At 36.7% G+C, this 144,179-nt stretch overlaps 9 protein-coding genes and 1 non-coding gene across 15 annotated transcripts; 4 read left to right on the top strand and 6 right to left on the bottom strand.

The window, feature by feature from the left end:
- Positions 1-14,646: 14,646 nt before the first annotated feature.
- Positions 14,647-15,932, bottom strand: LOC137941516 (secoisolariciresinol dehydrogenase-like). The gene is made up of 2 exons (XM_068786966.1): positions 15,784-15,932; positions 14,647-15,517 (listed from the first exon to the last, which is right to left on the bottom strand). The coding sequence occupies exons 1-2, from the start codon at positions 15,819-15,821 to the stop codon at positions 14,722-14,724; spliced, it is 834 nt and encodes a 277-aa protein (XP_068643067.1). The 5' UTR covers positions 15,822-15,932; the 3' UTR covers positions 14,647-14,721.
- Positions 15,933-23,660: 7,728 nt separating this feature from the next.
- On the bottom strand, positions 23,661-31,921 carry LOC137941459 (uncharacterized). Of its 2 annotated transcripts, none has more exons than XM_068786890.1 (8): positions 31,615-31,921; positions 30,534-30,625; positions 29,399-29,546; positions 27,636-27,767; positions 27,416-27,547; positions 24,906-27,014; positions 24,674-24,801; positions 23,661-24,556 (listed from the first exon to the last, which is right to left on the bottom strand). In XM_068786890.1, the coding sequence occupies exons 1-8, from the start codon at positions 31,711-31,713 to the stop codon at positions 24,418-24,420; spliced, it is 2,979 nt and encodes a 992-aa protein (XP_068642991.1). In that variant the 5' UTR covers positions 31,714-31,921; the 3' UTR covers positions 23,661-24,417. The 2 variants fall into 2 exon arrangements, with proteins under 2 accessions (XP_068642991.1, XP_068642992.1); XM_068786891.1 differs by having other exon boundaries at positions 23,661-24,553.
- Positions 31,922-39,558: 7,637 nt separating this feature from the next.
- LOC137941537 (protein ABA AND ROS SENSITIVE 1) lies at positions 39,559-51,105 on the top strand. Of its 2 annotated transcripts, none has more exons than XM_068786992.1 (8): positions 39,559-39,649; positions 39,928-40,073; positions 40,870-40,969; positions 41,895-42,057; positions 44,182-44,482; positions 50,326-50,401; positions 50,552-50,598; positions 50,680-51,105. In XM_068786992.1, the coding sequence occupies exons 2-8, from the start codon at positions 39,982-39,984 to the stop codon at positions 50,855-50,857; spliced, it is 957 nt and encodes a 318-aa protein (XP_068643093.1). In that variant the 5' UTR covers positions 39,559-39,649; positions 39,928-39,981; the 3' UTR covers positions 50,858-51,105. The 2 variants fall into 2 exon arrangements, with proteins under 2 accessions (XP_068643093.1, XP_068643094.1); XM_068786993.1 differs by having other exon boundaries at positions 39,559-39,670.
- A 9,387-nt stretch (positions 51,106-60,492) lies between these two features.
- Positions 60,493-62,812, top strand: LOC137941392 (probable cinnamyl alcohol dehydrogenase). The gene is made up of 5 exons (XM_068786775.1): positions 60,493-60,628; positions 60,721-60,834; positions 60,955-61,182; positions 61,372-61,811; positions 62,387-62,812. The coding sequence occupies exons 1-5, from the start codon at positions 60,540-60,542 to the stop codon at positions 62,587-62,589; spliced, it is 1,074 nt and encodes a 357-aa protein (XP_068642876.1). The 5' UTR covers positions 60,493-60,539; the 3' UTR covers positions 62,590-62,812.
- Positions 62,813-68,841: 6,029 nt separating this feature from the next.
- On the bottom strand, positions 68,842-68,948 carry LOC137942252 (small nucleolar RNA R71). The gene has a single exon (XR_011110498.1). It is a non-coding gene; the product is annotated as a small nucleolar RNA R71 (small nucleolar RNA).
- An 11,779-nt stretch (positions 68,949-80,727) lies between these two features.
- Positions 80,728-82,693, top strand: LOC137940345 (probable cinnamyl alcohol dehydrogenase). Its single transcript, XM_068785363.1, has 5 exons — positions 80,728-80,927; positions 81,026-81,139; positions 81,254-81,481; positions 81,678-82,120; positions 82,370-82,693. Exons 1-5 carry the CDS (start codon positions 80,839-80,841, stop codon positions 82,561-82,563), a joined length of 1,068 nt encoding a protein of 355 aa, XP_068641464.1. The 5' UTR covers positions 80,728-80,838; the 3' UTR covers positions 82,564-82,693.
- A 3,861-nt stretch (positions 82,694-86,554) lies between these two features.
- Positions 86,555-91,373, top strand: LOC137941685 (small ribosomal subunit protein mS33-like). 4 transcript variants are annotated; one of them, XM_068787202.1, is made up of 4 exons: positions 86,555-86,789; positions 86,940-87,021; positions 89,154-89,368; positions 90,904-91,373. In XM_068787202.1, exons 2-4 carry the CDS (start codon positions 86,956-86,958, stop codon positions 90,992-90,994), a joined length of 372 nt encoding a protein of 123 aa, XP_068643303.1. In that variant the 5' UTR covers positions 86,555-86,789; positions 86,940-86,955; the 3' UTR covers positions 90,995-91,373. The 4 variants fall into 4 exon arrangements, with proteins under 4 accessions (XP_068643303.1, XP_068643305.1, XP_068643304.1 ...); XM_068787204.1 differs by lacking the exon at positions 86,940-87,021; XM_068787203.1 differs by lacking the exon at positions 86,940-87,021 and having other exon boundaries at positions 89,141-89,368.
- A 10,193-nt stretch (positions 91,374-101,566) lies between these two features.
- On the bottom strand, positions 101,567-108,375 carry LOC137941665 (flocculation protein FLO11-like). The gene is made up of 5 exons (XM_068787168.1): positions 106,999-108,375; positions 106,087-106,844; positions 105,918-106,007; positions 102,279-103,061; positions 101,567-102,157 (listed from the first exon to the last, which is right to left on the bottom strand). The coding sequence occupies exons 1-5, from the start codon at positions 107,105-107,107 to the stop codon at positions 102,017-102,019; spliced, it is 1,881 nt and encodes a 626-aa protein (XP_068643269.1). The 5' UTR covers positions 107,108-108,375; the 3' UTR covers positions 101,567-102,016.
- A 13,229-nt stretch (positions 108,376-121,604) lies between these two features.
- LOC137941748 (pentatricopeptide repeat-containing protein At1g05750, chloroplastic) lies at positions 121,605-123,922 on the bottom strand. Its single transcript, XM_068787307.1, has one exon. The coding sequence runs from the start codon at positions 123,856-123,858 to the stop codon at positions 122,326-122,328; it is 1,533 nt and encodes a 510-aa protein (XP_068643408.1). The 5' UTR covers positions 123,859-123,922; the 3' UTR covers positions 121,605-122,325.
- A 721-nt stretch (positions 123,923-124,643) lies between these two features.
- LOC137941239 (U11/U12 small nuclear ribonucleoprotein 59 kDa protein) lies at positions 124,644-139,571 on the bottom strand. The gene is made up of 9 exons (XM_068786562.1): positions 139,226-139,571; positions 138,381-138,556; positions 137,860-138,283; positions 137,671-137,754; positions 137,346-137,411; positions 127,131-127,203; positions 126,242-126,612; positions 126,124-126,164; positions 124,644-125,097 (listed from the first exon to the last, which is right to left on the bottom strand). Exons 2-9 carry the CDS (start codon positions 138,530-138,532, stop codon positions 125,019-125,021), a joined length of 1,290 nt encoding a protein of 429 aa, XP_068642663.1. The 5' UTR covers positions 138,533-138,556; positions 139,226-139,571; the 3' UTR covers positions 124,644-125,018.
- Positions 139,572-144,179: the final 4,608 nt, after the last annotated feature.

Here is a 144,179-nt window from a genome sequence, read left to right as displayed (position 1 = left end):
GCAGCAACGAAAAATGGGCCAATGCCCAAATAACACATACCAAATGTGTAGTTATATAACAATGGATAACCAGTAAATAATGGAAGTCCTTAAGAGTAATAAGACCACATAAAATAATTCGTAGCGAGTTCATCAGGAAGATGTGCACCAAGTAATAAGTTGGAACTGAGTAATAAGCTGCCTATAATCCAAGAAAATAATCAAGCAGGAGCCAAGGGACCGAGTCAGAATGAGGCATGCTACTGAGTCTAGCAGACTCAGGTACCAAACCAATGTAGTCGAGTTACGGGAGGAATCAAAATAAAACTCGGGACGCGGGACAATATAACAAAGGCAAAGAGCAAGTGGACCGAGTTAGGATGACTCGAGTCCGAGTTTACCGAGACCGAAAGAGACATAATATCAGCAACAAAAATGGGCCAATGCCCAAATAATACATACCAAACGTGTAGTTATATAGCAGTGGATAACCAGTAAATAATTAAAATCTTTAAGAGTAATAAGTACACATAAAATAATCCGCAGCGAGTCTATCAAGAAGTTGTGCACCAAGAAATAAACTACCCATAATCCAAGATAATACTCTAGTCGGAGCCAAGGGATAGAGCAAGTGGACCAAGTGAGGTTGACTCGAATCCGAGCTGACCCGGACCAAGTTGACCTAGGTTAACCCAAGCAGAACAGAATTAGTCTGGTCGCCCATTTGATAGGTTAACCCAACAGATTAAATACACTATGGTTATATGGCTCTGATTAACAACAAAGTCGTCCTTCTCTAGAGACAACAACCAAGCTGGCAATGAAGACAAGCCTGATAATTTTCCAAAAAAAGAAAAAATAGCAAGATCAAATGTATTCTCGGCAGAAACTTGTTTATGTGGTGGAGAAAATGATCCAGCGAATATCTCAGAATGACGGCAAGGCTGAAACAACAATGAAAATAAACCAGCACCACTCCCTCCTGTTTCTGTGGTGGAGAAAATGGTAACCAAAGAGGAAAAAATAGAGATCATCCAGTCCCCAGAATTATGTTAAATCTACAACACATATCATACCAGATACGATACCAATGAGATGGTGATCGAAAATTAATCGGCAATTGGTAAGATATTCAAGATATGAAATTGAAATTTGATTTTTTAATCAACCCGTGATCAATGGGAAAAATAGAGAAGGCTTGACAAGTAGATACCAGATGATCAGTAAGTTTTGTGATACGTGAACAAGAATGATGGGAATGTATGTAAATTAGATTAGCTTAATTGTAGGAAACTAATTGTTTCCATCAATCTGTGATTCTGTACCTTGATTTTAGGATCTAAATTGGATCTAAAATCAACATGTAATATCTTATAAATAGCCTCCTAAACGGAGAAAATACATCAGAAAAATTCTTTGAAATCCTTACGTTTTACATGTATCAGAGAGGGAGAATTCTCTTTTCCTTCCCATCTCCAAAGATCAGAGCTAAGTGCTCCCGTAGTTGCCGATGTCACCGACAGAGGTAGCCGAAAAAAATTATCTTCGAAGGAAGCCGACGAACTCTGTTTTTTTCCTCTGCAACTGTCGACGGTCCTGTAGCCAAAACCTCATCGCCGACGAGCTCCAACGATTGCTGAAGACGGACGACGACCGCACCACCATCTCCTCTACCACTGTCGATCACTACTGTCGCCGAAGGAAGTTGACGGACTATTTTTTTCTGCGATTGCCGACGGTCCAGTAGCCGAAACCTCGTTGCCGACAAACACTGACCAGCACACCACCGCCACGTAATCGCTGCTGACCACCGCCATCGCCGAAGGAAGCGGAACCTCTATTGCTGCTCCTCAGAAGACATGTGATTTTTTTTAAAACTTAGGAACTGCTGTTCCTTTATTTCCCTGTTGACCGAACCGACCCAGACTGGCGGGTCCCCTCAGCAGATCTGAACCAGACCAGAATTGGAGTGGACCAACCTGAATTGGACCAGACCGGACCTAACCAGACTGGACCGGACCCGAATTGGATCATAACGAACCGATCTGATCTAGATCGAACCGAATCGGGCTACTTCTTGGACCGGACCCAAAATTTGAATCAACCTAGAGACAGACAATGGGGAGCTATTGTCTAATCTCTAGCAAAGCTAACAACCGGGTATGCCTTCACTGCGGGGAAAAAGGCCATTCGCAACAACGATGTTACGAGATTATTGGTTATCCAAAGTGGTGAGACTTCTAAAAAAAAAACCTCAAAAAAAGATTGTCGAGGAAAAGTTGCTGCCTACGACGAATGTTGCCCATCCAGGTATTATCGGTAAAGCTTCAGTATTCTCTGCATATTCTAAGAATAGAACTTGGATTATTGATATGGGTGCATCCGATCACATGACGAGGGATTCCAGTCAGTTAAAATTTGTCCTACCCTCTCCTCAATCAGTTATTTCCACCGCCAATGGTAGTACCTCTCCTATTACTGGGGAAGGATCAATTATCTTGTCGAATAATATTACATTAGATATTGTCCTTGTTGTTCCATCTCTTGAATACAATCTGTTTTTTTTACCCAAATTACTTCAACTCCTGCTTGTACTGTAACTTTCTGGCCCTCCTATTGTTTCTTTCAGGACATTCTAACCTGGAAGATTCTTGGTTATGGTGTTAGACGGGGCAAACTCTACTATTATGAGTTAACAGAGAATAGGGGATCAAAAATTAGTCAGGCAAATCAAGCTAGTAGTGAAGATAATGCTCAAGTAACTATATGGTTATGACACTGAAGACTCGGTCATCTTTCCTTTGGTTATCTTAAGAAATTACGATCATAACTCTTTTTAGGCTTGAATAATTTGGATTTTCATTGTGACGCTTGTGAACTAGCTAAGAGCCACTGTATCTCTTATTTACCGAGTTTGAATAAGAGTTCTAAACCTTTTGAGGTTATTCATTCTGATGTTTGGGGTCTTGCAAAGGTTCCCTCTATTTTCTCGAGCTCGGTATTTTGTGACATTTATTGATGAATGCACTAGAATGACTTGGGTATCCCTACTTATAAAAAAGAGAGATGTGTGTCTAGCTTTCCAGAAATTTCACCAAATGATACACACTCAGTACCAGAAGCATATTCATGTTTTGCAATCTGACAATGGTATTGAGTTTGTCGATGCTTCTCTTAGTAATTTTCTAAACAATCATGGAATTCGTCATCAGACCTCATGCACCTATACTCCCCAATAAAATGGATTGGCAGAGAGGATGAATAGACAACTTTTGGAAGTAGTGTGTGCTTCTCTCTTTGGCATGAACATGTCTCAGTTTTATTGGGGCGAAGTTGTCAAATCTGTTGCCTACCTTATCAATCGAACACCTTCTCGAGTTATAAATTTCAAACTCCTCAACAAAAATTTCACTCCCTAATTTCCATTCCCCATCTTCCGAATCTTGAACCCTGGGTTTTTGAGTGTACTGTATATGTTCATATCCCAAAAGTCTTGCGAAATAAATGCCAAACAATGTGTTTTTGTTGGCTATTTTGATTTTCAAAAAGGATATCGGTGCTATGATCCACACACCCGAAAACTCCATGTAACTCTAGATGCCTCTTTCCATGAATTAAAACCCTATTACTCAGGGGGAGTCTCTCAGAATTCTCTTCGGGGGGAGAGCTCAAGTGAAGAGAATAGCGGAGCGGCTGAGTTTATTGAGTTAGAAGCAGTGAATGACTTGTTTAATCAACAAGAGAATAGTGGAGGTGATGAGTTAGAAGAGGTGAATGAATTTTTTAACCAACCAAGCCGTCGTGATGTGCAACAAGACTGTGCTCCCAACCATGAAGTCGAGAGTGAATTATTAATTGCTCCTGAAGAACCTCAGAGTTGCCTCCGTCTGCACCATCAACTGAAGAATCAACCCAGAATGTTCCTCCTCCAATAAATACGAATTTTGTGTTTGATGAATCTATTGAAACATGTGTTCCTATAAAAAATATAACACCTAGATATCCACAAAGATTGAATAGGGGAGTTCCAAAGAAACAGTATGAACCTGATCTTGAAGCCAAGACCATATATTCAATCAACAACTATGTGTCCTCCCATAGGTTGACTAAATTGTATGCATTTACTGTTGATCAATTATTCAAGATTTCTATTCCTAGTAATGTGCAGGATGCATTAGCTGATTCGAAATGGAAAAAAAGGCGATGAACGAAGAGATGTAGGCTCTACAAAAGAATGCCACGTGGGAACTTGTTTCACAACCTAAAGGAGTGAAGATAATTGGATGTTGATGGGTGTTCACGGTGAAACTCAAACCAGATGGAAGTATTGATAGATATAAAGTTCGGTTAGTTGGAAAGGGATATACGCAAATGTATGGGATAGACTATCAGGATACTTTTGCACCAGTAACTAAGATCAATACAATTCACATTCTTATATCTATAGCAGCAAATCGAGATTGGCCTCTGCAACAATTTGATGTTAAAAATGTCTTCCTCAATGGAGACTTTGAAGAAGAAGTCTACATGGAGCTACCACCCGGAGTTAAAAGTGGTTTTTTGTCTCAAGGTGAAGTCTGTAAATTGAAGAAGTCATTGTACGGACTGAAACAGTCACCTAGAGCATGGTTTGAGAGATTCTCGGCTACAATGAAGGAGTTTGGCTATAACCAAAGTAACTCAGATCATATTTTGTTTATAAAACACAAAGAAGGAAAAGTAATAGCTTTAATTGTATATGTTGATGATATGGTCGTGATAGGAGATGACCCATGGGAAATGCAAACTTTACAGGAGTATTTAGCTACTAAATTCGAAATGAAGGATCTCGGACAACTTAAATAATTTTTGGGAATTGAGGTTACAAGATCGAAGCATGAAGTCTTCCTTTCACAGCGCAAATATGTGTTGGATCTTCTAGCCGAAACCAGAATGCTTGACTGTAAACCAATAGAGACGTCCATGGAAAAGAATCATAAGCTCGGAATTCTTCCAGATCAAATCCCAATAGACAAAGGGCGTTATCAGCGATTAGTTGGAAGATTAATCTACCTATCACACACAAGGCCTGATGTAGCTTATGCAGTGAGTGTTGTGAGTCAATTCATGCATGCACCAAGTGAAGAACATATGGAAGCAGTCTATCGGATCTTGAGATACTTAAAGAGTGCTCCAGGAAAAGGTTTGTTATTCTCAAAAAAAAGGTATCTCTAATATTAAAGGATATACAGATTCTGATTGGGCAAGTTGACCAGGACCGAGTTGGTCTGAGGTGACTCGGTCTGGCTAGTGCAGAAGCAGCACCCTCGGGTAGGCTGGGAAGGCTGGTTCGTTGGCTTGCTGGCTTGACCCTGGCTAGTGGGGGTCTTGGCAGAACAGGAGCGGGCCGGACTTTAATAAATCATGTTTCCTAAGTTTGGAAACATGAAATATTTTGTATCTTCTTCTTCCTCTCCAACTCTCGGCCAACAAAAAACAAAAAGTTCTTCGGGAGGAAATTTTTCGAATAACAGCAATCCTGTCGAGAGATCTTGAAGACGAAACATAAACAAAAACTTTCCGAAATAAGAGACATCACCGGGACGATGACAACTTCCGAAAAACAGCAAGCCATTGTGTTAAACACCTAACCAATACTACCCAAAAGACCGGTCTAGTAGGTAGCAAAAAGCCAAGTACTTAATCCAGGACCATAACATCACATCCCACCTTCACGAGCCGACGACCACAGTGGCCCACTCTAGTGACACCACTAGGTCGCCCCCTCCAAGAGGGTCGCCCCTTCTAGGATTCTAACTCGCGACATGGGTGCCCGCTCTGATACCAAATGTTAAGCACCTAGCCAATACTACCCAAAAGACCGGCATGGTAGGTAGCAGAAAGCCAAGTACTTAACCCAGGACCATAACACATAGTTGGCGCTCGGGAAGCTCAATGGCGCCAGCAGAGTGAATAATTCTCAGAGAGATAGAGAAGGAGTCTCCATCTTCGACTCAGCTTCCCTTTGCGCTACCCTGTACTTCTTCTTCTTTGGCAAAGGCACCAAATAGAGGATGACGAAAAAACCTAGCAGTAATACATCATCTTCCTCGACGCCGACGCTGTAATGGATTCGCTGGAAACAACTAGATAATCAGTAATCGTCCAGAAATATAGCCTTTTATGCTTGTCTCTCAGTAGAATGAGGATAGACAAAGTTATTAGCACTGAAATGTAAAAAACTCGTCCAGAAACAGCAACAAAGCTGGTGGGATCAATTAGCCCGTGTCGTCAGCAATATCCTGTTGTCTTCGGTCTCCAAAAATGAAACAACTAGTCTCGTCGCTAGAAGGTGAATTCCGACAATGGAGCTAACTGGCTGACTGGTGTTTGGGATGTTGCCCAACAGAATAACAGAGAGCTTACCGGCAATAATGAAATCGCAAGATGACCAGATGATAATAGCGGCCAGTGGCAATAATGGAGAAGATAATTTGAACCAGGAATCATAATCCAGCAACAGAAAAGGATGAATAGCATAAATAAAAAATTGGAATCCTAAGCTATCTTTTTTGTATTTTTTTTCTTTACGGAGAGTAGTAACAACTCTATCTAAGCAAAAACAATCCACGAGAAATAAATAAAAGGAGGAAAAAAAATTTCTAACACTACATGGAGGAGAATGAAACCTAAAAAACCATAGTCGGAGGCATGAAAATCAATGCTTTGATACCATGTTGATTTTCAAGACTCCATGAATTTAACTCATGGATAAAAATGGAAAGAAACCCATTGGGAGAAATCATGAGGAAGAAGGGTTATAGACTTGATTATCCTAACCCTCTCCCTAAAGCTCTATTTATAGATTTATGAAACTACTGTATTACAATAATACCCCTGAACTTAGGTTTAGGGTTTGGGGTTTAAACCCTAGAACTGTAACTTAATTACATCAATGACATCTCTATGAGATAACCCTTTATTTACCATCTTGCCATATTGTATGTGGGCCTATGGGCCTTCTCTTTGATTTGTAGGCCTTGAGCCCGTCTTCTATATCTCTTGGTTGTGTGAGTTTTCCTTGGTCTTATGGGTTTGGGCCCATCTTCTAATACACTTGGATATGTAGGTCTTCCTTGGTCGTGTGGGCTTGGGCCCTTTCTTCCAACATCTATGTCCATCCACCCTAAATGAAAAACAATTCTCTCCTTCTAGGCCTTATAGTTATCTCCCTTAAGATCATGGATATCACAACGAATATCAGAGAAATTTGCAGGTTGTACAACTGCATAAAATTACAAATTACATGCTTACGTTGAAAATGAGGCCTAAATTAAATACCATGCTTTAACAATGTAAATCATGCTTAAAAATTGAATCTATTGACATAAAAAACTGCATGTGGGCTAAATTTTTTAATTCAAATAGATTATATTATTCTTTATGATTAAACTTTATGATAAAACCATCAAATTATTTATGAATTCATAATTCCTGTGGGTAAATTATGAATAACTTGATATTTTATCCTAACTAATAAACTCAAATATAATAAAAATTCTTGAGGGATAAAATTTATTATATTAAGTAAAATTAGTTACAATTAATGTATAATATTCTTCATGTGATCCTAATCATAATATATAGTTTTTTATTAAATTAAAGATGTTGTGGCTACTCTCTAATTAATAAAAAATTATATAGATCACTAGACATTAAATCTCATAAATGCGAAATTAACATGAGAATAGTATGAATTACATAATCTTAACTAAGACTAACATGTTATCATTATGCACAAATATTCTCATAATATACACATGAAGGTCAGTGGCTTAATGGTCACAGGCGCCGAATTTAGTTTTAGTGCATGGCTTCGAACCCCCACTAGCGTACAAATAGATTTTAAGAACCGAGTATGCTCAGTCCTCTCTCGGGCGACTCGCTTTAGTGAGTTGGAATGGGTAAGCCAACTTAATCCATCTGAGTAGACCCGAACCGCCGGGTTTTTTTTTATTTACACCATGTCGCCCCGGCCTGTGACTCGGTTGCTGAGTTGGAGCCCGAACAACTCAGACCATATTACCATTAAACCTTATGACTTTAGTCCATACGTTTCGTGTTGGAGGTCATCTTCAAGTCGACGTCCCTTAACGACGTCGACACCGGCGAACCCTTCGAAACGCCAGTTCTGATGCTTCTCGTCGGCGGCCGTCGTGCACAGTGAGCGTACAACGGCGATGACCAGCCTTTTGGCCGTGCACCGCTGGTCTACATGATCAGTCGTGGCTGCTCGACCGCCACGAGTAATCAGGATGTTTTACATCGACATTCCCGATGACTGTCCAACTAGAAAAATATCTTTAGTCGTAAAAAAGACGCTCCCCAAATAGAAACTAAGAACAAGAGCAAAAATTAATCGCTCAAATAGAACCAATATGCAGGAAAAGAGGTACTGATCAAATACCAACTGTTAGGATAATTGAATTTCTCATTAAGCTTATGAAATTCATTGAATAAAATGTAAATGGAAGCCCAGAAACTTACCTTCATCCATTCCGAATAGATTCTGACTTTCTCGCTCTCTAGTTTGGAACTTCCATTCTTGGATCACTCTCTAAGATGGTGTAATACTGAAGGATTTGAGTGACCGAGAATGGGGACCAAAACTGTTTATGTCAACCAAGCTTCCATCAAACTTATCGGCTTCCTGTAACTACCAATGGGAGGAAATTATAACTCCCGATATAAGTGGATCGTATAATTCGCCTTCTCGTTGTCCACGATGGAGGCCTTTGGATCGTCTATGATGTCGGCGTTGTTGAACATGATGTCCAGTTTGCAGTATTGCGGGACGGCTACGTCGACAGCACTGCGGACGTGAGACTCGTTGGTGATGTCGCAATGGAAATAAGAGGTCTGGTCATGGCCGAGGTCACAGCAAACGGAGTGACCCAGTTCATCCTAGACATCGTCGATCACGACTTTGCCTCCGCTGCGGCAAAAGAACCTTGTTGTGCACTCGTCGATGCCACTGGCCCCACCGGTGATCAGTGCCACCTTGCCTTCCAGTCTGTAATTATACATCACATAGTCAAAGACGATAAACTCACCTTAATTAGCTTAATATCCTCGTAATTGAGTTTCTCCACACCAATTTTTGGTATAAAATCAAATCATTGCGATTTATTTATCCCTGTTAAATGATTAATAGATTGATCACAGGTGGATCTACCAAGCACAAAACCAAATGAGGGAAGAGATTGATGAAGTCAACTTGAAAAACAAAAGATATCAACACTTTTTCCTGATGACGTAGAATTCTTAGGCTTAATTACCTTCTTGCAAGGGTGGAGACTAGGGGTGGCATCGAACCGAGCCAGTTCGTGAGCCGCTCGAGCTTGGCTCTATTCCGGCTCGATTCAATTTGATTTATATGGATCTTGAACAGAGTTTGAGATCAAAATAAGGCTTGTTTGAGTTAACGAAACCGAGCTCAAACGAACAATGGTTGAGTTCGAAAGCTCATGAGTCGGTTCGTTAATTTAACTAGGATTCGGGAGTCGGGAGCTGGAGCAAGGGGGGGGTGCGCGGTGAGCCCCTCCCGTCAGCTTCTCTGGCCGCCTTCGTCGCTACTAGGTTCAATTTCTTCCTCTCCTCGCTTGCCTTCGCAGCTGCTTCACGTCATCTTGGTGGAAAACCAAATACCCAAGTTAGAGGAGAAATAAATCTCTCCCCCCCCCCCCCCCCATGCACGTAGACATCGTTAGCACGTGAAAAAAAACTGTTTCTTGAACTTTGGTTGTCTCTTCCTCATGGCCCTTGAAAATACTCAAATTGTTTGAGGTAATCTCTTAATGTTAACTCCACTCAGTTTTTTAGAAGAACGGAGGACTACACATGGACAAAACTAGCATTGTCTTCCAAAGGAATGTTTTGTGTTTGATTATTAAATAAAGTTTATGCATAATTATGCAGTTTTTATGAATAATTTTATGCATAGTGTATAAATAATTTTATGCAGGGTTAATATACAGAGGTTATGTCCAATTTTAAATAGAGGTTATGCTCAAATTTATGTAATTTGTATTTTATGCAAATTTTTAAATGTAGGTTGGAGCTCGAACTCGGCTTGAGCTAGAACTCGGTTAAAAGTAATTGGCTCAAACTTGATTACAATTTTAGGCTCGAGGCTAGGATTGGCTCGAACATAGGCAGGTTTTGGCTCGGCTCGGCTCGATACCACCCCTAGTGGAGATGACGAACAAGCTGGCCATGTCGTCAGAAGCCTGAGTTTCAGGGATTGGCTACCTCTTGTTTTCATGAATGACACCAAATGCAAGTGGAATCATTCCACTTATTATATTGAGAGAAAGGTTTTATTTTTAGACAAACTCCGTTACTAGAACATGGTCCCTGTCACTCACCGAGATAGTGAACAAAACCCACCTTTACAAAGAATTGGCTTTTACCGACGCAGAGAACATAACAATCATCACTCTTTTATAGATTTTTGGTCGATACGTCTCACATATCGATCCCATATGTTGTTTCTACAAACATTTCAGAACTTGCCTTTGAACGTAATGTCTAAGCCAAAAAAAGGAGATGGTGAACGAAACCCACTTGTACAAAGAAATGACTTTTACCCATCTTATTCATGTGACTGAAGAGGACAAACACTTTACTAAGATACTATTGAAAGATGAGCTCAAACCCAGACATCTATAATCTCTAGTAAAAAATAAGGTTTGAATTCGTATTGTATTTCTATCCACATCGTATGACTTAAATAGCCATTTTACATATTGTAATAATCTACACATGGTAAGTTCGATCGTGATTATAGGGATTACAAGAATGTAGGGATTACAAGATATTCTGAAGGAAGGAAATAATATATTTTGTATAAGGGGATAAATCTCAACACCTCTTTCTTTCTTCTGTTTTCTCCCAATGTCGTCTCTCTTTTTCTCTATGAGCTAAATCCATGAAGTCCTTAAAATCAACATGGTATCAAAGCGGAGAAATATCTAAGGTGGAAAAAGAAAAGAAAATGGAGAATAAGGGGAGGAAGAAGAAGAAGAAAAAGAAAAATAAACAAAAAGAGTTTCTTGTATTTCCTTTAGTCTTTTTTTCCCAATTCACATATTTCATTGGATTTTTAACTCTCTTACCAAATGTTTCATAAGAAAATTATATATAGTTAGAAATATATTTACGTCTAGTCTCAAATTCAAAAGAATCGATGAAATCAAATTTTTCAAGAAAGAAAAATTGACATCTAAAGCAGCAAAGGTCAAGCAGCATAAAAGTTTTGTAATGTAGCAAAAAACTTCAACTTTCGAGTCATTTTATGCCATCAAGAAATAGACTTTTATATGTAAAATTATATATCAAAATATATATATATATATATATATATATATATATATATTTGTGTATATAATTTTTTTCCTATATAGTCAATGCTAAATATGAGTTTTTAGATGGAGATAGAAATTTCAGAATAATCAACGGCCATGCTGGCCAAAGAAGAAAGAGTACTAAGTTCAGCCAGATTATAGAGTCCAAAATAGATTAGATTATCTATCTCAAAATAAGTATATTTTATGAAGATAATTTATACTTGGATAGAAATTATTTAAGTTTAATTTCATAAGGAGAAAATTTCATGTCAATCCGATCTATATTTAAGGAGATATTTGCATTAGAATTATCAGAGATCATGTTGTTATCCTGTTGCATGCGAAGATTCGAATTTAAAGCCAATTTTTTTGCTTTTGTTTTTGAGTTGTTGTTTTGACAAGTGTCTCATGATCTATCCTTGGAAAGTTTTTGTTTGTTAAATAAAAATATCTTGATTGGAAGATCATCTTATTTTTAGAAAATTTCTTTAATTTATTTGTCAAACAAAAGAAGTGTTCTTATTTTGAATTATGAATGTTTTTGGCCAGCTAAGAATTTTGTGAGATATTGTTTTTTTTAAGTGGTGCCATAATACATGGAAAAGTTTCCTTATTAACATTTGAAAGTGGCTGATTTTATGCAAGATCTTCTCAAGATCATGATTTGGTGGATAATTTGATTATCATCCTTTTGATTAAGAAAGATACATTTTTTTCAGCCTAAAGTTTCCTTAATTAAGTACATGATTAATTGACTGTAAGTCAAATAATAAAGTCCAAGTTAAAATTGGAAGAATGGGCTCGTATTCTTCCTTGCCGAATTGGTTACAGTTGTCACTTACTTGGGCTCTTTGATTTGGTTTGGTTCTTCTTAAACAAATTTTGCCAATTGATATTTGAGCTATTGTGAAGTTATTACTACTATCCCCCTTAATTAGTGGATGAAAAATTAAGATGGAAAATTGACCTAAGCCCATCATCAACTTGGGCTAGCTCAATTTACCAAGGGAGGACATCTTGGGCTAAGTTTAGTGATAAAGTGATTCTCAAATATTTTTGGTGAGCTTGTATTAAATCTATTCTTTCTTGAGTTGATTATTTGCCCTTGCCAGTCCTAAGAGGATCAATAGCTCTTGGCTTGAAGTTTACCAAGGCTAGGAAATTACTTTCTTACTTCATCCTTTACAAGCAGCTTATTACTTTGATCCCTATTTAAGATTGGACTCTATCAGAATTATTTCATGTGTCCTTTTTAAGGATTTTTATTATTTGGGCACAGGCCCATTTCTGATGTTGTTATTGTGTCTCTCTAACTGAGACATTATTATTGAAAGGACTTCTCAGTTGCTAATTGTTGTCAGCATCGGTTATTCTAATGAAGACACATGGTGGCCCCCAAATATTATTTTTCGATGATTTCCCTTTACCCCCTTGTGTGGAAGTTTTACGTCTACCATTTGAGAGTCGGTGCCTTGTGTTGGGCACCGTGATGGAGGAGCTTATTACTATACTTTTGAGCAATGCTTATTTACCCACTACCTATAGGAGATAGGAGTGTACCCAATATCTAGAGTCAGTAAAGTCTATTATTCACCCAAAAGGTATTTTTTTAACTACCCTTAGAAAGCAGGTAGACTCTGTGCCCCACAGTAGGGCTACTTTTCCGCCTGTGAAATTAAGTAGAAAGAATTGTTTGACTATGACCATTTGACTAGAGTATAGAGCTTTTTCTTACGACTATGAGTCTACTCTCTCTTATGAAACACTTGTGTGAAGTTATACTCCAACACAAAGAACCTCCATAAATTGTGTGATGCTATTCAGAACATGTTCAATACCAAACATGGGGACAACCTACATGAGTTCTAAACACAATTTTGGGGGCAGATTCAGGAATAGAAAATTGCTTAGCCCTACTCCACTTATATATTGGTTCATGAAAAGTAGCAGGAAGCCTTAGTAGCTTCTATCTACTGAAAAAATATCAAACCATACCTTGAGGTTGGCAAAACTCAACTACTCGGCACTTCCATCATTTGATGACAACAATGCCACCTTACTTTAGATACCAGAACATTCTTCCACCTCTCACACTGGGGTATCATCAGCCATGTACTTTGGTCACAAGGGTACACCTTCCACCACCAAAGGGCACAGTAGAAATCACAGAGGAGGTAGAGCAAGAGATAGTAGAACTAGCTCTGGCCCCTCAATGACTGATAACTGGGTCTATAGTCATTATGGAGGCCAAAATCATTTTGTTGAAACTTGTTGTGCAAGGAAAACCAAACTAGCCATTGCCAACCAGGCCTCGGTTCATACCGATAAAAATGAAGATAAACCTGAGTCACACAAAGGAGAAAAAGCTATAACCGATGAAGATTATGAAATTTTGCAAAGACTAAAGACTATGATGGTATCTTCTCTTACATCTTCTTTGACTGTTGTTGTCACTATTGCAGGTATGCACTCTTCCACATCCTCCTCTTCATCTTGGATCATTTACTCAGGAGCTTCCAAACATTTGACATATCATAAAAATCTATTACATTCTATGTCTCCCTATTTATCAGACAAATTTGTTAACATAGCCGACGGATCCCAAACCAACATTTTTTGGGAAGGGATCATCCTCTACTACAAATAAGCTTCCGCTTATTGAGGTCTTATTTTTTTTTTTCCCCAATTTTCCTTAAACTTATTGTCTGTTAGCCAGATCACCAATGAATGGGTATTTTTAATGGATTTCATGAAGAAGATGTGTCAATTATAACTCTTATAAGACCAACAAAAAGGGAATTTGGGGTTGTAACGAGGGTACCCTACGTCCTGGATCAGACGCTGCGAGGCACAGCGGCTTCTGTCAAGCGATTTGAACTCAAAAACCATCGGCACGAGGCTCCACTAGTGATTGTCGGGTTAACACACAAAAGGGTTGGTGACAAGTACTCAGCAATCCACTACTGGTGATTGTCGTGTTTGATTGATCTAGCTTGTTGATGATCATTCTGTGCTGGTAGCAATGACATGTGATAAGAAAGATAAGAAGTTTATATACCCAACAATGTCGTATTCTTTGGCATTAATGTCCCCGCTGGCTCAAAGTCTCCCATTGGAACCCACTGGAACGGAGGAAAAACAGGAAAAGCGATTGCGAGAGGGATGATTACAAAAAATGTTAAGTTTTTTGTTAGAATGCATCAATGGGATAAGTTGATTTCAATGAAGAATAGAATATGCCAAAACTCCTACTTCTTGATTCCACAGACAGAAGCATGATTTCGAGGACGAAGAAGACAAATTTCATTCAACACGAACAGAGCAAAACACTGAAACAAGAAATTAAAATCGATTTTCAGTTCGCATCATTTGGATATTTGAACATTCCGAAGGAGGGATTGTGCACAGAGAATCCTCCATCAATCACCAGATTATGCCCACTCACGAACTTGGATTCATCACTCGCCAGATACGTCACTGCCTCTGCTACATCTTCTGCCTTCAGATACACCCCTTTCAAGTTTCCAAAATGGCTCATCGCCTTTTCAAACTCTTCTCCCTGCAGCTTCACAAACCGCTCCGACAGCGGAGTCGCCAGCGCATACGGCGACACGCAGTTTACCCGGATCCCGAACTGCCCCAGCTCCACCGCCGCGTTCTTCGTCAGCCCCGCCACCGCGTGCTTCGCGCATGTGTAAGCGTGGGAGGCGGATGCCCCCACCACGGAGCTGATGCTGGCGGTGCTCACGATGCACCCGGCACGCTTGGGGATCATCACTCGGGCGGCGTGCTTAGTGCCCAGGAAGACCCCCGTCAGGTTCACGGCCATCACTCGATCGAAATCCGCCTTCTCGTTGTCCACGATGGAGGCCTTCGGATCGTCTATGATGCCGGCGTTGTTGAACATGATGTCCAGTTTGCCGTGCTGGGCGACGGCTGCGTCGACGGCACCGCGGACGTGAGACTCGTCGGTGACGTCGCAGTGGACATAAGAGGCCTGGTCATGGCCGAGGTCACGGCAGACGGAGTGACCCAGTTCGTCCTGGACATCGGCGATCACGACTTTTCCTCCGTTGCGGCAGAAGAACCTTGCTGTGCACTCGCCGATGCCGCTGGCCCCGCCGGTGATCAGTGCCACTTTGCCTTCCATTCTGCAATTATACATCACGGATAATTAGCTTAATATCCTAGTAATTGAGTTTCTCCGCCAATTTTCGGTATCAAATCAAATCAGTGCGATTTTTTTTATCTCTGTTAAAAGATTAATAGATTGATCACTGGTGGATCTACCAAGCACAAAACCAAACGGGGGAAGAGATCGATGAAGTCAACTTCCGATATGGATTTGGGAGTTGACTTGAAAAACAAAAGATATCATCACTTTTCCTGATGAGCGTAGCATCTGAGGCTTCATTACCTTCTTGCAAGGGAGGAGACGATGAACGAGCCAGCCATGTCGGCGGAGGCCTGAGTTTCAGGGATTGGCTAGCTCTGGTTTTCGTGATAGACACCAAATGCAAGTCGAATCTTTCCTTGTCTGAACAAAGTCTTATGTAAATCAAGTTTAGTTGACGGCATCTAATTATATACCTAGACCATGTTAGGTTTAGGGTCGAGAGAAAGGCTCTATTTCATCTTCTTCCTACGATTGGAGTGAGACAAACTCCGTCACTAGAACATGGTCTAGATTGGTTGTACCCTGCCTCTACATAAAGTCTTTTTGCGCACTACTTAACATGAATATTAAGTAAATTGAAGATAAACTATAGAACTATTGGTAGATACGATATTTAGGGTGGCATTGATGTAGTTAGTTTATATTTTTTGTCTCTTCTTCACTCTTATTAGGGTGAAGGGTATAATTATAATATTATATTTTTATTCATTTATAAATAGAGCTTAAGGGAGAGGGTTTGGATACAAGTCCATAACCCCAATCTTCCTCATGTTTTCTCCCCAGCTTGTTCTTCTTATTTCTCCATGGAGTCTTGAAAATTAACATAGTATCAAACATTGATTTTCAGGACTCGCTACTATGGTTTTTAGGATTCCAGAAACTCATTATTTTTCGTTGCTTGGTTGATCAAAGGATGTAGTGTACCTCAATGCAAGAAGTTCTCTTCTTGAAACAGATTTGTTCCCTCGCTGTTATGTTGTCTTTCTTCAATTTTACCCACCGAAACTCAAGGAAAGTCTATCCAGGTGTGAATCCATGGATTTATTTTCTCTTCAAGAGTGATTTGACCTGCATACCGGTATCTTAATCTCTTTGCATATTGGTCTTCAATCAAGCATCTTTGTTTGTTAATTTCCCGAGTCAATGTTGAGACAAGAGGGAAGCAGAGAGAGAGAGAGAGGTGAAGGGGATCGTCTTACGGGAAAATTACATCCCCAACTGGCTTACTGATGTCAAGTTAAATTCCAAAATAAACTCTAATGTTAATCAGAGTCATATAACCGTTATTGGTTGAAAGTTTTTTTGTTGAAAGTATAGAATGTGTTGTTGATGGTTCTGCTCACCGAGTTAAGTCATTTCCTCACTCGAACCAGAATCTTAATCTGACGAGTTACTGCTATTGGTGGTGAGTTAATTTTAATCTTACTTGTTCCATTGTCGGGACAATCTTCTTTGTTACTAGTTCAATTGGTAACAGACTGTGCAATAAAATTATCTACCATTTCTGCTTGTTAGCGACAGTTCTTTGCTTCTGCACTTCTTGAGGAAGATCATTGTTTTGGTATCAAGTATTGCTTTGGTTTATCTACAAAGAGAAATCGATATTTGAAGCAGCGAAGGTCAGATTGAAAAAAAGGTTCGAGCAGCAACAGAAAGCTTCAACTTCCGAGGTATTTTATGCTATCAAGAACGAGACTTGATATGGAGAATTATATATAAAATAAAATATATGTAAGTCTATTTTCTTACCGATTCAACTAATTCTCGATCTAAAGATCTTCTAATAATTATATTTTATGAAGAAAATTTATACTTGGATGAAAGGTATTTAAGTTTAGTTTCATAAGGAGAAAATTCCATGTCAATCTGATCAATATTTTAAGATATATACGCATTGGAAGAATTAAAGGTCATGTTAGTATCCTGTTGCATTGAAAAATCCGAATTTAAGCCGATTATTTTGCATCACTATTTGAGGATCTATATCAGGAAAATATCTCACTTCTCCCTGGTTTAAAGGCTTATTGTTACATCTCTGTTTTTTGGGCTTATTACTACATCTATGATATTTGGTTCAAACTGGGATCATTGCCATTACATCTCAGTTTGAGGGGGAGAAGTACAAGAAGTACAAGAAAAAGGTATTTTATTCCTTATGGCGTGGATAAGTTTATGTGACCAAAATATTCAAGAAAGGGGGACCACAAAAGATTAAGCTTCTGCATCTAAGAAAAAATATTTATATTGGATTATGATTAATTATATCCTTCTATATGTTTAATTATTTTGGTTCGTGTTATATGTGTTAGAAGATGGTCGTGTTACATTACAGTTGTTGTTATTATGTCTCTTTGGATGAGACATTATTATTGAAGAAAAGGTGGCATCAGTACCTTTTCTCATACCATAATTTATTTGACTCTAAAAAATATCACGATTGGGACACCATGAGAGTCGGTGCCCGAATTGGGACACCTTGATAAATTTAACTCTAAAAAATATCAAGGTTGGGATACCATGAGAGTCAGTATCCAGATTGGGACACCATTATAAATAAACCCACTACCCTACCACCCCCCCCCCCCCCCCCCCCCCCCCCCCTTTGTAATACTTTTAGTAGTCCTACCACTTGAGAGTCGTTGTCCTGTGGAGGGACATGGTGGTGGACACGTCAAAGCAATGCCGATAGACACACTACCTACGGAAGACGAAGTGTGCCTACATCCAACATTAGGACTGGAGTACGGTCTTACCGGTTAAAAGTGATTTTTACTCTCGCTTATATTATGCCAGCAAGGCCTCATGGAAGGACATAATAGCGTGAGGGCAGTGTTGGAAGATGAATGCATATTGGAAGATGTGTCATTTTATACAAAAGATTATATACATCATTTGCAGCAAGTTTCTCTCACCCCCAGCTTGAGGGGGAGTGTTGGAATATGAGCTCCAGCCTACACGACCAAGGAAGGCCTACAAGATGGGCCCAAGCACATAAGAAGTAGGACCCTCCATGACTACCACGAGATGACATCCTTATCACATAAGTTGGAAGATCAAGAAGGATTCACAAAGGCGTATTTATCTCATGGTCACGTCCTAGAAGGGTTCTAGTTTAAGTTATATTTATCTTTTATCTTTATTGAGTTATTTAATTATGTTAGGACTTATCTTTAAGTGTTAGAGTTTGGGTGTAATTGGGACATTGGTAGTTTTATTGTGATTGGACTCTACTACCTTCCTCTATTATAAATAGAGGTTCATGTACTCTGATTATAATAAGTTAATTAAGTCAATGAAGTATTATCTTTTCCATAAATTCAAAAAAAATGTCATTAGCTTAATTAAGAATCTGACTCGCCATTCTCAGTCCAAACAAATTGAAATTAGAAACTACTTTACTCGAGAATTGGTTCAAATTGGGCCAACCAAAATTGAATTTCTTCATACAAAAAAATAAGTAGACATTTTTCACAAAGCCCTTGGGAATTGATTGATTCTCTAAGCTAAGAGAAAAACTAGGCATGAGCAACCTTCTTCAGACTAGCTAGCTCAAGATAGTGAAGGTGAAGGATGTTCCCATTAAATATGAAATTAAACCTGAAAGGAATTGAAAAGTTGAAAATTCAAGAAGTGAAGCTTAGGATGGACTTTACTCATGTAGATTTTGCATCCTAGTTATTTTGATGAATTGATCTTATGGGTGGTACTTCTATTGTAAATCAAATTCATATTCCCTCTTGTAATGATGTGTATAATGTAAAAGAATTTTTCAATGCAATGAAATATTTTTATGTTTGTCTCTATCTTATTGTCTTTACAAGTATTTTCTTTTTGTAAATTACAAAAATGAAATGATATAGTTCAAGTAAACCTCAGAGTGGGAGGGTAGGGGAGAAGGAATGTTGTAAGTGGGGTGAATAAGTTTACTAATGATTATGAAATTTTTAATTTTTGGCACAAACACATCCACTAGCACCAAAATTTTGTAGTGGCTCACAATCACTATTTCAGATTACTAGTCAACTCCCAAGGAGTTCTTGCCCTAATATTAAAGTCTCCAGTATGTATAGCCAAACGACACCTACAACTCAGAACCACACTAGTGCTATTACAACACCTACCCAAAAAACTAGGGACTTAGGATCAACAAAAATTGTAGGTAAAAACATTTGGAGAACAATTATAGATAGTCATTAGTGACCAAAGAAGAAGGGTTTTTTGCTTTACAATTAGGCTCACAATTATCTCTTAATAGGTTGATACAACAATGAAAGATTTCATAAGCTTCCTATGTGAAACAACCAGTTTGATTATCAACACTTATAAAAACAATCTTGAATTTATGTTAATCTTTTACAAAGAATTTTGATAATGGAGATGAAAATATAAATCAAAATATTTAATCACAACTTTAAATCATAGAAAGATATTTAAACTTGAACATAAAAATAAAGCTCAAATACTCAGCTTGCTTGAAGAAATAAAAACCTCAAGTAAAAGACGTTAATTCATCAATTTTCAAATTCAAGCATAAGAAGACCAGTGAATATGACAAGAAGTCTTTCAAATTTCAAAGTTGAGTTGTCATCAAAACTAGAAAACACTTAGGTATTTATAAGCTCAAAATTAAATTTAAAAACTAGTTGTTCCTTGTTTTTAGGTTGGTTTCTAGTTCATGTCAATGAAATATTTTTTCCAAAACATAAAAATACTCAAAATATTTTACTCATGTTGTTTGTAACTTTTGTAGGTTACTTACACAATTTGAAGGTCTACAACTAAAGATATTACCTCTAGGATAGTTTAGAATTCTATTTTTGGAGATTAGGATCGAGTCCTTTGTTGTGGGGTTGAATCATGTATGTTCCAATAGCTCTTTTAAGGGTCAAATCATTTGAGAGACTTGAATCTCATGTCTTCTATATCCTATAGGGGTCAAAGTCTTCTGGTTTAGTTAATTCAATCGGAATCAAATTCTTTTGATGTAGTTGACTCCTATAAACTTGTTTTTTCCTATTGACTACTTAAATAAATCAAAACTTACTATAACATAGATTTGAGTCCTTGTTGCTGGCAGTTGATTGTATAAGCTCAACTCCTTCAATATGGGGTTGACTCTTTCTGGCAATTCTCTAAATCTTGATTTAAAAATCTGGATTGGTTTGGTTCTTGAGTGCTCGAATCCATGTTAGAATACTCAACTACATATGAGTGTGGATTCGACTACACATCTTCCCAACCATTGCTTATAGAAACTTCTCAAATTTGTTTTGCTTCCTTTTATAACTGTGTTCAACTAAAATGACATGTGCTCGACTTCATACACCTTGTGTTTGACTCCATTAAGTTGAGAAAGATTTAGAACTTGAAATTTTGAACATTGTGGGCTTCTTCTTCTTCATATACTTGATTCCTTTCATGTGGAATTCATTCCTTATGACAAGTTTTCAATTCGAAACTAATTTATTAATACTTAAGATTAAATTCTTCAATTATCTATATTTGTTATCATCAAAATATAAGTACTTAAGAAGGTCTTCGAGCTTATTCTTCCCCAAAAAAAGGGGAGAAACATATAGCATGGATTAAGGAGTTAGCATACACTAGATAAGAATACATTAAAACAAAGAACTTTGCATGCACAAATCAATGGGGAGTAACTTGCCATGTATTTACAAGTCTAGGGGGAGCCCATATTTAGGTAGTTAAGCCCTTGTGTTGTAATGCTAAAAGATTATGACTTCTTTTCATGTGGTTGATATATTTTAGAATACGGATATAGATAAGACATACTAATAACACACAAAAGTTACCAAAATGATCACCATTAGTTATTTTTATAAACTTCAATCTAGGAATTTTATCATCATAAAAATAGGAAGATTGTCAGACCAGTGAGTAAAATAATGATGGTCTCTATTATTTTGATGATAATAAAATCAGGTTAGAATTGTGCTACTAACAATGTTATTAGTATATGTTAAGACACACACCTTCCAACACAAATTTATGTGGCCTATGAAAAAGTTCAAGCAAGATAATGAACAATTAGGTTGCCAAATCAAGACTAGAAGCAAAAAGTCATTAAAAAATATTATTATAAAGAAGAACTTACACAAAGAGGAAGATAAAAATTGAAGATTTAGAGTCGATCATAGAAAAACTCAAGAACTCTAGCCATGAAAGAGGACATTCAGCCACATTAAATTTTTATATAAAAGTAGTTTTGGTGCATGGACGTACAAAATCTTTCCAAGATCATATTTTGAAGCCTATTCAAATATTTTAGAACCACTTGCTATTTTAGTTTTGGCCTAAATCATACTTAGACCTTATATGTATACTCTACCAATAAGCATGATTGATCAACAAAATTTTTAAAAGGTTGCAAATAGTTGATTGATGTGAGAATCGTTCATACCACCATAGGAACTCCAAAATATGGCCGCTCGAGGTCAATTGATTGATCTATAATGGCTAATTTCACCAAGAAACTTATACATAAGGACTTATGAAATTAATTAGCATATATTGACATACCTAACTTGAAGAAAGATTTTTGTACCTCAATTTCCAATTTTACCCATTTACATGAGAGAGAAAACCCAAACTTGCTTGTATTTCCAAATTCTTCGTATATTTTTTTTTTTTTTTAGATCCAACAAGGTCCACATACTTCATTCTACGTGCTTTAAGATTGGAAGCTTGGATATCACTAGGAAAAATGATGTCTCTCAAAAAAGAAGTCTCTTTTGTATTTTTACTTTCTCTTGAAAGAGGGTTTTTTTTAACCTTGAATCTACAAGGGATGGAATCTAGTTGTATAAAAACCTCTTAGGGCAGTTGAGATAAGTGTTATTGCGTATTATACTTGGCTTAAAGAGAGTCGATTAATCTCTTTGTATTTTTGCTTCTAGAGCTAGATATTGAATTTTTTCTCAAGATTGCCACTAGGGGACATCCATACAAAATGTATTTGCCTCTTTGTGGTTGTGTGCATGTGCTTTTACTTTTTGCCTATTTTAGTTTGTTCAATAGCACTTATAATAAAGATTGATGGAAGCTTTAAATATATGGGAAATTATGACAAAACATTTGTGGAAAGAGTAGGAATTAACTGATTGAAGTTAAAGATGACAAATATTTTGATTTAGAAAATTTTTTGTATGCTCCCTCAATGAAGTGAAGTTTTTTATTTCTTGCTTCTTTTGAAAATCTTGGCTTTGTATTCTATTTTGGAAATAAAACTTTTGTTATGCTTAGAGAGGCTAATGTAATTCTCATAGGATTTAGAAACTATGACATATATCATGTGCATTTGTATGGTAATGTGGTGTGTGAAGCTACTAAATCTTCTCTTATCTTATCAAATCAACTATGTCTATGGCATCTCCAATTCGGGCATATTAACAGTAGATTCAAAAGTTGGTTAAACAAGGCTTGTGAAGTGGTTTTCCCCCCACATGTCAAAGTTGACAAAGTAACCATTTTCCATCAAAAGCATGCATACATGAGCATACTCATGATATTTTTCACTTTGACATTTGTGGACCCATGAATGTAAAACTTGAAATGGTCATCAATGTTTTATCAAATTTGAAGATGACTACTAGAGGAATGGGAGGGTATATTTGTTAGATAAGAAGAGTGATGTTCTAGAATCATTTCAAACATTTAAGTTCAAGATAGAGAATATAATTGGTTGAAAGATTAAGAATTTTCACACAAATAGAGGAAAGTATTGTTTAAATATGTTTATAGATTTTTGCAATACCAAAGCTCATAGGCAAACCAAAATCCGAATGGAACTACACTTCCCAACTGTACTAAAGCAATCTATCAAGTTATAAATCATAATCCCACCTTAGTGCAAAAAGAATTAATAACAACTTCAACAGATTATTCTATCAAGCATAGTACACTGAAATATAGACCTTTTCTTTTCATAGCATGGAGATAGTTCCTTTTTAGTTCCTTAGCAAACTAGAAATGTTCCAAAAGCACATTCTTAGACACACTAAACACTTTCTGTATTTCCCTGGACAAGAAATTAAACTAAAAAATATCTTATATAACGAAAAATGTTTCCCTTCATTTCTCTCATCTCTATTATTTATTCAAAAAAATAAAGAACAGAAAGAACAAGAAAATTTGTTTATCCTTATAGTACATATATGGATAGATGAGGACCACAACAAAAAACAGGTAGTTATTGATGCCTTGAACCTAAATATAAGATAATTGTAGACCTGATTGACTTAATGACAACAAGAGATCAGGCTCACATACAAGTTAATCCTGATATCAAAAAAAAAAATTCTTCTTAATAGTGAAACTTTCTCTGAAAAATGGTTTTCTTTTAGTACTAACAGAAAAACAGGCCTAGCTAGAAACTAGAATTGGCCTTTAAGTTTCCTATCCATGACTGTCTACAAAATGCTTACCTCAGGTTCTAGCTTGTGCACTGTCAGTGTTCCTCCTTCCTCTGGTTCATCTTTCTTTTGCCTTCAATCACAACATAGGATTATAGTGCCTACCATTATCCACTATGACCTACAACATTTGGAACTGCACCACCTTAGGGACAACGTAATGGAGTTGTTACTCCTCTAGGTCTTCAACCATGCTGTATCAGTGGCACGGTATGGACTTGCAAACGTAACAGAGATGTGAAGCATCGTGTGACCTGAAACTCCTACAACATTTGGAACTGCACCACCTTAAGGACAACGTAATGGAGTTGTTACTCCTCTAGGTCTTCAACCATGCTGTATCAGTGACACAGTAATGACTTGCAAACGTAAAAGAGATGTGAAGCATAGTGTGACCTGAAACTCACTGGGCCACCATGAGAAACTGCATTCACCTAACCAATCAACTTCGTTCCTGAAATTTTAGCCTTTCTCCAGGATATACAGTGGCAGCCTTACTCTTCCGTATACCCTCCTGACTCTGACGCTTCTCATGCAATGGAACTACTGATTCACCCATTTTGACTTTACCACCTCGCCTACTGTAAAATATGAGAAATACACAAGTGAAAACTTAATCCAATATGATCAGTTTGTTCAAGAGGATTTATATGTCATTCCAATTCTTGAGAAAGTAGCCTGTCATAACTTTTACTGACCTGATGTGAAATATAAAGAAAACAGCACCAAAAAGTGTTAATCCCCCAGCAAGTGATTTCAGAAATTGCTTTTTGTTCTCTTTGTTCTTCCCTCCCTCTCTATCAATCACATTTATATCAGGTCTACCCTGTTTCACAATGTATTAAATCAGCATTGTAACAAAGTAAAGAAATGCAAAGCAAAAAGCTCAAAACAATATCAGAGCATAAGAGGCTAAGGTAATCCATGCACCTCATCCATGTTTCCTGTAGAATGCACATTCTCATGACTCCTGGCTTCAGGCACTTGCAAGTGCTTGTCATCTACAAGAATTTGACAGCAGTCCCTAATCTCTCCAATTGTTTCTTTTGCATTATTGAAATTCTCCAAAGATAAAGTTAAAAAGGGCCGATCACTTCCAAGCGAAAAGGGAACCAGTTCTGGTGTGAAACAATTCTCCATCCCATCCATCCTGGCTGTACCTGGATCTCTATCATTCTTACCAAGAACATCAGAACAATCCTCATTGAAGTAAACAGGAATTTCCATCTTAGCCTCAAACAGAACTTTTGTATCTTCAGCTACAGGAACTGCACCATTACAATCTTCTCCTATCTTATCTTGGACTGAACAATCTACAGCAAAATCCTCTTGTATCGTACCTCCACCAGAATAATCTACAGTACAGACCTCATGGATCTTATTTTGATCCTGACACACTATGCTACAATCTTCTTGTATCATGTCTTCACCTGAAGAATCTACATGACAATCTTCTTTAACCTTATTTTGACCTGAACAATGTATGCTACAATCTTCTTTAACACTATCTTTACATGAATAGTCTATTGTACAGTCTGCCTGTATCAGTAGTTGACCTGAATACTCCATGGAAAAATCTACTTTTACTTCATCTTTATGCGAACAATTTATTCTACAGATTTCATGCTTCCTATCTACACCTGAACAAGCTACAGAGGGAGAAGCCAAAAACAACTGACAATGATCTGACTGAGAATTCAACTGAGAAGAACAAAAACTTTTCATAGATGAAAATTTTGTGCCAACATTCAATTCCATATGAGATTCCTCTGCTTCAGTTGATACATCCAATAAAGAGTTGGTGTTGCTATGTTTTGGAGCTACAAAGTTCTCATGCAAATGGATGGGGTAGATAGCCTGTGACGGCACATTTCCAGAAGAAGTTCCAGGGATATTATTTACATTTAATATCATTGAACCTTTCTCACCCTTGCATTGGATGGTGGAAAAGTCGCCAACAAAGGAACCAGTCAGACCCATCAAAACCTCACCACATTGGTCTGAGTAGTCATCAGCATAGGTTTTATCACATTCCATGCCTCTACCATCAACCAAAGGCAGAGGTTCTCGCTTGCATGCACTGCTTGTAATGTCCACCACATCAGTCCCACCTGATATAGAGCAACCTTTTCTTGCTTTTTTATTTTGAGGATTCTCCTCTAAATCTGCACTAGGAAGCTCATATTTCATGTGTGTGTTCTCCTTGGCAGTGTTATCAGTATCTTTAATCCCTGAAACTTCACAGTTCAGATGTTCTTCCTTATTTTGGAATTTGGACAGATAGAAATCATTTTCTATAAGATCTTCACTAGTATTAAACTGATATTTTCCATTTAGTAATGTATTATCTGAAGAATGGTTCTGGCTTGCTGCAAAAACACCTAGTCCAATCTCATCAACAGAATCAGTATTTACAGATAATCTAGAGAATCCCTGTTGCATGTAGTCCAATCTTACAGTAGGACTTGTGGCACTCCCATCCCAAGGCACAGGACTGTTACAGCTTTTGTCTCCATATTTTTCCTTACAATCAGCTAAGAAAAATTTGTTTGTCTCTGTAGACAAATCACCAATAGAAGAGCCAGAAGTTTCCCAGTAGTCAAAATCATGCTCACAAACCTCAGCATGATTTTCAGGACTGCTTGTTGCATCTACCCTTTTCCAATGTGTACAATAAGTGCTTCCATTTAAACTAATCTGACATTTAAGACATGACTGAGGTGAATAAATCAGCCGTGAATTCATAGGATGACAATCACCGCACGGTGTGTTGGACGCGAGGATATAATCTACTTTTCCTACTTTAGTAAAATCTAGATCATCTAACAGAAACAAATTTTCTCCTCTCTCGAGTGTTCCCTCAACAACCGAATTTCCTCCAGGTGAATCCTCAGCAGTTAAACTTGATAGAGTGGCAGAATCATATGAAGTAACTGATATTGGGCTCTGAAATTCGAGAAGCCTAAAGTTGCTTTCTCCTTCTTCAGATTCCTCAGAGGAAAAATCACAATGTCTAATATGATCTGTTCCTTGGATTTTCTACAGAAAAAAAAATAAAAAAAATCAAGAATCACTAAAATGGACTATATAAATTGCTTGAAAGGTATTAACCATAATAACTTGAATAGCACAAATAAATTTTGGATGATGCAACCGTCCTCAATGTGGAGGACACTTAACAAATCGAACACAATACAAGACTGTAGGAGACAGCCAACGCTACAACAATTTGAAAACATGGCCTGTCCAATAGATAGCCCATGGGAGATTACTGAACATCAAAAAAATTGATTCAATCCATATAATCCATTGGATGGATGAGACTTGGAACCAGCACTAACACCAATAAGTTATCCAAGTCAAATGAGACAATGATTCAAACCGCTTGAAATATCCCACAATAGAGAGAAATTTGAGAAACTTAAAATAGATGAACATACCCGTCGACATACTTCTTTTGAACTTGTTGAGCTTGAAAGGCTGTACTGAGCTCGCTCCAAGCTTCTGCGGAGACCACCAACCATGTCTGTAGGCATAGCTATTGTGTATGTAACAACATCAAAATCTGGAACCTACAAATCAGAATTTCCAGCTAGTAAATACAGGGTGTTGGATTGAAGTTACAGATTCCTACACATGATTCTGCATCCAAGTTCTTACATTCAGATGCTTCAACCTAGCTTTCTTTGACAATGACCGAATACACATGCAGACTCTACGGATGTCCCTTTTTTCAACAACATCTGATGCCGAAAAGAGATCAATGCCGGTCAAACCCAAGATTTGGCATATCTGCAAACAAGAGGATTAAAGTATTATTGAAAAGTAAATAATTAATGAAATAAAAGAAACATTATGATGACAAGTTTTTACCTTACTAGATCTCACTAATCCTGTCCACAGAACATAAAACCATATTCTAAAGATGTATCAGTCCCTTTCTATGGCTTACAGTTAGCAGTAAGTCAATTTGATTAGAGTAAAAAAATGTCACCCATCAAGCATAGATACCCCCCATTCAAATATTTGGATTTATATAATGCACTTGTTTTGTTACAGAATGTTTGATGGCTGGATGGCTATATGAATTATTTCAACATTCAAAAGGGAGAAAACTAGTCACAGTGGCATTTAGATGATTAAGCAATAATTCACCTTAGAAAATTTTCAGTTAATGAACTCATTCAGTGATTCCAAAATTAAATAGCTGTGCTTCCCAGCCTGGGAGAAGGTCTGTGTCGGGTTAAACCCGGGATGAAACTTCTATTGAAACTTAAGGCATGAATCTGAACTCAAAGCACAATGGAGATTGGTTCCCATAGCTGAAATCAATACTACAATATTTTGAGGCTTCATGATTAAAAAGGAAAAGAAACCTCGGAAAAAGATGCTAGCACAGAGAAAAGGAAACACTTGTTAGGGTTTGTAAAAAGAGGTGAAGGAGAAGAGAAGGAGAAAAGTGAGTGAAAGGTAGACAAGGAGAAAGAAAGAAAGAAAGAGAGGGATGTCAAGTTGAATCTGCTCCATCTCCTCAATTATCATGAACTGTATTAATATAGAAGAAACGCATTTGGCCAAATGTAATAAAAAAGATCTTAGAAAGCAAATAACAAACTAAAACTAATTTACCAAATAGTAGCATAGCAGCACCCTTCTTAGAATATTTAGAACCTATCAATAGACTTGGCGAAAGAATATAGTTATTTGAAGATATTGTTATCAAGAATAACTATATTTGAAGATATTGTTATCATGTTGTGTTTATCACATGTTTTCTGTTTCTGTTTACTGTAACTTGCTGTAATATAATTAAAGAAGATGATGATGATGATGATGATGATGATGATGATGATGATGATAATCCCAATGAGAAACATTTTAGAACAAATAATTTCTCCATGGTCATCCAAATGCATTGAATTGCCTAATTAGGAAGGAGGGAACAGAAATATTAGTAGTCTTTCAGATGAAAGTTGGCAAGGGAAAGTAGCAATCAGTATCCAAAAACAGGTAACCAAAAAGTAAAGTTTTTGGACAAGTTCAGTTAATTTTTGTTGAAAAAACAGGTTGATTGTCCAAGGAAACCAGGTTTTCTAAGCATTTTTCATTTAAGGTCTGAATCAGGGTTGCTCATTTTTGTATCACATGCCATATCGGGACACGCTCTATCAGGCTGTATTGGATCTGTCTCAGAAAAATAAAAAATATAAGAAATCTTATTATGATACATGACTTGTTTGAAGTAATGTAATGTCTTTCTCAAAAAAAAAAAGTAATGTAATGTCCACTTAAAAATGTGATACGAATTGCAAGATATGCAACACTTTTCAGCAGCAGGGGATAACATTGTTCAGAATGAGGTATTAAGGTGGACATATGAGACATTTCCAGGAAAAAAAAAAGGATAAGATGGAGAAAGTTACCTTCAGAAATGCATCAACATTAGAGTAAGGCATGTATCGTCCGCCACTCTTCCCAGATGCATTACGTTCATAAATATATGATTTTGAATACTTAATATCCCCATATTCTGCCCACAGCTTTTCCCAAATTGCTTTGGACACCTGAAAGCTGTATAAACCATTAAAATTATATCAACAAATTCTTAGTTATATTTAGTCCTCCCATGTGAATAGCATTTTTGCAACATAAAGACATAAAGTAGAGATGAAGCCACTGCAAATGTACGAAGTGATAATCTTGCAAATTACACATGAAATTTAACAAGGCTGAACTTTCCACTTCATCACAGGGCCAAACTGGGGAGAAGGAGAAAGACCCTCTACAAGGCAAGATTTGGATTTCTCAAACCTGTTTCAAACCAGCCCCGTTGTCACTTCTAGTTCCATGAAAAGCATATGGACTCCACATCTCAGGCTGGTCAGGTGGGCTTGAGAGGTTTGCGAAGAACAATCTCTCATAGGTTTGGACATGGAATATCCTCAGCCTATTAGTTGGGGAAAAGACCTGTAACTTCAACTACTCATATTGGGAAGAAGCAACCCAACTTTTACAGGACAGTACACTACCATGTCGGCATACTCAATACAAGGAGTTGAAACTGCTCCTAGTTCAATTTCAGTTTCAACTAGCCGTTGGTCTTTTACCATTATTAACAATCTGCTGAAAGCAAAAATGTCAAAGAATTTCTGGTGCGTTCATCCAAAGGTTATGAGCAATATCAGTAACACAGTACAAGTAGAAAAGCCAACAAAAGACTTAGTATATGAAGTTCTGTCTATCACAAAAGAAAGACAAGAAGTTCAGAAGATACATCTCTTAGATTTTCCTCCCTGATTTGAAATGAAAAAGATAGGACACAGTACACATAATTTTTCCACTTCAAGAAAATTAAAAATGACAACGAAATGTTCATAATATTAACAGCATTACTTATATTCTTTTCCATTTCTGAGTACAAATAGCCAGATGTTTGATATTTCTCCTCACCACCAGGCATACTATTGAATGTGATTGTCCTTGAGTTCCATATTTAATTGTGAAGGCAGAATATACATCTGCCAAGAAGTTGAATTATAGAAATCTTCCCAGACTTACAGCAATTCTCCATCAGCAAGCAAATCACCAATGGCTATCTTCTCATCAAATCTTGCATGAAGAACCTCACCAAGCCATATCCTTGCTTGGGTCTGCGAAAGAATAATAAAGAAATTAGGGAAAAAGCTTTTACATCCTTATGAAGGTAGATCCCTTTATGCTAAAGTCGATGTAACCACATACAGACGGGAAGAACCATGTTAGAGGGAATAATCTTATATAGGTCTTGGTTTTGGAAAAACCCTAAAGTTATTAGTTAGGAAAAGACCTAATTTTACCTAGACATTTTGAGATGGACCGGGAATGGGGTAATGCAATATTCCATGAAAATTGTTGTAATGCAATATTCCATGAAAATAATGCTCACCAACAGGAATGGGGTGTAAAGGCTAATCCCTCAATTCAGGACACCCATGAGTTAGTTTGTTCTCAGTACAAAGAAAACGAATGAGTGAAGTAAAGAGGCTTCATACTGCTGGCCCATAGGAATGTTCACGATGTACAAGAAAGTTTCACTCCCAGGCCGATAAGAGGTCCACTTATTATTTGATATATACAAAACGTCAGAAGCAAACAACATTATCTCCAATTGCTCCTAGTTGTTCTTTCACAGATAAGAAATGCCGATCCCTCAGTTTAGTTTCTTAACAACTATTCTAAGGGCGTTTTTCCTCTCATTCGTAAGTAGTCATTCTTTTGGAGTGAGGTTTTCTTTATGGACAAAGCTTACTAAAAGGTCGAATTAGGCACAGCTTTCCTAAGGGGCAGATTAAGAGAAAAGAAGCCTGAAAATTCTCCGTTACTGTACAAAAGGAACCATGAAGCAATGAACTTCGTCTTACTACAGAGAGAGAGAGAGAGAGAGAGAAAGAGAGTTTGCATAATGAACATTCAGCTAGAACAAACAAGTCTGGCATCCGATCTCCAAAAATCACAGCCAGATTCAAACACTAACTGAAATCAAATTTCACACTCAACAAAAACTGACATCTCACAGGAGATAGTAGTCAACGAAATCCAAAAAAAAAGAAAAAAGATAGTTATAGAGAGAAGAACAGAGATAGAGTACGAAACATCTCACCTGCAAGAAAACATCATCCAGCTCCCGGAAACAACTCTCCACAGACGACGGCGATAAATCACCGATCCGAAGAACCTCTGGCGATTCCGCCCGCCGCATGGCTTCCTCCTCCCCCTCTCTTCCCGCCAAAAACAAAAAGAACAACCGCAAGAGAAATAAATATAGAGATTAAAAGTCCTTGGCAATCGCAAACAAAAAGCTCAAACGGTTATCATCTACGTTTCAGAGGAAGAAACTCCGATTCGAGTGCCAGCTTTTGTTTATACTGAGAAGGGACGAGTGAGTGTGAAGAGCAAAAACTACGAAAAGGCCGCGGACTTTTCGAGTTTTGAGCCAGGAAAAGGAGCATTTAGCTGATTGCAGCGGGGTGCAAATCTGTGGAAAGAGTGGAAGCTATTTTTGACATTTTAAGAAAGATTTGTCGGGAAGCGACTTTTCGTGATGGAAGACACCCAAAGGCCGAAACCCCCTAGCGGTTTCGTCAATCGGCGTCACCCGATTCGACTCCGACTCCGACTCCGGCTCCGTTAAAAGAATTTTAAATAAAAGAGGACAGAATGGCCGATATCGTGGTATTCTTGTAATTACCAAATACAGCCTAAGGGTATTTTAGCCATTTTAAGTATTATATCACCACCTTCAAGTGATAAGGTATTTTATTTGCCTAATGCATACACATGTGATTGGGATTTTGGGTGGATAAAGTAGTCCATCAATGAAGGTTAAGGTTGGTCGTGATCTATCAAAAGATGGGGACAAGGGCTCAGAATAAGAATTCACTTTACCTGGAGGGTTTTACTCTCTCTTATATTATGCCGGAAGGCAAGAATTGGATAACTTACCAAACGCAATCCACCCGATTATTGGTTCAAACATGGGTAGGACATGGAGGCATGTATGCGCACCTGCTCTTCCCCTCCTTTTCCATCAATGGGGAGAGTTGTGTACATTTCCCTTTTTTTCTTTTTTTTTTCATAAGGGAAAGTTTATCCTTGTGCTCCAATTCTTTCAATAGGGTTTTCACACAATCAATTCATGGTTTTTGTGTAATAGTGACATGGAAGAGAGAGTAGGTATAGCTCAATCAAGTAGTTTAATCGAGGTTTTGTAAGTGGTTACCCTTTTTCACTCAAGTTTAAATATTTAATGATAATAGGAATTTATAAAAATCAATACCATTTTATATATTATGTTTGCACAATTTTTATGTTAAAACTTCAATTTAATTTCAAATAATTATGATTTCAATGTGGTATGTGAATATGTTAATGTATGGTTCAATATGATGGTCACCCATTTAAGCTATTCTTTGAGTTATAATCATGTGTAGCATAAGGTCGTTTGATTTAGAATTTGTTCCAGTCTCAATTATATAATTACGTATAATTTTGTCATATGCTAATCGTATCTTAAACTATTCAACGGGAACCGACATCCTCTACCTTTTCTTCCTCAGTACTAGGGCTTTCACCTTTATATTATTTTTGAAAAAAAATAAAATATAAATATAAATTATTATAAATTAATAGAAATGAAATTTTAAGATTATTATATAACATAAATAAAATTAATATATTTTAATTAAAATCTTCTATTTATTGCATATGATAAATAATTTTTATTTTATATAAAATTTAAATTTTTTTTATTTTATATAAATTTTAAATAATTTTATATTAAATAACAACTTGAATAGTTCTAACTATGTTAAGTTTAATATTATGTATATATGGATATTCATTTTTTTGCTACTATTATTTATTTATAATTATTATTATTTATAATTTATTTTAATTTTTAGCATTTTATCTTAGGTTCCTTAAACATGATATGTATCTATGACACGAATTATTATGTGTATTATAGGATATAATGTCATAAAATATAATGTATATATATATATTTTTTTTTTATGTTTAATAAATTAAGTGGTGATGAGCTCATAAGATGAAGTTAGATCTCACAAAACCCAACCCTAACATGGCATAAATCTTTACCTTCATTATATCGATACCATCAATATTTGAGTCTCCTAATCAAGATATTTTGTCTTAAACAAGTAAAAAAACCTGACTTATAACTTGAAACAAGACATGATCTAACTAGTTCAAGCAAAGTTCTTGCATGATATAGGGTATAATCAAGTTTACCACATAACTAATCATACCTAAGTTTACATCCCAATGGATTTGGTGACATGTAAAATATAATTGTTCTATCATTTTCTTGGAAAAATTAAACACATAACTACAAGGAAAATCCTTATAAATTTCTAGGCACTTTCCTCATAAGTCATTAATAAAAAATTAAATTATAGATATCTTGGAAACTCATAATTTGGGAAAACATTTTATAACTTTTCTTGAACCACACATTTCCAACCAAGGGCACTTACAAGATCGGGCCAAGTTCTCCAACTTACCTTGAATCGTATAAGGCCTTCGAACGCCGATCTTTGCTTGGGTAAACTCTAAGGCTCTACCCTAGCTTTTTTATTGTTTTCTATGAGGGGGGCCTTTAACGTATCGTTTGTGCATCTTTAAGCAATCAAGGGAGGCGTTGAGTATGTAGGGTTTAAGGTTCTTTTCCATTTTTTAAAGGAAATAGATTTTGCATAGACAAAAGAAACATTGTTTTTAGCTAAAGGAATTAATCTTCTACTGTTAAGAATGTTTTTGTGCCATAAGGAAATATTAGGAAAAAAACACAATTAAAATATTTAATTTGACCCAATTTTGTTGGCATTTGTGCCCGTTTTAGGGTATACATAAACTTTTATCTCCATTCCTTTTGTCCCACAAAGATTCAAGAATATAGTAAAATAATTTTTTATTACCTCAATTAGAATTTAATGGAAAATAGATAAAAATACACAAAAGCAAGAAAACACATTAAATGAAATGTATTTCTAATAGTGTAAATTTTTAGTGGCCAAAGTTACATACAACTTAAAAATTAATGGTGTGCCTAGAAGAAATTTTTAAACTACCAGATTCTTAGATAAAAGCATCAACAATATCAATGTTTAAACTAGGAGGTATGTTCGATCAAGCCTCCTATAAAGAAAATATCGAGAAAAAATAATGTTCAAACAAGGAGGTCTATCTCAACAACGTGCTTCAATTGAAGAGACTATTCAAACAATGGTGATGTTCATGTTAGGTCCAATGAAAAAGAAACCTAGAGGCAAGTGAATAGGTTCATTGTGAGGTCTTGAAGGCTGTAAAGCTTATGAAGTTGAATAGGTTTGTGTACACTGTTGCAAAATTTAATCTTTTTCGTTTCAATGTGGTGTGTAATTATGTAATTCTATCCACAAGTTAATCTAAAATTATAGAATAATGCAAATTAATTCCTACACAAGAACACAATGAAAATTTATAGTAGTTTTGTAACCCTATCATGGATTGTTAATCCACTCCCAAACTATTTTGCTCTTTGGATTCAATTCATTAGCCCTAAAAACCTAGTGACATGTACAACTTACAGTCATAATGACAATTTACATGAATGGCCACAAGAACCACAAAAGCCAAGTTATAACAATGTCCACAAGGAGACTACAACAACACACTAGGCATAAACTGACAAAGGGATTTTTTAACAACTCAACTATGCTACACAAGCCTAGATCCACAAAGTAATTTTCAACCGCTCAACTAGGCTACATAAGCTTAGACTTGCGAAATGATTTTTAGCTAATTAGGCATAAACATAAAATTTAATTACCAAATTTAGGACCTGAATCGGTAGTTCAAATCATAGACATTGATCAATGACCAAGTTGAAAGAACTTGATCACCAATTAACATAAAGATTGAAGGACAATGGTTAAAGTAAAAACTCATAGTACTCTAAACATAGAGATTTTATCAACAAGTTGATCAATAATCAAAATCATTTTTTTTTTTTGCCAAGATTTGGATCATCTATTAAGATCAAAACCCAACCAACAATCACGACGAAGTCGATTGTATGGGCCACCATCAAAATTAAATTAAAGGATAATGCTACCTAAGCACCACCTAAGGAGGTGGCACATGGCGACATATGGTGTGGCAAGAAAGTACAACCTTATAAAGAATGAGGCTCATTAATGACACAAGGCACCGTAGGAAAACACCACTTAAGAAAAGAGTCAATTTCAAATGGATGAGATTAAGTATCATGCTCTCGTGAAAAGAGGAAGAAGTTTTGCCAAGTATTTTTCTCCCTTTGCATCTTTAGCTAGTCAATGGGAGAGGGAGAAGATAGGGGAGAAAAAAAATGTGGGATAGTTGTATAAAATATAGGAATGAAGAATAATATAGTCGTGATTATTATTGATCAGGTGTAAACTATTTAAAGAATTACACAGAGAGATTGTAGGTGATTAGGACTTTACAAGTTGAGTCTATCTCTAATTCAATCACTAGTTATCTTTATCTCTATTATTATCTTTATATATATCACTATATTTATCTCTATCTCTATCATGCCCCTGCAAAATGGAGTTCCGAAAGGAGAGTCCAATCTTGATCTTCAAAAAGAATGTTCTTGGAAGTGGTTTGGAGAAAGCAGCGGCACTCGAGCGGCTGGTGCGGACGGAATTTCATTATCAGGTGGCAGAGCAGCGGCATTGGAGGCGTCTGGGGTGGACGGAATCGCATCGTTTGGTGGAAGAGCAGTTACACTGGAGGCGGCTGGTGCGGACGGAATTTCATCGTCATGTGGCAGAACAACGACACTAGAGGCAACTGGTGTGGACGGAATTGCATTGTCCGATGGAAGAGCAGCGGCACTAGAGTTTTTTTTTTTTTTTTTGCTTCGCACATGTGGAAAATCTGAAAATACCACACGTGAGATTCGCACGTGTGAAGGTCACACATGCGAGTCTTCTTCTTCCCGATATTTAATCAGACCTCGGATTAAACCGAAGGTTGCTGGAAAAAAAAATGAGAAGAAGAATACCTGGCTCACTGCGGCGACGACGAGAGGAGGAAAAAAAATTGAGAAGAAGAATACCACTAGTTCGCTGTAGCGGCGTGCGGCGAGTGGTAACGGGACCAAAGCGACTAGAGAGGCTCACGGTAATGTCTACGGCAGCGGAACCAGAGGGGCTGCAGAGATAGACAGAGAGGGACCAGAGGTCACTAGAGGCTGAGCTCGATGTTGGGAGGTCGAGACTCAGGTGGCAGTCGTCAGCTGGGGCAGTAGCGACTGTGAAGATGGTCGATGACAGAGTTTTTTTTTTTTTTTTCAAAATACCTCCGGCAAGATTGCACGAAGAAAGGGAAGAGAAAATACCTGGTATAGGCAACGGTAGTGAGCTGCAGCTACAAAGATTGCTTCCGATAAAGATTTCCAGCGACGACAAATTGGTTCTAATTAATTAATCAGAAGCTCTGATACCATATTGAATATAGGAATGAAGAATAACATTGCCGTGATTATTATTGATCAGGTGTAAACTATTTATAGAATTACACAGAGAGATTGTAGGTGATTAGGACTCTACGATTTGAGTCTATTTCTAATTCAATTACTAGTTATCTTTATCTCTATCTCTATCAAGTTGAACCACCCTTTAAATAGAGGCATCTCTTAGGCCTTGAAGAGCTTTTATAGAGGAGAAATTGTTGGATAAACCTGTAAGAGCTCTCCAAATTCCATAAAATACAAAAATATTTGCCAAAATCCTCAAAGAGCCTTCAATAAATAGAAATTATGTTTTAACTCTATCAAAATTCTCTAAGGCAATCACGAAGCTTGTAATGAACAAACATTGCTGCTAATCCATCATCTCTTCCAATTCCTCAAACTTCAAGTTAGCTTAAAGCTCTACCATATTTTTGTAGTCAAAGTAGTAACTATTGAATTTCTGGAAAAGATAAATACTTCACTATCTTGTTATAATTTGAATACACTGAGTTTCAATTTATAATAGAGGAAATAAGTAAAATCCAATTACAATTAAATTATCCTGATCCTAGTTACACCCAAAGTTAAACACTAAAAGATAAGTCCTAAAATAATTGAACAATTGAACATAAATAGAAAACTAACACAACTAAAACACTTTTAATTGAGACTCTTCTATGAGACCTCCTCTTATGAAACTCCTGTAAGACTCCATATTAATTTTGGCTATGTGAGAGTTATGTAAGACTCTTCCATATTTGCTCTTCAACACTCCCCCTCAAGCTGGAGTTTTATAACTTTAATTTGCAATGAACAAGATTCTTGGTCTTCAATCTTCATTAGGTAAATTTTTTTATAGATGTTAAATCCTCATCATTTATTCTCCCTCCCCCTTTCTTGAATATTTTGGTCACATAAAAATTACCAGAACATATGGAATAAAATACTTCCTTAATGTACTTCTTCTTCTACATCTCCCCCTCACACTAGGGATAAAAAGGATATAAAGACCCAATTTGGACAAAACACAATGTCGGAGAAGAAAATCACTCATAACCATTTGACAAAGGTCCATACACAATTAAAAAAAGGGGAGTAGGGGTTTAAACCATACAAGGAAGGATTTAGGGTTTTAACCACACGAGGAGCTTAAACTCTTAAAAGACCTTTAACAACAAATTTTGAAATTCATTGGAAATTTTTTTTTATTCCAATGAATTTTGAAATTGCACTAGAAAAACTATTTTATTCCAACATATTTCAAAATTTGTTGTTACAACTCTACTAGATATTTTCAAACAAATTTTTGATCTAGTCAAAAATAAATTCACTATAAAAAATGTTTCTTGGGAGGGAGGAAATATCTCAAAAAAACTATTTCCCTAACAAAAATTCAATTTTGCTATTATAGTTTAGACTCTAGCAATGAAAGATAATTCAATGCTAAAGTTTGAATTTTAAATTTAATTGTTAGAAGTGGTTTCGATAGAAAATTTAAATTCTCTAGCAAAAGTGTTTGTTTAAAGTCATTTTTTTTGTAGTGCGAAATGCATTGACAACTGTCTCAAACTATGACACTAACAATACTAAATAATTTTCCAAATCCCAAACTATCTGACAGGATAATTTAAGAGTTCGTACGAGTATATCCAACACTTGAGTGTTTTGCTTGGAACATTAACCATCCCAAATATTGGATAAAACTAAAATAGACATTACAATATCTTAAATGGGCAATCATTTTCCTTTAAAGAAGTTCATGGCAATAACACAAAGATAAGAAGTTACTAAGAAAGATTTATTAGACTATGAAGAACGTGTGACCCATACGTTGATTTTGATGAAATTAAGGTCGATAAGATTCAACCCTATCTTCTCAAACCAAAAATACTCTTTAACCCGAAAAACACTCTAAGGAAACCTTAACCAAGTATTTTACCCTTTATACATATATATTATAAACCATTACTTACCTTGAAATTTTACACCATGATTAAAATTAAAAAAGAATATACACCATGATTATAAACATAGAATATGATATGACCATGAATATACATAAAATATATCAATATGAACAAAAAATATACACCACAATAGATTATGATTCGATTAGGGTTAAGGTTTAGTGTTTAAGTTCGGCTTTGATTAGAGTTCTTGTTGGGTTTAATTAGGGTTTGATTCATATTAGATTAGAGTTAGACTATAATGTTGGGATTTAATTAGATTAATTAGGTTTTAAATTTTGCCGGAAAAAATCTATACTAAAAGGCGGGGAAATTCCCATTAGAATGCTTTTCCAATGAAATTATTATCCCAAAAAAAATAAATAAATAAGGTTTCATTGGTAGAAGTTTTACCAATGAAACCCTATTTTGATTGGGAGAACTATTCTTTCTAGTGAAACAAAATTCTAATTTTGCAGGGAGGAGTGTTTTTCTTGTCTCTTTTCTTTTTATTTTTATTTTTATTATGATTTATATTCAAATTTATATAAATCTTAAAATACGACCTGTTGTTGTTGTTGTTGTGTGTTGGGCCTTTTCTAGCCTAACGAAAAAAATGCACCCTCTTCCCTGGCGCCGGGAGCAAGAGAGAAGCTGAACGCTCGCTGTTGAACACCTAGCAGGCTGGGGTAAGCGTTTTGCTTTGATAGGTAAAATTCTCATATTTTCTATTCTTTCTCTTTCCCTCATCCTTCCCGCCCCCTTGCTTTCCTTATAAAGACCTCAAAGCTTGTTTCTGGCATGGGTTGTGGGCAATTCTGTTAAAATTTCGACAACTTAATTATGATGGGAAAATGGGCCTATTTCTGCAATGGGTTGTGCACAGTTCTGTTAAAAAGTTATCTGTGCTTCTTGCATTCCAATTTGCTGGGTATTAATGAAACTATCATTTTGTTACAACTTGCAGGGTTTAAGGTTCCTTGATATTGTTTGATGGTTCCTTGAGATTTCTCAAGATTTAATGGATGCTCAAGCAAAGAAGGCTTTGTTTCGTGCAAAATTAAGGGAAGCTGAGCAGAAACGGGAAAAACGCATAGACTCTCCTCTTGTAAGGTACTTCTGTTTTCCTTTCCTTTTTTTTTTTTTTTTTTAACTAAATGGTTTCAAAATAACAATATTTCAAGTGCCATGTCGAGCCTCATTAATAGCATGAAATTCATTTAACTTGGTACAGTGTATGTTGTTGATACTGCATATTATGTTTGGCCTTCTCTAGCTTTCAATATGGAAGTTGCAATCTACCTCTACAGTTGGTATTTCAGTCGAAATCAAGTACTTAAACTATACCCGTCAACCTCCTTGGTGGGACTAACTTTAGATTACGACTTTGCAGAATGGTCGGCATTACCCGTTTGATAGTTATCTTGTGCAGTTTGTCTTAAAGCGATTTTGAATTGTACACTGCTATTCTTTTCAACTTTCACACTTTCAAGTCTTTTTTTTAGCCCCTTAGTAAGTTCTTATATGTTTAAATGTCAGTTTATGCTCACACTGCATGTCTTGATGGTCTCATTAGTAGTTTCCTTTGTCCAACATAATATTTATTTATGTTTTTGGAAAGTGGTTTTCATTACACAAAAGAGGAAAGAAAAAGCCAGCTCCCAATTACAAGGAATTGACCAAAGCCACCTTCCTTAGCAAGATAATCTGATACATTATTGGCAGACCTAGGAGTTCATTGCCATGTCATATCTAAGTGTTTACAAATGTCAAAAATTTCATCGAAAACAGGTGTTAAACTGCTTGTAAGGGTTAGCCTGCACATGTTGATTGCTTATCTATTTGGGTAGAGAAATTATATTCAATTTGTTGAGATGATAGCTTGTGATGTTAACTCTTCCTAGTGCAGGTACAATGAGCTTGAACAACCTGTCTGTAGGGTTTGTACTGTTGCTTTGAAGTCTGAAGCACAATGGCCAGCACATCAAGCTTCTCGTAAGCACCATGAGGTGATTATATTTACCTTATCAATCAGTTTCAAATAATTGCTCATCCATCTATTTGATAAAGTTAGGTTCAGGTTCATCCTAATTTTTTTGAAATGGTGATTGGCTTCATTGATTCGACAAATACAAAGACAGAAAGAAGGTCCTCAAGATACCATGGGAAAGGAGCATCTAACGACCATTTTTTGATGGAATCATCTAACCACCATTGATGGGCAAGATACCCGTTCCTTTGCCAATACATCAGAATCATTGTTAGCAGCAACATATGCTGCCAAGATGCATTACAATTTTTTTTTTATTTCATAAAAATATGCAGAAACCTTCGTGGTGCAGGAGAAGATCCCTTAATCCAACTGATTACACTTGTTGAATCCCCCTCAATTACATTTGTGCTGAGAAATCTTTGACTACTGCTTAATTCCTTGCAATAAAATGTTGAATTCCGCCTCTGTTGAGTCACCAAATCCAATAGGACCTGAGAACGCTAAAGGAAGTTCTCCTCTTGATTCCTGACAGCACCGCCAATACCTGCAGGCCTTCATTTGAACACCCATCAAAGTTTAACTTGAGGCCCCTCTCTTGCGGGGGGGTGATCCATGGATGGCTGAGGGATGAGAGCATGGAGAAGGTGACAATCAGCTTCCAATAATTCCTGAAATGACTAGCTGAAGTTAGGAGACTTTTTTCCCAATAATAACTACAAGAGTTTTCCGGGCATTAACATATGTGGGATTATTCTTACTAACACTAACATCATAAAATTAACAAATATATAATTATTGGTTAAAAATTCTGTCTTGAAAAATGCGAGTCCTTGATGGTGCTTGATTTGTTTCATATTTGTTAAGGTTCCAATTAGTGTTAGGCTTGATTCAGATCATGTTCCACACTAAAAACATCACTATATTTGGTTATTCTTTTGTAGGCAATCAAGAATATGAAAGCTGCAGCTGCTGGTGCTGGAATATCTCGAGTAAATGATGTAGAACCTGATCAATCACTGATCAAATCAACTGATAAACGTCGGCTATCATCGTCTTTGCCAACAGATTTTTTTGATAAACAAGAGTCAAAGAAGCCAAAGACCAGTAAGTTTTGAATTTTTTTTCCTCTCATTTTTTTATGCTTAGAATGTTTGATCTTTCTGATAAAATAATATATATTTTTTTTGGAAAAAACAAATTTAGACACCCTTTAAGACATCCTCCTGGTAAATGATCTAAGCTGCAGAATTCCCTCTCTCTTATAAAGTAGGTTGTGAACAGATCCTGATATTATCTGGATGCAATTTTAGGTTTGAATTTGAATTTTCAGATGAATATTCAAATCCTAGTTTCGATGAACTTAATCTAATCTCCAATAAGGGATCTGATAAGGTATTAGACTGGAACTAGAATCACAAGTTCTAGATCCGATAAATATCTGCGCCAAAATTTTGCCTATTAGATATAATATAAAACAATAGATGTTGGTTAGAAGCTCAAAATTATTCTAACCCTAACTCACTCTCCAATTCTTTATTACCTTTTTCCTTTACTTCTATATGGCTTTTATATCAAAGAAATTTGTGTATTTTGAGAGGGATTCTTTTTCAATACTTTTGGATTAAGTTTTTAACTTACTCATGGTTGTGTTGTTTAGCTTTGTGGATTCGGATATATTTTTCAATAAAGTTGGAACCAGACATCTGATTTTCGGATAGCCTTAGTGTTTTCTGGGACTAGATATTTGTGATTGGATGGACTTTGCGGAGTGCAATATCTAGTCCAAGCCCAGTTCGGGTACAACCCTATTATAATTTTTCCTTGCCTTTCTAAAAAATAAATTAGGATAAAAATAAAAATTAATTTTTTTTAAAGTCATCTTGTTAGGAAATTTTCCACAACTGAGCTTCTTTTGATTTTTTTTTTATAACATTCTTTTGACATATTAAATTTACATAGTGACATATTATTTTCTGTTTTGTACCCTTGGACTTCCTCTCTTTTTTTTTTTTTTTAAATGACATTCTTTTGACATATTAACTTTACATAGTGACATATTATTTTCTGAAATGACAACCTTTGGACTTCCTCTCTTAACAAGGTCTGCCATCCTCAATCGTATTTTGGTGTGTATAAATAAGAAATTGTCAGAACTATTAGTGTCAGTCTGTACTTTCTTTGTGGGGAATGCTTTTCAAGATGGTTTAAGTGAAGTTATGAACAGCTGGATCTTTCTAAACTGGTTCAATGCTAAAATGAGAAATAATTTCTTCATTTTGTCTTCTCTACATAAAGTAATGCTCTGTCGAGTATCATATTCGAAGGCTTTTTGTCATCTGGTGAATTCATGCTAACGATCTGAATTTTGTGATCCAGAAGCTTGTGAAGATTTTCTTAACCAGCACTTGTTGCTGTCATTTGATACCCAGGGGAATGCAGTTAATTCCTGTGCATCTGTTTATTTTGACAGTAAAAAAATCTATTTATGCTCTTGAATCTAAAGAGCACTCTCCTACGGCAGGAATTTTATTGACCAGCACCTATACCATATTCAAGTTCCTGTGCATCAATGAGTCGTTCTCTGTTCTTCAACTAGGGCATTTGGGTCACATCATTTCTAACATCCCATTTGTCTTTTGTAACATTCTTTCTCCTGGAGTCTGCCGACAGAAACCCTATGCTACCTTTAAAGATGGTTGGGCTACCTTTTGTTTATTTAAGCTATTTTGCATCCTTAACTAATACAATTCTATTTATCAATTCTTACATCTTCTCTTCAGGGCTAAGGATATTCAGTTACATCAACTTTTTAATTATTCTTTGGAGGGTTACTAAGACCAAGGTTACATGACTTGGACTTGGGACCCAACTCAGCTCTGCTTGAAATCTGTGGGCTGGGTTTCCGAGTCTTGGGGTTGGACTTGGGGCGAGTCAAGGGGGACTCAGTCCAAAAACAGAGAGTCTGACCCCCTGTTTTGACTTGCCCCCTCCTTGCCAGACAAGTTGTGGGTATAACTTTGACAAAGGCGTGTGATTAAATGTCTTTAGAAAAACAAAAATAGCAATTACATCAATTCTTTCTTGAATTTCTGGACACATAACTTTTATTAGTTGATTTTTTATTTTAAGAACAATTAATGGTTGGTTCTTTTCTAATAGATCTTTGTCATCAGTGTTTGTTTCCTTTGATTGTTCTAACTATTGACCAAAATTTTGACATACTTTTAGATCCAACTGCTGGGAGCAAGGTCAATCCTTCTTCAGATAAAGGTGTGGTTCCTCCAGTTGTAAGTGATCCTTTACAGGAGAATGATTCTGTGAACAGGCCAGAAGATTTAACCAGTCCTGTTGTGGAGGCAACAAAAGGAAGACTTGAAAATAAGTGTTCCACCCTGCCTAGTAACCCATCTAGAAAGACTAATGGTTCTGAAGTCAAGCCAATAAATGGAGAACTTCCAGAAGGTTTCTTTGATAACAAAGATGCAGATCTACGTGCCCGTGGCATTGAACCGGTTAAACTGGATATTAAGTACGTCTTTCCACTAACTGATTTTTATCAGTTTCATAACCTTTTACTACTTGATTTTATGCACAAAATGGCAAAGAGTTCATAGCTGTCTGATGAGTCTTGCAATCAGGTCAATGTTCTTCAAGATTTAAATGGAATCCTAAATTCAGATTTAATTTGGAGCCCGTTAGTACATAAGAAAGTTGCTTGAGAATTCTCTTTCACCTAAGCATAAATGAGAAAAAAGTGATTTCACTTTCTACAGAGTGTATAACTGAAGTGATGTAGCATGAAGTGAGAAAAAAAGAAACACTTTTTGTGTCCCCCTTTAGTTGCACTTTTCTGTGGCATACATAAAAATAAACAAAGACTTTTTTAGGACTGAACCTTCAAATTCTCTTTGGCTGGGGGATCCACTTTCTATTCAGTAAATCTATGTTAGATATGGGTGGTTATGATTATCCAAATGAATAATATCTTCTGGAAATATAAAAAGATATCACACGCTCTACATGTCATATTAATAATATGCATTTGGAAGGGAAGAATGCGATTGCTATTACTACTGGGAGGTTGAGTGGCTCAAATTACATCATGGGCAAATTGCATAATTAGATATCAAAGCTTGGTCTGTAGTCGTAGGAGATAACCAGCATAAGTCCTTTACAAAATGGAAAAACTTTGAGAGTTTCTTCGACAATGTTGAGCAGGATGGGGAAACCGGCTTGCATAGCCTTATTCCTTGAGTGCCCTTGAAGTGCTCACATGAGGCCGTGCTGATGCATATGGAATATACAATTGAGAAACACTGTTGGAGATACATTTTCTCCTCCATCTACCAAATCCCATGCTCCCCATCCAGAAATCTCTACTTCACACGGTCAAAGGCCTTTTCCAGGTTGAGCTTCACCATCACCCTCAGCTTAGATCCCCTCTTGAAACTGTCAACAATGTCATTCTCGAAGTTGAGTCAAGAATCTACCATTCATAAAAGCACTTTTAGTGGGTTAATGATGGATGAGCAGCCTTCACATACTGGGGAAGAAACCTGGATATAATCTTATGGGTGCTTGAAATTAAGCTAACTGGCATAAAGTCTTTGGAATTTTTAGCATTTGCCTTCTTAAGAACCAAAGCCACCAAGGAGGCACCCCTGTTGCTGAATGAAAATCCATGGTGGTAGAAATTCTCAAGCATACCATTGATGTCCTCTTTCATGAAGGGCCACCTTGTCTGAAAGAAGGCCCAAGCACTTTATCAAATGGCATGTGTGTGACAACAAACTCAATCGCGCCCTTCATGAAGGGCCTCTCAAGCTTCCATGAAGCATCCCTAGAGTGCCAATTTTGGAGTAGATGGAGTCTGGTCTACAATGGGACTTCTTTAAGTAAGGCTCTGCAAAGAATCTATGAATCTCATTAATGACCACAGTCTTCTTGGATCTAAGATCCCCATCAATGAGAAGGGAGTTGATGGTACAGGCAGAGGCAATGGCATGGAATTCTAGTATTTCCATCTCCTTCAATGAGCCATTTGTATTGTGCACACTTCTTCTAAATAATGCAGTCATGGTAAATTAAATTTTGAAGACCATAAGATCAGAGAATTCAGAATGTGGAAGAGGTCTATCTTCTTCAATGGCATCAAGAGCATTGATTTGGGAGCGAAGAGTCCATTTGGGCGGAGAGAAAGGTAAAGTGTCTTTAAACCAGCCTATGACCTTCTCGTTCAGGAGCTTGAGCTTCAGTGCCAACAAAACCAAACCCCTCCCGATCCCTTTACTTCCAGTTCTTTCCACCACTACTCAACAACAGCCCTAAAGCCATCAACATTCATCCACTAGTTCTCAAATCTGAATGGTTTGCCCCCAAGGTCTTGTTGTAGTGTAAGTTAGGATTGGCCATTTGTCAGAGACAACTTTATTCATAATTTACTAGTAGTGTCACTAGTAGCAAGGACACAGTCCAGTCTTGATAGGGTAGGGTTTTGCTGCTCGTTTGACCAGGGGGAATGTTTTTTCGAGGTAGGGATCTTCTCCAGCCCAAAAGCTCCAATAAAGTTACTGAATCCCCTCTCGGAGGAGATTCGGTTTGTAGGAGGCTACTTCTTGTTGCAGAAATGAATTGCATGAAGTCACTCACAAGAAACCAAGAGAGAGGCCATGGCTGAATGCAATTGGTCACCTCTTTCCAGAAGTCAGCCTGTTGGCTGTATGTAGTTGGCCCATAAATGCTAGCAATTCCTCACCAGCAACCGTGTTCTTTATCCATGACCTCGAGTTAAATGGAATAACTACTGTCATTGGAATTGTGGTTGTCAACATGGTTTGGGTCCCTAATGACAAGCACACCCCATCTCTAGCTTCAAGTATCACGACAATCATCCATTGATGGTGCTGCAAGTGCCAAAGGTCCCACTCAGCTATCAGACAGATTGAACTTTGGTTTCTTGAAGAATTGCAATGTGAGCATTTGTATGCTTGTGAGAGTCTCTAATGGAAGCTTGTGTCCATGCTCCTGCCAATTCTCAAACGTTCCATGAAACATTGATCAACTCCTTTATTCCCACTCTCTACTCCCATCTAGCTCCTTTCTGGGTATTTTTTTCGTAAGAGCAGCTTCATCATATTTGACTTCATATTTGTAACTCCATCGTTCGACTTCAAGTAGCTTCATCATATTTGTCCTTTTGAGTTTGAGTATTAGCCAATGATTTGGACTGAACCAGTCCAGTTCTAGAAGAGTTTCCCAAGTGACATAATTTCACTTTGGCGCTCCCTTAGTTCCTTTCCCAGTATTTTGTCTGTAGACTGCTTTTTTTTATCTCCTTGTTGGTCTCTTTACGTTTGATTGGTTCTGTTGGAAGTTATCAGCTTTGGTGTCTTCAAAGACTCCTCAGGCCTTAGTTTCTATAGTCTATTCTATCTCCTCAAGCTGATTGAAGGAGTTACACTTTGGGGATTTGAAGCCATTGCCTGATTATTGTGAAAAGGGGGGGGGTGTCGGTTTGGTTGAGCTGCAGGGATCCAACTATTGGTGGAAAGGGGGAAAGTAGTGGTGTTGGCAGCTGCGGATTGGTGATTTTGGGACCAGTGTGCGACAAAGTGCAAGGTTTCGATTGGCAAACGTGGTTCAGTTGGTCAGAATGGATCAAGAGGTTTGGACAGCAGTCTGTTCAGTTCAGGTTTGAATTTAAATTTTCAAAGGTGGGATTTGCGGGAATTGGAGAGAGAAAAGGGATATCGTTGTCCTGACTTGCCTCTCTACCTATTAGAATGAGTTGGGTGGTTTCCCTCTTTTTGTTGGCGACTTTTCATCTTTTCCGTCTATCTCTCCTCCGTTGTCCCCTCCCAGTAGTTTTGGATTCTTGCTCAGCATATCTGGTCTTGAGAACTTCTATGTTGACGATGAACTCTTCCTCCACTTCTAGATTCAGTTGAAAGTAGTGTTGATTGTGATGCTTTGGACAAATGAAAATCTGGTCAACATTCTGTCGCTTTTGACTAGTAAATTCATCATCAAGTTTCTCCTGGGCACCAAATTTCTTTACCAATTAATGAAAACCTCTTCTTACCGAAGTTCTGCCAAAAGCCCCTAGATCCTGATCCATTGAGCAATAGGTCCTGTGGTTGTGGAGTCCCACAGAGGTTCGGGGGAAATACGGGGGCTGGGTGATAGTGAATTATTCATAGATAAGACTCGATTCTTGTCTTCAGACTAAATCAGTCACCGGATCTCACCTAGGGAAGAGATCTTTGGTATATATAATCTAGGGACCAGAATGACACAAACCACTTTACCAATTCATCTCTTTTATCCATACTCCAATCAATCCCTGCTACTTCATAGGCCAAGCTCCTCCCTCCCTTTTTGAAGAAACTCCTCTGACATTGAGACATGGAAAAGAATCACCAGCTTCCATAACCTCCTCGGGGGTGTTGTTTGCATTCGCTATCCTGGCTTCCTTTGGGGATGAGGGGGACCACTGAAGTGTTTTGCAAAGACACTCCAGCCAAAACCTTCTCCTGCCCCTTCATATACATTTGAGCTAAATTATTTCAATTTCTATAACAAATAAACTTCCACCGCAGTGCTCCTTAGTAATGAAAGGTGGTTGTTAAGGAATAGTCCCACATAGTTTAGTGAGTACAAAGATCTTGAGTTTATTAGTTGGTAAAGAGGTTTCCTAAGTTGGCTAGTCATTTTGGGATAGGGCCTTGAACCCAATTTAACATGGTATCAGAGCAGGTACTCATATGTGGGCCTACACCTAAAAACTATCTACTTGTAGAGCCACAAAAGAGGGCTTACTCTTAAAAACTATCCACTTGTAGAGCCACAAAAGAGGGCCTACACCTAAACTGCCTACTCCTAAATTATCCACTCGTAGAGCCACAAAAGATGGTCTACACGTGTGGGGGAGTATTAAAGAATAGTCCCACATAGATTAGTGAGTACAAAGATCTTGAGTTTATTAGTTGGTAAAGAGGTTTCCTAAGTTAGCTAGTCATTTTGGGATAGGGCCTTGGACCCAATTTAACAGTGGTGAAGCAGTATAGTGAGTCTCCTATCCAGAGCTCCTTGCTAAGCAGATGAGGTCCAGCCTTGAGAGAGTCTCGCCTAAAATTGGTGGACAAAGAGGCGTCCCACCTGCATGGGAATGGATAAGGAGGTTCTGCTCCCATGCGCCCATTCCTACAGAAACCTTCACTGTCTTAGGCTCCTCATCAATTTTCAGCAAGGTGGTTTCATACTGAAAGAACTTGGATTGCAAGTTTTTTCATCCATCCTTTGGGATTTGTCACTGTTCTCTTCTTTGCTGCACAATCTCCCATTCGTCTTCAGCAGATTTCTCCTCCAAAAACTTGTATCTCTCTCTGCCTTCCAGTCATTGACCTCTGCTCTACTCCTCTTGCTCTGGCACCCTCTCTTTTTTTATTCCATCTTCTCGCTTGATAGCGCCAATAGCTTGTTCTTTGGGTAGTCCTTTTGCCCTGTGAGCCCCTCAGAAATAAAACAAGAAAGTGGACTTACCCTTCTCAGTAAATTCTTGTTTATTCTTCTCTTCTTTGGAATACTTCTAACGATCAAAATTCTTCTTTAAAGGCTGCTTCAACTCCCGTCTTGACTTCTTGTCTTCATAGTGCTTATTCTGCCACAATTGAACAAAAACAGTGTCCCCATCCAACATTTTAGGAGTGATCAGAATCAAAGAAGTGAGAGCATGGACACACTCTTATTGCCCCTTTCTGCCTCAGCACATGGACTTCTCATTAGGGTCATTTTAGGCATGGATTTCTTGAGCCTGGATAGAGAAGTGATCATGCCTTTGGTGCTCAGGGAGCATTTCTAAGGGATGAAGGGCAGTGCATTGTGACCAAGGTAGGATTAAGTACAAGCAAGATGGTAGGGTTGTTGGCCTTGCAAGGGAAAAAAAGGAGTTCGAAAAGGTGAGTTAACTTATTGTTGCTTTAGTGTGACAGATTGAGGGTTGTCTCATACAGCTCTTTCTTGTATTATCATTATGCCACTTCTCACTGTTGTCCAACACTGTTAGCTTTACTTGATATAGAGGAATCTAGAGAAGCGACTATAAAAATAAATGAGGTTACCTCTATTGAGAAAACTTAAGAACAGAATGTAAAAATAATTAAATAAATAACTGAAAATGGTATCGTAGTAGGCAAAATCTTTTATGGACCTGCGAAAGCATTCATTTCTCTTGTATAGGATGATGTATTTGTACTCCAAGAATTATTCCATGTTGGTTGAAAGAAGGGTAATACAGAAACTACTAAGCTAAAGATGTTTCATCATTTATCTCGGATATCATTTGATAGGCTTATTTCTTAAATGTCTGTGCAGTGATGAATATAAAGAATTTGAGAAGGTAATCCAAGAGGATTTGCAGGGAGTAGATGAACGCTTAGAGGAAGAAGAGGTAACCACATTATTGTTTGGTTGGAACTTTTCTGTACTAACTCTTTTCTTTCTACATCATCCTCTCTCAGTTTATAACTTTCTTTTGAAAAGGAAAGAATATGCTTCTCTGGTTACTGAAACTATAATTCTAAAATTTTGTTTGTGGCAGTTTGATGCTGCAGAGATGATAGAGGAAGCAGAAACTTTGGAACAAAAGTGAGTCGAATGTAAACAAGAAGGATTTATTTTTGTGGTTCAGTCTGATAGGCATTACTAAAAAATTTCTTTTTCTCATAGGGCTAACAAGGAAAGAGTGGAAATGTTGAAGAAGAAGCAGATGGAGCTAAAAGTTGTAAAATTTGCTCGTGAACAGAAGAAACCTCTTAAATTTAGAGGTGAAGAGTCGAGTGAGGAATCAAGTGATGAAGAAGATGAAAAGAGTGCAACTATAGACTGGAGGGCCAAACACTTGTAAGACACTCTGGGTTACTCTGCAGGTCTGTTTATATTGTACCAATGTCATAACTTTCTTGTGTAACTCGTGATGCTTCATAAGAAAATTTTCAGATCCTGCAGAAGTGGCAAATGTCCATCAGAAAAAATTCTGGGTTGGAGTAGAATAAGGAAAAGGAAACCCTAATTTCTGGCATTCCCCACTTCTTCTTTATGATTGAGGATGTGTTTTGATGATTGCATGAAAGCAAGCAAGGGGGGACTTATTAAGATTTTTTTATTATCAAAATTTCACAATTAGTTCTTAAGATTTTTTTATTATCAAAATTAATTTCATTGGGATATTTAGGCCAACAATCTCCCCTTTTTTATGATGATAAATACTTATTAACAATTAAAAATTAAATAAAAATGAAGGGATGTATACAGATCTTCTTTTTCATATTCACTCTCAGTTGTTTTCTGCTTTGTCCTAGATTACCATAAAGACCATGTCCACCAACATGTCAAAGGCCTATTCACTCAAGACTTTGAGAGGATTGTCAAGCATTTCTAGTAGTTCATTCACTACACTTTCTTCTATTGCTGTATTAAGTTTCATCCAGTTTTTTCTCCCTTTTCAGTTACCGTAACTTGATCTTGTCATGCCTCCTTTCATTCTTTGTGACCAACTCGGATAATAAAGGGGTATCTGCAAGGATCATCTGAGGACTACCTCCTCTGGTCAAAAACATATTTGTGCCAATATCATAGTCCAGATCATTGCAATTTGTGCCAAAGTTTTATCCATTTCCTTTATTATCATTTGGCGTTTCGACTGCCCGCGAGCCAGCACGTAAATTTAACGAATTTGGGGGAGTCGGGAGTCTCGGGACTCTCTTCGATTACGTCTCTGGCATGGTAGTACGATTTCGTGCAATTCCGATGAAATCCTTGACCACGATTTTCGTCAGCTGGCCACTGGAGTTGGAGCGTTTTTCTTCGACGATGGCGACTGATTCTTCGCCGGAATCGGGGAAAACGTGAGGAATCCGAACCGTCAGAGGATCCCGAACTGTCCGATTTCGAGTGTCTGTGCCCCATTTGACCAGAAACCCAGACCCCTGTGAAACTCCGGCGAGCTCTGATGTCTTCGTTCCTTCTATCTGAAATTTAATTCTGCTTCGCGGATCGAGCGATTGGTCTGTTGGATTTCAGATTTTTGTCTCGTTGTGGCTTTTTTTTTGGAGAAGAAGATAGGCCGTGAAACTGCACATTATAACGAAACTACCATTAATTTACTGAAAGTACTGAAACCGTTGATCTAGTTGGCCAGAAAAATCACATCCGTAAACGGCTTCTGATCTACTGTTTTTTTGTTTCTTGAGCAGGCCACCAATCGGATTAAAATAAACAAAAAAGGTAAAAAGAGTTGGAGTTACAATGGAACGGGTAAGGATAAGTTGTGACGACTCACACATGAACACCACTTAGGAAACAAGCACACTCGTTTAGCACGGGTAGTTAAGCGTATATGACATAGCCATGGTAGAAGGTTATAAAAATTGCTATTTAGGATTTCTATGTCACCTTTTTTGTTTTGAGTTTGTGAAACCTGTTCACGATAGGGCAAACCCTGATTTAAGTAGGATTTTTCCATGATTGATCGATCAATCGATGTTTATTGATAGATCGTGCGATATAAGACATGCCAAAATTGAGGGTTTTCTTTTAATTTCATATCTCTTTGATAATAAGAATGGGATATGCTTTTTAGATCTATGAAAATTCAGATAATTGGACTAAGAAGGGTTGTTCATGCCTAGTTTGCCTCTTAGTTTGGAGAATCTATCGAATTTTAATGGCTTTGTGAAAATATTCATTAATTGATTTTTAGTAGCAATAAATTCAAATTTGATTCTCGGCTCGGTTCAATTCGGTATCCCTGGATCTCAAGCCGAGTTCGAGATCCGGGATTGACTCATTTAAATTAACGAGTCGAGCTCGACCGAATCTAGGTTTGGCTCGACGGCTCGTGAGCCAGCTCGTTAACGTGCTGAGTCGAGACCGGGAGCGGGGGAGCGGGAGTGATAGAGAGAGCGAGGGGGGAAAAATTCTTCCTCCCCTCGTCACCGTCGAGCACCTCCTGTCCGTTGTTGTCACCGCCTCTGTTGCCGTCGACAACTGCTCACTGGCTGCCTCTATGGCCGTCCGTTCGATTTCTTCCTCCCCTCGCCTGCGCCTCTATTTTCGTCACCATCGCCTCCGACGCAGCCGTCATCCCCGATGACAGGTCCTCGACGGTGCCGTAACCCCCTTCCCTTCGTGTTGTCTCAGCGGAAAACCAGAACCACCTAAAATGGGATAGAAAACTGTATAGAAATTTTTTGAATAAGTATTTGACAGTTAATGCTATAATACTTTTAGCATGAGGCAATTTTCATTGCAATTTTGTGTTTGACATTTTATTTGATTAAAAATTTATCGATAAGTATAGTAATATATTAGATTGCTTATTAATTTTTATTTATTTCCCTAGAAGAGGTAATAAGAGGTCCATTTAACTTTCCTAAAAAAATTTAAAATATTTTTTGTAATTTTCTAATAAGTCACTAATAGTAATAGGATTTTATTTAATTTTTTTTTTTTGGAAATATGTATCAAAAGAAAAACATTTATAGTTTTCCATGAATATAAATTTTCAACCAGGGGCACTAAGGAGGCCATAGTAATTATATGGCTAGATTCAAAAATTACAAAACAAGCTAGACAACATTTGGAGTAAAAAAAAATTAATATTGGTGTATTTTAATCCATTATTGAAATTCAATCCTGAACCTCCCCTATCATTCTTTTTTTTAAAATGTATGCCTAATTTTATATATAATTTATTTGACATATATTTTATATAGAGTATTAAATGTAGGTTAAGCTTGAACTTGACTAGAGCTCAAGCTCAGTTAAAATTATTAGGCTCGAGTTCGATTACAATTTTAGGTTCGAAGCTAGGGTTGGCTCGAGCTCGAGTTCGAAATATTTAAATCAAGCTCGACTTAAACAAGGTTCGGACTCAACTGGATTCGATGCCACCCTTATGCCCAATTTTAAGTAGAGGTCATTCCCAATTTTATGTAAAATATATGTATAATTTTATATACAATTTATTTGACATGTATTTTTTGAAAAAATTTAAATATATATTGGAGCACGAACTCGAGACATGTATTTTTTGAAAAGTTTTATATGAATGTTGAAGCTCGAGCTCGACTCGAACTCGATTAAAATTATTAGGCTCGAGGTCAATAACAAATTTTAGGGTCGAGCCTAGGTTTGGCTCGAGGTCGAGTTCGAAATATTTAAATCAAGCTCGGCTCGAATATAGGCAGTTTCAGGCTCAACTCGGCTCGATGCCACCCCTAGTCTTGAGGGCGTGTGAGTTTTATGTAAATCAATTGGACGTTTATTGTCTTGCAATCGATTTGTTGTAGCAATAGTTGTGTTTGAAAAAAAAAAAAAAAAGAGAACAGGAGAGAAAGAAAAGAAAGAGGAAAAAAAAAAAAAAAAAAAGAAAAGAAAGAGGAAAGAAGATAAAAGGAAAAAAGAAAAGAAGTTTCTTTTCTCTTGTTTGGATGCCCATGAAAAATAAGAGAGAAAACAAAAGATTGTTTTTCTTATTTGGATGCACAAGAAAAATAAAAATAAAATAAAAATAATTATTCAAAAAAATTAATGATTAAAGTTATATACAAGCCTAAAAACTAAAATATTTATGTATTAAATAATATTTAATAAACTTTTATTTTCTCTCTAATAATTTTATTATCTATAAGAATATCTCTCTAATTTCTCTCCAAATTCCATACTTTTTTGAGAGAAAGTCCATTAGCTAAGAGAGAAAATAATTTTCTCTCATATTTTCTTTTCTCTTCAAGAATTTGTGCTAACAAATGTTGGAAAAGAACTTTTTCTTCTTTTTTATTTTATTTATTATTTCTATTATTTTTATTTTCAAACATACCCTGACGTCTCTGTTGCAGCACACTGCTGTACCTTCCGGCCTCCCGACGCCAACTTCATCTCTGTCGCAGCCCTTCCAACGCCCCCTTTCCCTATCGGAGCATCTTTGTTGTAGCGCCTGTGTTGTAGTTTCATCTCCGTTGCAAGGTCGCCTCCGTCATAGAACCTCCGTCGTAGAGCCCCCTTACAGTGGCGCGAGGAAGAAAATGCCAATTTAATTTTTCCTAAGTTAGGAAAAATTAAACCACTAGTTTTGCCCGAGTCTCGGACCGAACCCACCCAAGTTCAGCCGAGTTAATCTAGGTCAACTCGGTTTTAAAAAAATCTATACTATTGTGGAAATATATTATTAATACTACATAAAAAATCCATCTTGTGTTATTAATAAAATAGTATTTTTATTTATTAATTATATTTATTTTGGTATAATTAACCCATTTTTATAATTAATAAACCAATGATTTTAAATTTAACAGAAAAATATTATTAATTAATAATACATAAAAATAGATAGTGTGTTAAGGTTAGCATTTGATCAATTCTTTTTGTTTAATCATTCCTTTTTATGTTAAAGTATATCATATATTATTAATAAATTAATAACTTAATTTATTATATTTGTTTATGTTGTGTTTAACTTTATTTTTTTATAATTAATCATGTGCACAGTTAACTGGCTCACGCAATTACTGTATTAATGTACATAAATTAAAATGATTAAATAATATAATATCTAATTTAATTAATTAATATTTAATATATTTTAATTATACATTCAATTACTTATTCGTGTTATAATCATGCTTGTTTTACCTAATTTGGGGTTTAGGTATTATATTTTATTTAAGTATATTATTACAAGTTACTTATTCTCTTGTTTTTTTATATTTTTCTCGTTTTGGGGGTTTCCAGTGTACATGAACTCGTTTACATTTACAACAAATTTGAAGTTGAAGTTCATATAGACAATTGAAATGAATTTAAAGTTGAATTTGAAGTTTGTTGACTAAACCCTCCTAACGGGCCTATTAGTGCGCCTCTGGGTCAAGGGTCAAGTGAAAGTGAGACTACAATGTCACTTGACCCAGATGCGTTATTGCACGTATCGGGTATTAAGTCAAGTGGATGAATGAGTTCATCTACTTGAATTCGCCCATGAGTAAAGTAGGTGAATCAGGATTCCCACCGAAATCCTGGTTCATCCACGTAAATTGGTGTCTTGACTAGTGAAAGTGGATTTCACTCTCTTCTCGGCGCTCTTGGCTCTCCCATCTCCCTCTCACTCTCACTCATTATTAATTCGGTTCATTATCAAACATTTTTGTTTAACTATTTTATTTTTTATAATTAACTAAACTAATGATTTTTTAATTTGTGGAATTATATTATTAATTTATACTACATAAAAATTTATCTTATATTATTAATAAAATATTATATTATACTATATTTATTATATCCATTATTTTATTACTATATTAAATTAGTGACATTTGATCAAGTATTTTTGTTTAATTATTCTATTTTTATAATTAATTAAAATAATGATTTTTAATTTTGTTAAAATATATTATTAATTTAAAATACGTAAAAATCTATCTTATGCTATTAATAAGATATTATATTTATTTATTTAAATATGGTAATTAAAATATTGTTAAAGTAAGCAATTGATCAATTATTTTTGTTTAATTATTATATTTTTATCATTAATTAAACCAATAATTTTAATTTTTTGGAAATATATTATTAATTTATACTACTAAAATTTTCTCTTGTTATTAATAAAATATTATATTATATTTATTACTATATTAAATTAGTGATTTAAGAGTGGTAATTAAAATATTGTTACAATAAGCAATTGATCAAGTATTTTTTAATTATTCTATTTAAATCATTAATTAAACTAATGATTTTTATTTTTTTGAAATTTATTATTAATTTATACTACGCAAATATATCTTATGTTATTAATAAAATATTTTATTTATTATATTCATTAATTTTATTTTTATTTTTTATTTATGTATTTTTTATAATTAATTAGTGCACCATTTAATTGTCACACGTAATTATTATATTAATTTAGAGTAAACTGCATCTATATTAATTTATTAATAAAATATCTTATTTATTTAATTAATATATTGATATATATATATATATATATATTTAATACTACATTAAATTATTTATTAGGGTAGTAACTATGTTTGTTTAGGTATATGATCTATTTATGTATATTATAAAAATTCCACATGCCTTGAGATTATCCACTTTATTTTGGTATATTATCCAAAAATAAGCTTTTCTTTTCTCTCCACTTTTTGTGTTCCAAACACAGCCTAAGCGATTTAAACTTGATCGAGTGGACAATCTCAAAGCATTTGGACTTTTGTTCCTTTGATTCATCCAATGGATATGCCAATCAAGCTTGATATAGGACCTACATAATTTGTTTTGCAAGAGAAATATGGGAATCACTTCATTAGTTGTTAGACATTATAGAAAGGGAACAGATGTTCACTTTTAATGGTGTCATAGACACATAATATAGCAGCCATAACAAAAGAAAAAGAAACAAATGTTTCCTCAAAATAGTGGTGCCCATGTACACAATGACTTGTGTGTATTTCACAATAAGAAATCATAGGAAAAAAATAACTAGAAAAGCTTTTTTTTATTTGACTAAAATTTTCTTGTATTTTTTATCCATAAATCCAATTACTCCAACAGGAAATCATGGAAAAAGTAAACTAAGAAGCATCACAGTAGTCCTTAAATATTCACCTCTTTCCATGATTTAGTATTTTCTATTTATAAAACCTTTTCATTTAGTTTATATATATAACATTACTCTAAGTTTTCTGTTGTTGTTTCTTATGACGGTACAAATGCAAAAAAGTACATGTCAAATAAACTGTAAATAAAATTATGCATATCTTTTACCTAAAATTAGGCAGTCCTCTACCTAAAATTGTGCATGACCTTTGTACATTAAGCCTGCATATAATTTATCTATACACTCTGCATAAAATTGTTCATAAAAGCTGTATAATTATGCATAAACTTTATTCAATAATCAAACACAAAAACATCATTGAAATATCAATATCAAATTGCAATAATCCAAATAAAAACTATACATCCAGTATAAATTTATAAAGTTTAAATCTTTCTCTTCGTGCTAGAAACTAATATACGAAGTCCCCGTTCGCATGAGCAAAATCTCCACCTATGATAAAAAAAAAGAATAAAACTTATTATTGCTTGTTAAAAAAAATATTCTTTCACTACTAATAACTTAATGTAGTGAAAAATATTAAAATTATTAAGATGAGAAAAAAATGAAAAATCAAGTAACCGGTAGCATTATCTCCACAATGTTCTTATTGGAAAATACACACCATTTCTACATTTTTCATTCATCAAGACTTGCAAACAATCATAAGTTTGTTCTCTATCTTGAATTTTAGGAAATGCATATTTGAATTTTAATACAAAAGACAACATGTCATAAGTGGAGTTCCAACGAGTTAGACAATCAATAACCAACCTTTTTTCACCTAGTCGTAGTTGTTGTACAATTTCAAAAAAAGTGCAAAGTCTAGCCTCAAACAGATTTATGAATTTGACACTCTCATGCACATTCTCAATGATTTCCTTAATTTGAACAAATCCATCTTAGACTAATATTTTGAACTAATAAATAAAACTAAAAATATGATAATAAATAATTATTCAAAAATAGCTCGACAAGAAGATTGTGGAGATAATGCTACCAATTACTTGATTTTTCATCTTTTTTCACATCTTGGTAATTTTAATATTTTTCACTACATTAAATAATTAGTAGTGGAAGAGTATTTTTTTTATCAAACAATAATAAATTTTATTCTTTTATTTTTGTCATAGGTGGAGATTTTGCTCATGCCAACAAGGATTTCACATATTGTTTTCTAGCACGAAGAGAAAGAGTTAGAGTTTATAAATTTATATTAGATGTATAGTTTTTATTTGGGTGATTACAAATTGATATTGATATTTGAATGATGTTTTTGTGTTTGATTATTAAATAAAATTTATGCATAATAATGCAGCTTTTATTAATAATTTTATATAGAATGTATAAATAATTTTATGTAAGGTTAATGTACAGAGGTTATACCTAATTTTAGGTAAAGGTCATGTCCAATTTTAGGTAAAATGAATGTATAATTTTATAAACAATTTATTTGACATGTATTTTTTGAAAAATTTTAAATATAAGTTGGAGCTCAAACTTAGTTGAAATTATTGGGCTCGAACTCGAATTTAAAATATTTAAATCAATCACAACTTGCATAGGAGACGTTTGTGTATTATTAATAATAAGACAACCCATATATGATGCCGTGACGAGAAGCAAGGCGGCCCATCGTTCCTCCCTAAAATATTGAAAATCACTGCACGTTGCCTCTATTCTTCAAAATTGCCTTCTCTCCCTTTGTTCTTCGTCTTCCCCATCTCTCCTTGGCCCCATTTGTTCCTTTTCATAAATGTTTCCTCTTTTGCCATTACCGATTTGATCGTTTTTTTTAAAGGAACTGTTTTCAGAACAGAAAAACATTTACTGAACAGTTGGTCCAAGCTGTTGGAGAGATTCGGTAAACGAATGTACAAGCTGCTGAAAGACATGTATTAGAGGTCAGAAGAGCACTTCACCAGTCCATTATTGGTTCAAATATCTATACACAGGAGATTAGGTGGGATGGTCAGGTGTGGCTGTCATTAGCCACAAGACGAGATATCCATTTCTTCACCTACATCCAACCAAATTGACTTGGATTAAGAACTGGCTTGAGAATCTTTGCATGAAAGAAAGACTTGGATGTTCATAGGTTCGTTAAGGATTGGATTGGGAGTCCTGAGCGCAAAAGATTTGTTGTAACCACTACATCAATCAACAAAAAGTAAACTGAGCCTCTATTTGATAATTTGTGGGAGAGATGATTGGGTACTCAAAAAAGTTATTTTTGTAAGCATCTTCCTCCTAATCCTTCGTCTTCTCCAAACTTTTGTACTATTTGAGTTACTGTTAAAGTTACTGGTACTTTGTCAAACAACCCAGTGCAACCCTTTACCTTGCAGATTAAAATCAACTGATATTAGTAAACGTGGTGCTGTTTCTACATCACATCGGGCTCACAGTGAAAGAAAATTTTAAAACAGAGCAGTTAGAGAAGGATTTTCTATGAATTCAGATCAACTCCCCAGTTGGAACTTTCCCTCCCAATCCCTTTCAATTTAGTAAACAAATCTTCAGTTTCGTGAGCGGAAACTTGATAAAGAATCTGTTTCTTACAGACATGGCGGGGATCTTGATGGATTTGGAGAATATTTTTCTTTCTGTAAACTGTATCGTGCGGGGGAGTTCAGGATCATCGTGCTCCGTGAAAAAGGTGAGGAAGGGAATGACGAGAACGTGACGCTCAATCTTCACCAACCTTTGTTTATTGTTTAAAATAATAGTAAAATAAGACTCACCAACTTTCCATTTTTTCGTTTCTTTAACCTTCCTTTCCGAAGTGGAAAACGTCCACCAAAAGTGATCTCCATTACCCTTTCTTTCAGTATATAAGCATCATCTTCCACTTAAGGATGGCAAACAGAGGCAACACCTACTACCCTCTCCGCAGAAACATTCCCCGAGTCCCAAAGCAGAGATGGGAAGTCTTCAAGAAGAGAGATCGGTCACAGGATGGGCTGCTAAAGACCCATCTGGTGTTTTATCTCCCTACTCGTATACATTAAGGTAACAGTAACAGAACCCTCTCTCTCTCTCTCTCTCTCTCTTTCTTGCTCTCTCGCTCTCTCGCTCGCTCATGGGCAATGTTTCTGAAACAGGGGAACGGCCCCGGAAGATGTGTACATCAAGGTGCTCTACTGTGGTATCTGCCACACAGATATCCATCAGACCAAGAATCACCTTGGCATGTCTAACTATCCCATGGTTCCAGGGTACAGATACTGAACTTCTTCTTCTCTGCCCCTCTGCTTTCTCAGGGTCTGTTTCTTTTATTTTGATCTCATCCTGACATTAACTGAAACATTTTTTGCTGTTTCTGGTTTAACTAACAGGCATGAGGTTGTGGGTGAAGTGGTGGAGGTGGGCTCAGATGTAAGCAGATTCAGAGTAGGAGATGTTGTTGGAGTGGGATGTTTGGTGGGATGCTGCAGAGTTTGTAGCCCCTGCAAGTCCAACATAGAACAGTACTGCAACAAGAGGATTTGGTCCTACAATGATGTCTATGTGGATGGCAACCCCACTCAAGGAGGCTTTGCTTCCAATATGATTGTTGATCAAAAGTAAGCTTAAATATTATTGGCATCTACTATTCACAAACATTAAAGGATGACAAATTGACAGAGCATGAAGAAGATGAACAATAAATAATTACCAGACATGAGAAAAAGTGGGTTCCATTATTGGGACTGCTTTTCTCAAAACTTCTCAGAGCTAAGCAGAACAAATGGTCTGACTTTTGTCTTTGGCAGGTTTGTGGTGAGAATACCGGATGGTCTAGCGCCAGAGCAAGCTGCACCATTACTGTGCGCTGGGATCACAGTCTTCAGCCCACTGAAGTGCTTAGGGCTGGACAAGCCTGGCAAGAGATGTGGCATTCTTGGTCTTGGAGGGGTAGGCCATATGGGGGTGAAGTTTGCCAAGGCAATGGGCCACCATGTCACGGTGATCAGCTCCTCAGACAAGAAGAGGGAGGAAGCTATGGAACACTTGGGCGCCGATGAGTATCTCGTTAGCTCCGACGGGGAGAGGATGCAGGCGGCCGCTGACAGCCTCGATTACATACTCGATACCATTCCTGTTCATCACCCGCTCGAGCCTTACCTTGCTATGTTGAGCGTTGATGGGAAGTTGATCTTGACTGGTGTTATTCCTGCTCCAATGCAATTTATCACTCCGATGCTCATGCTAGGTGATAATTCTCTGTTACTCGTTGGAAGAGATTCAACAAGTAGTTCTATTTGGTTAATAATGATCGAAACAATACGGTGAATTTTTCAAATACCTATATCAGAGTCAATTTTAAAAGCGTTTTGATGGTGTTTGATAAAATGTTCATGTCAAACCTAGTTTAATTTACCCGAGAGTCGTGTCATATTAATAGATTATAGAACACCCAGAACAAAATTTTCGATTTGTAAATCAACAGCACTAGTAGCCCATCGGTTGGTTTATGAAATGCCGTTTTCTGAAGTCGCAAAACTTTGGAATCCTTCGGTTACGATTTGTTGAACCTGTAGCTGCTGAAAAGAGAATCTACACTAGGCAGACAAAATGGCTGGAGTATATGAATCTCCTTTGCTTTTCCAGTCCAAATGCGCCTTCATTGATGCGAGTGCCCATTACCATCCACGACTGAACTCTACCATGGCTGGACCACCAACCTTATCTTATCTTACACAGTTCAGATTCTCCTTCAAATCTTCAGTCACCCATTCGGTCAAAAGCCTCCTTTCTCTAACTTCAGCGATGATCTCTTATTTACAGGGAGGAAATCGATTCTTGGCACATTTATAGGGAGCATGGAGGAGACTCAGGAGATGCTGGAGTTTTGTGAGAAGAAAAACCTCATATCCATGATTGAAATAGTGAAGATGGATTATGTTAACACTGCATTAGAAAGGATGGAAAAGAACGACGTCAGATACCGCTTTGTTGTTGATGTCGCCGGCAGCAAACTGGACCCATAAAACAGAAAACTTCCTGATCTTTGTTGAATATTTTCATAAGATTAGGATTATGTAATCCACTGTTGCAGAGTAACCAGAGAAAGAATGCAGCTGTTGTGTTTGAAGAGAAGGGCGTGCCTGCCTGTTTCAGGTGAAACTTTAGATTGTTGGAACAGGGACATAATAAACAAGATTGAAATTCTGTATCAAATTTCATTTTATCCAATCTCTATTTTTGGTGAAACTTCACGAAACGATGACCGGTGTGGATTGTTAAGTCTCGTGAATATTTCTCTATCAGTGGTTGAATTCCAACACTTCAGTGGGTGAGAAACTGAACCCATGAACCAGAGACTTCCAGGTATCTGACAGTAGGTGAGATGTAACTTCGGTGGGTGAGAAACTGAACCCATAAACCAGAGACTTCCAGATATCCGACAGTGGGTGAGATGTAACTTCGGTGGGTGTCATTTTGCTTCGAGGATATGTTTCAAGTGCTGATTCGTGATTGAAGATATCCAAAACTCTTGAAAAAAATAAATCTTAGGTGATTTCTTTATTATTTAGATAGTAGGTGTAGCCATTTCCTGAAAACTAAAATACTAGAGAAGTATATAGTAATTATCCCACCGTCGCACATGGCCTGACCTCCGCCCGTCACACCGATGACCGGCACCAAGCTCATTCCTCCGTCTCCGAAATTTCCATCATCGCCATCGTCACCTCTCATCGGCGGGTTCTTTCTCTCCCCCATATATCACGTTGTGGGCTCACCGTACCACAACCAGAGCAGCTGAACCTTCCCGATCGCCGCCGGGTCTCACCAGTGCTGCTCCGCACATGACTTTCTCTCACCCCTACCTTCGCCGAGATTGTCGGCCTTGCCGGCTACGACGTCAATGTCATCGTCTGCCTCGCCCTCTCCCACCATCGTCCCTAGTCCGACTCAAATCTCGTCTTACCGAGCGAATCCAGTTTAGGCATCTTCCTCCTCGGCTTCTCCCCTACCTCCACTAAGATCGCCGTCACCGTCATCGCCCCCGTCAGCCAGAGCCTCCGCCCCGTCCACCCTTCGCTCAGGTCTCCCATCACCGGTTTCCTACCGAAATCACTCCACAGTTCAATATCTAACGATATCATGCCCCTTCAAGCTTTTAGCTGCCAGTGAGTGCCAGATATTAAGCTTGGCAGAAAGAGTGTCAAATCTGGACTTAGTGTTATGGCAAAACAATGACAATACAAGACAAGTAATCACACGACACAAAATTTTACGTGGTTCGGCAAATTGCTTACGTCCACGGGAGCTGCAGAGGATTTTTATTTCTTCAATCAGAGGAATCACAATACAAGTGGGACCAGTATATTTTCTTTTCACCTATTACACAGCCAGCAGAGACCCTTCTCTGCAACGTCGACCAACAGAGACCCTTCTATGTAGCGTCGACCAAACAGAGCTGCTGTTTCTGGACAGAAACAGTGACGCCGTCCTGAGTTGTTGTTTCTGGACAGAAATAGTGACGCCGTCTTGAGCTGCTGTTTCTGGACAGAAACAGTGACGACCTCGCTCCTCCAGTGACGGCCTCGCTCTTTTGGCAACAACCTCGCTCTTCCGGCGACAACCTCACTCTTCCGGCGACAACCTGACTCTTCCAACGGCAACCTGAGTACCGCGCGGCAAAACCCCTTTCTCTTCCGCTCTCTGTTTTCGAAGACACACCACGAAGAGAAAAAGTGGATTTGAATTGAACCAAGGGAGATTTTAATTTTCCCTTGATTTTAGCTTACTCCAAAGGGCAAATTAAAATCATGAATCCCCTTCATGTCCTGCTCACACTATGGACAGATTCCACCGTGCTCAACAATTCTCCCACTTGGAGACTGGTATACCCACTATATCACCCTCCTCCTTAAACATGATATCTACTACCTCTATAGCTCACTGCTCTTGTCTTCATGCTAGAAGACCAACTGAAGTTGCGCACAACTTCAGTTTCTCAAGTGTAACACCCTTTGTCAACATATCAGCAGGGTTCTTACTTCCACAAATTTTTCAAGTACCAACTGTCCATCATCTAACAATGATCGTATAAAATGATACCTGATCTGAATGTGTTTTGTCCTGGAATGAAGGGCTGGGTTCTTGGCAAGGAATATGGCACCCTGACTATCGCTGTAGAGAGTCCCCTTCTGATTTTTCTTGCCCAATTCCTCCAAGAAGCCCTGTAGCCAGATCATCTCCTTTGCAGCTTCTGATACTGCAATGTACTCAGCTTCTGTGGTAGACAAAGAAACTGTTTTCTGTAGATTTGAACCCCATGAAACTGCAGTACCACCCAGAGTGTAAACAAACCCTGTTGTACTTTTCCTGCTATCAATATCTCCAGCTAGATCAGCATCAACATAGCCCTTCACCTCTAAGCTCTTTCCTGAGAAACACAAGCACGTATCTGAGGAGCCTTTTAAGTACCTCATAATCCACTTCACAACTTCCCAATGTTGTTTTCCTGGGTTACTCATGTATCTACTCACAACTCCCACTGCATGGGCAATATCCGGTCTAGTGCAAACCATAGCATACATAAGTGAACCAATAGTTGAGGCATAAGTAACCTTACTCATGTAATCTAGTTCCTCCTCTGACTTAGGTGACTGATCCTTGCTGAGTCTGAAGTGACTGCCCAGGGGTGTGCCAACTGGTTTGGCCTTATCCATATTGAACCTGCTGAGTACCTTTTTTACATACTCAGGCTGCGAGAGTCTCAACGTGCCTCTGACTCTGTCCCTGACAATTCTCATACCAAGGATTTGCTTCGCAACTCCCAAATCCTTCATTGCAAAGTGCTCTGATATCTGCTTCTTCAGATTATTGATCTCATCAATACTAGCCCCTGCAATAAGCATGTCATCCACATACAGTAACAGAATGATGTAAGAATTGTCAAAATACCTGACATAGCAACAGTGATCTGCCTGACATCTGATGTAACCTGCACTGGACATAAAACTGTCAAATTTCTTGTACCACTGTCTAGGAGCTTGCTTCAGGCCATACAAGCTCTTCTTCAGTCTGCAAACTGAACCCTCCTTTCCCTGTACTGCAAACCCCTCAGGTTGGTGCATGTAGATGTTTTCTTCAAGGTCTCCATGAAGAAAAGCTGTTTTCACATCTAACTGTTCAAGAAATAAATCTTCAGTAGCAACCATGGACAGTACTAACCTGATGGTTGTGATCTTCACCACAGGAGAGAAAATCTCAGAGTAATCAATACCCTGCTTCTGCTGAAAGCCCTTTACAACAAGTCTAGCCTTGTACCTCTTACTGCCATCATGCTCAGTTTTCACCCGGTACACCCACTTGTTGTGCAATGCCTTCTTCCCTGGTGGAAGTTCAGTCAATTCCCATATCTGATTTTTTAACAAGGAATCCATCTCTTCCTTCATTGCCAACTCCCACTTGCTAGAATTTTCATCTTGCAAGGTTTCTTCATAACTCTGCGGTTCTCCACCATCTGTCAGTAGAATATAATTCAAAATAGGTGAGAAACGTTGTGGAGGCCGAATAGTCCTAACTGACCTGCGAACTGCAGCTACAGGAGTGGACAGCTTTGGATCTGACTGAGGAATAATAGGAGTGGGTGCACTGGACCCACTCTCCCCGTCACTCGCATCTTTGCACTGCACTGTGACCTCTGGTTGGTCATCCAATCTCACAAACTCGGACTCCTGAGGAGCTGCTTCAGCAACTGTACTGGACTTGTCCTTGTATACAATCTTCTCATTGAAAATCACATTCCTGCTTCTTATAATCTTTCGACCTTGATCATCCCAGAAACGATAACCAAATGCCTCGTCTCCATAGCCAATAAAATAATATTTTCTTGACTTGGCCTCAAGTTTACTACGAGCATCAGAATCAACAAGAACATAAGAAAGACAACCAAAAAGTTTAAGGTGAGAAAATTTGATCTCTTTCCCGCTCCAGGCCTCCTCTGGCAATCCACAATCTAACGGAACTGATGGTTCTCTGTTGATCAAGTAAACTGCAGTACTGACTGCATCTGCCCAGAAAGTAGGTGGTCATCCAGCATGCAACCTCATGCTTCTAGCACGCTCATTGATAGATGCTATATTTTGACATGAGAACTAGGTTAATTATAATAGAATAACCTTTATAATTGTATTATAGGTAGTTACTTATCGGTTTTCAAATGAAATGAGCATTTATTGAATTTGGCATTAATCACTGTCGATATTGCATATTTCTCTCTCCTGAATTATATTTCATTATTTTTTTAGTCTTATTTCTTCCTGAAATGCTTTTTATAGATTCAATTATGGAATTTCAGAAGAATTTGGGTGGAGAAGAAGATATTTACCAAAATGCCCTTAGTGAAATGGAGGTAATTTCTAGGGCAAATCGTTTTAAAATAAGAAAATCATATTTAAAGAAGAAGAAGGGCGTGAAGAGGAGAGAGCGTAAAGAGAAGAGGAGTAGAGACCAAAAGGGAGGACTTTGACCGGAAACAGGGGAGGACCCGAGAGGAGTTCCCCACCGCTGTTCGCCGGCCAAGACCTTTCGCCACCGTCGTCCACCGTCGTCCACCACCATCAGGCAACCGAGAACAGACCCGAGGAGAGCTCGAGAGAGTCTCCGTCGCGGCGAGTTCGACGCTGCCATTCTTTGCTCGCCAGGCCGGGAGGGGATCCGAGAGGGCTTCTCCGGCGCCACTTCCGTTTTCAGACCATCCTCCGGCGTCGTTTACATATTCCGACCAGTCCCGGAGCCATTCCGACTCTAACCGAGACTCGAGAGAGCCGGTTAGAGAACGTCAGCTCTGTTTCGCTCTTCGCCGGATATTACCTCCGGCCGTCGGCTTCTAACCGTCGTCGCCGGCGTCGTCTCTACCTCCGGCCACTCACAATTGCTACCCGACGCCACCAATTTCCGGAAATCGCAGCACCCGTGAGAACGAGTTGCTGCCCGAGCGAGAGGAGGAAGAAGGGGAGTAATTCGTCATTATTGAATTTGATTTTTTATATGGTTTGAACTTAGGTTTTGAATGTTAATTGAATCTGATTTGATAATTAAGGTTTATTTGAGATTTGTTTTCTTGATATTTGATTAAATTAGTTAATTAGGGTAAGATTATAATTGAGGTTAGATTTTGGTATTTTAATCCGATTTCTGTTTTTAACTCTAGGCGCCCGAGAGGGGCTAGACGCAAGGATTGAGAAATCTGGATTCGTAGTTACGTGGCGCTCGAGAGAGGCACGAATCACGGTAAAATCCAGAGTTGACGTTTCCTGTTGTGCAAGTAGTTAATTAAATTATTGCTTGATAATTTAGGATATAATTAGTATTTAGTTCATATTAATTCATCATATTTGGTTAGGCTAGTTGACTGAAGAATACACGAAATTCAATCCTCCCTGTGGATATGACCCTCGCTTACTGCTAGATTACATGAACGATTCGTACGCTTGCGAGGTATAAAAGTCGATGTAACTAAAATTCTACATCAAGTTTTTGGCGCCGTTGCCGGGGAGGCACGTATTAAGCGTATATCTTTGTTCTCCATAGTCTTAGGTTAGATTTTATTTTATTTTATTTTTGTTTTTATTTTTATTTATTTTTATTTTTTTTGCTTTCATAATTTTAGTTTGGTATTTTTTATGAAATTATTTTTATTTCTTCTAGTTAGTTCATATTTTTAGTAGCGAGTTTGTTAGCTTAATTTGATAGTTCATTTTGTTTCTTTTTGTGTTTTTATGCACGGGCGCCGCTCCCTAGGTGGACCATTAGCTCCCTTTGTTGAAGAGGTAGAACATATTTGTAGGAAAACACCCGAAGTCAAGTTAGGAGCTACCATGGCCAATCGGGGCGAACCATTACAGTTACCTGCAGCAGGTGACCGTAGAGCCCTGAGGGATTATTCTATCCCATCCCACTTCACATCACCTTCTTGCATTATATTGCCACCCACTACTGCCGCCAGTTATGAGTTGAAACCGGGTGTGATCCAACTCCTCCCTACATTCTATGGGTTGGATAAGGAGGACCCATATTACCACATCAAGGAATTCTTAGATATTTGTGCAACTTTTAAATTCCAGAATTTCTCAGATGACTCTATCCGGTTAAGACTTTTTCCATTTTCACTTAAGGATAAGGCCAAGTCTTGGCTTAATTCCTTGGAGGTGGGCAGCATTACTTCATGGGACACGTTAGTCACAAAATTTTTGTCCAAGTACTTTCCCATTCAGAGAACTACAGCCCTCAGGAGAGAAATCTCCAACTTTATGCAGCAGGAGGGTGAACACTTTTATGAGGCTTGGGAGAAATGGAAGGATTTGATCCGTAGGTGTCCGCATCATGGGTTTGAGAAATGGCATTTAGTGCAATACTTTTATCAAGGTCTTACACCCCAGGTTAGATCCATGGTAGATGCAACGAGTGGTGGGAGTTTGGTGGGTAAGAGTGCTAGTGAGGCGTGGGACTTCTTTGAAACGTTGAGTGATCAATCTCAGCAATGGGGTTCGTCATTTAATGTTGATAGGAGATCCCACGAAACCAAAAGAGGGGGTCTCTACGAGGTTAGTGAAACACCTATGCTCATGGCCAAGATTGAGGGGTTGACTAGAAAAATTGATGCCCTTATGGTGTCCAAGAGTTCACCTGCTCCTAACCCATCTACTGTCTGTGCCATATGCTCTGGTTCATCTCATCCCACACAAATGTGTCCATCTAGTTCATCCTACCCAGAGCTCATTGAGGACTTGAATGCAGTCCAGAATTTTCATAGACCAAACCGGAACGATCCTTTTTCAGAAACATATAATCCGGGTTGGGCTAGGCACCCAAATTTCTCATGGTCCAAGGGCCCACAGGTTGGGGGTCCTCCAGGGTTTACTCAACCCCAAGCTCCTCGCCCACACTTCACCCAACAACCATTGATTCCACAAAAACCTTCACTTGAGGATACACTTCAATTATTCATGCAGAATACACAGTCCTCCATTGCCAAACTTGAAATGCAAGTGAGTCAGTTGGCCAGCCACATGAGTGAACAAGCACAAAATAGACTCCCGAGTCAAACCATTCCTAACCCCAAAATCACACATGAGAGTGAGTTGAGTTCCAAACCCCACCATGAGCAAGCAAAAGCCATAACCACCCTTAGGAGTGGTCGTGAGTTGAACAATGGGGTAGGGACCACTAAGTCTAAGGAGTCAAAGGATGACAATGGGGACACATCATTGAGTGACGAACCTCCAAGTTCTCCACCAACAACCAAGCAGATCCCTAACCAAGTCCCACTAGCTCCTTATCCGCAGAGGTTATCGGGCCCACCTAGGAAAGGAGATAGCATACATGAAACGTTGGAACTGTTTAGTAAGGTTCACATTAACATTCCACTTCTTGATGCTATTAGGCAAGTCCCTGCCTATGCCCGATTTTTGAAAGACCTTTGTACACAGAAGAGAAAACAACATGTTAACAAAAAGGTCTTTCTTACTGAGAATGTAAGCTCAATTCTGAAGCACAACACTCCTCCTAAAGTTAAAGATCCTGGATGTCCCACAATTTCATGTGTCATTGGTGAACATACCATTCAGAGAGCTCTTCTTGACTTAGGAGCAAGTGTGAATTTGCTTCCTTTCTTTGTGTACCAGCAATTAGGTTTGGGGGAATTGAAGCCTACCCCCATCACACTTCAACTAGCTGACCGTTCTGTCAAGATACCACGAGGAATAGTTGAAGATGTTTTGATAAAAGTGGACAAATTTTTGTTCCCGGTTGATTTCATTGTTCTTGATACAGAACCAGTATTCAATGTGACCAACCAAATTCCTGTCATCCTAGGACGTCCCTTCTTAGCCACATCTAATGCTATCATTCATTGTAAAAGTGGTGAGTTGGAGTTGTCTTTTGGAAATTTTAAGGTCTCATTGAATGTATTTAATGCCGGGCACCACCCACTTGAGTCTGATGATCTGAGTCCTGCATTTAATATAGAAACTGTTATGCTTGATAACGAATCCACTCTTGAATCTTTTGAGTCTTGCATAACATCTTTAGACATGGACTATTTTGATGAGGAAACATATTTCCGAGAGGTTAATTCTTTACTCAATTCTGTACCTCTGTTGGAGGAAGCTTATGAGGTTATCACAACTGATCATCCACATGATCTTCCTCTTGACTTAGACAAACCTCTCGAAACTTCCAAGCTAGATCTTAAGCCACTTCCTCCCACGTTGAAGTATGCGTTCTTGGGACCCATGAACTCATTACCAGTCATTATTTCCTCTGATTTGAGTATTGAGCAGGAGGAACAATTGACTGAAGTTTTACAAGCACACAGAGAGGCATTGGGGTGGACTCTTGATGCCTTAAAAGGGATTAGCCCCTCCATATGCATGCATCGTATTCATTTGGAGGAGGGGACTAAAGCCTCACGTGAGATGCAACGTAGGTTAAATCCCCATATGCTGGAGGTTGTGAGAGAAGAAGTCATTAGGTTGCTTGTGACAGGAATCATTTACCCTATTTCCGATAGCACCTGGGTGAGTCCAATTCAAGTTGTCCCTAAGAAAGGGGGGATAACAATAATGAAAAATGAGAGTGGTGAATTGATTCCCACAAGAACTACCACCAAGTGGCGTGTCTGCATTGACTATAGAAAACTTAATTCCGTCACTAGGAAGGATCACTTCCCACTACCTTTCATTGATCAGGTACTAGAGCGATTGGCCGGCCACAATTTTTATTGCTTCTTAGATGGATACTCCGGCTACAATCAAATTCCCATTGCTCCAGAAGACCAGGAAAAGACCACATTCACGTGTCCGTTTGGCACCTATGCTTACAGATGCATGCCTTTTGGTTTATGCAATGCACCCGCCACTTTCCAACGGTGCATGATGAGTATTTTTTCTGACATGATTGGTGAATTTTTAGAGGTCTTTATAGATGACTTTTCTGTGTTTGGCTCTAGTTTTGATACATGTCTGTACAATCTTTCACTCGTATTGTCCCGTTGCATTAAGTCCAATTTAGTCTTGAATTGGGAGAAATGCCACTTCATGGTGAAAGAAGGAATTGTGTTAGGACATGTAGTGTCTGAGAGGGGTGTAGAAGTGGACAAAGCCAAGGTTGACCTAATTACCAATCTGTCACCACCTACTTCTGTGAAGGGAGTGCGTTCTTTCCTTGGCCATGCTGGGTTCTATAGGCGTTTCATTAAAGACTTTAGCAAAATTTCTCGTCCTTTGACGAATTTACTTGCTCAAGATGTTGCTTTTGCCTTTGATGATGCCTGTATTCATGCTTTTGAGACACTGAAGAAATGTTTGTCCACTGCACCCATTGTCCAACCCCCGATTTGGTCTTTGCCTTTTGAGTTGATGTGTGATGCCTCTGACTATGCATTGGGGGCTGTTTTGGGGCAAAAGACAGATAAAATGCCCTGTGTCATTCAATATGCTAGCCGAACTCTTCATGATGCTCAATTGAATTATACTACCACTGAGAAGGAGTTGCTAGCTGTTGTGTTTGCCTTGAACAAATTCAGATCATATCTGTTAGGGTCAAAGGTTATAGTGTTCACTGATCATTCTGCTTTGAAGTATTTATTATCCATCAAGGACACTAAACCTCGCTTGATTAGATGGATCTTGCAATTGCAAGAATTTGACCTTGAGATTCGAGATAAGAAGGGTTGTGAGAATGTTGTTGCTGATCATCTATCTAGGATATGTGTAGTACCTCAGGAAGGATTCCTTCCTTTAAATGATTCCTTCCCTGATGAACAACTTCTCCAAGTATCCCAGTTGCCTTGGTTTGCTGATATAGTCAACTATCTTGTAACTCATAAGATTCCTGATTATTGGAGTAAACAAGATAGATTGAAATTCTTTTCCCAAGTCAAACATTTTTTTTGGGATGACCCTTATTTGTTCAAGGTGTGTTCTGACCAAGTCATTAGGCGTTGTGTACATGAGCAAGACTTTGCCAACATTCTTGAATTTTGTCATTCCCACGCATGTGGTGGACATTTTGGTGCTAGAAAGACCGCGGCTAAAGTCTTGCAATGTGGTTTCTATTGGCCTTCATTATTTAGAGATGCCCATGAGTTTTGTTAGGTGTGTGATAAATGCCAACGAACTGGTTGTTTGTCTAGGAAGAACATGATGCCTCTTAACCCCATTCTTATTGTTGAATTGTTTGATGTGTGGGGTATTGACTTCATGGGTCCTTTTCCTGTCTCGTTCGGCTATCAATACATCCTTGTTGCTGTTGAATATGTCTCTAAATGGATTGAAGCTATATCATGTAAGACAAACGATCACAAAGTGGTGGTAAAGTTTTTAAAAGAAAATATCTTTAATCGATTTGGTACCCCGAGAGCGATCATCAGTGATGGGGGATCTCATTTTTGTAACAGAGCATTTGAGGCCTTATTGAAGAAATATTCCATCACTCATCGGGTGTCCACTCCATACCACCCGTAAACTTGTGGTCAAGTGGAAATCTCTAATAGAGAGATCAAACGGATTTTGGAGAAGACGGTTCGCTTTGATAGGAAAGATTGGTCCACTCGATTGGACGATGCCTTATGGGCCTATCGAACCGCTTATAAGACTCCTATTGGGATGTCTCCATTTCGCCTAGTATTCGGCAAAGCATGTCATCTACCTGTTGAGCTTGAGCATAGAGCTTATTGGGCCATTAAGGCTTTAAATTTTGATTTAACTCAAGCGGGTGAGGAGAGAAAGTTGCAATTGAATGAGTTGGAAGAGATACGTCATGATGCTTATGAGAATGCCAAACTGTATAAGGAGCGAACAAAGCTTTTACATGATAAAACTATTTTTCGCAAGTCTTTTACTGTTGGGCAGAATGTTTTACTTTATAACTCACGATTGCATTTGTTTCCCGGGAAGCTAAGATCCAGGTGGTCCGGTCCATTTGAAGTTACACAGGTGTTTCCTCAGGGCGCTATTGAGATCCGCAATCACGGAGACGGGTCGATCTTCAAAGTTAACGGTCAGAGGCTCAAACCGTATCTTGAGAATGTCCCCACACCAGAGGAGGTGATGGTGATTTTCTTGGAGGAACCTATCATTTCATCTTGAATGCGTCAGAGTCTTGCTTACGACTATAAACTTAGCACACTGTGGGCAATCCCCACGTTTCTATCCCTTTGTACATTACAGTTTTATTTTTATTTTTATTTTTATTTTATTTTTTTGGTTTATTCATACTCTCTTACCGGCTGAGAGCATAAATGGTTCCGATAGTCGATGACCAGACTTTTGGTCCCTAGTTTGAGAGGTCTGTACTCAAACAACCATTCTGGGATTGACCAGTTCGATCTTGAAGTATTGAATGAAAACCTTATGGTGAGTAACTTAAGGACTTGTGTTCAGCGCGTGATTCCTGCTGCCTTCAGTGGCCAGTCACACGGAGATTTCTTCAAAGTGTGATGTGGGATAGCAGTTTCATCTACGGATGATTACCTACGGGTACGGCTGATACGAGTAAACCTTCTTCGAGGGAGACTATGTATCATTCCTGGGGGTCTTTATTATTTTTTTTTTGTAGTCGTTATAGTGTTTTAACTTTTCCCCATTGAGGACAATGTCAGGTTTAGGTTTGGGGGGGGGGGGGGGGGGAACGACTCTTTTATGTCTTAGCAATAATTTTCGTTCGATTTTTGTTCGTGGTTTTCAAATTACTCCTCTTAGTATGTGGTTAACATTAGTAGAGTTAAAATAAGTTGCTCAAATGTTTTTCAAAAATTTTCGTAAATTTGTGTAGAATATGCCTATTAGAAATCCGATATCATTTGTTGTGATTCATGAGAATTCAGTGGGATAGCTTCCTATTGCATTAGACTTGGAACTTAGTTGCAAAAGAGAACATGTAAATCTAGTGTTGATCTATGTTAGTCTGAATAGTCTTGTATGCCTGTTTGAACTCATACCTCAGTAAAATTGCTTGTTGTAATGTATAAATGCAAATGGAAATGCTCTTGCTTGCAAAAGACAGATAACTTCAGAAACAGCCTGGGCAAACCCAGGGACATGCACCGGAACAGTGGGTTACTTAAAAATAAGTGCATATGCAGTGAAGACGAATACAAAATGGTGGTAATACCAAAAGTATTCAGTGAAGAAAACAAAAAAAAAAAAAAACAAAAATTACACTGGTAATAGCAAAAGTGCGCTGGTAATAGCGAAAAATGGTTTTAAATCTGGAAGCAATGAGTTTCCTTAACTTTGATGATGAATTGTAATTTGAAAGAAGTTACAAGTCAAGATTGAAATTGGTATATTTCTTTGGTGAGATTGTAAGACAACAGGCTTACTTTACTATTTTCTCTTAATTGTGATGTGACCAGGATTTTATTGTTATTTGCTGCCTCTTTGTTCTGTTGAAGTAATAGCTTATGGGTCACATTGGTTCAGGTGGAGTAACAATGAGTGTATTTGGATTGATAATAGGCTATCTTTTACACAGGTTTTAATATTTCGCAAGATCTCATATGAATTTCAGATATTTTACGATACTAAGTGTTAGTCATATGCTAATGAGGAGTAAATTTTCTTCAGTTTTTTTTTCTTTTTATATTATTGATTTAGATGAATTTTGTGGGTAAATTCCATGCAAACCCTCACGAGACATAACTCGTCCACTACTGCAGAGTAGGGGTTTAACGGCTTGTTGCATACGCTAAATGCAATCGTGCTCCCTACGAAAGTGGCATTTTGTTTTCCTAGGCTTAATTTTGGTTCGATTGTTGTTTTGCTAGGGACTAGCAAAGATTTAGGTTTGGGGGTGTGATAGATGCCATATTTTGACATGAGAACTAGGTTAATTATAATAGAATAACCTTTATAATTGTATTATAGGTAGTTACTTATCGGTTTTCAAATGAAATGAGCATTTATTGAATTTGGCATTAATCACTGTCGATATTGCATATTTCTCTCTCCTGAATTATATTTCATTATTTTTTTAGTCTTATTTCTTCCTGAAATGCTTTTTATAGATTCAATCATGGAATTTCAGAAGAATTTGGGTGGAGAAGAAGATATTTACCAAAATGCCCTTAGTGAAATGGAGGTAATTTCTAGGGCAAATCGTTTTAAAATAAGAAAATCATATTTAAAGAAGAAGAAGGGCGTGAAGAGGAGAGAGCGTAAAGAGAAGAGGAGTAGAGACCAAAAGGGAGGACTTTGACCGGAAACAGGGGAGGACCCGAGAGGAGTTCCCCACCGCTGTTCGTCGGCCAAGACCTTTCGCCACCGTCGTCCACCGTCGTCCACCACCATCAGGCAACCGAGAACAGACCCGAGGAGAGCTCGAGAGAGTCTCCGTCGCGGCGAGTTCGACGCTGCCATTCTTTGCTCGCCAGGCCGGGAGGGGATCCGAGAGGGCTTCTCCGGCGCCACTTCCGTTTTCAGACCATCCTCCGGCGTCGTTTACATATTCCGACCAGTCCCGGAGCCATTCCGACTCTAACCGAGACTCGAGAGAGCCGGTTAGAGAACGTCAGCTCTGTTTCGCTCTTCGCCGGATATTACCTCCGGCCGTCGGCTTCTAACCGTCGTCGCCGGCATCGTCTCTACCTCCGGCCACTCACAATTGCTACCCGACGCCACCAATTTCCGGAAATCGCAGCACCCGTGAGAACGAGTTGCTGCCCGAGCGAGAGGAGGAAGAAGGGGAGTAATTCGTCATTATTGAATTTGATTTTTTATATGGTTTGAACTTAGGTTTTGAATGTTAATTGAATCTGATTTGATAATTAAGGTTTATTTGAGATTTGTTTTCTTGATATTTGATTAAATTAGTTAATTAGGGTAAGATTATAATTGAGGTTAGATTTTGGTATTTTAATCCGATTTCTGTTTTTAACTCTAGGCGCCCGAGAGGGGCTAGACGCAAGGATTGAGAAATCTGGATTCGTAGTTACGTGGCGCTCGAGAGAGGCACGAATCACGATAAAATCCAGAGTTGACGTTTCCTGTTGTGCAAGTAGTTAATTAAATTATTGCTTGATAATTTAGGATATAATTAGTATTTAGTTCATATTAATTCATCATATTTGGTTAGGCTAGTTGACTGAAGAATACACGAAATTCAATCCTCCCTGTGGATATGACCCTTGCTTACTGCTAGATTACATGAACGATTCGTACGCTTGCGAGGTATAAAAGTCGATGTAACTAAAATTCTACATCACTCATTGATGGTTCTGTTCATCCGTTCAGCAACTCCATTTTGCTGTGGTGTCCCAGGAATGGTCTTCTCCATTCTGATACCTTGAGCTGCACAATATTCTTTGAACCCGCCATCAATGTACTCACCGCCATTATCAGACCTCAAACATTTCAGTTTCAAGTCTGTCTCTGTTTCAACCATGGCCTTCCAAATTTTGAACACACTGAATACCTCAGATTTATGCTTCAAAAAATAAACCCATACCTTCCTACTATGATCATCAATGAACGTGACATAGTAACGATAACCTCCAAGGGATGCCACTGGGGAAGGTCCCCACACATCTGTGTGCACAAGGTCCAGTTTTTCCTTCTTCAGTGTTCTGCCACCCTTTTTCTGTTTCCCCATAATGCAACTCTCACACATACTGAGATCAACTGATTTCAGTTCTGGTAGCTTGCCTCTGGACAACAGTTCTGTCATACCCCTCTGACTCATATGACCAAGCCTGCAATGCCATAAATCTGCTGTGCTTTCTGCAACGGTAGTAGCAATAGTATTAATCATACCAGTAGTCGAATAGAGTGTACCGGTTTTCTTACCCCGAGCCAGTACTAATGCTTCTTTGGTGACCTTCCGAGTGTTATCTGAGAACACCACTGAGTGGCCACATTCATCAAGCTGCCCAACAGAAATGAGGTTCTTCTTCAATTTAGGAATGTGCCTGACCTTTTGCAAGGTCCATTTGTTCTTGTTAGGGAGTGCAATGTCAATGTCTCCCATCCCCACCACGTTCAAGGCTTCTCCATCAGCCAGATATACCTTCCCAAAGTCACCTGCAACATAGTTTTGCATTATCTCCTGATGGTAGGATGTATGGAATGAGGCCCCTGAATCCAGTATCCAATCATCAACTGGACTATGAACGGCAAGCAATAGTGCATCTTGTACTTCTTCAGTTACTGCATTTGCACTATCATTTTCGGTTTTCTTAGGGCTTTTACAATTTCTCTTTAAGTGGCCAGCTTTGCCACAGTTCCAGCAAGTTGCCTGCTGACCAGGCCTTGACTTACTCTTGCTCCTGTACTTTGACTTTGATCTATTTCTGTTTGAGTTCCTATCATGTGATCTCCCCCGAGAATCAACATTCAATGCGGAACTCGAACCCAAAGTCTCGCCTGAGTCCCTCTTGCGTACCTCCTCAACCAAAATCAAATCACGAATATCATCATATTTCAACTTTGATTTACCGGCAGAATTACTCACAGCCATTCTCATGGCTTCCCAACTATTTGGCAATGAAGCCAATAGTATCAGTGCATGTATCTCATCATCAAATTCAATTTCAACAGATAACAATTGATTTGTGAATAGTATTAAAAGCATTCAGATGTTGTGCAACAAATGTACCTTATACCATCTTCAAATTGAATAACTTTTTCATCAAATAAACCTTGTTATTCGCTGAAGGTTTTTCGTACATACCTGACAAGACCTCTAAGAGACCCATAGTCGTCTTCACCTTACTGACGTTGTGTGCAACGGACCTCGACAGGGTTAGCCAAATAATCCCCAAAACCTGTCGATCCAACTGATTCCAATCGTCTTCCTCCATTTTTTCCGGTTTCTTCCCCAACAGTGGAAGATGGAGTTTTCTCCCATGGAGGTAGTCCTCTATCTGCATCCTCCAGAATCCATAGTCCTTGCCATCGAACTTCTCGATCCCCGATACCTTCACTTCATCTCCAACCATCATTTTTTCCCTCAGCCGAACCTCTGCTCTGATACCAGTTGTTACGGCAAAACAATGACAATACAGAGACAAGTAATCACACGACACAAAATTTTACGTGGTTCGGCAAATTGCCTACGTCCACGGGAGCTGCAGAGGATTTTTTTTTCTTCAATCAGAGGAATCACAATACAAGTGGGACCAGTATCTTTTCTTTTCACCTATTACACAGCCAGCAGAGACCCTTCTCTGCAACGTCGACCAACAGAGACCCTTCTCTGTAGCGTCGACCAAACAGAGCTGCTGTTTCTGGACAGAAACAGTGACGCCGTCTTGAGCTGCTGTTTCTGGACAGAAACAGTGACGCCGTCCTGAGTTGCTGTTTCTGGAAAGAAACAGTGACGCCGTCTTGAGCTGCTGTTTCTGGACAGAAACAGTGACGACCTCGCTCCTCCGGTGACGGCCTCGCTCTTCCGGCAATAACCTCGCTCTTCCGGCGACAATCTCACTCTTCTGGCGACAACCTGATTGTTCCAACGACAACCTGAGTACCGCGCGGCAAAACCCCTTTCTCTTCCGCTCTCTGTTTTTCGAAGACACACCACGAAGAGAAAAAGTGAATTTGAATTGAACCAAGGGAGATTTTAATTTTCCCTTGATTTTAGCTTACTCCAAAGGGCAAATTAAAATCATGAATCCCCTTCATGTCCTGCTCACACGTATGGACCAGATTCCACCGTGCTCAACACTTAGGAAGAGGCTTTCTGAGAATATCGACAAGTAGTTCATTAGATGATAACTCTTTCAGCACGAAATTGTAGTTTATCGATATGCGTTTCCTTCAGAAATTTAGAACCGGGTTTGCTGTAAGAAAAGTGGTACCTAAATTATCGCAAAAACTAACAAGTTTGGACTGAAAAATGCCTAAAGTCTTTTAGGCTATACTGAAGCCGAAGAAGATCAACACATGAGCAGTTTTGTGCACTTGAAGACCAAGAAATATATCCATGTCTCCAAGAGTTTTTATAGAAAATTCTTCTTCTGAGTTAGTTTGAGAAATAGAAGAATAGAAGAACCTGTTAGAACAATATCGTCCATATGAAGAAGAATGTGTAACTTACGTTGAGATAAAGAGAATAAATAAGAAAAGGGAAGAACCTGCCATGCTTTGTTGAAATCAATATAAAGAAGAAACTGTCAAAAGTGTTCAAACCAGGTCCTAGGGCTTAGAGAATAAGAAAAGGGAAGGACCTGCCATGCTTTGTTGAAATCAGTATAGAGAAGAAACTGTCAAAAGTGTTCAAACCAGGTCCTAGGGCTTGTTTATTTGAAAATTTTGAATCCACAAAGCCAGGTAGCTTGCACATAAAAATAGTTGCTTTGATTGTATCTCATGTACTCATGAGATGAGTATTAAGAGATGGAGGTGGATGGCATGGAAGAACAATTTCAAGATGGGAGAGAAGATGTATGAGGAGAAGTGGAGGTAGGTGGTGGCTGGGGCTCATCATTATAAGTAGCTTTTTTGATAAAGTGAGAAAATGATCAAGGGTGAAGTAGCAAGGGAAGAAGGGCTATATACTTATAGACGAACTAAACCCTAAACCCTAAACTAAATCACGAGATGTAGGAGATGCATATGGTTCTAAAAATTATTCATGCAATTGAGTTCGGATTGATTGAGCTAATATTTTTTTTAATTCAATGCTAGAAGGCTTTACAATTTATTGAAGTAGTTTGAGTAAGCATCTTCTCTGAGAAGTAATTCGGAGATCAATGAATGCAACGAAAAGACGTTTTCCACTCTATTCTCCTTATGGAGATGGGGTGTGAAGAGGGCAGTAAGGCCTACTGATGAGTGTTCGTGGGTCGGCTGCTTGTTCAAGACTACAACCCACGAGACCCACGGGATGGTCGTCTGGTTGTCTTGAATTTGACACTGGTGCATATCAATTGTTTAGAACTGTGACGTTTAACTCCACAACACACTGTAAAATTCGAAACTTGAACCAGAGCTTTTGTATCGAAGAATTCAACCCGGGTGCCTACCCCTCTGCCGAGACACCATTGCTACAACTCGGTAGCTAATGCCCACCACCTTTGCTACCTAACTTGCATACGTATACCGTTTTGATATTTGGGTAGCAGATGCCGGAGATCTGTTGAAGATTTTCGGTGAAAAAAATAAATAAATAGTCGGAGGGTAGACAAAGTGGTCTCTTTCTCTACATATATCTTTCCTCGTTTACCGAAAGAGGAGCATTGAGATTCACTTTACAGGGTTATCACCAGCAGCAGAAGAGAGATGGGCAGCCTTGACGGAGAGATATCCATCACAGGATGGGCTGCTAAAGACTCTTCGGGAATTTTATCTCCTTACAGTTATTCCTTGAGGTAATTAACTTATTATTAGCCTCTCTCTACCTGCCTCTTCTTCTTCTTCTTCTTCTTCTACCTCTGTCTCTACTCTTACTTGCAAGTTTATGGAACAGAAAGACAGGTCCTGAAGATGTGTTCATCAAGGTACTCTACTGTGGTATCTGCCACACTGATATTCACCAGGCAAAGAACGAAGTTGGCTTCTCAAAATACCCCCTTGTTCCAGGGTACAGATACAAGATTCTATCCCTTTATTTTTGCTTTTGGTTTCTCCAATTTCTACTGAGACAGATCTGGTGAAAATATCGTAAATATGTTTGATCTCTCTCCCCTGTGAATAGGCACGAAGTCATCGGAGAAGTGGTGGAGGTGGGTTCCGAAGTTACCAGATTCAGGATTGGAGAGACTGTAGGAGTCGGTGGTATAGTGGGTTGCTGTGGAGCTTGTGAACCCTGCAACTCCGACTCAGAGCAGTACTGCAGAAAGAAAATCTGGTCCTACAATGATGTATATTTGGATGGGAAAACTACACAAGGCGGCTTCGCCCCCAACATGGTCGTCAGCCACAAGTAAGTAGATTATCTCATTTACAGATTTAAAAGAGAGACAGAAAGAGGAGAAAATTTCTGAGAGATTGAATGGCTAAAACTGTTTATGATCGTGACAAAACTTTGGTGTCTCCGATCATTCCGTCTGGTTCATTCTATGTTATAAAACCTGCAAAACTGGATTTGATGTTGAAATCTGATATTTTCCAAATCTCAGGTTTGTGGTGAAAATCCCAGATGGGTTGCCACCGGCAGAGGCAGCCCCACTGTTCTGCGCCGGCCTCACAGTTTACAGCTTAATGAAGAACTTCGGCCTGAACAAACCTGGGCTGAAAGGTGGAATTGTAGGCCTTGGAGGGCTTGGCCACCTGGGGGTAAAGTTTGCCAAGGCGATGGGTCATCATGTGACAGTGATCAGCTCCTCCGATAAGAAGAGGGAAGAAGCGATTAAGCATTTGGGTGCCGACGATTACATGATCAGCTCCGACCGGTCTGGGATACAAGCGGCAACCGACAGCCTCAATTACATTCTTGACACACTCCCAGTCCATCACCCCCTCGAACCTTACATTTCACTACTGAAACTGGATGGTAAACTGATCTTGACCGGCGGCTTCATATCGTCTCCGATGCAATTCTTCGTGTCAATGCTCAACATGGGTAAGGATTGAAATAATCTCTCTATCTCTTTCTCTCTCTGTGGATATTATCATCGAACACCTGACAGACATCAAGTTCTTGGTATGGTATTCTTCACGAGTTCCCACTTGGTAGAATTAAATATAAACATAAATGATGAATTATAGTTTTTCAAATGCATTTGATGGAAACCAATACTTGTTGAATCAGATTTTGGGTTTTTGGTCAAGAGCCAGCCTCTGATATCAGCTTTGTACTATGTGCCTACAGGGAGGAAATCTATTCATGGGAGCTTGATGGGCAGCATCGCGGAGACAGAAGAGATGCTGGAGTTTTGTGAGAAGAAGGGGGTGACATCTTCGATTGAATTAGTGAAGATGGACCAAGTGAACAATGCATTTGAGAGGATGGAGAAAGGCGATGTTAAATACCGGTTTGTGGTGGATGTTGCCGGCAGCAAGTAAAGCTTTCAAAGTTTCGTGCTGCATTGCCGTTCTCTGTTACTAATAAACCTATTGTGAAGGGCGACTGCTTTTTGCTGTATGCTGGATAAGTCCCTCTCTAGAGTTAAAATGCAGCTCTTTTGTTGTTTGAGACTGTGGTAGGAAGATGAATTCAAATAACGTAGATGGGTGAATAAATAGTGGGTTCTTGTTGCTCCATTAACAATCACAATATCTTGAAATAGTCATGGGTTGTTGGGGATTGGTATCGATGATAATTCAATCTTTTATCTTGGCACATTTCTTCCTTGGAGGTATGATCTAGGGAGGGATCCCTTACCCTCCCCATATTTGCACCATATTGGGGGATTTTTTTCCATAGCTCCAAGGAAAAGACCACAAAGGTGGGGTTTGTTGCCCTACTTCTCCCCTATTATTGTGTCATAGTGTAAGAGCACCCATTTATTTACAACATGAGTGGCATATTATATAAGATTTTGTACTAGGGCATAGGATGATATAGGGAACATATCGAATTTTGAGGTGTCTTATACATATATAAAAACTGATACCCCTAATTTACACCAGAGAGTGCAAGTTTCACTGCCCCATCGATTTACAAATTCAATTTAATAATCAAATATACATGCACAAGTATTTTAGTCCACAAAGAATACAAAAAATTTATAGTCATTCACAATCTTGTTTTGGATTGTTAGTCTACTCCTATGATGTTTTGGGCCTTGCATTTCTACTATATTAGGGTTGAAGCGACACTTACATTAAATTGCCTCTAAGGCACTTGCAATGCTACCACCCAAGGATTAGACCCACATAAGGATTTTTCAGCAACATACTAGGTAATCCAAGCTAGATTCATACTTGGGATTTATAATAGTAGCACGCTAGGCACAAAGAGTCCAGACTCACAATGAGATTTTCAGTAGGGCTTACCTGCATAAGGACTTATGACTCATAACAACAACAACAAAAAAAATTTACTAGCCTTTTTCCACACCTACTATAACTTCTCTCAATTTTATTGAGACCAGGAATGGTCCTTCCTTGCCAAGGCATAACTAAATGAGCAAGAGTTACTTGTAGTCACTTTATCTCAGTACAAATCCCTCTCCAACAGGTAAATTTCACAATTTAAGCACAACAATAGGCACACCAATCTTAAGTACCTATTCAACGTAAATAGTAGCTCAAAAGATCCATCTACGAATGCTCAATAAAAACATGGGTTGGTTTTTCAAATGGCGGAATTCATAAAGTAACTCAATTTAAATTGATTTTAATATGCAAGCATACTAGTCAGGGATTTGAATATTTAAGTTCAGATTTGCTAGACGAAGACCATTTAAATATTTCAAAGCATACTAGTCAAGGATCGTAATATTTAAGTTCAAATTTCCTAGACGAAGGTCATTTAAATATTTAAAGTATAGACTCTATGGTGCTTGGATTTGACAATGATGCATAGATATTCAATATTATGCAATAACCTCTTTTTCAAAAGTCCTAACAATTCAATATGCTTAAATAAATAATTTCACCTATATGTGCACATATTCTAGCTTAAAAGATGCTACAAAAATATAAGCTCATAACTAATTAGCTCTTTTTGAATCCGTTTTTCAAAATCCAAATCAATCACCAATATTATTTTGACATAAGAGAGGACTTTGGAATCATCTCTGCAACCTTATAAATCGAGAGGTAGTAACATTGGGGCGAAATTAACTTAAATACATAATTTCTCAATGTTCATATTTTGAACCATTAGGCTTAGAAATGGATCTTTCGTATTTTTGCAAACCGGGATGACTAAGTTTTATGAGAAAATACTTGAAATTCTCATTATTTGTTGTTAATCATATAGATAAGTTGTTTATAGTTTTTGGAGACCTATCTTGGCCAAATTGAATAACAAAAGTTCTTTTTAACATCTTAAGCCCTAATAATGTCGTCAATCGAGTTAGCATCAACCAATTGATATTTGTTTCTACTTCTATTCATTTTTTCATGTTGTTTGTTTGATATGTTGAATGAGTTGTAACAAAAGCTTTTTTAGTTTTTGTCCTTCCATTGGTTGTCTAGTCAATATGCTAACAAGTTGCAACATAAGTATTTCTGGCTCTAGTGGATCACCTGGTTGTCCAGTCGATATGCCGAATGAGATGCAATAGAACATTTTCTCTCAAAGTCATCGTATTCGACCTTCATAACTACTTCTTGCCTTTTTTGAATAGGTCATTTGATTGATTCGAGTTTTCTAGATGATTTTCATATGCTTCCATTCTTTTGCTATCTTCTTTTCCTTTTCTTATCTTTTCCTTCACTAGGGCTTTCCTTTTGTCTATTTGGTTGGATGGATGATGTTTGGTTGGACGACTTTCGTTGGCCATGAGTTTCTTTTTTCTTTATCTTTCTCTCTCTCTTTTTGTTATTTCTTTTCTTCTTCTTTATTGGGGTATGTTTGCTTACTATGTTGAGCTCTCTTGCTCGGTCAAACGGTGTTGCTAGGAAGTTTAGATGATGTGTTTTGTGGTATAAATTGTTGGTTCCCTGTTTTGTATGGGGCATTTGATTAGTCATGTGCCGATTGAATAAGTATACTACCAGAAATATCCTTTGGGGGATTTTATGGGCTACACGACATTCTCAATGTACATCATTAGGAACTCAAGCATTTGTTATCCATCAAAGATATCTTAAAGGGGAATTTGTGCCCAATAGTCTCAGCCTCTTTTATGATGACAAACACTCCTAAGCATATAAAATATAAGTGAAAATGATTCATAATCATTGAAGTGAGTGCATATAAGTTGGATGGTATTTGTCCCAACATGTACATATTGAATAAGTTTCATCACAAATCGAAGAATACAATACATGATAAAGCTCAACTTGGAAGATCAATTGTGAAGGGATATATTGAGAATGAAGCTATGGCATTTTGTTCAATGTACTTATATGAAGTTTAAATGAGATTCCAGTGGAACCATTCAAATTTATGATTGAGATCCTAGGTGTGTCGAGGATAATTTTTTTGTTTTTTAGATGCTACACTCACAAGTTAAGTGACAACAAAGAGTTAGAGCTTAATCCAACTAAATACAAAAATGATTTTGGGTGTGCTAAATGTCATCGAGGAATATTTCCTATAAAAAATTTATTGATTTCCTTGCGCTAGTGCATACGTTTTAGTTTCAAAACGTGTATTTATTATTGTAATATTTGAAATGAAGAGTGAACACAAAAATATTATTGCGATTAACAATACAACAAAAGTGGACCAGGGACATGAAAAATAGTTTGCCAAATGTTTCAAAGCAAAGGTTAGTTGTGTACATTACTTGAAGCATAAAGAGAAAAAAAATTTAAGTAATCCTTCATCCATGTCTTATTGATAATCTTCTCTATCATAGGTTATGATATTATTGAAACATCGTCATCTTGATAGAAACAATCACATCTAAAATCTTGGTATTTCATATAATATAAGATAACTAAAATACCTTTCTTACTCATGAATATAAAATGACAAAAAAATTCTAACATATTTTTCTTTGGTAGCTGATAACAAAGACATTCGAAAGCACCTTCTATAGACATTGGCCTGAATGGCATGGAAAATTAGAAAAGAAAAAAAAAATTATTTTCTCTCGTTTGAATAACCATGGAAAATTTGAGATTAAATAGAAGAGAAATATAATTTATCTTGTTTAGATATATGTAAAAAATGAAAAAAGAAAAGAAAAATTAATAATATTTTAAAATTTTAATTATAAATATTTTCTCAAAAGTTTCTATTTTTTTCCTCCCCAAATTCCATCATTTTGTGAGAGAAAGTGATTTTTTCTCGTATTTTCTCTTTGCTACCAAATAATAGAAAATAACTCTCTTATTTATTTATTTTTGTGTGGCGTCAAAGAGGCCATTAGCTAATGTCACATATAAATACTTTACCAGTTTTCGGGCATTTAGATTAAACCCTACCTTTTGACACTAATTTGACAGCCCTATCGAAGCTAAACTGCCCTCCACCTTCGAGAGACGACTTTCTCCACTCGATCTCTTCTTTAACTTCTTCAGGAGCGGAGAACAGCCCTCTCTTTCCTTCCCTTTCAGTATACTTTTCTTTCACTCCATATCCCTTTCATTTTCCCTTTGTTTTGGACCAATGTCCGGTAGCAGCTTTTGAGGCGTGCACAACAGCACAACGGACTGCGCTCGTTTAGGTTGGTTGCCAGGCTCTTCTTCCTCTAGTTACTAATTTTTGTTTCTGTGATTGTGCTTTACAGATGTTTTCTTGTGCTAGAGTTATTGAGGTTTTAGCATTCTTTGACGCTTTGTTTCTTGGGTTTTCTCCTACTTTTTCGTATATTCAGTCCAGATGAAGCGTTGATGACAAGTTTAGTGTTCCCGAGAGGCGCAGGAATAGTTCGACTCCATGATCTCCTTCCTTTGTTGGTTGCAATGTTCACCATTTCCATTTCCTCGCTTTTAAATGATCTCGTTGTCCCTGATGGATTTCTTAATCGGTGATTTTTGGTTTGTGGTTCTGTTATTGCAATGTTTTGGTTACCGGAATTTGAAAGATAAATGCATTTTGGCACTGGCTGATGGATAATTGCTGTTATTGGAAAGGAAACATGTGCTCCTTTCTTTACTGATCTGCGTGGAATTTAGTTAAGAAACAAGTCAAGACTATATAAATTCTCTCCATTCATCATGCCTTTTGTCTTAGGAAAAATATTTTTTTTGGTAACTCTTTGATTAACACTATAAAAATCTTCTTATAATATATTTTTCTAGTTCAAAAAGAACTTTTAAATTATAATAAGGAAAAGAGATTAATTTGATCTCCCCCCTACCCCCCACCAAAAACGAGAGAGGAGAGGTTTCCCTTTGGTTTGTAATTTCATTTTCTCATAGGAGTAGGGATCTGTTGCAGCTGAGAAGCAGGTTGGAAAGGCACATACTTTGGTTGTTCAAGCATGTTAAGGACATCTGTTTCATGAATTAGATAACTCTTTTAATGACTAAGAGAGAGAGAGAGAGAGAGAGAGAGACGTTTCCCTTTGGTTTGTAATTTCATTTTCTCATAGGAGTAGGGATATGTTGCAGCTGACAAGCAGGTTGGAAAGGCACATGCTTTAGTTGTTCAAGCATGTTAAGGACATCTGTTTCATGAATTAGATAACTCTTTTAATGACTAATTGGCTCTCTCTTATTCTAATCTCTACAATGTCTAACATAATCACAATCTTGTTCTTTTGACACTATTCCAGTAGGTATCAGGTAAAGTTCCACATCTCTATCATTTATCAAGACAGATAAGGTTTTTCCTCTCACATTGAGAGCCCAACTCACTATGACAACACTTATCTCTGCATGAAAGTCTATTTTCGAAATGAAAGTTGGAAGAGAAAAAGAATCACTTGTATAACCTTATGGAAGCATATCGATTTTGCTGGCAAGTTACTCTTGCATGGCCTTGTTGTTTGTTTTCTTTTCTTGAAGAAGCCTAATGTTTCACATCCCCTTAAGGCATTCCGCTTTGCAGTCCAAATATAACAACATTCAAGTATTGCGATCGGTGTTCCATAAGGAGCTTACTAGCTTTCTTACAGTTATGTTTGCAAAAGTTAGCTGAAACTCACCCATTAATTTAACATTTCTCCTGATGACCTTTCAGCCTTGTACACCATTTTTTAACAAGTTAGTTGAGATAAACTGAAATTGAAAACTTTAGAAGCTTGTAGGAGTATGTTGCTTTATCTAAGATGCATACTTAAAAGAGGAGTAATTGTTCTTACAAAAGAAAGGTAATGATGTCCATACCCAAGTTAAGCCTGACAAACTTTCCCAGAAGTTTGCAAAAACTTTTCGAACCTGACCTTTAACTACATATTGGTAATAGCCGATTGGAATAGCCTTCTCAAGCACCCCAGCAACCTTTGAGCAATAAAACACGTAAATGGAAGTGACAGTTTCAACTTCCAATGCCCAACCAGAATTCATAGATCTGCAATGTTCCAATGCTTATTAACAAAGTATGTAAAAATTAGGTAGATGGATTTTTTTCATCATATAGGACGACTTCACCACTTTATTGAGTTCCATTTTGACATTGCCTCCTTTAATTGTTTCTTTTCTGTATAAGAGGGATGAATGAATGTTGTGTCCCCTGAATCAGCTAGAGGTGTAAAGTCTTGTTGACTGATGTATGGCATGGAGAATAACATTAATAATGGGAGGTTCAGGCTGGCGTAAATGGAGAAAAAACAATCTAATATGGTTGGCAGCATGATAATATTATGGCTATTTGTTACTTGTAAAGTAATTTTTTGGGGATGATCTATATCTTCAGAATCCCCATAATAAGATTGTAATAGCAGGCAACATCCAACTGTATCTTTCTTTATTTGGGTTTCTAGATTTATTTTCGTTTTTAAATTTGATCCCGCTAACTTAATATTTCTTATTATTTATTATTTTTAATTCCGGTTCCCATCCTTGAGACAACTTCTGTCAGTAGTTTTTAATAAAAATATACCTCAGGAAAAGACTTTGAATTTCTCCATAGTATTCCTGTGTAGGGAGAAATGAGTTTGAAGAGCCTTTTGGCATCGGCGGCGGTGAAAGGGGTGACGGAGGCTCGTGCGGCAATCTTCGGGCATGTGCTGAATCCTACAGGCCAGCGTTCTGCACACAAAATTCTCAGGAAAAAGCTCATTGGTGATAAAGTTGCTTCCTGGTATCCCTTTGACATCAAGAAGGCTGACCCACATGTCATGGCACGTCAAGAGCAAGAGTATGATTTTTCAATCTTATTTCTTTTGTGATATTAGTGTTTCTGACATGGTTTAGATCCATGCATTTCTTGCATTTGTTTAAATTCCTGTACAATCTTCCAATTAGGAGTGTGTGTTATGTCTTAGTTTCTGTTACTTGGCCATTTTGTTGTGGGGTGAGCTTTAGACTGATTGATGAAGTATATGTTACTTATAAATTTTTTGGTTGCTGACTTGGCTATTGCTTCATTAAGAGCTATTGCTTCATTAAGAAATTGAAGGTTAGTTGTGGACACCAAAACATGGCTTCATAAGAAACTACAATTTCTTTTCTCCACACTGAGGCATTATTTTGGTGGAATTTTCATGTCTGGTAGTTTGAATTAGCCTTGCTTGAGCAATGGAACTATGATAGTTACAAGTCTATTCAACTGTCATTACCATTTTAGATCTTGAAAATACTTAAAGAGCTTAACTAACACATCATGTTTTAGATCATGAACATTAAAATTTTTGAAAGCGATGTGTTAACGTTAAAAAAAAAAAAAAAAAAGTTTTGAAAGCAAATTTCTTTCCCAATTTATGATGTCATTTCACATTTTGGATATTTTCAATGCTTTATGTTGAAAAATATGAAATTGAAGTAATAGAGGAAAAGAGAATAAAGAAGAAGAGAGAGAGAGAATGAAGGGAATGAAGAAGAGCAACAAGGAGGATGCACATGTTAGGGGGAGAACTCAACCCCTAACTCCCTTTATATCACTTAATTAACAAAAAATCAATAATGCCCCACATTACATGAGTTCATGATACATCAAGTTTAAAACTAAAGAAAGTTTAGAAAACAAGATATACTAGGGGACTTATTTCCTAAAATACTATGTGGCTACTTGGAGTAAATATTACATAGGTAAAATGACCAAAATACCCCTAAAACACATTATCTAACACTTTAACTGTACAGTCTTATTTGATACAGTGTTAAGATTACTCTGAAACTGGAATTAACATTGATTCCTCTAGCAATTTATTTCCATTTTGGAAATTGTCTCTAAGTGAACAATAATTTTTTCACATGTGGTAGGCATATAAGTCAAAGACTGATCTCCTATCAAAATTGCAAATAGTAGGTGCAGCGCACTTATTTGGTTGCCTGTTTAGATGTTTGCGTACTTTCAGGCCATATCTGCCTCAAGCAGACAGTAAGCCAGTCACTTAGAGGCTTGCTTTGATTAAAAAAGTTGTTCTATTTCTATAAAAAATAAAAATTGATTTATTTTAGTTCTACTTTTTAACAGTTCTTCGGAACTATCAACATAAAGAAAAATAACGAATATTACTCCAAGTAGCATTATGGCTTCATCGAGGGATTAAGTGAAGTGCTAATGGCTAAAATGAGTGGCTACCTTAGGCAAATTGGAAAAGCTTGAAATGTTCTTCAAGTGTTCAAGCATCGACAAGGGTTACATCCTCCAAACATTAGTGAAATTCCTTATTTTAGACATGGAAAAGTTGATTGTGTAATAAACTGAGTTATCGATTCTGTTATTTTCAGGCGTCTGTCAAAGCTGGAGATGCTGAAACGTCGTGGCAAGGGTCCACCGAAGAAAGGACAAGGAAGGCGAGCTGTTAAGAGAAGCAAGTAGAAACAGCACTCTTCAATATTCTCAAGTAGGAAGAACACGCTTAGATGTTTATTAAACATAAGTATCTTCTTTTGCTTCTCTTCTTTTTTGTCATGGCATAGATTGAAGATAGTATATGGTAGCGGTAATCCTTCATATGTTCCAAATCAGAATTTTGAACTTTAGCTGGAATATCTTTTACCTAGGTTTTTGGCCCGGCTGGTCTAGGGTTAAGTCGGGTTCTAAACCCGGACCCCTAAACCGGAACAGAGTTGAAAATCCAAGTCCATCTCTTTCCCTTGGACTCAGTATCTTTGACCCATCCACTCATCCCTACTTTGGCCATGATTCAATTCATCATTCATTCAATACTATAAGGTAGATATAGTTTTTTTGTTGACTTCTTGTTCATTGATCTTGTTGGACTAGAGCCAAATGGGTTTCCTATAAAGTTGGGTAGTGAGAATTACATAATTTTAAAAAATTTAATGGGATCTTGTATTATTAGTCGGAAGGCTTTGGGTCATATTTGGGGTAAGAAGAACTTCATGCCCAATTTATTCATTGAATCACATGGATAGTTATGGTAATTAGAGAATTGATCATAGGTCGTACCTTGCTTGTGATATTAGTAAAGAGAGAATTGATCATATGTCGTACTTTGTTCATGAAGATGGATTTTTCAGACATATATGGAAATTGTAGGGTGTATTACAGCCACCTGATATTTTGTCACAAATAACTGAAATTCAGAATACTTATATACTGCTAGAGAGGTAATGTCACGGGTCTCTTTATGTAATTTACTTCATTTTCCGGTTCCTTTCTTTCAACTCATGTTAGGGTCATTATTATCGTATATACTTAGAAAGTTTTATTATAAATATTAGATTTGAGAAAAAAGGGGTGATTTCTGCCCTAATCTTCTCAGGCGCTTTCATCTTCAACTCTCTCTTCCTCTCGGATTAATTTTCTCTTTTTTTATTCTTCTTTTTCTTATTTCTTTCATTCTCGTGTGCACCTTACTTTTTCTTTACAAGTGTTTACCTATGAGACCATAGAATTTAACATGGTATAAAAGCAAGGACTCTATACAATGTTAATAAAACTGAACCGACCATCAAAGTTTTGGCCCAATTAGGTAAACCATATTCAACCATCAGTAGGACCATATCCCATTGGGTCACCTTCTTATTTTCTTTATATTTATTATTTTAATGGAGTTGGATATGAACCAGTCTTTGGTTGATTGATACTGCCTTTTCTATGTAAGTACTTAGTCATATCTTTGAATCCTTTTTCTTGTAATTTTTTTTATAATTTCTTCACAAGAAAATGATTGAACCGGACCAAACTATCTAGTCCAGTTCAAGTTCAGACTAGACCAACTAGATAGGTCATGTTCTGTCAAATCTTAGGATTTAGAAGGTTTTTGAGTAAGAGAGTTGGGAAAAGAAAGAAGAACAGGAGGAGCTCATGTGTGAGAGGAGAAGGTGAACGTTTACATAAATACCCCTTAGTATAAGGGTTGGAAACAAAAGCTGAATGAGCGAGAGAGAAAGAGAGAGAGACTTGGGAAGTGAAGAAGAAAAGGAGGAGCTTATGTGTGAGAGGAGAACGTGAGGATTGAAGGGTTCAAACCTCCTAACCCAACCCCTTCAATCACACACTCAGGTGGTTCATCCATATAAATTATTTTTTTAATATCTCTATTAAGGAATGTATTTTTTACATCAAGTTCGTATAAGGACCACATAAAATTTATAACAAGAGATAAAAGAAGTCGTATCAAATTCAATTTGGTAATAGGGGCTAATGTCTCCTCATAATCAATTCTATAACGTTGTGTATATTTTTTAGCCACCACCTTAGCTTTAAGTCTTACTATAGCTCCATCTAGGTTCTGTTTAATTGTGAACAACTACTTGTATCCGACTGGTTTTTTATGTAATGGGAAGGGTACCAATTGTTGTGTTTGAATTTCATATAGGACTATCATTTCTTCTTCCATTGTTGATTTCCATCTTGGATGGTAAAGGGCCTCTAGATAAGACTTAGTAAGAAGGGTAGAAGAAAGAGAGGTAAAAAATGTACAACTACTTGATCATAATTGATGGTTGGATAAAAAAATTTAGACATAGGGTGATATGTAAGTGGTTGAGTACAAGACCGAGGTTCTTATCTAAGTACAATAAGTCAGGTGTCATGGGAAAGACCAAGTACAATTGGAGAAGAGGGAGGAGAACAGACGTCAAGAGGATCTGTAGACTCCATAGGAGGGTGTTTAGCTAACTGAGCATGGGGTTGTGAATTGTTATTGTCTGTGCTTGAACTGTTTAGATCTTCCAATGGCACTATAGGCTTAGGAAAACCTTCGTGCTTGAACTGTTTAGATCTTCCAATGGTACCATAGGCTTGGGAAAACCTAAGAACTTAGGTGGTGCACAACTTGTTGGATAATAAGATTGTTTCTCAAGAAAAGTAACATCCACGGAGACAAACAAGTTTTCAAGGAAGGGTTATAACACACATATCCTTTTTGGGTATGAGAATAATCCAAAAAATACATTTAATGGCCCAATGGGCTACATTGTTTGTCTGGGATATGTGTCATGTGTTAAGAATTAGATGCCCTAATTCCAAACTAACGAGAACAATAATAATAAATGTGAAAGAATGGAAAATCAAACACGAGAACAATCAAAATTTATATAGGTTTGCCTCAAGGTGAGACTACGTATTGTCTTTCGCCGCTGCAATAATCCACTATAAAGATGAAATAGTTTACAAGAGAAATCATACACACTTACAAATGTTTGTCTCTAACCTCTTTCGGTTGCAACTAATGATGCTCTTTCAAATGAATGATAAAACCCTAATAGTGGCGCCCCCCAATTATTATCAAGAGAAAATTAGGGCATCCGTTTTACAAGTGTAAAATTTTCAAACTACCCTTAATGAAACAACAATCAATATATCGATTCGTGTACCAACTTAGCGTAGGGCATTGATTAGGTTCTACAACTTAACATCATGTACAAAACAAGAATATCCAAATGTCTTCTTAAGTGATAAAGCACTGTCATTGGAAAAAAACATGGAGTATGGTGACATGTTGTGAACAATTGAGAAATGCAATAGGTGAATGAGGAACATGCAATGAGAACAACATGTGGGGAGTAAAATGAGGCACACTCATAATCTATAGTAGGGCCCTAGCAACTTCAAGTCTATTTTTTATTTCTACCAATTCATTTTATTGGGGAGTATAAACACATGATATTTGATGAACAATACAAATTCTCATTATAGAAGTTTTGAAAATCAATGGACATGTACTCCTTCGCATTGTTAGAACGAAGAATTTTCACTTTAGAATTGAATTGAGTAGAGACCATGATACAAAAAGATTTATAAATAGGTAAGACTTTAAAACTATATTTCATTAAAAAAATAATCATATCACTCTAGTATAGTCATAAAAAAATATGATAAAATATTAAGATTGAGAAATATTTGAAACATTCATTGTTTCCCATACATCAGTATGAATTAAAGAGAAAGGAGTAATACCCTTAATTTCAGAGCAATGAGAAAAAATACTTCTATGATGTTTACTCAGGTGATATACTTCACATGGTAATTCAAAAATATTCTTAAAAGAGGAAAATAATGATTGTATGGAGTGTAATGAATGATGTTCCAGTCAATTATTGTCATTGGAGAGCCTTTTCTTGTGAACTTGCTACGACAACAAATGTTGGTTGTTTAAGAAATAAAGACTTCCTTGCTCAGGACTTCTACCAATCACTTGTTTGGTCCACAAATCTTGGAAAACATAGTGAGTTGGATATTAAGTTATGGAACAATTAAACTTTTTGGTTGTCTGACTAAAAGATAGTAAGCTTAGAGGAAATTGAGGAACAAAAAGAACACCATTTAAGTGAAAAGAAGGTTTAGGAGAAGTAGATCCCATGCCTTGTACCCTAGTTTGAGATCCATTTGTTGTAGACACAAACCTTTCTTTAGAATAAGGAGATAGTAAATTCAAAAGACCAATATTACCAATCAAATGTTCGGAGGCCCTAGAGTCAATGATCCAAGTAGATAAAGATGAAGAAATAAGATAAAACATATATGTGATAGTAGTTGCAGTAGTAGCGGAGGTGGATGTTGTGTTGTTAGACTGGAACATAACCTTAAGTCTTTGAAGGATTTCGAAATCCTCATTAGTTAATACCTATTTACTTTTTGAGGATTCAACAATACCTTTAGTTTTAGTTGTAGTGGTGGTGGAAGCTTGATTAGCCATAACCTGTTTTGGCTTTCCATGTAATTTCCAACATGCCTCAACTAGATGATTAGGTGCCCCACAATAAGTATATATCTGAGTTTGATTCTCTATTCTCTAGGAACCTTGTTCACTCACCTCTTCCTTTGCCACACTTATGATTCTTTCCTCAGTCTTTATTGTTTGTATTTTCTCCCCTACTGTGGGTGTACATGATTGATGATGTATTTATTTTCCTCAGTCCTAAATCAAGAAGGACACTCTCATGAGGAAACAATGTAGGGAAGTGGTGTTTTAATCCAACTAATATTCCAATGATTCAACAAGACTCAACTTAGAGACGAGAGCGATTTTTAGTCCAAAAGGGAAACTACCAATCTACCATGACTGTTACGTTCTTCCGAGCCTCAACCTACAAAACATTGAAGAGGAATTTTCCTGTAAATCAGAACAGGAAATATGTAGAATGTCAAGCAAAACTTACAGGCGACTTTATAGGTGAAGGTATTCAACTACCATGAATAACATAAGATAACTCTCCAGGAGAATGAATATGAATCTTCCTGATTCTGAAAACTTCACGTTAGAAGCATCACACACAAGATTTGGCTTCTAGTAATTCTCGGTTTGTGACAAAAGTATTCTGGTATGGCGACAATATGCATGCATATAATGTTATAAAGCTTCATTTTAAAGTAATTGACTGAGGGGGGGTTAGTCAACAAACATGGCACATGAATTTCAACTTTAAATTCATTTGAATCATCTATATGAATTTCAACTTCAAATTTGGTGTTAGAATGGACGAGTTCATGTGCACAGGAAAACAGTTTCTAATGTTAGTGCCACAAAATGAGAAAAATATAAAAAACAAGAGAATGAGTAACTTGTATACTTAATTAAAATATAATACCTAAACCCCAAATTAGTTAAAACAAACATGATTACTACACTAATAAATAATTTAATGTATAATTAAAATATATTAACATACTAATTAATTAAATTAGATATTATATTATTTAATGATTGCAGTTTATTGCACATTAATACAATAATTACGTGAGTCAATTAACTGTACATATGATTAATTATAAAAATAAATAAATAAAGTTAAAAATAACATAAACGAATATAATAAATTAAGTTATTAATTTATTGATAACATAAGATATACTTTAACATAAAAAGGAATGATTAGACAAAAAGAATTGATCAAATACTAACTTTAACACACTATATATTTTTACGTATTATGAATTAATAATATTTTTTCGTTAAATTTAAAACCATTAGTTTTATTAATTATAAAAATGGGTTAATTAAACCAAAATAAATATAATGAATAAATAAAATATTATTTTATTAATAACACAAGATGAATTTTTACGTAGTATTAATAATATATTTCCACAATATTATATATATATATATATATATATATATATTTTTTTTTTCTTTTGAAACCGAGTTGACCCGGATTAACTTGGCTGAACTCGAGTGAGGCCGGTCTGAGACTCGGGTAGAACCGGTGCTAAAGTATATCTTCTTCCTCACGATGTATACACAAGTTGTTGTGTGTTCCACACTTCAGGTATGAAAAATTAAACAAGAAAGCTAGATGAATAATTATTTGACTAGAACCATTCCAGAGAGAGAGAGAGAGAAGAGAAGAAGAGAGGAGCTCGAGTGTGAGAAGTAATTAGGGTTTCCATGTGAAACCCTAATCCTCCCTCGTGCACAATATAATAACTTCAAAGGTGGATATTTACATAAATACCCTGTATTATAAGGGTTAGAAATAAAGGCTAAATCATAAATTAAATCACAAATATGCCACCCTTCTTCTTATCTCCTAACATGTTTGAAGCCAAAAACCATTTTCCTTATGTGAGAACCAAAAAGGGTCTGATTCTAATACAACCGAGTTGAGCCGGTCGGTCCGATCCAGTTCTGACAACATTGTTTCTAGGGTCTTCTTGTTACTGCTCAAAGTTGCAATCTACTGCATGAAGCTATTGCCAAGTTGTCTTTTCCTCTACTATACGAGTCCAAATAAGCTCTTAATTTCTGCAATTTGAGTTTTCAAAAACTCTCTTTCTTGATGCTGCCATGAGTTTCTAATTTAGTCCCTCTATTGTTGTTACTGCTTGAATATGTCTTAAAGTTCCTTGCTTTTCTATTTCTAAGAGGTTTCGAAAGTGTCGATGCCATTTTTGAAAATTAAGTATTTCAAGCTCCATGGTTTTTGGTTGTTGTTATTTGTTCTTGAAATCTTGTTCTTTTTGGCTATTATTTCATAGATTGGAAAAATAATCTAATTCACATACTCCACATGAATTCCTCCCAAATCAAATTGTTTGCCCCTTTTGATTTTCACAAGTCAAACACCTAAAGTTAGAAAGGGATTTCAAAATTTTTATCCTTAGCTTGGGTTGGAGACACATTTGTCACTCATGGTGGTCAAGGGCTCTTGGGCACCCAATTTTGTTTGAGTCCACAATCTTCATAATTGAGGTCAAGTTATAGCTAGCGTTCAGTCTCTAAACTTGTCTCACCCTTTTAAGCTCTTAGACTAAATGAATACTTTTGTTCTACATTATATTAGGTTTCACCAAACATTATAGGGGCAAAATTCATGACCCTCCAACAATGTGATGCTCTCATATACTGCCATACCTGAATACACACTCCTAATAGAATGATGCTAATTTTGTTGTTTTCTTTAACCTCTCTTAGGAGCTTTAATACTCAACTCAGAAACAAATTTTGAAGTACATTAGCTTTTATATCACTTGTTAGATCCAATCAAGTACAAACCTAGAGGGATGATTCAACTTACACAAGGTTTGGTCAACTTTACAAGGGTTACATGCTTATACTTCAACCCAATATAAAAGACTCTCAATTAGGCACTCATAATTTAAGCACAAACATATAGGTAGACCAACCTTTAAGTACCTAATCAATGTAATAGCAACTCAAATGACCTTAAATGAATATATGTCAAAATATTAGTTTGATGAAATATAGAGATTAGATTTTCAAATAGGGGTAAAGTCATGCAAGCAACTGAATATGATGAATGATTTTAAAGTTTAAGACCTTGGCTAGTAATTTGAACTTTTAGTAAATGATTTCAAAGTGTAAAGACATAAGTTTAATGTACTCAACCAAGTTCAATTAGAGAATTTCAAAGTAAAGGAACGCTTGAAACTAGGGGTAGGCATCGAGTAGGGTTTTACGAGGAACCCAACCCAACCTGACCTAAAAACTCGAGTACGTGTTTCTGATTTTACCATGTGGGTCAGGAATGGGGCATGAACAAAAAACTGTCGAGTTTTAGGTCGGGAATGATTTTTCCTAAACCCGATCCAAGCCCAACCCACAAACGAGATAGATATCTAAAATGGGTTGAGACAAGTCGGGTTTACGGGGATGGGGAGGGGACATGTTGGGTTTAACAGAACCTGACGGGAAGGGGGTCATGAGAACAATGATCGGGTCAGAGTCGGGTTTTTGGGTTCTAGTATTGACCCCGACTCGTGCCCACCCCTAGTTGAAACTTAAACTTTTGTAATGAAGCCCCCAAATGTTTAGTTATATTTATAATCTCCTTCAAAGGCCCAAGAAAATCAATATGCTAGAATGTATAATATGATTTCTCAGTATGAAAGTAAAGATTCCAACATCAAATAAGCTAAGAAAAAAGATTTCAACGTATAAGCTCAAACAATAGTAAACTTTGTGGGGGATTTTGGAAAGCTTAGATCAATCTCTAAATTTGATGTCGGAGATTTAGAGCACTTAGGAATGGTCATTTTTGCCTCAGTGGTCGAGAGTGAAAAATCTTGGGGAGAAATTGACTTAAATGGTTGAGTTCTCAACACTCAAAAACTAAAATTTTGGGCTCAGAAAAGGATGTTTTGTGCTTTTCAAATATTGATGTATTTCTTGATTAAAATTACAATAAAATGCTTAATATTTTTGTGATGAGTTTTACTAATCACATAGATAAGTTAATTATAAATTTTTGGGACTTATCTTTGCTAAACCAAGCCTTTAATCTCGTTCAACAACTTTCTGAAACGCACAATTTGAACAATTGTGGGCTACTCGGACGGTATCCATTAGAAGCCACTTTTTTCTCTTTTCAGTATTGAGCTTCATTCGGTATGGTCATTTCAATGGATCACCATATGAATGCTTCCAATAACTTTTCTCTCTCTTGTTGTTAAGTCGTCTTAGTTTGGTGAGCTGGTTTTCATAAATTCTCTTTTGTTTTTCTTCAGGGCATTCGGTTGGTCGAATGAGGATAGTTTAGTTAGACAGGCTTCTTCACTAAACCTTTTAAGTATTTTATGAAGAATTTAAATTCAGATTTTATTGAGATTTGAACATTGAGAACTTGCCTATATATTTAAGTTGATTTTATCCCAACATCTTAATCCCTCAACTCCTAAGGCTACCAAGACCAGTCCAAGCTAGTGGATATACACTTTGAAATATATTTGGAGATTGGATTTAAGTTTTAGAAAAATAAGATACAAAAGAGGTAAGTATTTTTAGCTCATATTTTGAAATCTTCATATGTTTATCATTTTTTTCTAGAATTATACGTTGAGATCTCGTCATTCTAGCATGTTGACTTACTAAGACATTTTAAAAGTGGATATTTATACAACACTGAATATTTGGGAAATTTTGTTCAGAGTCCAAGTATCACCGAGCTTGTACTTTAAAATTTATTGATTGATCTTGGTCTAGAAAATCTAAATTCTAGTTATATGTTTCGATCATTAACTAGTGAACCTGTATTGTGAAATCTAATTTGAGTCAAGTTGTTTTGTGCGTTGCCCTTATTTGAAAACCAATCCAATTTTATTGACGTTATATATTGAAATCTGGTCATTGAAGGATTGTTGAGTTGTTATTACATCGAATAAGTACTTAGGATTAGTGTGCCTACTCTTTGTGTTTGACCTGTGAAATTTTTGCAAAGTAAGAAGGTAATTTATTAGGGCTAATGTATAAGTAACTAACCCTTGCAAATAAGGTTAAGCCTTGGCAAGGCACGACCACCCTTTTTTCCGCTTGTTTGAGAGTAGCCCTGTGTGGCTATAGAGAAGTTGTTGTAAAATCCTTTGTGAATATAAGTTGATGCTTAGTTGGCTATTGTATTCGTGAGGGAAAAAAAGGTTGTGAAGTTTTGATGCTACTACTAAGTAGTCAATCATGTATAAGCAGGTGATACCGAAAATATCATTCTTAGGTCTAGGCTTAGTGTGCCTGGTGAGTTGCTGATGTACTATGGGACTAGTTGGAATTGCTTAGTTTGCTATTGGATAACCAACCTACTTTGGTGCTATAAATTTTTGGGAGGGTGAACTTATATAAGTTGGTTCTTGTGGTTAATTGAGTAGCATAACACTTGGTGGGAGAATTAGAAAAGCAATTTACTACAAGTGTTGATTAGCAACTCGGATATTGTAAAAGTCAATGTGCAAAACACCTAGGGAATAGATTAGAAATCCGACATAGGATTGTTGACCACAATAAATTTTGTGTGAAAGTCAATGTGCAAAACACCTAGGGAATAGATTAGAAATCCAACAAAGGATTGTTTACCACAATAAATTTTGTGTGTACTTATGATGGACTGCCTCTACATTAAAACTTTGATCATATGTGCTTGTTTACTAATTGTGAGATTAATTGTGCACATTAAATTGTTTTAAGGAAGAGATCAAGGTCAATACTTTTATATTTATTCAGTTTAGGGGAGGCATTCTTGGAGGTTTTTTGTTTTGTGAGCAAATACAAGCATCTTAGGTGTTTAAAATAAACAAAAGACAAACACAAGACAAACATCCTTGGAACCCTTAGCCACATGTTTTGATAGAGTAAAGGAGTTCAAGGGAGTCCACATGAAGTTAGACACATTGGTACAACCATTTAAAGCCAAACTTATATAGTTAAGAAGATTTAATTAAGGAATGAGTGACTAAGTCATATCCGGGCAAGTGCAGCCCTTCATACGTTGGTCTAAGCGAAGACAATCAAAAGGCTGATAAAAGCATGCAACTTGACTTCCTAGCATATATAGATTATGACTAGCCCTCTAAATGGCTCTAGAGAGTCGAACAAATTTTTTTATTGTCCCAACATTTAGGGTAGCTCTTTTACTCCTAAAATTATAGTGAAAGCCTTAAGGCTGGAAAATGTACAGGAAGAGAAACATAATATTCTCCTCAACAGCAACTTTTAGATCTGGTTTTCTCAGTCTTCAGAATATTTCTCGATTGAGAGAACAAAACTGAACTAAGGATTTCCTTTTAAAAGACTCAGAACATAATAATCTTCTTTTGAATTGGGCATAAATAAGATAAAACCAAAAAAGAAAGAAAGCAAAAACCTCTGATTTTCCAAACTGTGCAATTTCCCATCCCCGTAGAAAAAAACCTATCCTGCCAATGGAGAAAAACTTTAATTGAAAAAGCTGGCTGAGCTCGGCAGAGCAGGGCCACTTCACAAAGAGCCTGAAGCATATCAGTAACTTATTGCCTTTCACTTCAAAAAAAAAAACAGAGGGAGAAAAGAACCCCACCACCCTCTCTGTTTTCATTTCTCCACTGCAGTAGATAATTTGGTAATCCACCCACTCTCAATATGTCTTCAATTTCAATATCGTCAATGACAAAACCTTCGGCCATTTCATCCACCTCACACTTCCCAGACCGTGACAGTCGGTATTAAGCACGCTCTGCTTCTGATTCTGATGAGCTAAGGACAGAGGAGGTACCACCGAAGCAGCCCACGGGTGATTCAAGAGGGAGATTGTTCAACTGTTGCGACCCCCTACAGAGTTTAGCAGATGGCTTCAACTTCGTGTACTGTAGAACGGGAAAATGAACAGATGAGTTGGTCATTGTATTATTTGACTTTTGGTAGTTATTGGCTTCGTAGCTAGAAAACCAGAAAATGAAATAAAGGGCAGCGCACGTAGAAGTTTACCTCTTCATAGAAAGCTTTAATTTCTTCCTCAGTCAGAGCTTCTTCCTCCCCACCATTTTCCTCCCATCCAAGTGATTTCAGGAATGCAGCCTCCTCTTCATTTGGAAAAACAACATCATCTGGAGCCAAGTTCTTCTCTATATCACCTGCAGAAAAAGTCTCAGATTCATCACAAGCATCTCCATCGCCAGCCACATGAGCACCATTCTCGGTAGGCTCCCAGTCCACCTCAGAACCCGGTGTGACTACAGCAGCATCCTTTCCTTCAGGAACAGATGAACTGTCTGGCATCTGTAACTCAGACTTCTCTGAGAGGCTTGGCAACACTAGAGAGCTTGAATCTGAAGAAGCAGATGAATGATTGTGGTTTGCAGAAGAAACTTTCTTCCTCAATGAATTGAAAAAATCATTACGATTCTGAGCCTGGGATAGGGGTCTTCTGTCTGTGACAGAGGAGCCTTGTTTCTTGGGCTGTGCACCATTCGGACTCTTCAAAGGAGGAGCAAAGGTGGAAGGTGGACCAACACCAAGCACGAGTCTAGAAGCATTGGCTGAGCCAGGGGCTTCTTTTGCGACTGCAGCAGGAGAGACACCATTCTTCTCTCGGCCTTTGAGAACAAGAAGCTTACTACTGCTTGACTGGGAAAGCTTGAGAATATCAGATCTCGTGCTCCCACGGTGAGTGTGGTTAACATGCTGAGATGCCTGCTGACCAACTTTTGCTACTGTACTCAATTCACTACCTCTGGACACTTTTGGCTTTGGTTTTTCTGAAGAGCTTGCCTGACAAGAAATAGAATATATTGTGACAACAAATCCAAGAAGTTTCCACTTGTTTGTTTCTAAAAGAGCATTGATTATGTTATAAATACCCAAACTTCAATAAGAAACAATAAATAGAAGAAAATAACAAAAAAAATTCAACAAAGTAACATTGAAGAGCCAAAAACCAAATTCAAAGGAGTAAAAGGAGTAGAGGCCCCAAATGCTAAGAAGTGTAAAATACTATTAACCAATCAACCACATAAAAAATGAATGCATTGTTTCTCTTGAAAACATTCAAAGGAACAGATTCTTATGGTGACAAGCGAAAAAACTTTTTAGATACTCTACAAAGATACTATGTTGATGAATACATTTACTTTTTTGGCATTTGTTTCACAAAAAGAGGCAGAAGCATTGGCTTTAATACATACCAGTATAAGGTTACTGAGGAGAAGTCCTTTATGAGATGAAAAATAAAAGAAATAAGATAACCATACTTTACAAGGAGAGAAAAACAAAATGAAGAAATTGAAAATGCACATTGACTATAATTAACTTCTAGAGGTCCACAGACCAAAAACCATTACCTACATTGAAAATTGGATCCAGAGAAGGATCCCACATCTAACAGTAGCACCAACTGCTATTTGTAATTTAAGCATTTTGCAGATTTCCCATCCATCTCAAAGACCAAAAAAACACTTCTAAATAAAATCCACGACATCCAACAACAAAATTACGCATATTTGAAGAAAACAGGTTATAGGACGATCGTTAAAACTTGTTTCTGCATAGGACATGTACTTTTAATCAGTCAATTAATAAATAGCATCTAACCTTGTGAAGATATAAGCCTACCTTTTAAAGGATTTGTTGTAAAGTCCCATAGATGTTTATTATCTAAAGAAAATTTTGAGATAATATAAATGACCACAAAAGACAGATTACAAGTGAGCTGTAAACCTTGAGGCATGAAAATAAGAGATTAAACTGAAAGAAACTCTCCGTAAGTAACTTATCCACTTGAGCAACCATAACTGAACTGAAAATAGTAAAATCACTGCTAGAACATAATTAATTTAAACCAATAAGAAACCAAATTCAAAGAATACTTTTTTTAGCTTTACCAAATTCAGAAGTGTGAATACACAGCTTAAATGAGGTTGAATTGCCAGAAAGCTGTCATATCTTTTCCTAAAGGTCAAGAAATTCATTTAAAGAAATAGCCAACTCAGGTTCATCACATTATCATCGAACTTATCTTTCTCATAAACAGCTAAAACCAAAACTAGATCCTAAATGAACAATATCTTTAAAACCCAAGCTAATAGCTAACCAAACGATATAACACTTGTCCCATAAAAATCTTTCACCTTCAATTCATTTTTGGGATATTAAAAAAAATTACTTGACCTTGTCATAAAAGTGGGCAAGAACATTCATTTTTTTTTTTTTTTGAAATAGGGAGTTAATCATTCTAACTAGACAAAAGGCTTTTCCAGCTACAGTATCTATTACATAACGCAATGATGCTTCTGGGCTCACTCTAGCAGTTCAAATGCTATTTTTGTGATATCCAGAACTTGCATTGACACATTTATGCATGATCATATCGAATTTATACCATCACTATTGATGCAATAGTCAAAAGTAACACTAACAATACAGAGTTTATTCTGTAAAGCTCTAAATTCTAAATCTGTCATTAAACTCAAACATCATAGAGACCCCCATCCTACCCAGTCAAAGCTCAAATGACAAACCTCGGGTGATACACAAGCAGTCTGTATGTTCTATCCGTCTACACAAGATCAAGTAGAACATTTATTTCAGCACACTAATCCTACATCCTTGGTTGTCGATTTTTTTTTAAAAAAAAAAGCACCAGATTACAAAACAAAGCTATGGAAAAGAACAAAAGGGTGATCCAACCAAGATATAGATGGCCCAACTTTGTTCTGTAAACCAACCTTCTCTTTAAACCAGTAAAAGCTATTTTGTCCCCAAAACAGAAAAACACACAAGAGGCATATGGTAGTGAAATAAGTTATAGTGCAGGTAATTAACCTACATATCAAGCTCTAAAATTTGTTCTCCAGAGAAATCCAAATTATACTTGCGGCAGTAAAAAATTTCCACATCTTCAATTAGTTTAACTGGACCTTCATATTTGCCATTTTGCTTTGCTTAAGAGCATGCAGCGGTAGAAAACTTCAGCATGTTCAATTAAATTGAATGGATCTTCATATTTGCCATTTTGCTTGGCTTTAAAGCATGCAGCGGTAGAAAACTTCAGCCTCTTCAATTAAATTGAGTGGATCTTCATATTTGCGATTTTGCTTGGCTTTAGAGCATGCAGCGGGGAAAATTTTAGTATCTTCAAATAAATTGAGTGGATCTTCATATTTGCCAGCTTGGCTTTAGAGCATCAATATTATAAAATTAAAAAGAAACAAAATATGTCTAACAATAGAAAGGATGAAAAACAAAGGAAACAAAAGGCTTTTTGAAACAGACATGGAGCATCAGAGTCACTGAATTCTTGGTGTCATATGTAATTAATATATCAAGCAGTTTAATTTGATAAGTAAAAATCCCTCAACTAAACCAAGTAGAACAAAGGGAACCAATTTTCTAGAGGCACCTCAAGTTTTTTGCATAAATTTCAGATGAATAATTCAACCACTTTTACAAGCCCAAAATGAGGCTGCAAAATAATTTTTGTAATTTATAATCACTGTAGAAGCAAATACTTAACTTTAGCAACAGTAGCCACATTTCTTGTTAAATGAATAAAGAAAGAAACACAAATCTTTTAGGTCACATCAAAATAAGAAAAGTAATAAATAGCTATGTAAATAGTAGTTCCCCTACCGAGGTCTTAGGCATCGAAGGTGTCATTGGTATCAATTGTCTAGACTGTTTGATAGCCAACTCCTCTAGCCTTTGAGTCTCAACAGATAACTGCATAACCAAGACCAAATTTATTAGACATAGAGGTAAAATTAAAAAATAGATGCAAAAAAAAAAAAATCTCAACTACCTGAGGTGCAGTCCGAGCCCGTGAAGGCGCCTGAGCCAATGTTTCAGCCATATTAAGACCTGTGCTAGTGCTAGGAGGTACATTGGCTGAACTTGCTGGAACAGACTGTGGGACTGGTGACAGAATCGAACTCCCTCCAATTATAACAGGCACTTCTGCCAAAGCTGAGGTCCATCCATCTCCACCAATAACCGTTGAACTACTCATTGGAAGGCTTTGAGAAGCTGCTGTCAAACCAGGAGAAGATACTCTCCCAACCTCAGGAACGGTTGCCTTTTCCTCAGCTCCAAGGGATGGAAAATCCCTTTCAAATGTAGACTTATGGATAGGACTTACAATACTGCTGCTACTGGTTCCAACAAGAGGCCCATTGTTTGGTTCATTCCCAGCTTTTCTAGGCCAAACGTCACCCTGTTTTCCTGATACCATAGATCGTGAACGTCTCAAAGTATCTTTCTCCATCCTATTTGTAAGAAGTGCCAAAGAATCAGAGAAGTCATGATGGTCCCCCAAAAGTAAAAACTCTTTCTCTAGGTCCTTCTCCCAGTCCCTATCACGATGGGCTCTACCAAAACTAGTGTAAGACCGTGTGTATGATGTTGAGTCCTTGTCACGCATTGTCGAACCATTGCTACTAGAACTCCTACGGAAGTGAGACGAGGATATTCTATCCGAGAAACCAGAAGGACGAGTGGTGTCATGATCACTAGAACTAACAGACAACCTTTTTCTTGCAGAAAGTTGGCTGTGAAGATCATCTATATCAGAAAAATACATTATAGATATCAGTAGAGAAAGCATTAGCTACAAATTCAGATAATTAATAATATTAATAGAAGTCACATAAAAAAGATATGCGTAGAAGGTAATAAGAATCAATAGACAAAGTGCTCCACAGTGTAACAAGAATACCTGATTGCAAGGAAGAAGCAAAATGGTGAAGAGAACTTCCACCGCCTGTAATGCCTCCATTGGACCCCTTCAGCCATTCTGGCACTAATGCAGGCTCACTTCTTTCCATCACGATTACAGACCATTATAAAAGAAATCCGCTTGCTGATTTGATTTAAATACCCTTCTTACCTAATGGAATATTGTCAATAGACCTACAACTTGCTGTACAAATTAATCCCTAAATTCCTCCCTAAAGAATCATCACTTGTCATAGTAGTTCCAAAACCCTACTCCAGTGCAGGAGTAGCTCTTTCAGATACGAAACACTACCAAAACCAGAAAGATACTAGGCGGCCTTATAAAAAATCCAAAATTTCCAACCGCCTCAAAAACCAAAAAATATGATTCTCCGCTGTACACTAAAAAACCCCATGGAATTAAATCAATAGATTGGTTTTATATCAAGGGCAACCACGCGTCGACCTTCAAATCTTTGCAATGGAATGAATTCCGGATAGGGAAAATACTAGGTAATGAAGAAAAAGTAATCAAATGGGAACTAACCCAAACAGCAAGAGGATGAAATTTCTTCACTAGCCTTCCATTGCCCAAAGAGAAAGGATTTGGAACACACGACGAACTCACCTACAAGACCCTCATCCTACAGCACACTCTCATCCACGAGTGCGACCAGGAAAAAAAACCCCTAACCGTCAAACACTGACCAGTGCAATAAGAAATCCATCCAGACTGAATTGGAGACCATGCCAGAAGAAAAACAGAGAACCCCAAACCCTAAAAACTTAAATTAAGAATAGACAAAACCATACGACCCTAGAAACCCGAAAAGAAACAACAAGGAAAGTAAAAAAAAAAAATACCCCCAAGAGCAAAAAAGCTCTTACAAACCGACTACAAAGATTTAGGGCTGAACAAGTTTAATAGATTGAACGATAAAACTAAAGGGAAACGAAGCGGTTCCCCACCTCAGGATCCACCCGAGAAACCCTAAAAGTTGGATTCACAGAGAATCAGTTGCCCAATGCCGAGAACTTTGATAGATAAACCAAACACAGGAGAGGAAACCCAGAAGACAGAAAGAGATACGGAATTGCTGCAAGTAGGAAACAAGGAAAAGGGCATCCGGTCTTAAGAAGGCCGTGCAGGCACAGAGAAAGGCAGGGGGGTTTATCCGCGCCAAGAGAGAGAGAGAGAGAGAAACAAGCGCTAGAAACAGAATGCAAGAGGCGAGAGAGAGAGAGAAAGAAGAGAGTCCTTGTTTGCTGTGGTGTTGTTGTTGTTGTTGCTCAAAGAAAAACGTATGAAGAGAGGAAACCAAAAAAAAAAAAAAACTGCTTAAATCCTCGCCTCTTTGTGTTGAATTTTCTCTCTCCAATTCGCCCACGCCCTTCAAATATCCCCTATACACAACGAACTTTGGCTTATAGGCCTTTTGTCCTGCCCTCCCACCACCAATATTCTCTCCCCTCTTCTTCCTCTACAATCGGGCTTCCCTGGGCCCCCACCCACCGTGACGTCACAGAAGATCTCAGCCGTTGGGATATTTTCCAACAAGTATTATTAAAATATTAAAAAAAATCTGACTCTGTGCATCATGCATCTCATGTAGCCACACCCCACTGATCCTTATTATTAAATAAATAGAAAATCATTTAAAATAATACAAACACTTAGTCATTTTACATTTATTTAGACATGCAACAAATCATATTAATAATACATCCATCATCTTCACTATATCATCCCCCACTTTACACCTTCCAACAAGAAATTATATCAAATTCATGTGTTCAAATTATTTGTAAAATTCTAAAAATTATATAAATCCAATTATTTGTTTATGTGTCACACTCTCCCAACACGTGCAAATTGGATTAATGATCTACTATCATTCAAGTAGAATTTTTTTTTTTAATCGACTACAGTCTGGTGACCATTCTTCCTGGGAAAAGCTAGAAACATTGAATGATATGTGCAAATGGTTTATTTTCCTTCTCGATTATATCAAGTAGATGATTCAATTTCATTACACATATAGTATAAATATGTGACAATATATTACAGAATATATAGTTACTATGTGTAATAAAAATATTACAATATTATGATGATAAAATTATGAGAAACATTGACTAATAAGTACTTACAATTGAGTGTTGTTATTTGATTTATTTTCCACTGTATAAGCTTTTATTTAAATTAATATTATTAACTTAAAAACAGTTTTAGGAGAAAAATGAATTTGAGGAAATGACATTAAATAAAGGTATAATTTAAAGAAAGTAAATGACACAATAATGAAAATAAAGATAACAATATGAAACAAATAGCTAAAATTACCATATACACTTTAAATAAGAAAACATAAATTATATATTTAAATCAATATAAAAAATAAATATAATTGCACAATTTAAATATAAATTGGCAATGATACTAAAATAGTAATTTAACCGACTTAGCTAAGGATTAACATAAAAATAAATAAATAAAATAAATTATGTAAATACAAATTAAGAATACAAACCTTATATTGATATCTTTATATGTATTAACAGTAATATATTAGTATCTGCATTGAAATTAACTTTAAAATATATTTAAATTCATTTGGAATGACCAAATGAACTATCTGGGTTGAAATTCATGATCTTTACAACTTCATTAATTTACCTTTGATTATCTAAAATATCAAATACCTTTATTTATATGTTAAACGTGTACCAAGAACATAATATATGATTGTATTTTTTGGAAAGAAACATACACATAATCATAGTATTAGAATAAACTTCTATGAGATTTATAATTATCAAATATTTAACATTGGTTACTTGTATACACTTAAAAGAAATTGTGTTGCTCCATCTCTCAACTTAAAAATCTATGGTCCATTTTGAATTTGTAATGTTATGTTTGTATGATAATTATAGGGGGAAATACATAATAAAAGTATATATTTATATAAGCATATCATATAAAATAGTATGATAATAAATACATGCATTCATAAATAGGATTTTTAATCCCACATTTTAAACATATAGGAGGTCTTGTTGTTGGAGATATTTTCACATTGCAATACTAATATGGTTTAATATATAGTTGTCCATTTTGGGTATTTTAATTATAAACCTATTGAAATTGGAAGTAGAATCCAAAAAAAAAAAAAAAAAAAACTCCAAGTATATTGTGATTGTAGCAAATTTTATTCAAATATAAAAAATTACTTCATTCAAATTATTTTTCCTAATATAATAAATAGACTTTGCATTTATTCTACCATTAGTACTACAAAATAAGCAAATTGTAGTTAGTTTTTTTATATTTCTATAAAGTATTAATAAAATTTATTTTACTATTTGAGTAGTTTTTCATTTCATCTATCAAAGAATTTAACGGTATTGAGTTGATAGATGTTGTGGTAAAAAAATTGCCTCCATAAAATAATAGTTAGAAAAATATGTAGATATATTTTTATTTATAATAAGTATATATATTTATTATCATCATATCATTTTATTAACACGGAAGTTGTTAAACAGACTATTGAAGTTTTTGTTGATATAAGTAACAGTTCAGTGTTTATTGGGTCTATGTCACCCTATAATCTTAATGTACATATTGTAAACATGCTCACATAAAATAAAAATTATTGGTAAATAAAATAAATACAATTACATGGTCAATGCAATTTTGTTTTATATTTCAGTAAAAAAAAGTTAAATACAACATCTGTGTCTAAGTGGTAGAAATCGGTTGTTCATGATCATGAGACTACAACATGTAGCTGACCACGACTGGACACTGGATCAGGTAAATATAATCTTGCATAATCTAAAGTTTTATTTTGACTCTTGTTAATTATCAAAATGTTAACCTCCCTGGAAATTATTTTATTCAAAAAATGAATAGACACTCACTTTCACTTAGAGTCAAAATAATCTTTGGTATATAAACAATTTAAATAATATTACTCATAGTAATACTTTTACTTCAATACATATTTGATCTAATTTCACAATAATAAGATGTATCCCATTTTACAAACCAAAAGATTGATTCATATTTTAGGGAAATAATGATTGCATAAATTTTAGACCTAGTAAGTTACTTGAAAATCTAAGAAATTTGTGTGAATTTAAGTATTCTCCTTAGGACATGTAATCATCACTTTATCACTTTGGTGCAGAATTAATGTGTCCACACTTAAATAAGTTACTTTTTCTCCTAGAATTTTTATCAACATCTTCATTTTTAGGAGTTAAATGATTGGTTCTTTAAAGTATAGAGGGCACCTATACTCATTTAAAATATTCGAATATATAACATGATCAAATTTTGCACTTCACCACCGCAATCTTTAATCAATATATCTTCTATAATTTCCATAATATCATATTTTTTTGTTATATTGATATAAATGTTTTTTATGTTTCTATTTTCAACATCCAAATTCCATTCAACAAATCATTTTATAACCTTTGCACTATTTTGAGTTTCAACACCGGTTACTCTCATGTTTATTGTTAAACTATACAAATGAAATTGATACCCCATTTATGACTTATATGTTTTTTAATCTAATTTTTTTCACGTGTTTCTCTTCAAATGATTGATTATACTTGTCTAAAGTCTCCTCAAAGTACTACTACTTTGGCTTCAATTACTTTATTTTGAGATTCAAGTATTATTGATTTTATCAAATTTATGAATATGTGATCCTCAAATGTTTACCTTTGAGACATTGGTGTTTCATTCCAAATAATTAAAACTTATTATCTTATTAATTGCTACTCATTTAATTGAAGGGTTATCTGGCATGTCGATGCTTCATCTAAATTGAGTGGAATTATAAATCTCAAGTGTGCATTTTTTCTACTTGAAATAAGTAGAGTTTCTATTCATGATGATGATATATTTAGGACAATTTGTTTTTCACTTCATAGCGTTTATATTAGAGTAATGGTAGATTATGGAGTGTATGGAGTGTTTAGACTATTTTATGGAGTGTATGGACTGTATAAACAATTTCATGGAGTGTTTATGGAATATATAGACAATTTTATGGAGTGTTTATGGAGTGTTTATGCAGGTATTATGTATATAGATTATGCCCAATTTTTAAATAGAGGTCCTGTCGAATATTATATAAGTATTATATACATAGATTATGCTTAATTTTAAGTAGAGGTCATGCCCAATCTTATACATGCATTATATATATAGGTTATGGCCAATTTTATGTAGAGGTCATACCCAATTTTATGTAAAATATATGCATAATTTTATATATAATTTATTTTATATATATTTTTTGAAAAGTTTTAAATATATGTAGAAGCTCGAGCTCGGCTCGAATTCGGTTAAAAGTTTTGGGCTCAAGCTCAATAACAATTTTAGGCTCGAGACGAGGTTCGTCTCTAAGCTCGGCTCGAAATATTTAAATCAAGGTCGGCTCGAACATAGGCAGGTTCGGGCTCGACTCGGCTCGATGCCACCCCTAAATACAATGTTGTGGTCATTATGCAAATGAAATTGTAATATTTTAACCAATGGATGATGCTTATGTAGTGCAAAGTTAAAAATTCTCCAAAATGATTAATAGGTTGAGATGTGTCGATAGTCTAAGTATTGCTTGACTTTATTAGATGTTTAACAGATTTGCATATTATTATTTTTGGAATTTTTTTATATGACTCGATTAGATACATAAGTAGTAGCTCGATTATTTCCTTTGTCCACGTATTTGTATATGTATTTTATTGTCTTCGAATATGCACATAGTTCAACATTAATATGAGCATTTGTATGATATCGCCTATCTATTATCTAATTCAACCCTTTTGATAATAATAAATCTTCTATCACTACACCTTCCATATATAACATATTGATTTCTATCAATTTATTTGAATATTTTTCAATTATCATGCATTTTGCTTCAAGTTTATGCACACCACATTGGCCATGCATCATACATCCACTATGTCATAAACTACATGATCTATTTCCTTAGAAGAAAATTTAGCTAAAATAGTACACTATATTTCTCAAGACTTCTTATTTTCTCCTCTTTAGTCAAAGTGAGAATTATGTGTACATATGATAATCCTCTATTTTTATTTTCAACAACATGTATTTATGAGAAAATAAATTTAAATAAATTATAAATTAAAAAGAAAGTTATTTCATTATTATGAATCTAAATTTTGATAATTCGAAATCTTACTGCCTACTATTTTTTAATAGATGTCATTTTTTAGATCTTAAGAAGTTGTCATAGATTTAGATGGAAAACACGTGTAATGATATTTGGCCTGGTAGGAGGTTAGTAATAATTTCCTTCCAATACCGATTGTGAATAAATGTGATGAGCAAATCAGTTTGACCGAGAAATTGACATATATGAATTACGTCTTGATAAATTTGAATCATGTCTTGGGCAAATTGTGGAGATGGAAGAAGTAAACATTTCCAATAGATGATACATTATAATCTTATGCAGATACCGTATCTTCTAAGACTTTATATAGATTAAACCACAATTATTTTTTATGTGTCTTCACCCATTTTAAACACTTTTCTTTTATTACTGCATATACATCAACAACGAATTGTTAGAATAATCGACAAACAAGAAAAATAGTTTTGCCTTCATTTTTTTCTTTGTTGCAAGCTATATGAATAAAACTCTCTAATTGAAACATATTCCATACGTCTACTTCTATTTTTTCATTAACTATTGGTGTTGAACAATGATGTCAGTTTTCACTGCGAGGAAACAACAAATAATATTGTATTTGACATATAACTTTCATAGAGTTTTTTAAAGATGTTTTTGATTGTACAACATATTAAATTTCTACATTCTATATGGTCTGATTTAGCTCCAACCATTAATGTTGTAAATTCACTTAGAATTGGTAGATTATATTGTGAACCATTTGTTTTTCCATAATTGATCATCCTCATGTGTAATTTTAATACTTAGGTTTTCTTGTTTTATATCCCTGACACTTCTATATACTTAAACATAAGGATTCATTTGATCTAGTATTTGTTTCATTTTATCAACTATTCTTTAATCAACCTTATTAGAAACTTCTTTACCAAACGTAAAAATTCTATTTTGCACTTAGTGATCAGTATTATAAATACATAATTGTGCAAATTTTGGACGAAGTCCTCTATTTGGAAGCAATGAACGAATTCTATGTTGTAACCTCACTTGGAATTGGTAGATTATATTGTGAACCGTTTGTTTTTCTATAATTGATAATCCATATGTGTAATTTTGATACTTAGGTTTTCTTGTTTTACATCTTTGACACTTCTATATACTTAAACATAAGGATTCATTTGATCTAATATTTGTTTCATTTTATTTATTATTCTTTAATCAACCATATTAGAAACTTCTCTACCAAAAGTAAAAATTCTATTTTGAACTTCATGATCAATATTATAAATACATAATTGTGCAAATTTTGGCCGATATCCTCTATTTGGAAATAAAGATCGAATGTATGATAATTTGTGCCTATAATTTTGAATGCATATGACTCTCTACCATCATTCACAATGTTACCAATCTTACTATCTATTGAAGAAAAAAAAACACATAGAATTATATTTCTAAATTTGATTTTTTTAAATTATTCCCATCTTGATCCAATTTTCCATCAAATAAATCTTGTACTATGTTGGTGTCAATGAAAACATAGGTGATACAACTCTTCCACGTTGGCAACATAATTGCTAAAACAAATATGAATTTGTAGAGTCTGATGTACTTTTTTCAATCCACTTGTGTAATCTTACTATTTCTTATTCCCAATAATAATAAATTTTGGATTGTAGTAGAAAGTTGTTCAATGCAAACATGGGCTTTTCAAACTCATATTTTGAAATCCATGTCCATCTTAACCACTATATGGGATTATGAATCCCCAATGTCAACTAGAACAACTAGCCTTTATGGGGATAAGGGTATAAGGCTTACTCAATAAGACAGAAGAGAAACTCTTTAAAATGATTAGCTTTCCTTACCCATGTGTTGATGCAATCCCTTCCTTCTCATAGCTTCAAATAAGAATTCAAAATGGAGAAAGGATTATACATCTTGTCTTTTGGAGTGTCTAGAGTGTATAAAAGTCACTCTTGGACATTAGATACCATAGACCTTATGGTACTAGTGGTTGAATTTGATCCTCAATTCCAAGCATCTACTTTCATCTACCCAATAGATAATACTATACTAATCCCTATAATCAATATGATAAAGGTAGCTTTGGGTGACTTTCTAGGAGTAAAATCAATTACCCAAGAATCCTTGATTTACTATGGAAAAATCAGCCTGATATTTTCATCCAAGTAATATTTTAATCTACACTCCATATGATAGTTGCTTTATTTTGACCACTTAACTTAAAAAATCAATTGATTGATTTAGAATGTGTCATGTGAAATAATGCAAACTTATCACTATCCAAGGACTTAGGTTAAATGTCAATAAATTGAGGCCATGGAAGTTAGGTGTCTCCAGTTCAAACTAAAAGCAACAATTCAAACCCTTCTAGTTTGAGAAGCTTGAGCAAAAATTAATATTCAAATGATTTTTGGAGACAATCAATTTAAGCTAGTTATATGAGGATTAAAAGCTAGAATTAACCTTACCTCATTAACCAAGCTTGAATTGCTTCTTATGGAATTAAGTTATCTTAGAAAATTAAACATTCCAAATCAACTAAAATTTGTCTAGCACTTGTGTGAATTTTTGACTTAGAATACATTTGAAAATTAGACCTATTTTCATAAGTTCAAAATTAGAGTATAGTTATACGCACAACAAAGTGAATTTGATTTACGATATCAACAATTGGTAAATCAACTACTTTTGTCGACATGAACTTAGTTGATAATCAATGATTTGCTATACTTGGGTAATCAAGTATTTCCCTAGAATTAGAAAGATTACATGTTGAGGGAAAGGTTAGTTTTTTAGAGAAATAAAACCTAAGAAATTATGTGTCTCTATACAAACTAATCAAGTCTAATAGGATGTATTAGGACCCAATTAGAAGACTATTAGAATTTTTTGGTCCTACTACCATGGGAGCTTATGTAGCCCAGAATAGGATTAAATGTGATATCTTAGATATTTGGTTAGTTTGGACACCTTTTGCCTAGTTTATGAAAATATATTGAAAATCTCATAAGCCAACCATGTCAAGAACATGAAAGGATTATTGTGATTTCTTGGTGTAGGCAAATAGGCTTACATTGCCATTAGCCTTACTTGGACAATAAAAGCTAATGAGTTGGGGGAGTTAAAAAGGACAAAACTCGATTAAATGCTCAAAAGACATTATTACTTAGGTAGCTTTTACTATGGAATTAATGTGCTCGTGTTTTTTTATCTCTATCAAGGGTTTGAGAATCTCATCTCATGCCTATAAATCAATTTTCACTTGAAAGTTTGATTATATGCATGATTTTTATGTTTGATTCTTATACTTGTATAAAAACCTGGGTATAAATAATTCTCATCTTATTGGCTATAATAGCTCAAAGAGTGTTTTGTATTTGCTTATTTTAATTAAAATTTGCCTACTTATGATAAAGTGGTTTTTGACATTCACCCTTCCTAGAGTTGTGAAGATCTCAGTGATAAATAGTATAAAAAACTTGAAAAAAGTGATATTCACAAAGCACATAGGTCTAGGGGTAGATGATAAAACCTTGTAGACTTAGACTAATAACAAAACTGCAAATCATATTGTTGTATTTAGAGAGGTGAGACCCTCTTTTCTGTCTCAACCAATCTCATTTTTTCAATGTCAGGTTATAATAATATTCTACAACTCAAAAATAAATGGAGGAAGCCAAACCATATATATAGATATTGTATGCGTTGTATTGTTTGAAGCGAGCTCTTTGAGCTCATGACTTAGTGAATTCTTATAACAAAATGGGTAGAAAAAAATATGAATAAAACCCTGCTTACCTTGTGTCATGAACAAGATTTTAAATATTGTCCAAATCTATGTGAATATTATTGGTTGACCTCCTACGAAGAATTTGCTAAAGTCATAAGGAATGAAGTTGATGACTGAACTTTCATTCTTCCTTGGACTTTAGGTGGTTCAAATTGGTAATACAATTTGAAACCTACTAGCACACCCATGACTGCATCCTTGAAGGTTGACTAGGATGACTCGGTGAAGACCCATAGAATAAAAAACTAAATAGAAACATATTAGGGTTGTACCTCTCTTGGCAGGTAGTGTATTATGCTTATAGTTTAGCCTATGTGTTAGATTCTGATTCAGTCCTAAAGAATCACACCAAATGGTTGTAAAATAATTTATTTTAGGTACTTAGGTATTTGGTACTCACAATTTAATCTTAGAATTAATTTGGTACTCTAATGCTGATTTGACTAATTAAAAATAGAAGAGTATTTATGGTAGTTTCCAAATGATACAAAACATGCAAGTTTCCTAACTTTTTTTTTTAAAAAAAAAAAACAACATTCTATGGCTCTTAGAATTAATTTGGTACTCTTATGAATGAAACAATAATTCTTAGATTGGATTGAATCAAAGATGAAATTCCTATTTATTGTGACAATTTGTACCATCAATTTAAGTAAGAATTTGGTTCACTATCCTTGATCCAAACACATTGAAATTGGATAGTGTTTTACTTGAGAATTGGTTCAAATTAGGCCAATCAAAAGTGAACTTTTTCCTAATAAAAAATAATGAATGATAAGTTCTACAAGCCCTTGGATTTCATTGGTTCTCTAAGTTGGGAGGAGAATTGGCATGAGTAATCGTCCTTAGACTAGCTAGCTCAAGATAAGTAATAATTTAGGGTATCCCCATTAAAAATTAATTTAAATTGGAAACTTTAGGAGAAAGTCTAAGCTAGACATTCCTCTTCTTTTTCTCTACTTTTGCCTTACTTGAATATCATCTTTTTGATGTATGACAAAAAGGGAGAGAAAAATGGTAGTTTAGATTAAGGGGGAGTTAGTATACACTAAATAGGAATACATTATAACAACAACCCTTACATGCATAAATTAAGGGGGAGTTGATTTCCATGCATGTATAAATCTAGGGGAAATCCCTTATTTAGGAAATTAGACATTGTGCTGTAACATTAGAATATGTAGGACTTCATTTCATACTGTTGACAAATTTTGGAATATGCATAGAAACATAATTCTTTAGCAATATCATACCATCTCCAAAATTATCAGCATATATTTTTAATGTTTATAATCTTCAAGCTAGGGAATTTGTCATCATAAAAAAAAGGGTGAGATTGTTAGACCAAATGGTATAATCATGTTGATGTCCATTATTTTGATGATAACAAATGGGTACCTTGAAAGTGTGCCACTATGACAAAGTCTCAAGACAAAAGAATGATCAATCAAGTTGCAAAATCAATAGCCCGAAGCAAAACAACATTGAAGATAGTGCTAAGAAGAAGAACTTGCAAAACGAAGAAAACTGAAGTCTTGAAGACTAGAGTGAAAGTCAAATAGAACAAATAAAGAACTCTAACATGTAAGTAGATAGTCAATCAAAATATGATTGTTTAAGCATATTCATATTTTCAAAACTATACTAAAAAACTTCATATAAATATTATAGAATTTTTTTGGAATTATAACATAAGTTTTCACCAATATAAATTTCACTTGAAACTCAAATATCATATTTTTGTATTATACCGATCCTTGAATCCAAGAAAAAGAATTAGGGCATAAATATTTTCAAAATCGTTTTTAGCTTATGCATACTAATGGTTAAAGCCTGCTAGAACACTTTAGAATAAACTTTATCATGCTTAGAAGCCATTTCAAAATATTGATAACTGGGATGATCAATCATGCAAAGTGCGGTCTGGCAAAAATATAAAGCATGATGGATCATACCCATAGTGTTGATTAGATAGAACTATGATAGAGTGAGTTATAAAGCATGATCGATTTCTCTTGTAAACTACATCATCATCATAGTAAATTATTGTAGTTGCAAAAGATTAGACGTAGCCTCACCTTGAGGCGAACATGTATAAACATTGTGTTTTCGTGCTTGATTATTTCTTCTCCTATGATTATTATTACTCTCTTTAGTATTGAATTAGGGCATCTAATTCCTAATAATATCCACTATATTGATCTATCATACTGACTTCTGCATGGCCAAGGCTATAAAACATGATCGGTCAATCAGGAAAGATTGATTGATCAATCATGATTTTCTCAAAGACAAGAAAACTTATTGATTGATGCTATGATCGATCAACAAGCCTAAAGAGTCATAAAAATATAGTCATTAATCATGATTGATTGATTATACCTTTTCCTTTATCGATTAATATGTTTATTGGCATTTTGGTTATAGGGAAAAAAACAGCTAGTTTGGATGGGAAACTTATAAACAGTCCCCCAAACTTGTAGATGATTAGGAATTGAGCTTATATTGACATATTAAATCTCTTGAAAAATATTTTATGCTTCAAATTCCTATTTTACCCTTTTTGATAAAAAATATTACACTTTCTCAAATTCTTCTTCCTCTCTCAAATTTCCTTGCATTCAATAGTTTCATCATGCTTCAAGCAATTTGTATTATGTGCTTAAAGATTTGGAAGCTTGAATCTTACTTGGAGAAGAGCTATCACTACATAAAGAAGTTATAAGTTTGATTTTCTCTTTTGTATTTTTATACATTTTCTCTGTATAGGTTCTTTAATACCTTAAATCTAGATCAATTGGCATTCTAGTGCCTGTAATCTAGAAAAGAAGTGTCTGCTAGAGCCAAAATCTAGTTATGCAATTGAATCTCTTAGGGAGAGATCAATTTGTGTAATTGGGGATTACACGTGGCTTGGAGAGAACCTAAATTTCTTTGTATTTTTTAGCTAATAGAGCTATTAGTGAAATTTTTTTGAGCAATGGTTGATGGGTGGTGACTACCAATAGGGGAATATCAGTAACAAAACATCATTCTCTTATGGTTGTGTGCATGTGTTTTAATCTTCCTTATCATTTATTTTGATTGCACCTTATATGAATCTTAGAGTTTTAATTTTAAATCTCAATTCACCCCGTCTTGAGAAACCACTGCCACGACTACACTAATATGTGGGGCCTAATTCCCATAAAAAATTTTAAAATATTCAAAAAAATTGTAAAATAATTTTAAAATATTTTTGAAAAACCATTTATGAAAATTAGAATATCCATAATATTTAGTATGATCAATAATTTTCCAATTTTTTATTAAAATTATGATTTTTCCCCTGAGATTAATTTCTTTTGGAATAAAAACCTTCCTAACTATGTAGTGAATATGGATTTTCCAAAGTCATCAAACACATCAAATAAATGATTTATGTATTTTTTCCACTCCATTCAAATTCCTAAGATTGAAAGAAAAGAAAGCGAGATTAGGAAGCGATCGGGTTAAATAGTGCAAGGTCCAATTAATCAATAAAGTTATGTTATGTGTTATACACACATAATATTGTATGCTGACATGATATCAAAGTAGTGCACGGTTCTATGCCCACTACCCCATATGCGGCCATCTAAATATACCAAAGTCTATGTGACCTACCCCAAGTTTCGATATTATCAACCGAAAAGAAATTTTGAGTACAATGCTCTAGGACATGGTATAAATAAAACACTAACCTCCCAATGATTAACTACTAAAAGGATGAAATTCCATGCAAAATATATACGTTAAATAATATTTATTAAAAATATAATAAATATGTACAAAATGTATGTAGGGCTATACACTAACTTGATTTATGGAGAGTAGCCTCACAGTTGAATTGGATCGTAGTCAGTTTGTGGGGTAAATCCATCCATTAGTGTGGCAATGTCATCCAATTTGGTAGATAGAGAGGGCTTCGTGTGCTTTGCATGCCAGGTTGGGTGGCAAGATGCAAATCCAAATGAAAGGGGTTGGTCATGTTGACTTGTTCTAGCTTTAACCAACTTTCGTTAGTTAATCGTGACAGTTTAAAACCAATATTGTTAGGTACCTAGCCAATACGTTTAACAGTGAAAAAAAAAATTATGTAATACGAAAATGTAGACTCTTAAACCTATCTCATACTAAGTTGGCCCAACTCAGTGCCCATATCCCAAGTTGGGCGACATAAGAAGATAACAATCTACCCTCCATCCCTCTCTTACAACCCACTCTATGATAGTTTTCACACCAGAACAAATAGTTTTTTTCACATACCTCTATGGCAATTTTCACTCTAACACCTGTGACCTTTTTATAGGTCTCCCCATTTGGGATTCAAACACGGACATAGTATCTATTTTAATACCAATCTTAAAGCTCGGTTTTGCAAACTTTTCTGACAATAGTAATAGTTGATCTCAGCTCAGATTTGGGTCAAAATGTTCAACAAAAATGAATGGCCACTAGAGGCACTTGAAAGAACTTGAGCAGACAGAAAAAACAAAAGCATAGACAAAGGGTTGTGTTTCTGTCTAAAAATAAACAAAGGGTTTTGTTTCTCACTAGCATATTTCTTGCTCAGTTCATGTCCTTAAAAGCAACTTACAGTCCTAAGAGAGAAGAAAAGAAAAGAAAAACCTACTAATTTAAGCAACTTCATGTCAAACTGCGGATTCATCACCTCGTGCAATAACTGGTGGTCAAGGAAAAGTTTAAAATATTTTTGATTATTTTTTTGGTTTTTTGTAAACAGATTTGATTATATGCAAGGACATAGCATTCATGTGACAAGATCACAACTAGTCAAGGCCTTTGTCTCCATACTCTAAAGCAGTTGAGTCTCCTGAGGTTGTAAGCAGATTAGTAATTTTCTCATCCTACTGATTTCTCCTAGATCATTTGCAGTTCCTTTCTTACAGTGAATTGGTATTTGTCAACCCAGTATAAAGCAATGTCAGCCCACAAACCAGTGGCACTGTTCACATCCCAGATTGATATATGCCACATCATTTTGAAATCCGGGGCTTCAACTGTCCCCTTGTTTGAACCTCTCCCATTGGCTTCCGCATAAATCCTCAAAGAGTTTTTGAGGTGTTGGTTTGTCATCATATCGATGCCATTCACATGATGATCCACACATAGTAAATTTATAATCATACAGAATTCTGTGGCTACTCAATGGACTGATCTCAGATGATGCGAAGTTCGAACAAGAAACACATGCCATTGAATTAGAAACCTTAGAAGAAGCTGTACTATATGCAGGTTAGACTTCATTCAAACTCTGAAGCACGGAAAAGCATTTTCCATTTCAGTCATTTTCATTTGATTCATCTCGGGTAACTTCAGGAACATATCCGTACACTTTTAACTCGGGGCCAAGCTGATCAAGCATGTTTTGGATAGCATCTGGGTAAGTATGTGAGTTACCGCCAGCCACAAATTCATGAACGGTGCCATTTATCTCTATGGAACTAACTCCCGGTCTCTTCCTTATGCCTAGCTCCTTCATTACCTTCCTCACCCGGCCAACACCATCCCACCTTCCATGGGTGGCATAAATATTTGATAGAAGCACATAATTTGAATCGCCATCTGGCTTCAGTTCAAGAAGATAACCCATCAACCTCTCAGCCAAAACAACATTCCCATGAGTCTGACAAGCCGCCAATAAGGAGCCTAAAATAACCTCATTTGGCTTCATAGGCATGCTTTCTATTACTTTAAATGCTTTGTCCAATTGCCCAGTTCGGCTGAGAAGATCTACCATGCAACCATAATGTTCAACTCTGGGTGAGATGCCATAAACTGTCCTCATCTTATCATAACACTGAAGCCCTTCATTGACCAAACCAGCATGGCTGCAGGCAGTAAGTGCTCCAGTGAAAGTAACACCATCTGGCTTTAGTCCGGCCTTTTCCATTAAAGTGAAGTGTTCAAGTGCTTCGACAGCGTAACCATTAAATGCAAAACCCACAATTATTGAATTCCAAGAAACTGGACTTCTGCTACACATTCTTTCAAACACCTGAGCAGCCAAAGTTATGCATCCACATCTAGCATACATGTCAATCAAGGAATTACTTACCCGCACATTCTTAGAAAAATCCTTTCCCAACACATAGCGGTGAACCCATAGTCCTTGCACAAGACCACCTAAATTAGCGCAAGCTGTAAGTACCATAATGATTGTCACATAATCAGGTTCCACTTCAGCAATTTGCATTTCCCGAAAGCATTCCAAAGCTTCTTCGAAAAGATTATTCCTCACAAAACCACCAATTAACGCAGTCCAGGATACCTTGTCTCTGACCGGCGTGGAATTAAACATCGAAATTGCCTTATCTACGTGCTCATTCCTCACATACCCATCAATCATAGTGTTAAAAGTCTTGGAGTTCTTTACACTCATCTTATCGAATACTTTCTCGGCAGAATCCATATCACCACATTTTGCATACATGCCTATAACAGCGGTTCCTAATGCTACATTTCTGTCATCAAAACCTGATTTACAAATATAACCATGGAGCGAGAGTCCCAAACCGAAAGCTTCCAAGGGGAAGTCAGCACACGCTGAGAGAAGAGTGACAAATGTAACATGGTTGGGTTCGATATCGGCGGATCTCATGAGAGAGTAAGACATCAAAGCTTTGGAAAGTTGACCATTTCGGCAATGGCGAGAAATGGAGGACGTCCATGAGACAACGTTTCTTCGGGGAGTTTCATCGAACGGTGCGTCGTTATGATTTAGCTTTAAGTGTTCTCGACTTGGAAAGGTTTTGGTGGGAGGAGAGGGTGGTTTAGAAGGGCTAGGAACTTGGGTTACAGTGAGAGAAGCCATGAAGGTTCAAAGATTATGGAGAACCCACACCTAGCTCTCAGAATCGTGGAGCGAATCTGCACTGGGAAATATCCATCTGTTTGGTTAAAAAAAAAACACCAAACAAGGGGGTAGGCCTGGAAGCGGGCGGGTAATGGACTAAATGCCTAGGACTTCCAGATTACTTCCAATGGGACGAAAACTTCGAACAGAGTTCCTACCAAATCAAAACTTTGGAGAATCCGTTTTAAGCCACAAGAGGGAACAGCTTGAGAGTTAGGATTTGGTGATTTTAATTGAAATAATTAATTGAAATATAATTTTTTGGGTTATTTTTAAAAAGAGAGGATGCATAGATTCAAGTCTAACCACCCAATTTTTTCTTTAAAAAAGTTATTCTATTTTATAATAATTCCATTTATTTCACTATATCAAAATAACATCAACATGAATGCATAGATTAATAAATAACAAATTATTAAAATAATTTTTAATTTATTTAATTTAATTTTGATGGTAAAAATAAAAATTGGGCTCACATAATCTTAAAAATTTGAATATGACCAACAAAACATATTAAGGTTAGGCCTAAATAACAACTAATATTTCGATAAAAAAATATCTAAACTAATTAACTTTTTTAAAATGTTTATAAAAATAAAAGAAACTATTTTTACTAAAAATAAATAAAATTAGGCCTCCTGGCATATTCATTCCAATAAGGAGTTTGAATCGTATAAATGATTTGGTATCCACTTACCCGAATAAAGTGATGGACAAGAAAAAACAGACTCTCTTCAGAAAGGTTAGTAGGCAGATAATCTCTGAGACTTGCTTTGCCCCAGCAAGTAGGCTTCTCTAGCTCAAGCTACAAATGTCCATTGGTAAAACCTATTTGTTTATACACATCTCCAAGACAAAATTTAAATCACAAGAGTATTGTAGACCTTACTCCTAGGGAAAACTTTCTTATATAGCCCTATAGCATGTCTTCTTCTACTCTGTATTCTCTTCTCTTTCTTCGTTTCTCTTATTTTCAGCAACATTAGACTGGCCTATTTTGTCCAGTACCAACAATTACAGATTAGATGCTCTATCACAAAAGTTGAGCCCTGAACAAAGCTTCCACTTCAGTTTCGAGGACCATCTCCAGCTAAAAGAAAGCCCCGAAAGGCCTGCTTTTATGTAGGCCTGACAATATAAGATGCCCATATCTCATTTGCAGGAGGTGGTGGCTGTACCCAGTGACCTGGAATCCGGCTGCAATCATTTTCATCAACATAATCACACTACAGAAATAATTATAATAGTCAATCAAGAAAGAGACCAATGGTTGCACACTCCCATTGCAAGAATGATACAATTTTTTTTTATTTTTTTTTGAACTACAATAAACCACAATATTTTGAATATGACTAAAAGTTAAGAAGCCTCCAGAGTAAATATAGACTTGGCAGGAAAGAATTACCATCGATTTGCTTGACCAAAGACAAAGTTAGCTTTTTAGGAGCCTTGGGCATCAAATGTAACTGAGTTGATGTTTTCCAAAAATGTCCAAAACCGACAGCTCTTAACAATATTATAAATCTACATGCTGTTCACTAATTTACTCAAACAATTTCTTCTGGTCTTTACTCAAAACTTCTGACACATCAGTTTCTATAGGAAGGATAGTACATACACTTGAATAGCCTCATGGTCTGGCTATGTCTGTGAGAATCTGATCAGGGACTTGTTTCTGTGTATTAGATGATTTAAACTTAGCAGGTGTCCAATGTGCACCATACAGGCACAAGGATAGTAACAGATATGATCCTGTTTTACCTCAATGCTTTTCTGAGGACTGTTTAACTTCAACGAAAAACGAGGTGAGTCAGGGACTACAGCAGCTCCAGAAAAGGAACTAAAAAAAAAGACCAACACTGGTAGCCAGCTAGGCTACCATTCTGAAACCTAATCTGGAGATACAATTATTGAGAGGGGATTTATCTTCAAGTTGGTTACAGTTTCAATTATATGTCCTAGAATTCTGAAATCTTTTGATAGAGAAGCATTAATAAGAAATTTAAGTCATGCTATGCCTGTAATCAATTTGATATAAAAACCATTCTCAGAATAAAATCACATATGCAGGCAGATCCAAATATCATCGATTGCTATCACTGCACTGAATGTGTGTGTGTGTGTGTGGGGGGGGGGGGATGCTAGGAGGGTCTACAACAGCAGGCTATATTTTGAATGATCAATATATCAAGAGAAATTTGATTAATAGCCATAAGTTCTTACCTTCCACCTGGTCTAATGAATGCATCCCATTGCCTCCTGACCTGCATCATAAGAGCAAGACCTTAAACCTTTGGTAACAAAAAGGGACAATAATGGGAACTAATGAAAGAAACAGCACCTCAATTAGTGTACCCATGTCAGTGTTGCTGCCATGGTAATAGTGGTAGAACTCGACAGGCAGACTGCCCATGGAATCAAAAGACGCAGAACGATCCTGTCCTTCTAGCCCTCCCAGTTCAGACTCCGCATCTGTATCTGCACTTCTATTTTCCACCCCTGCTAGATGTCCTAGATTAGATATTCTACAGCTAGTCCCACTTTTCATCTCAGGTTCACTACTCTGAATTGCTTTCCGGGATTCTTCAGCAGTTGCAATGGCATCTTTGGCAGCATGAGTGTCAGCTGCTGCAGCCGCAATGCGCTCCTCTTCCTCAACTGCTGCACGAACTCTCTCAAGAAACTTATCATCCTCTTCTGGTAGAAAATGACCTGCTCAATCGCAAGAGTGCAACTATCATCCAATTTTGTTTAATCCAAGTATTAGTTGTTTGAGAGTGCACATGCGTGCATGTGTGTGTGAGAGAAAGAGAAAGTGCGGATGGGTTTTTTTTAGGTGGCAGGAGGAGGTAGGGGCACTATAACTTTTCACCAAAGAGGACCAAGATGGCCATTGACCTATTGAATTTCATAGTCTATGCAACTTCTGCTTGGAAATGTTTGACTTTCACTTGGGGCCGCTAATATGCACAAGTGAACTTTGCAACAATATAGGTGATTCACAACTCTTAGGCCACTGCATAGATGAGTAGATTTTCCAAAACAGAAGTTTTTCTAGTACATTAGCAAATACCGTGAACACCAGATATTTTTTATTTCCAGCTACAAAAGGCTTTACTAACATTTCAAAATTATTAGGTTGTCATCAAAAGATTGCATGCAATGTTATAATCAGCAAATGTTACACAACGGTATAAGATAACACTGAAAAAAAAAAAAGGAGCCCTTACCTTGCTTCTTTAATTTTTGAATCCTGAAGGACCGTAGTTCTTGCAGTTTCTCCACAATCAATATGAGCTCGAGCTGTAAATTAAGGAAAACTTGTTTAAGAAGAAAAAAAAACATATTTATTTCTATTAAATATTGATTACACTTATGCGTTGATGCAGTACGCCAGAATGTGGAAGAGCTAGCTGAAGAATATTTAAGAATGAGATCACCCAAAAAACTCTCATGTTTATGAAAGAAAAAGAAAGAAGGAGACTCAATTTAAATAGTTTTGAATTTCTTATTTTGGGCTCAAGTTCCAAGAAGAAAGTTCTAAATTAGAAAGTCTCACTAAGTTGTAATTTCCAATTTCAACCATGCAGAAACTAGAAGTTTTAACAAGACAAGTAACTTGTGTTTTTAGCAACTTGTTGTTTTGGTTAAAAGCTTTAATTAGAAAGTCTTTTCTAGTGGCACTTTCCCGTTAAATTAGTGTAGGCTAGCAAGTCTTTAAGTTAGAAATAATTTTCTATTGTGTTCTTTTCCAGCAAGTAGAACTAGATTTAGAAAGTCATAATTGTGAGTCTATTTCCTACTATGGACAGAATAGGAGTTTCCTATTTTGCTGATTTGTATGCCTATAAAAGGCCCACATATGTAACCCAGAGTTTAGTTTTGTGCAATTGAATGATGGAGTTTCCTATTTTGTTGATTGGAAAGCCTATAAAAGGCCCACATATATAACCCATAAGTTAGTTTTTTGTAATTGAATAAAGTTCTGGTTTCATTATCTCTTAGATAAAATTATCCTTAATGTTTCTTTTTTTCCTTGCATGTTATTTTCTTAATAGCTGCAGAACCCTACATTTTGTCCTTCAAGTTTTACCCATCATACTTGAATTAAAATTGCAGTTTTTTAGTTGTTGTTGAATTCTAGGTTACCCGAAGCATTCAACTTGTTATTCCATGAATCTAAACCACCGTGCTACTTGGTATAAGGCCTACGGTTTGTGTTCTGGATCAGATTCAAGATATCCTTTATACAAGTCAAGGAAGTTGCTGATCTAATTCTTGCACCAAAATTATGGAGGTAAATCCTAGCATAATTACCCATGAAGAGTTCCAGAAAACTCAAGAGGAGTTCCGAAAGGAGATGGCCAGTAAGATTGATTCGGTTCTTCAACAATTTTCAAAGCTTTATGGAGCTGGAAGTTCTCAAGTTTGAGATAAATCCATGGAGTTAGTAACGCCTTAGCTCCTTGATCCAAGCCACCCATCACCAATAAAGGGCTCTCAACCAAGTAAGTTGTTTAATGAGAAAAAATATGACAATAATTTTACTGGAAAGGAGTCCCAAGATCTCCAAATACCAAATGGGATTCTGATTATAAAGTGAAGATTCCTGAATCTTGATAGTAGACAAGAAGCCAATGATTATCTAAATTGGACATATGTCATTAACAATGCATCCAAAATCAAGAAATTCCAGCCTGAAGTCGAAGTTCCTATGCTTGAAAGTAAATTAAGAGGACGAGCATCTGCTTGGTGGCAAGTCCTCACCATACACCAAAAAAATAAACTTTCCAAGAAGAAGTTCAGATATAAGAACACATGAAGCAGCTTATGAATGAAGTCTCTTTGCCTTTCACTTATTGACAAGAGATGATTGAGAGGCTCAACAATTTTACTCAAGGTAACCTTTCAGTTTATGAATATACTAAAGAATTTTGACAAGTTAATTGCTAGACTTAAGAGTTCGAGAAAGCCAGAGGCCTTAGTAGCAACATATGTTAGTGACCACATATACAGCAAATTGTATGCCCAAACTATCATGAATGTTTCCAATGATATCCAAAAGGCCAAGTTTCTTGAGAAGTGCTATAGCCAACACACTACCAAACCTTCCACCACCCAAACCAGTACCTGAACATTTAATACACCAATTACCCCATCCAAACCCCAAAATCCAGCAACCAACCCCTCACTATCCAATAAACCAACCATCCAAAATTCCACCTCAAAACCCACCCAACTTCAGCCATATATTACTTGCCACCAATATAGGAAATCTCGTATAAATCCCATGAAAGCAATTGCTAATCCATGAAGATGGGAGTACAGAAAAGGTAGCACTGTTCACTGTTGATGACAAGAAGGAGAAGAAAATTATGATGAAAATCTAGAAGAAGAAACAGAAATAGTTGATGCTTTGGATTATGGCCCTAATTTGTTAAATAGAAGGGTCTTTTACACTCATAAATAGAAAGAAGATTGGTTGATGCATAACATCTTTACCATGTTCTTCAGAAGGTCACATGACAAAAGTTATTATTAATTCAGGTAGTTTTGAGAATGTGATCATTCAAGATGCGGTCTCCAAACTAAACTTGAAGACCATGTCGACAACATCCTTTCAAACTAGCATAGCTCAAATATGGTAATGAAGTGCAAGTGTCTTGAAGATGCTTAGTTACTTTTACAATCGAAGATACGTACACTGACACCATTTGGTGTGATGTTGTCCCCATGGATGCATGTCACCTCCAACTTGGAAGACCTTGGCAGTTTGACAGAAAAGTTATACATAATGAAGAGAAGAACACGTATACTAAAAGTTTGTTCTTCAGTTGACAAAAGACACTTTACTTCATTCCAAGTCCCAATCTATAGCAAATCTTTCTTTGGCAAATTTTGAGCAAGATTAAAAACCAGTAAAGTAGTTTTTGCTCTCATATCTACTGAACATCGTACTACACTAAAGAAGATTTCAACTATTCTCAAGGAGTTTTAGATGAATCCAAGATTATTGGTGCCCAAGGATAGAACTTGGAGAATGTGCAGTGATTGTGGAGCCATTAAAAAGATCACAATCAACTAAAGATTTCCTATACTAAGACTTGACAACATTTTAGATCCATGTAGTGAGACAGCAATAATCTCTAAAATTGATCTTAGAAGTGTCTACCATCAATAAGAATTCAACCTGGAGACAAACGGAAGATCACTTTCAAAACAACAGAGAGACTTCACGAATGGCTTGTGATGCCGTTTGGACTCCATTAATTCCATAGCACTTTCATCAGGGTCATGAATGAAGTCTTGAGGCAGTTAAAAGGTAGGATTATGGTAGTTTATTATGATAATATTTTGATTTATAGTCATGACTTATTCCAACACTTTTTAAAAAAAAGTCTTATTCCAACACTTGTAGCATCTCAAAGAGGTTTTGGAAACTTATAGGAAGGTAAAACAATATGCCAACCTCAAAAAGTGCAGCCTAGCCACATCAAGTCCCACACTTTTGGGTAATGAAGTTTCTACTGAAGATATTAAGCAAGATGCAACCAAAATTCAAGCAACCCTTGTGTGGCCACCACCTTCTAATGTGTGAGAGGCAAGCTCCTATGGTCTAGGAAAATTTTATCGAAGATTCTTTAAAAATTTCCGCATGATCACTGCTCCTATTTATGATTTAATGAAGAAAGATTCTTTGAAATGGAAATGGACTCCCCACGCTCAAGAAGCCTTTGAAGCAATCAAGATACCACTTACTAGTGCACCTTGCGAAGTCCTACCAGATTTTAACCTTTTGTTTGAATTGGATAGTGACACATTTGAGGTAGGAATTGGGGTTGTTTCTCGATCAAAAGTCAAGACTTATAGGCTTTTTCAGCTCTAAGATAATGGTGCTACACTTAACTATTCTACCTATGATCTTGAGTTTTATTTTATTGTGAAGGCTTTGATGTTTTAGAGACATTATGAACAAGATCATAGTGTTGTATTATGACTGTGAGGCGCTAAAACACATAATGGGCAACAAAAGCTGCATCCAAGACGTGCCAGATTGGTGAACCATCTTCGAGAATTCACTTTTGTTCTTAAGCACAAATTACGTATGCAAAACAAGGTTGTTGATGCAATGAGAAGAAGGTATGCGCTTCTATATTCTATGAGAGTTTATGTCATTGGATTTGAATGATCTGAGAGCAACTTGTTGGATATGATCAGTTTAAAAAGATTCTAGAAGAATTGCATTGGGGTAAAAATGTAGATTATCACATGGTGGATGTATACTTATTCAAAGGGAATTCTTTGAGTATTCCCAACATTTCTCTCAACAACTTATCATATAAGGAGCCCACCAACCAGAACACTTTGGTAAAGACAAGACCGTAGCATTGATTCATGAAATATTTTTTTAGCCTAGTCGAGAACATAGGATATCGTATACTATGTGCAAAGGTGTCCTTTGTCTTACACGGCAAAAGGGTCTTCTACAAATGCAAGATTATATACACCTCTTCCGTACCTACTTAACCTAGGATTGAAGACTCTCAAGATTTCATGGTCGGGTTGCCTTGCACAAAAAGAAGATGGGATATTATTTTTGTTGTAGTTGATAGATTCTTTTAAGTGGCCAAATCATTCCTTGAAAATCCACACATGATGCAAGTAAAGTGGATGACTAGTTATTCAAAGAAGTCTGGTGTTATGGATTACCAAAATCCATAATTTCAGACAAAGATACCAAATTTATGAGCAATTTTTGGAAGAGCTTGAGGAAGCAATTAGGCACTTATTTGAAATTCAACACTCCATATCACCCTGAAAAGAATGGGAAAACCAAAGTTGTGAAGAGAACTTTGGGCAATATGTTGCGGATTCATGTCAAAGAATTGAATGATTGGGATGTAGCCTTACCGAGGTCAGGTTAGAATTTGAGTTCAATTGCTCTAAGAATAAGAGCATAGACTTTTCACCATTTCAGATAGTCCATGTCGCAACTTGCAAGGTCCTCTTGATCATATTCCTACAACTACTGGACATCCAAGTAAGACAGCCACATATATAATTTTTTATTTGAAGGCAATACATGCACAAGCCCAACAATATTGAAGCCAACTATGCAAAATTCAAAGAGTGAGCCAACAAGTATAGACGAGGCCTTGCTTTTCAAGTTGGTGAAGAAGTTCGGGGTAGTGAACATCATTAGCTGAAACCAAAGAAGCTTGGACCTTGCAAGATGGTGGCCAAGATGAATAAAAATGCTTACAAGGTTGAGTACATGCCCACTTGCAGATCAGTGATATCTTCAATGTAATGCATCTTTTTCTTCATTATGGAGAACACGAGAATGAGAACTCAAGGACGGGTTCTTTTCAGGACAAAGAGAATGATGCAATACACCAGAATGGAAGAACTAGCTAAAGAATATTTAAGGAGAAGAGACCACCCAAAAATCTGTGAAAGGAGAAGAAAGAGGGAGACTTAATTTAAATAGGCCGGAATATCCTATTTTAGGCTAAAGTTCCAAGAAAAAGTCCTAAACTAGAAAGTCTCTCTTAAGTTGTAATTTCCAATTTCAACCATGCAGAAATTAGAAATTTTAACAAGACAAATAACTTGCTTTTAGCAACTTGCAGTTTTGGTTAAAAGCTTCTATTAGAAAGTCTTTTCCAGTGGCAGTTTCCTGTTTAAGTTTGGGTCTTTGTTTCCAAATTAGTATAGCCTAAAGTTAGCAAGTTTTTAAGTTAAAACCGTTACCTGCTTTGAGCTTCTTTTCCAGCAAGTAGAACTACATTTTAGAAAGTCGTAAATTAGAGTCTATTCCCTATTGTGGACAGTATAGGAGTTTACTATTTTAGTTATTTGTATGCCTATAAAAGGCCCCCATATGTAACCCAAATTTTAGTTTTTTGCTATTGAATAAAGTTTTGGTTTTGTAATCTCTTGGATAAAGTTATCCTTCATGTTTTTTTTTCCTGTGTGTTATTTATTTATTTTTTTAAAACGATGCCTGTTTGTTATTTCTTAATACCTACCTACTTTATATCCTTCAAGTTTTACCCATCAAGCTTGAATTCAGATCATAGTATTTTTAGCTATTACTGAAATCAAGGTAACCCACACTGTAGAAGAAGCATTCAACTATTATCCATGAATCTAAACCACTGTGTTGTGTCATGCACCTAGATGCCCCAGACACAGGTAAAACTAGAGACGAAGACATCACATCAAGAAGCCCCTCAATGTGGCCATTAAACCAAAGGCTCAATAAATAGAAACAGGACTGATTAACCAAAATAATCAGAAAGAAGAAATAGCATCCATTTTTAAGACATTTAAGAACGTTTCTAGCATTTTAATAAAAGATTACATTAGCAAGATAATATATAATATGCTTGTAGAGATTTCAAGTTTGGTACATAACATAACAATTCAAGTTGGGCATTAAATTTGTGCTGGAGTATCCAAGGCTTCTCTTTGCTCTGAGCCGTCTCTTCTCTTGTTTGATATAAACCTATCTATACTCTATATTGTACTCTAAGCTTGCTTTGCTTGATCAATGAAAGCTACTCAACATTTCAAAAAGAAAAAAAAAAGCTTGGTACATAACATAACTGAAAAACACAGAGATTCTAGTAGAAGGAAACCCATATTGATCAAAGAAGAAATCCATCGAACCTAGTAATATAGGCCAAAAGAAGCTGAACTCCCAAATAAGGTTAGAGATGAATTAAGGGTAATTGATGGCAATATGAGGAAGAAAACTCGAGGTGACGAAACGAAGCTCGAAGATGGTGAAAGAGACGACAAGACAAGGGGCAGCGGCACTCTACCGGCTGCAATGGACATCAAACTCACTGGATAGCAAGTATGGTGATTTAGAAGGATGGTAGGAAGGTTGTAGGAGAGAGGTGATTGCTCAAGGATCTCTGAGTCTAGTAATGGGAACGAAGGCTTTTCCTTCCACTATGGGAGGACATGGCTGACCATTACAGCGAGACATGGTTGAACCGGAGCCATAATCTGAGTGACGGTGCAGAATGGTGACAAGTGATGTCTCATCAGCATCCCTAGAGACACCGTTGACAGCTTTATCACCCAACTTCAAAAGGTCCTCACTGATTGTGGCACCAGAACAAGAAGCAACCTGGTCCCAACCCACCAAACATCTGATCCTCCTTTTGCACTAGTAGCAACCTCTATGATTCCCCTCTGGCCCTTCTAGCCCCCATCTAAAACTTCCCCTCACTCCACTACCATACCCCCACCACCTGCAATACTCCCTCCAAACTAGACCAATCGTATCACATCATGACAATCCATCCCCAAACCCTAGTTGGTGGAAGAGAGAAATTGGTTTGGGTTTAATCCTAAATGCTTCCCCTACGCTGACCCCTGACACTATGCTAAGCCGGTGGCTCTCCAACCATCTACCCTTGTCCCAGGAACCCAGATGCTTCTCCCTCTAGGGTAATACCTGGTTCGCCTGAGTTGTGGGCAAAGAAGACAAGGTTGCACTATTAAGCTATACAATTCCTCCTCAGAGCCCCCTCACTAACATCCAAAGTTGGACTTGGGCAGACTCTATGGATAACTGTGGGCAATGGATTCATATAAAAGGAATTCCTGCCGAGCTCTAGCAAATGGACATCATCAACCAAATTGCATGTATGTTCAAGAGGTTGATCGAGATGGACGATTGCATCGCTAGCATGAGCAAAATGGACTTCGACAAAGTCTTCATTGTTCCTAATGACCTATGATCCGAATCCGATCTGCTCAAATTGGAAATTGGCAACGAGAAGTCCTAGATTCATGCCTTGTTCGATGGACCTTGATGATGGCGGAGTGGAGGTCGCTGCTAGAAAGAAGAGCAAGGGAGGAAGAAGACGAAGCTCTGACTCCACTAACTCGCGCTCCACTCAGACCAGGGTGTGGCTTAGGCAAGGACATGGACTAGGAAGCTTCACCTACCCCCACGAGCTCTATTGATATTTTGAATTCAAATACAAGGGTCAACCTTGGCATTGCAACTGATCAAACCACAGCGATGCTGACTTCCACCTCCCCCATGATAGACCGTGTCCCCCTCCCCCCTTTCTTGATAGTAACGCTTCCTTTGTACCCAACCCCACAAATCTCATAGAATTTTGAGACCAATCCTCTTCCCCCACATGACCCTCTTTCCTCTATTCCCATCTCAACCTTTGAGCCAGACCAAGTCAATCCACCTTTTCCACCTGTTGACCCCAACCCCAAGGGCCTCACATGTCCCCAATGAGCTCCCAACCATGTCAATCTGCTAACGAAGTCTTGATGAATCCATAGGTCTCAAAAGTCATCCACAGGTCCCAAATTATTGCCTTTATGTGTAGGTTCAAAGACTTCATCGGTAGCTGCAAACTCGAGGAAATTCCCCTCTCTGGTAAGGCCTTCACTTGAAGTAATGGTCAGCTTCTTCCGACCCTTTCCAAGCTAAATCAGTTTCTTGCCGCCTCGGATTGGCTCCAATTATACAAAGATGTTAAGGGATGAGTCTTGAATAAAGGCTCCTCGAATTATTGGCCCACCCAGCTTGATACCAAGTTTTGGAAGTGAGGTAGTTATTGGCCCCCTTTTAGTTCGAAATTTCATGGCACTTGGAAGATGACTTTGGCAACTCTATGGACGATGGTGGAAGGAGCTCACACTGGTCAGTGGGTCACCATGCTGCCATTTCAGTCTGGAAAAATGCCTTACTCGCTCAAATCCCTACCTTGGATGCCATTGAAGAACAAAGATCTCTTTACTCCTCTAGATTCTCCAGTCAGATTGAGCTTTCTAATCAACTTCAGGATGTTGCTCTTGGTGAGAATATCAATTGGAAACAGCATGCGGAATTTAGATGGCTAGCCAAAGGAGACGGCAAGACCAGATTTTTCCATGTTGTCGCCTCTGGCCAAGAGGTGATCTAATCGAGTTAGCTTGTTAAATGTCAGTAACGGGACAACCTCAGATAGATCATGTATTACTAATGCTTTATTAAGTTTCTTTTCAAATCTTTATAAGGAAGAATGGGTGATCAAACCAATTGGTCAAAACTAGTGTTTTCAGTGCCTCTCATCTCCGATCGCAGCACGCCTAGAGCATCCCCTTCTCGGAAAAGGAGATTGAGCGTGTTATCCTTGGTCTTCCTCCTGACGGGCCCCAAGACCCGAAGGCTCTAATGGCGAGTTCTTCAAACAATTTTGGCCAATTCTCAAGCCAGACATATGCAGCATGGTGAAGAGCTTCTTCTACAAGGGTATCAAATTCCAATCAATGGGAACTTCATTCATTGCTTTGGTGCCAAAAAGATCTAACACCAAGCATCTCATTGACTTCTGCCCAATAAGCGTTGTCTCTAGCTCATATAAAATCATTACTAGACTCCTAGCACATCATCTCAAAGTTGCCTTGCCCCTGCTGTTTAATGATCGTCAGAGTGCTGCCATCTAGAGTAGATGTATTACTAATTCTGCCAAGATGGTCCACGAGTTCGTCAATTACTTCAAACAAGCAAGCAAGCCCAGGATCCTTCTCAAGATTTACCTTGAGAAAGCTTTCGACATAGTAAATTGGAACGTTCTGGACCACTTATTGAGACTAATGGGGTTCAGCTCGAGATGGAGATTTTGAATTCAAAGTAAACTGGAACCTTTCTGGAGCATCTACAGTCCGTTTCTTTCTTTGGAGTGCCCTTCTTGGCAAGATTCTAACAATGGACAACCTAAGTAGAGGAGGCAATATTGCGCAGAATACCTCATGGAGTTTTTGTGGGTTGTTGAGGAGAGTGTAGACCATATCCTTGCCCCTTTACTTGGCACATTTGGACCCACTTCCTCAATCACATTGGCCTCTCCTCTGTGTGCCTAGCAGCCTCACCCAGCTTTACCTTCTCTGCAAGGGGTCCAGCCTTCCCAGCCTTGGAAAGTCGCTCTTGTCAGCTATTCTCATTCACATGCCTTTGAAAATCTGGCTTGAGCCAAACAGCCGTTGTTTTCTTTGCAAAATGACCTCCATGAATGATGTCATCTGTAAAATTTATGGCTCCATCGTACTTGGCTGAGAACCAGGCATGAATTCAATAGCTACCTATCCTCCTCTCCTTGGGACAATTGGCGACTCCTCACCCAAATGACTTCCCCTCAACGCCCCATGGCTGATTGGTGGTGTGCTCGGAACCATCTTGAGGACATCCTTGCCTCTTACTCCAGCCCCATTGGTCAGGCTAATTCCACTATGGCTTCTGTCATGGCGACTTCTTCCTCTTCTAGTGTGAGGTCTTGGGTTCAAGTCCCACCGGGAATAAGGGTTGTGTGTATAATCAACATTCAAAAAAAAAAAAATACATCTTTCTTTCTTTTTGAAGAAATTGTGTATCTCAATTTATCTAAAAAAAAAAAAAAAGTGTATCACATGAAACTCACCTCAGATTCCAGCTTTTGCCTGTCTTCCTTTGCTTTAGCTTTTGCAATTGTCTTCATCTTCTCCACCTGCACATCAATGCTCAAGGTAAAGTTAGCAAATTAGCTAAGTAACATTTATACAGTCAAAAAAAATTTTAACCGAACATGACAGCATCAATCAGAGAAATTAAGAGTGAAAAACTATCAGTTAGATGACTAAACATTGAGGTTAATTTAGCATAAAAACAACCAAAGTGCTTCATTGCCAGGATAAAAGTCAACACACCGCCTAGGCATTTCCAGCAATAAGGCAAACTACAAATACATATAATAAAGATAGATGTACCTTCCGTCTAGCAATGTCTTTAGCAATTTCTCTGGCTCTCCACTCATCTGCATCTTTATCTGCTTGGTCATACATTTGACGCTCCTACAAGACCCCAAAGAATGGATTTTCTAAATTTAAGGAGTCAAAAATCTTCATCGAGTTTGAGCAACAAAACATATTGGATGGTCTCCATGACCACATTATCACCTTGTGAAGCATCTCAGCAGCGTGTTTTCTCTTTTTCCTTTTCCAGCGTTTGTTACGTTTAGACTTCAGCAGTTTGTTAGCTAGCTTGACAGATGCAGAATTTTCCTCCCATGATGTAGTTTTCCCAGAGATAAAATTAAATGGAGCCAGTTGACATTGCAAATTTGTGAGCAAAGAGTTAACAACTTCCAGTGAATGGGATTCCTGCACTGTAAGATCAACCTTCTTCATTTGAATTATTTCTGAAAATCTTTGGGCAGTGGCCCAGCCATCCGTCTGTCCTCTAGGGTCATCTTTGATTACAGAAGCAGTGGCAATTGAACTTGCTTTGTTTTCCATCAAGTTAGGAACATGTTTATTTTCCACTTCCTCCCTCGTCCCATCTGAGTCTTTGATAAATAATAGCATAGAAACTTCTTTGTGCCTGACAAGCATTTATTTAAGCCATACCAAATGAAACAAGAGTTAGCAGCAGGAACAAGCAGGGTGTAAGTTTAATACATCAAAAGTTGAGGACATACATTGATTTTAACAAATTAACTGTGTCCTGTAAGTCTCTTAAATGATCATGTAAATGTTCGCGCTGCCAGAGAGAAGTTTCAAGAGATGGAACTGCCGACATAATTGGTGGCAAGGAAATTGTTGCACTAGAAGGTACTTGCGATTGAATCATTGCTTCAAGATGGATAGCATAGATCTGCATACATCAACACACATTACCATGGAGAGTGGTCTTAACAAATCACATATGGAGACTTTTTAGTACTTAATTTCAGCTTCAAACATACAACACTCCTTGTTAGGATGTGAAATGAGTACAATAGAAATTACATTGCAAAATAGTGCAGTACAACATCTTTTTTTTCCTTTTGTTTCTATGAGAAGTGTTGAGATTTTGTTAAGAAGGGAGTACAAAAGGGAAGAGTCACTCCATATTTTCCTGCTAGTTCAGAAAGTCAGGTGAAAATGAAAATGATTAAGTAGCTGAAAATATCCTCAACTAATGGTTGCTAAATCGACAGATGAAAAGCACAAATTAGCAGATGTATTACATTGATGACTAAGTGATACTTATTATCAACCCAGACTCTACCAAAGAAAGGCTGGAGATGCTCAGCAAATGCCGCACTCTGAAAGGTAACGATAGCACTCTAAATGAAGCATGGGTCAAAGAAAAAGCACAAAATATTTGGAGAACGGTATTAGCGCCTGGAGCCCATTATTTTGGCGAGAGCACCTGGCTTGTATCCTTGCCATCCAGGGAAGAGAAAGAGCGTATAATGCAGCTGGAGAAGAGGACTCTAGGAGAAAAAATGAGACAAATCGAGCCATGGTCGCATGATGCTAATCGGTAAGGAGAAACAACCTTGGTGACAATTCGAAACCTCCCTCGGCATCTGTGGTCTGAGGAAACCTTCAGATAGGTGGCAAGCAGAGTGCCGGAGGTAGAAGAAATCGATCCAGAGGAAACTGGAAAGGATAAGGGTGAAGGTAAAGATCACGACTCCTTTCTCGAGCAACCCCTACGTCCCTATCTCGACTGGCCGATGCTCCTACAGCGCCATGATCACCACTAATCCTCCCGTCCACCCATTACAGCAAGATCTCTCGCGTCGAAACCGGGCTGGAATATGCGCAGGCCGTCGGAAGTGACCGGCGAAAAAATCGTTCAGGTCGTCGGAACCAGAGCGGAGACAACGAACCTGATACAGTTGTCTTTACCGCACCCGCAAATAAGGGGTTCTGATCTTACGCTCCTGCACATTGTTGCAGCCCGGAACGTGTGAGAGACCGTAGATTTTTCACGTGCTCACCCGCCGCCTCTTTGTCTAACGAGCCACAAAACCATTACGTGTTTTTTAGTGCCGTGGAAAATGAAATTAAAAGTAAATTAATTAATGTAAATGAAAGTAAAATTGAATGAACTAGTAAAAATGGAATTATATTTGTGAAATCAATATAAAGTGCAGTCTTAAGTAATTTTTTTTTAAAAGGATGTATATATTAAAAAAAGAATTAAAGTATTTTCTTGTGTTAACGTGTATAATGGAAAATATAGTGGAAAGTGGAAAATAAATTATTAATAAAATATGGATAGATTTAACTTTATTAAGATAATTTTATTTAACTTTTTAATTAATAAAATAAGATAAATAGTATATAAATTAAAAATAATATTAATTAAATTAGATATAAAAATAATATACCTAAACAAACATGGTTACTAAAACTAAGTAAAAATAGATAACATAAATAAATATATGTTCATAATTTAATATGAAAGAAAATAAACTAAAAGGAAAACAAAAAAGTAAATTATAAATTTATATTGAAAAAAAAAATGGAAAATATAAAATATTTTTTAGTAGCTTTGTTATAACATCAAGCAAATAGTAAACATCGATTTTCATAAATTAATAGATTTTAAAGTATTTTTATTTTTTTAATTAATAGAATAAACACACATAAGTTGAAAAAAAATTGGTAAAAATTTAAAATAAAATAAAATAAAAAAGTAAATAAAATAAAAAATGAAATTATTTTAAATTATTTTAATTGATTTTCAATAAATTAATTGATTTTAAAGTATTTTTATTTTTTTAATGAATAGAATAAACACACATAAGTTGAACAAAAATAAATTGGTAAAAAAATTAAAATAATTAAAATAATTTAAAATAAAATAAAAAATGAAATTAAAAAGAAATAACAACTATTTACTTTTAAACAAAATTATTGTGCAAAAAAACAAATGAAGGTGTAGAGAGGGGGCAAGAAAGCAAAAAATTCTTTTGATGGACCTTCTCCTTAATCAACATTGAGTTGGCGAGAAGAAGGTCGCAAGGAACAAGAGGGGATGATGAGAGGCGACAGCGATGAGGATGAACAAAGAGGGGAATGGATCAGAAGGGCGACTCTGAGCGGCGAGTTCGAGCAGCAATCAAGCGAGGTCATCCGGCAAAAATATAGGGATTGGACCACGATGACAGGGAGGGAGAGAAAAATCAAAGGGTTGAGGGTGAGAGGAAGGCGTCAAACATGAGGAAGTTCATATTTCAAAGGGTTGAGATAGGAGGGAAGCAACGTCAAGAGAAAGCGAGTGAAAGTGAAATCTAATGGTTCACGGGAGTGAGTGAAAGTGAATTACACAAGTAATTCACTTTTACTCATTGAGTGTACACTAACGATTTTGGGTAAGTGAAAGTGAATTATATCTGTAAAAAATGGTTTTAAAACAATTCACTTCATTCAGGTAAAGTGAATTACTCATGTTGAGTTTCAGGACTCTATGGATTACCTCATGGAGAAAGACGAAGAACACACAATGGGGAGAAAATGGAGAAAGAATGGGGTTTGGACACATGTCCAAACCCTCCCCCTTAAGCTCTATTTATAAACGAATAAAAGTATATACCATTCACACAAGTAAGAGTGAAGAAGAAACAAGAAACATAAATTAATTACATAAATGACACCCTAATTACATCATTTCTTCCAACACTCCCCCCTCAAGATTGGAGGTGATGGCAGTGATCCTAGATTGAAACAAATAACATAGATGTAGTAATAATTTTCTCCATCACGGTGTCCCAAGGATAAGTATGACACCGGGAACATACTCTCAAGTGATAAGTCAAAACCAATCTCAAATAATATTGAACAAATATAGTGATAATAATCACTAAAGTGGGTAATGCCTTTTATTCACTAGATAACAATAAAAAAACCCTAAGGTACCAATAAAAATACCCATAAATAAAAGAGACCAACCAAAGCATCGCTCCAAAAAGGTTTACCAAAGGGGTATATGAAAGTCGAATAAAGAATAGTAGGAGAAAGGCTACCAAACAATAAAAGGGTAATAGGAATCAAAAGAAGATAAGATGTTGGGACCACCATGTGCTTTATTTTTCTAAGAAATTCAAATCTTCATCAGAATAATTAATACCGACAACAGTTAGAAAATAATAAACCTAAGACAAATAACTAAGGAGTTCTTCTTCAAAAAGAATGTCTCAATCAAAGAAACACAATTACAGCAGCAAAAATGGGCCAGTGCCCAAATAACACATACCAAATGTGTGGTTGTATAGTAGTGGATAGTCAGTAAATAATCAAAGTCCTCAAGAGTAATAAGAATATATGAAATAATCAGCAGCGAGTCCATCCTTGAATAAGGAGAATGTGAACCAAATAATATGTTGGAACCAAGCAATAAGATGCCAATAATCCATGATCATAATCAAGCCAGAGCCAAGGAACCGAGTCAAGTCAGGTATCAGACCAATATAACCGAGTTACGGGAGGAATCAATATAGAACTCAGGACCCAAACAGATGTAATAGAGGCAAAGAGCAAGTGAGTCGAGTCACGTTGACCCAAACTAAGTTGACTCAGATCGAGTTGACCTAGGTTAATCCGGGCGGAACAAAATCAATTTGGTTGCCCGTTCGATGGGTTAACAGGACAGATTAAATACACTGAAACATAAACTATTGTTGCCAATTAAAGTCAAACCACCAGAAATCAGAATAGTATCTTCGTCTTCCTCGTGATGCCAGTGTGGCTTCCTCATCAATGTTACCAGTGAAAAGTTGTGATCTTTGAAATAGGCGAAGATAGTCAACGACACCTTAACAGCGGATAATCATAATGATGTCTAGTGAGCAAAGAAAAATGCTAGCGAAGAACAACAAGATTGACCCTATTATCAATTAGTGATGAACCAGCTCAAGGTTATTCAGCAATTAACCATCATTTACACAGAATTATTTTCCGGATTGATGAGCAGAATTAGAGCAAAATCACTAGAGAGAGCAACTGTTGTCCAAGCCAACTAGAGCTAGTCTGGAAAGAATAAAATTAGCAATGCCAACAATCAGTGAGCTCGGCTCCGAGACAACTTTCCAGAAATAAACCAAGTAATTATTGTTGTTTCCAAATACAATGGCAAAGAGCTCGGGAACCACGTCAACCTGTGACGAAACCCGATACCAAATCTGGTAATCATCCCCAAGACCTTTCAAGTTTGGATGAAAACCGCGACCCGTTGCTTAGTAAAGCAAGAACCTTCATATAGAGAAGACACCACAAACGGGGATGAACAATCCGTTTGATAAGTCGATATTGAACACCACAAGGAAATCCTTGATAAGTTTGAAAAGTTCTTTCAAGAACTCAAGAAGAATAACTCTCAATTTCAATAATGATCAAAGGTTTTCTTAATCCGTGTACAAGCCCTCTATTTATAATGGAGGGCATGGTAGAATATATGTAGAATAAATTTCTTCCCCTAATTACATTCAATTAAAGAAAAACTTAAGGTAACTTGACGTAAATAAAAGCCTAATATAATTTCAACGTAATCTTCTAGGATAAGTTGCCAACTTGTGGATATCCCTGTGGATTCCACGAGATCTTCTAACCGCCTGCCCTTCTAGGATAGATTGCCAACTCGTGGCTATCCTTGTGGGTTCCACGAAATCTCATGGTGAGTCCCACCGGCTTTTGCCTCCATGGTCAGTCCCACATTGTAGTAGAGTAAATTTTGCCCAGGTCCTCATGGTGGGACCCACTAGCTTGTGCCTCCATGGTGGATCCCACAATATAACAGAGTATACCCATTCTTTATTCACATCATTCCTCCCCTCTTGAGAAGGATTTATCCTCAAATCCTTGCCATGGTTGATCTTTCTCAATTGTTGCAACCTCACTTGATCCTCATATACTTGTTTTGGTGTCATCGGAACTAGAGTGATTGTTTTCTGATTGAGCACAAAAAGTACTTGTTGGTGAAGCCATCATGCTGCGCACATCTGTCAAATTGCCTCAATCTTCCTAAGAGGAGATGTCCAGCTTGTATTGGTACCACATCACACAATACTTCATCCTCATATTTACCAATTTGAAATGGTAACACAACCTGCTTCATAACCCTTACTTCACCACTATCATTCAACCACTGCAACTTGTATGGACGAGGGTGCTTAAGAGTTGTGAACCCTAGCTTTTCAATCATGGAAGTACTAGCAACATTAGTGTAACTACCACCATCGATAATAGCACAACATATATTTTCTTTCACGTGGCAGAGAGTGTGAAAGATATTCTTCCACTATACTTCTACTTCCTCTTCTTTAGCTGGCAAGCTTAAGGCACCTTGTGCGACTAGTCCAAGCATTACACCACTATCTGCCCCGAACTCCTCATCACCGATGGGGGTGTCCTCCAATGGTGGCATGTCATCTATATCAGTTTCATCTTCGAAATCAATTTCACCATTTTCATGGATCATTATAACTTGTTGGTTTGGATATTGT

The sequence above is a fragment of the Aristolochia californica genome, unplaced genomic scaffold (genome assembly GCF_029961685.1).
Source record: "Aristolochia californica isolate CCGP_79_NKW_82.1479 unplaced genomic scaffold, dmAriCali1.0.hap1 SCAF_9, whole genome shotgun sequence".
In the NCBI taxonomy this organism is placed as follows: Eukaryota; Viridiplantae; Streptophyta; class Magnoliopsida; order Piperales; family Aristolochiaceae; genus Aristolochia; species Aristolochia californica.
This window is presented reverse-complemented; position numbering and strand designations above follow the sequence as displayed.

Excerpts from the sequence above, each read along its gene's own strand:
- LOC137941516 (XM_068786966.1), bottom strand. The coding sequence starts at position 15,821 with ATGGCTGGCTCGTTCATCGTCTCCTCCCTTGCAAGAAG. Across the intron at positions 15,518-15,783 it reads GTCTCCTCCCTTGCAAGAAG|AATGGAAGGCAAAGTGGCAC; the intron begins GTAATGAAGCCT and ends GTATAATTGCAG.
- LOC137941685 (XM_068787202.1), top strand. The coding sequence starts at position 86,956 with ATGACAAGTTTAGTGTTCCCGAGAGGCGCAGGAATAGTTCGACTCCAT. Across the intron at positions 87,022-89,153 it reads ATGATCTCCTTCCTTTGTTG|GGAGAAATGAGTTTGAAGAG; the intron begins GTTGCAATGTTC and ends ATTCCTGTGTAG. Across the intron at positions 89,369-90,903 it reads ATGGCACGTCAAGAGCAAGA|GCGTCTGTCAAAGCTGGAGA; the intron begins GTATGATTTTTC and ends TGTTATTTTCAG.
- LOC137941665 (XM_068787168.1), bottom strand. The coding sequence starts at position 107,107 with ATGGAAAGAAGTGAGCCTGCATTAGTGCCAGAATGGCTGAAGGGGTCC. Across the intron at positions 103,062-105,917 it reads CTTCGATGCCTAAGACCTCG|GCAAGCTCTTCAGAAAAACC; the intron begins GTAGGGGAACTA and ends ATTTCTTGTCAG. Across the intron at positions 102,158-102,278 it reads TTAAAGCTTTCTATGAAGAG|TACACGAAGTTGAAGCCATC; the intron begins GTAAACTTCTAC and ends CCCGTTCTACAG.
- LOC137940345 (XM_068785363.1), top strand. The coding sequence starts at position 80,839 with ATGGGCAGCCTTGACGGAGAGATATCCATCACAGGATGGGCTGCTAAA. Across the intron at positions 80,928-81,025 it reads CCTTACAGTTATTCCTTGAG|AAAGACAGGTCCTGAAGATG; the intron begins GTAATTAACTTA and ends TTTATGGAACAG. Across the intron at positions 82,121-82,369 it reads CGTGTCAATGCTCAACATGG|GGAGGAAATCTATTCATGGG; the intron begins GTAAGGATTGAA and ends ATGTGCCTACAG.
- LOC137941392 (XM_068786775.1), top strand. The coding sequence starts at position 60,540 with ATGGGAAGTCTTCAAGAAGAGAGATCGGTCACAGGATGGGCTGCTAAA. Across the intron at positions 60,629-60,720 it reads CCCTACTCGTATACATTAAG|GGGAACGGCCCCGGAAGATG; the intron begins GTAACAGTAACA and ends TTTCTGAAACAG. Across the intron at positions 61,183-61,371 it reads AATATGATTGTTGATCAAAA|GTTTGTGGTGAGAATACCGG; the intron begins GTAAGCTTAAAT and ends TGTCTTTGGCAG.
- LOC137941459 (XM_068786890.1), bottom strand. The coding sequence starts at position 31,713 with ATGCGGCGGGCGGAATCGCCAGAGGTTCTTCGGATCGGTGATTTATCG. Across the intron at positions 30,626-31,614 it reads TGGATGATGTTTTCTTGCAG|ACCCAAGCAAGGATATGGCT; the intron begins GTGAGATGTTTC and ends ATTCTTTCGCAG. Across the intron at positions 27,015-27,415 it reads CAAAAGAAGTATGTCGACGG|AAAATCCAAGGAACAGATCA; the intron begins GTATGTTCATCT and ends TTTTTTCTGTAG.
- LOC137941537 (XM_068786992.1), top strand. The coding sequence starts at position 39,982 with ATGGATGCTCAAGCAAAGAAGGCTTTGTTTCGTGCAAAATTAAGGGAA. Across the intron at positions 42,058-44,181 it reads GTCAAAGAAGCCAAAGACCA|ATCCAACTGCTGGGAGCAAG; the intron begins GTAAGTTTTGAA and ends ACATACTTTTAG. Across the intron at positions 50,599-50,679 it reads GCAGAAACTTTGGAACAAAA|GGCTAACAAGGAAAGAGTGG; the intron begins GTGAGTCGAATG and ends TTTTTCTCATAG.
- LOC137941748 (XM_068787307.1), bottom strand. The coding sequence starts at position 123,858 with ATGGCTTCTCTCACTGTAACCCAAGTTCCTAGCCCTTCTAAACCACCC.
- LOC137941239 (XM_068786562.1), bottom strand. The coding sequence starts at position 138,532 with ATGATTCAATCGCAAGTACCTTCTAGTGCAACAATTTCCTTGCCACCA. Across the intron at positions 138,284-138,380 it reads GTTAATTTGTTAAAATCAAT|GCACAAAGAAGTTTCTATGC; the intron begins GTATGTCCTCAA and ends AATGCTTGTCAG. Across the intron at positions 126,165-126,241 it reads ACATGGGTACACTAATTGAG|GTCAGGAGGCAATGGGATGC; the intron begins GTGCTGTTTCTT and ends CTTATGATGCAG.